Source organism: Pogoniulus pusillus, chromosome 10 (genome assembly GCF_015220805.1).
Source record: "Pogoniulus pusillus isolate bPogPus1 chromosome 10, bPogPus1.pri, whole genome shotgun sequence".
Classification (NCBI taxonomy): Eukaryota; Metazoa; Chordata; class Aves; order Piciformes; family Lybiidae; genus Pogoniulus; species Pogoniulus pusillus.
The window spans coordinates 20,317,520-20,461,698 of record NC_087273.1 but is presented as its reverse complement, the minus strand read 5'-3'; the positions used below and the strand labels follow the sequence as shown (position 1 = coordinate 20,461,698).

The following is a 144,179-nucleotide window of genomic DNA, read 5'->3' as shown; positions in this document are numbered from 1 at the left end:
GCATTATTAATAATTATTTTACAATGGTATGTATGGCTCATATCTAGAAAAGTTTAGCCAACCAACATCATAAACTGAAAACTGACCTATAAACATGGCCAAGAGTTTCTCTTTGGATTAGAAAAAGCACAGAATAGATTGAGAGGAGTTTTGGAGAAATATCAGTTTGATTTACAGGCAATAATTTTGCTGTAGTCTGTATATGAACATAGATCTTAAATAAGAACTACCACTTCTTGTTTAAATGAATCTTTAATGCCAGTGTAAAATTTCCAGAGAAAAGTAAGTAAACATAATTTATCCCAGTGAGAAAGAGCTGGAAGTAGAAATGTAAAATCAACTAAGGAAACTGGGATCAAAGGCTGCACGTTTGCTCTATGTTATACAGGCTCGTTTTGTAAGGTTAACACAGCCAAAAGCTTGGTGTAACATCTTGCTTATTAAACACCCTTGAGTGCTTATTTTCGGTATATGAGAATGAATTCAGCCTTGGAGCAAGTGCCACAACTTGCTGCCTGCCAGTCTGGTACCTGCCAGTATATCGTCTTACCTAGGAAGGAAGGATCTTTTCAGTTATTTAAGTATGCATGTTTTAAGTCAATACCCAAGCCACCCACAAGAGTGTTAATTAAAAAGTAAATTCAAATCTCAGAGCAACAGAAGACCAGCTTCCTGATCTGGCCAAACTTACAATAGTAATTTCTGATTCTGGAGCTACAAACCCATTCAGATTTATTATGATGTAAAATGTCCTAACTCACATATGTTAACTGAAGAGGGAATAATTTTCTGAGTAAGAGGCTGTAGATAGCTATACTGCTTTTAGGAGCATCTGAAAAGGATGATTACAGAGGGAGTCATGAAGGTTTGATTCAGTTAGGCTAGCTCCTTAAACTTAACTTCCCAATATAATGTGATAGCATATTTTGAGACAGTTCTAGGATTGTGTTTTAAGGACACTTTTCCCCCTGCCCCAGGAATAGTTTCCTTTCTGTCTAACATGTTCTTTCTGATGAGTAAAGTAGATTATTTTCTATAGATCTATTGTCCTCTTGTCTCTGTTTTTCATCTTCCATTCCATGAAATGCATAGATATTCTTCTTTATTAATAGTGTAAAGTATAACTAGGGAGTGTTTGGCAATTGTGTTCTTTTCACATATCAAAAATATAGCAGAATATTCCAACCAGTTAAGATAAAAGAACGAGGCCAATGAATTTTCAAAAGCTATGCCACTACATTTATCTGACAGCATAGAAACAGCCAACTTAGCATCCACCCAAGAAGTTTCCTTAACCAGGATTTATCCTAGGGATTTAAAAACAAATGGAACTTAATATCAAGGGCTGCTGATTTATAGGGGTACTAATTCTATTTAGCTGGATTTTTTTGTTGTTGATTTAGTGGTGCTCATGTTTTCATCAGTCTCATTACTTACCCTGCTAAATCAGTGTTCATTTGCATCCTACCTGCAGCTCATAAAGCAGTCATTTATTTTCTTAATTCACTGTCTGTGGTTGATAGCTGGCTTTTTTCTCCATCATTATGCTGTTAATCAATCTGTGTATGTAATACAGATTTAACCAAGATTTTTGTGTGGTCTCCTGTAACTTGTTTCCTTTCTAGAATTGCTTGGATAGGTTGTTCATTCTCCTTATCGTGTTTTCAGGGATTTTGAGTGCCCATTTTCATTCTAAACTGAGAAGAAATCAGGTGGTGTATGATAGTGTCATGAGTTCTGCTGCCCTCCCAGTTCTGCTGTCCTCCCAGTTCTGCTCAAAATAGAGATGCTAAGCTAATAAATGTAAGTGAACATGGTGGCTGCAAAGAGGAGAGAGCAATTTAATGTACTTTAATGGAAAAGCTGATGCATGAAGGAATAATCAAGAGCTGTTTCAACATCAGGCTCTGAATCTGTTACTTGGAAGCAAGGTGTTGAAGATAGAAGTTCAGTGATAACAAAGACCACAGATGGATGGCTTGAGTATTTTTCTAAAATAATAATTAAATCATAATAATATTAATTAAAAAAAACAAGCACTGATACACCTTATCAGTAAATAGCCTGCAAAACTGAATTTAAAGGAACTAAGCTGTTAGTGCCATGGTTTAGTTAATTAGAAGGGTTAGGTAATAGGTTGGACTCAATGATCTTAGAAGGTCTTTTTCAACCTGGTTAATTCTATAAGTTCAAAACCAAGATGTTAAAACTCAATTTTCTGACTTTAAAACATTGAAGTTTTTTTTCCAGCTCAATTTAATGTTAATAAAAGCAGGAACCCTTCTGGCTGTGGCCATGTATGCCAACCATCAGCCAGGAGCAAAGTTTTACAGCTGACTTATAAGCCCCTGAGAGATGGGGTTTCTAATGGAAATACTGACAGTCTCTTAGCTTGAGCAACACTAGCAGATGCCATTATAATAAATGAGGCTGAGAGCCACGTGATACAGGCCCACAAAGTAATTAATGGCTGGAGCAAAATAAAATATAGATGCAGCAGCCCACAGAGAGCATGACTCAATGGAGCAAACACGTAATAGAGCACAAAGAATGTCTGTTTAGTAAGAAGCTGTGTGAAACTGCTTGTAAAATAAATCATGAGCTGGGGCTAGAGCTAGCTCAGCTGACTGTATGTTTCTTTTCAATTAGAGGATTTAAAAAGAGTCCTCCCCTCAACTATAAAAAGCCATTTTTGGCAATGCAGAGTTGCAATGTATAATGAAATGAGATGTGATGAAATGCAGAGGCCACTTATGCAAATTGGCTCTTACCTCTCTTCTCAATAGAAATATAGAAATGGCACCTTCTACCTAATCTGACCTTTTAATCAAGTCACTTTTTAACTGGCTGTCATTCTCATTCTAACCCAATTGTCTGTTCATTTATAGAATCATACAATCATAGAATGGTTTAGGTTCAAAGTGACCTCAAAGCTCATTCAGTTCTGACCCCCTGCCATAGACAGGGATACCTCCCACTAGAACAGGTTGCTCAAGGCCTCATCCAACCTAGCCCTGAACACCTCCAGGGAGGGAGTGGCCACAACCTCCCTGGGCAACATGTGCCACTGTCTCACCACCCTCACTGGAAAAAACCTTTTCCTAACATCCAGTTTCAATCTCTCCTCTGCCAGTTTAAACCCATTACACCTCTTCCTGTCATTACAAGACCTTGTCAATAGTCTCTCCCCAGCCCTCCTGTAGTCTCCTTCAGATAATGGAAGGCCACTCCAAGATCTCCTCGGTGCCTTCTCTTCTCCAGTGTGAGGCACCCAAGTTTCATAATCTGTCCTCCTAGGAGAGGTGCTCCAGCCCTCTGATCATCTTTGTGGTCCATTTGGAATGCTCCATTTTAGTATTGTGGCATTTCCTGTGTTAAAGTAGTTCTGTTAAGTTGTTGTGTTGCTCAATTTCCTCACTGAAGATACTAAGCTTTTTTAAAATAAAAGAAACTACCTCATTCAAAACAAACAACAACAAAACCAGCCTTAAAACACCAAAGAAAAAAACCCAAACTCCTCCCAGGCTGCATTGTCTTGTAGCTTATCCACTGCTTTAGGAGGCTGTAGCTACAATACTCATAGACAAGCTATTCTTTCTGGTTTCTGCACATAAGCAGGCTTATTATTAATTTATCCTATTTTTATGCTGTTAAGCAGGAAAGTAAATTGCTATAGATTCATAAGCCAAATGAGTTAGACACTGCAATTAATGTGTTCCTAACAACTCCAACTCTCAAATCTTGGAAGAGAACAGACTTGTGGCTGATGTTAAAGTGCAAGCATATGTCATGTCACTGGTACTTTAATATTTACCAAGTAGTTAGTGCTGGGAAGCCTCAAGACTACATTCCTTGAGTTAGGAGTAAAAGTACTTGACAAATTATAAACTTAATCTTCTGTGACTTTGATCACTTGCTAATTAGTGTGTAAGAATGTCAAAGCCTACTACATAAAAACTGATGATGTGTCCTAATTTTGCAGTGTTTATATTTCTGCTTTGTTTTGTGTTCTACATCCTAAGGAGGAAAAATTGGAAATGGCTTTCTAGGTTTTCATGCTGCAGATCTTCTGGACTAGTGCTTTTCAATGCTTACCTTTGTCTAGGTTGCAGACTAGTCATCCATTTAGTTTCAAGATCTGTATAATAGGGAAATGCTACACACATAATTTTCATGACATACTGTTGGAGCCTAAAGTGCTTTCCTTATTTCATCTACACTTCAAACAACTGAAGAAGGCTTCCTTACTTTGAGCAGTCTGATGGTTAATTTTGCCATAGTGTAAATCAGTTGCTAATTCTTGGAGGGCAAGATTCCTTGAATTCAGGGCTGAATTATTTTAATGTTATAGTAGTGATACTTCTATTATTGTCTGTGTGAAATATATCCAGTCACAATAAGAAGTTTTTAAACAAGTGGGACTAGCTTCAAAAAAGCTCTAATTAGAAATCCAGAATCTTTCTGGCACTATTTGAATTCTAAACTGTAAGAAGTAATCCAGCAAAAGCCTATCTGCCCTTGTCAGAAAACCTGGGACTTCAATAAATGAGCTCTTTAAAATTGCACTAGGTGTTTTTTGAAGGTATTTTCTCTGCCTTGCACTCCACTTTGAGATGCAAATGGCTGCGGTAATGTTTTCTCAGCTGCTATAGTCACTTGATGTTTACACTAGAGATAGATGAAGTGTGTAAATCTCATGTGAAGTGCAGTATGGGCCCAGATTCTTTTTTATTTTAGCTACAGGATCTTGGGCACCAGCTCCATTTTAGAGCTAGGCGAGGGAGACTATGAAGGATTTTGAAATGCTAAGACAATACTTAAATCCTTTAAATATGTACCACCTTTCTTCCAAAACCCCATTTTCCCTTAAGCAAAAATTTGCAAATAATTATTTTCAGTTAAAATAAATAAATAAATAACCTATTGGTATACACAAAACTATTTTATATCTTCCACTTGCACCATGTAAGGGTGAATTGCATCTCTGCTACTTGAAGTTTGTACCTTGAATTTATAACGCTAACTGGATGAGTCTCTTTGCTTGATTTGTAGAGAGACTGCAGATGAGTGCCCAAATATTGCTGATTTAAACTAGATCTGTTATCTAAATCTTTACTGTGCATACAAAGAGCCAGGAATTAAATTTGGTACACTTGACACTTTTCTAAGTATCAGTAAGAGAGATGAGATGTAAGTAACAGTGCATTTTTACTATTATTTATGGATTTTTGCAACAAGTACCATCTGTATCTTAGATCTGCATGCTGATTGTGAAGCTTTATGAATAGTAGATCACTCTCCACAGTCATTACTTTGGAAATGATAAGGAACGTACAGTGTTTGTTGTGATAATTGATTCTATGATTCTTAGGGGCAGTTTGAGAGATGGAGTTAACTCATATAGAGTTACACTGGCTTCCTTTTTATGATGATAGAGTATTTTAGCTGTGGTATACATTTTGTAAAGCCATGATTATGTACTTCAAACATAGCACACAGGCCTTTTAGCAGGGCCTCTTGTGACAGGACAAAGAGTGATGAGTTTAAACTAAAAGAGGGGAGATTCAAACCAAACGTAAGGAAGAAACTGTTCACGCTGAGGATAATGAGACACTGACACAGGTTGCCTAGAGTGGTGGTAGATGCCTCATCCCTTGAAACATTCCAGGTCAGGTTGAATAGGGCTGTGTGCAGCCTGGTCATGTTAGAGTGTGACTCAATAATCTTGAAGGTCTTTCACAACCTAAGTGATTCTATGATTCTAAGGATGAGAAGCTTAATTACTCATGCTGTTTTTTTTTTCATGTTGCAAAACCAGTACTCTAATCACAGCATTTGAACTTTGCATGCTTTGTTCTGCTCTATTAAAACTGGAACCCAATTTCTGACAAATTTTGCTTACAAAAAATGATTTGAAAATGAACTATATATGAATAGGAAAATGAGATTGAAAACACAGACAATGGCACCATGGAAAAAGTATTCCTACCCATGTCTGTCACCCCCACTCACAGCTTTCAGTGAATTACTCTGAAGGTTATCATGGTTTGACTGCAGAGTTTGAACTGTGAGAAGTCTTCTAAAATCACTTTTGTTTCCAAAAAGCATTTAAATTCAGGTTCAAAAAGGCCCACTTGTCAAAAAGGCGTTTTGAAGCCCTGAGTCAATGAATCACCTATTCCACCCTAGTGGTGGAAAAAAAAAGAAGCTTTATTCATTATTTTTAAAGGATAGTCCAATTATCTTATAGCTGCCTTGCATCAGGGAGCCAATGCCTGACTTCCCCTGGTAGAATAAAGTCATAATTGAGAGAATTGCATAGGTCATGTCCATCATGTACTTGTATTTGTGCCTGTGGAAAAGCAGCAGCTCTATGATGTTGGTGAGAAAATGTACTGTGCATTGAATCTCTTTAACACTTTCTCATTCTGTGAGAATTTTTATGTTTTTTCACCTCATGGAGACCATTACTTCAAAACTGCTGTGGTGAAGCAGTTCTGTAGCCAGTTAGGCCAGTCAGCCGTTGTAGTTCTGCTCATACATGCTGATGTCTTTAAAAGCCCACTCCCATCGCTTATGTATATATTCCAGATTAAATCTGAATTTGTCTATTTAAAAAAAAATCCTGAAGAATGAACATCACTGTTTGAAAGTGCAAATTTGATTTGCAACTATATTGGAGAACTTTGAAGATATCTGAGGTAACGCTGTGCATAGATTCAGTATACATTTTTGCTGAAAAATGTTTTACTTAATTTACTTAATGATTTTGCTAATGACTTGTTTGTTAATCTTTTCTCTTGTTTCTAGTCAGGGATCACTTCCATAGATAAGATGCACACTGTGGCAGAGGGTTTTGTGTCAAAGTGGAGCACACATACCTATCTACTTTTAGGCAGAGTTCAAAGCATCTGCTTCAAGTCATGATTGAAGGCTTGTTTATTGGGATGATGTGCTTAGCCTGGGTCTGAGCTAATGGGCTGGTCAAGCTCCATCCATGGGACAAGTCAGTCGGTGCTACTCACTTTAAGTTATGGCTAAAGATAACGAGAAGTGTCAATTACCTGTATGGGATGAAAATTTGCATGTTACTGAGCCCAGAGTGGATTGCAAAATTTTTTTTGAAAAGTACTATGCATTTTGCTTTTATAAAGCGTGTAACCCTGGCAGAAAAGATGGATTTCATCCATGCTACCATCGTTTCAAATAGAACAGTCCAATCTTTCATTCTTTAGTCTTGATATCTCTCTCTTATCTTGTACCTTTTCCAATTTTTCTGCTCCTGTTACTAGTACCTTAGTTTCACTTCTTTAGTCACCCAAAGTTTATTCTAGTAAGTTTTCTTCAGTTAATTTCCTTCTAGCTGCAGTGGCATACACAAGGTCCATTGCTACCGCATCTGTAGGAGAGCTGTAGGAGGTGCTGCAGTTGATGTAGAGCCTCCACTATCTGATTTTTTGCATCACTGTCCCAGTTTGAGGCCACAAACAACCCACATCTGAAGGACAGAAATAACTCTTACTCCCTTTGAAGATACTGCACACTGATTGGAAGTTTATAGACAGATTCTATTTACTGGTGCATATATGGAAAAGGCAATCAGAGAGAATGAATACATCTGCAAGCAAAGCCAAATCTATCACACTAAATCTATCTAGTATCCTCCATCCCTTCCACCCTCAGCAGGCCTGAGTGCTCCCACACCCTACCTTAGGCCTACAAGGCCTCATCAGGCTGCATGATGCAGCTCAAAATACCTTGCCAGCTAGAAGCCAACTGCCACACAAATCATGAGATAATAAGGGTTGTGCTCTGCCCAGAGAGAGAATCGTATGGAAGACAAGAGAAAGAGAAGAGAGACAGGGAGGGAAGGGGGCTGATATCAGTCAGGCACTGCTTTGTAATCTGTGATACTGGAAAGAAGAACAGAATAACAATATTACAACATCCTGGGATGACCATAATCATCTCCTGGGATGAGTCTTGATCTCTGTAGTTTTCTTAAGGGAACCTGGAAACCCCTCAAACTACCACAGTCACCAAGTACATTGGATTAAAACAAAAGAAATCCTTCAGCTAGGAGTCTGAATCTGTTTTTAAATTGATTGTTCATGAATATGAGGCATCATTTAGTTGCACTCTAATATTGGGCTGGTGTGAGAGCATCAGGCCTGAGAGGTGGGAAACTATCCATGCTGGGAATAAGGGTCTGAACTATTGTGTGTGGTCTATTCTGCAAATTAACACTACCACCAGGATCTTTAATGGATTTCCATAGCATTGTAACCATTTTTCAACAGGCTGACCCACCAAGAGGCCTAGATCTGCAACTGTCTGTACCTCATACAACCTCAAAGCCCAGGAATATTTCCTTCTGTGTAATGTCTACCAAGAGATCTTGTATTATTCATAGGAAGGTGTGAAGAATTATGCAAAATTAATAATCTTTATTAATTTTGATATCCAAGCGATGATTGTTAATAACTATGAAAACTGTTTATTAACAGTAAAACTCCCCAGAAACTTATTCACAGGTTCAAAAAATGCACAGGTTGGAAATTTATACACACAGGGCACAGGCAAAACTACACCACTTTTTTCTTAAAGCAGCAAACACAAATATACTGGAAATATACTTTTAAGTATTTACTCACAAAATTCTAAATCAGAGAGTACCCAAAGCATGTGGAACTCTGTCTGATTGGCCGCTGAGACTTGATTTCTCCCAGGCTTCTGGAAAGGAGGCAGACATCTTTGACTTTATCCCCAGCTGCTCTGGATGATCTGTGTATCTCCAGGACTTGTAGTCTTAGCCCGAAGACTTTCAGGGGCAGGCAGGATGTCTTGAGGTGTGCACAATCTCAGCACTGTGTCATGCTGGGGGCTATGCAAGGCAACTGCATGCAGGCATTTGGACCCTGTTTCTGGTAAGCTCTCCAGACAAATTTGGGATACAAAATGAGGCAGCAGCAGCCTCGTGCTACCTGCTCACCCTTTTATCAATGTCCAGCCCACGATTAGTGGGGCATTGGACACAGATTAGCCAATCGGAATGGCACTTTGCCAGGCCTCACCATATTAGGCAAAGCCAGGGCTTCTTGTCCTCCCCTCCCAAGATTGCTTCCCCAGCACAGAAGCGGGGGGCACAGGCAAACATTTCTGGGCACGGAAAAGCCCATGTTTGCCCCATCAAGCCTACCACCACACAAGGTCAGGAAGAAACGTTTGCTATATCATTTCAGATCATAGAACTGTATGATCATAGAATGATCAGATCATCTGTTCGTGCACCCCTGCCAGAGCAGGATCACCTAGACGAGATCACATAGTAACACATCCAGATGATTTATTAATATCTTCGGAGAGGGAGACTCCACAACCTCCCTGGGCAGCCTATTCCAGTGCTCTGTCACTCTCACTGGGAAAAAAATCCTCCTCAGGTTCACATGAAGCTTCCTATGCATCAGCTTCTACCCATTGCCCCTTGTCCTGTCACTGGGCATCACTCAGCAGAGCTTGGCTCCATCCTCCTGGCACTCACCCTGCACATATTTATAAACACTAATGAGGTCACTCCTCAGTCTCCTCCTCGCCAAGCTCCAAGCCCCAAGCCCCAGCTGCCTCAGGCTATCTTCATAAGGAAGATGTTCAACTTACTTAATAATTTTTGTGGCTCTACACTGGACTCTCAAGCAGCTACCTGTCCTTCTTGAGCCATGGGGCCCAGAACTGGATGCAATACTCCAGATATGCCTCAGCAGGGCAGAGTAGAGGGGCAGGAGAACCTCTCTCTACCTACTAACCACAGCCCTTCTAATACACCTCAGAATGACATTGCCCTTCCTGGCCACAAGAGCATACTGCTGGCTCATGGCCATCCTTCCATCCACCAGGCACCCAAGTCCTTCTCCCCTTCACTGCTCCCCAGCAAGTCAGTCCTCAAACTATACTGATACATGGGATTGTTCTTTCCCAGCTGCATGAGTCTGCACTTGCTCCTGTTGAACTTCATTAAATTTCTCCCTGCCCAGCTCTCCAGCCTAAGTCTCTCTGAATGGCAGCACAACTCTCTGGTGTGGCAGCCACTCCACCCAGTTTGGTGTCATCAGCAAACTTGCTGACAGTGCACTTCATGCCCTCATCCAGGTCACTAATGAATACATTGAATAATACTGGTCCCAGTACCAACCCCTGAGGTATTTTTAAATGTCTTATGTTAAACACTTCAGTGTAGAAATATGTAGAAATAAGACAGCAGGGGCAAGGAACTTCTAGATGAGTTTTCAGTATAGGAAAGTAGGTGAACACAGATTGCTATCATAAATAGGAAGTTTAGTAAATGTTCTCATTCCCTTTATAAGACTTCATGTAAGTGAGCTCTTCTGTACCTGGCTGTTTTGTTGAACTCAACCGTGAAAAGCTTTCCTGGCAGATGGGGGATGAAGAGTCTCTATGAGCTCTGCTAAAGTATAATTACTTTGAGTGCTCCTAGCCATAACTGGGCAAGGGGAGAGGGAAGTGCTGGAAGTTTCTTGGCCTTGGCTTTAGCTGAGAAAATTATAGCTTCTGCAAATGACCATTGGGGTCCGGGGGGGGGGGGGGGGGGGGGCTACTGTCTAGAGCAAGGGTCCTCAAACTATGACCTGCAGACTGGATACAGTGCCCCCAGGGTCCTCAATCCAGCCCCATGGTATTTACAGATCCCCCCCCCACACCTCCACCGGGGGTTGGGGGGGAAACCAAGCAGCCACTTCCTGCCTCTTAATCCGCATGCTGGCCTCCACAGCCCCCAAGCAGCCACCAGGACTGGGCTGGAACCAGTGGCTCGTCCTCAACCTGCCCCCACCATGGGGTGCCTCTCAACTACAAACCGCACCACTGCCACCCTGTCCTCCTCCTCCTATTTCTCATTGACACTCAATGAAAGCAATGATGTTCATGATTCTGCACAACTTCTAATTTTCATTCTTGGAACAAATGATTCTTTTGAAGTCACAGAGGAGCTTGCTACACTGAAAAGCATCAAAGGAACAACTACAGGAGAGGATACCTATGAGAAAGTTTGCCAAACTATGAATGATTTGGAGCTGGACTGTGGTAAACTATTCAGTGTAACAACTGATGGTGCTCCTAGCATGGTGGGGTCCATGAAAGGAGTGGTTGCACGCATTAACAATAGATGGACAAATGCAACCATTCACATCCAAAAGCCATACACTGCATCATCCACCAACAATCACTGTGTTGTAAATCACTGAAGATGGACTCTGTCATGAAAATTGTGGTTTCTTGTGTTAACTTCATTAGAGCTCATGTACTAAACCACAGACAGTTTCTGGAATTTCTGTCTGAGCTAAATGTTGCCTATGAAGATATTCTGTACTGCACAGAAGTCTGTTGGCTGAGTCAAGAGAGAGTTTTGAAATGATTTTATGACTTATTTCCACAGGTTTATGATATCATGCTTTCTAAAAACAAAGAAGTACCAGAGCTCAAAGATGCAGAATGGAAATGGCACCTTGCATTTCTGACAGATGTAACGGAGCTACTTAACAATTTCAAAGGAAAGGGAAGCTCATCTGTGATATGTATTCACATGTGAAACCATTTCAAGTCAAATTAGACCTCCTCATTAACCAAGTAAAGGAGGAAAACTTCTGCCATCTCCGCACAACTCAAAACCTGTCTGCAGAAAAAACAGCAGTTGCATTTCCAAACAAAACATGTATGGATGTACTAAAAATGTTGCAAAAGCAGTTTCAAGTTAGATTTAAAGAGCTTCATCTCCATGAACAGAACGTACAGCTTTTCCGGAATCCATTTTTTGTTGACATTGAAACTGTTGATCTGATTTACCAAATTGAATTGGCCAAATTACAGACTTGTGTCACTCTGAAAGATGCATTTGAATCAAGAAGCCTTACTAATTTCTATGCATCTCTCCCCTTGGAGACATATCATAATCTCAGGAACCATGAACTCAAAATTGAAGCCATCTTTGGCAGCAGTTATGTCTCTGAGCAGACTTTTTACCAAACGAAATATCTGAAATCTCCAATCAGATCCAGACTAACTGATGAACACTTGCATTGCTTGCTATGACTAGCAGTGACAAATGTGGAACCTAACATTGATCATCTCATTAGCCAAAAGCAGGCCCATAATTCACATTGAAATATTATTTGGGTTTGTTGATTACAATTGTTCTTCACTTTAAATATTGCATTCTTTTTCCTGTTTTTTTGTGCACTACCGCAAATAAAATATGTGCAGTGTACATAGGAATTCATTCTTTTTTTTCCAAACTATAGTCCGGCCCCCAACAGTGTCTGAGGGACAGTGAACTAGCCCCTTGTTTAAAAAGTTTGAGGACTCCTGGTATAGAGTATTATAATATCTCAGGAAGGCCAGTATTCCAACAGATCCAGAAGGAAAATTAGGAGACTACGACAGAAAAAGGCCGAGGAAATACTAGTATTCAGGAGGTGAGGTTTGTTTGTTTGTGTCTTTTTTTCCCCTATAAAACTTTCTTTCCCTTTAAGAGTACAAAATCAAATTGTAGTGGTTTTGGAGTTCTCCCCTCTCCACTAGATTAACCAGATCAAGTTATCTGTCTGGAAGTTAAGGAATGAAGCTTTGTTTTTACAACTTAGCACAATTTACAAGCAAATATATAATATATTACAGATATTTACAACTATATAGAGAAATATACAAATTAAAATTAATACAGAAAAACAAAACTCTCCCCAGCAGCAGGAGTGCCCAGGAAATGGCTCCCAATTATCCTTCCATCTTCTTTCTATTCCCTCTCTTATCTCAGAATCTTCCTTACCTGTAGAGTGAGATGGAAAGGTCAGCAGGAGAGGCTAGACACAGAATGATTAATTGGAAATATGCAGGTTCAGACAGAAGAGTTAATGTGGTGACAGTCAGGCAGAGACAGACTTATCTTTGTCCCCTTGTTTTCATATGTCCCAGCAGAGCATGTTGTTAAGATACATCACCTTATTTTCTTTTCACACTCAATAATCTAATTTCTCTCTTTAAAATATTACAATTAGCCTGAAACCATCACACAGATGTATTTAGCAAGCTGTGTTTCCTGGATTTATTTTTACTTTGGAAACTGAAATTGCCAAGGAAGTAAATGATGGTTAGGTACACAACTGGTCCATGGTTTAGATGCTGGTTTGTTGTATGCCCTTTTTGAAGACATATCTAAAGTTCAGAAATATTCAGACACTGATTATAAAAAAGATAAGATGCTGTAGCTAATGCAAATACTGAGGGAACACTGGTCCTTCAGAGACCTAGACGGGACCATGTGAAACTCCTGTGAAAACAGCACTGACACTTATTTAGCTTTTATTCAGATTTCCAAGTGCAACATTTTGGACCTTGATGCAATAAAATTTCAAAGAAATTTGTCCTACCCCTCCCCTTCTCATTCCTTTTTCATCTGCCATTACCAGAGCATGAGTAGTCATGCATTATGCAGCACAGTTATTCTAAGGGAAATGCTCACAGACATCTAAATTGACAGACTAAGTACATCAGCCTCCAGCTGCTAAACTCAGCGGGTTTTGAAGAAAGACACAGTAACAACAGTTAGTTTCTTTTAAGAATTCTAAATAAATTAATTTTTAAAAATTAACTATGCCTACATGCAGCATCTTTTGACTGTGTTGCAAAGAAAGAATCCCCATTACTTATACTCTTATCTGAACATATTGCTTTTCATGCTTTCCCCAGAGAATTGAAAGAATGCTGCAGATGTTCTCATTTAAGTGTTCTGTGTCCTGTCAACTAGATGAGAAGAGTCACTATGGAAAGTGGCAACCACTTTTCAGAATAAAAGCTTTACTCTACTTTCCTGAGACCCCACCTACAGTACTGTGTGCAGTTCTGCAGCCCCCAACACAAGAAGGACATGGAACTACTGGAGCAAATCCAGAGGAGGCCACAAAGATGCTCAGAGGGCTGGAAGAGCTCTTCTAAGGAGACAGGCTATGAGAGTTGGGGTTCTGCAGCCTGGAGAAGAGGTGGCTTCTGTCATGGAGGGTGGCAAAGCCCTTGAAAGGTCCCCATGTTATGTTAGTTACAGTGTCTCACATTTTAAGCCAGAAGCATCGTAAAACCAAAACAATCTTCTAGTCCCATGAGAAGTTTCCTCCCTAGGGAAGATAAAAGGTAAACATTGGCCTTGTTTTCCAGTTTTCGGCCTTGGTTCTCATGCACACTGACCACCTGCTGATGGGCCGAACTTTGGGTGGTCCTACAGGTTGTTTTGGTAAGAACTGTCCAATTATATAGGTTAATTATAACTTTGTACCAATCTGTAATAATATCGTAAAAATTGTCAGAACTGGTGAGCACACCTCTTTTGAACATTATAAAAATGGTGTGTCTACCTGGATCGTGTGCGCTGCTGCTACTGTACCCTGCGGACCACCAACCTACCAGCTACCAAGCCAGATGCCTGCCTGCGGCCCGTTCTGACTGATCGGCCTACTCCAGCACATTCGCCTGCTTCAGCCTCAGCCCGGCGTAGAGCTGCTGACGCCTGATCCTGGCCGGGAAAAAGGGACAATGCCCTAGTGGTGCGCCGAAACCCTGCTAAGCTGCTGACTGTGAGTAGACTGATGAACTCTTAAAATCAAGACTGAACAATTTCAAAGACTCAAAGAACTCTTTAAGAAAATCATAGACTCTCTTTTATTTACCATTTTTCTGAAATGTTACTCTAGCCTCATCAAAGAATTCACGTGGGTAACTCGGTTTTCGGGAAGGGGATCTTCGCATTTTAGCAATAAATCACTCGGTCTTTGCAAGCCAGCCTCGTGTGTTTTCCCCATAAATTTCTCGTGAAACTGCGTTCCACGACAGCTTCAAAGAGACCTTCCAGTATCTTGGGAAGGACTATTGACAAGGTCTTGTAATGACAGGATGAGGAGCAATGGGTTTAAACTGGCAGAGGGGAGATTGAAACTGGATGTTAGGAAGAAGTTTATTCTAGTGAGGGTGCTGAGACAGTGGCACATGTTGCCCAGGGAGGTTGTGGCTGCTCCCTCCCTGGAGGTGTTCAAGGCCAGGTTGAATGAGGCCTTGAGCAACCTGTACTAGTGGGAGGTATTCCTGCCTATGGCAGAGAGTTGGAGCAGGATGATCTTTGAGGTCACTTCCAAACCATTCCATGATTCTATGATTCTATTAATTATTTTCCACCTCTGTCATGGCATTTTTTTTTCTCTGCTTTGTTTTGCTTTGCTTTTCAACTAAGTGGATTTCCAAAGATACTATTATTCTAAACTTTATGGTGAGTTTGAAAAAGAGATGTCTGCAACCAAACTGTATCAGATTTAGATTAAAGATATGAACTGAGTTCAGATCCTTTTAAGCAGGGTTTGTGAGTTAATACTGCAAAATGTTAATGCTGTTAAAATACTTATTTTTGCAAGTTAACACATTTGGTTTTGTCAGTTAATACATTCATTTTTATAGGAAAATACAACAAAAATTTGTTGCCTACATTTAATGACATTTAGCTCTCTGTGCAATTAACAGATGCCTTAAATTGCATTGCATGTATCTTGGACATTAGATAAGCTTTGAACATGGTAGTAATTTCTAGATACATGTGGAGCTGACTATGGAACTCAAGGAAGCTTTAACTTATGAAGTGTCTTGTTCGAAACTGATATCAGCTTTGTCAGTAACTACCTAACTGACCCCATCTTGTGCTTCCACCTTGAACTGGTTGTTTGGAAGATCTACAAGATTACAAGATTCGAATTTCATCTCTAACGAAAGCAGCCCTGTTCTTAGACTCAAAAGGCAAGTTTTTACACTCAGAAAAAATCACACTGACACAGAACACAGGGAAACTTCCAATTTAAAGTTTACTTCCATGCTCTATAAATTAAGTAAAAGAACCCAAATATATTCTTCTGTCTGCCTGCTCCAAAAATTTCTGAGCCAGTGTCACAAATTTTGAAATATGAACTATGGTTTGTTTTCTGTTTGTTTGTTTGTTTGTTTGTTTGTTTTGGTTTTGGTTTTGTTGTTGTTTTTGTTTTTATTTTTATTTTTAATATGGAAGAATGAAAGAGCAACAGAGGTATCAGAGTGGGTTGTTTGTTTTTTTTTTCCTTAGAAAGACAAAATTCCAAGTAAATTCCATAGCTGTGTTCCCCAGAGCATCACAAGTCATTTGTGCATCCATGAATGCAGCTTCCTTTAAGCCACCTCAGGGCAACATACCAGTACAGAGTTGTGGCTCAATACCCAAATTTAACTTACAGAATATTGGAAGAGCTTGTAGAGGATGAATGGAAAAGGGTGTTGTGGAGGCAGGGAATTAATGTGGCCGAGTCAGGAATTACATAAAATAGAATTATTTTATTTTCTTGGAATCCTGCCCCTAAACTATATACAAAACTTAGTTTAAGCTTATTTACAGATTCAGTTTGATTGGGAATTTCTTCCAAAAAGGATATTATAGACAAATTTAGATATTTGGGAAGTCAGGAAATGGAAAAGGCTAAGCTATAAACATAGCTTTATCCCACTATCAATCAGGCTGAAGCAGAGAATTAAGGGAACACTGGGTCTTACTCATAGAGGTGAAATAGGTATTTGGGATAAGTATTCAACAGTGATCCCTTGCTGGATTCTTCTGTAGGAGAAGCCTTCTGGTGCTTCAGGCAATATCCAGTAGCGTATGTCCATGCGGGCAGAAGCCCAAGGCATGTGGCAGAGCCACCAAACTTGGAAATGTCTCAAGCACTTCTTCCATGAGTGGGATGATCATGGAACAATGCTACCTCAACAGTAGCAGGGGAGAGCCAAACTATTAACATTTTCCCAGTTCAGGATGGCAGCCAGGAAGTCAGCTGCTGATATGGTCTGAGAGTGGCTGGTCCAGATGCTGATGGCACCTCTCTCAAAGGACCCCAGGGCTTACCAAGCCTGCAAGTTTGCACAGAAGGGCCCAAAGTGGGGAGAAATATCCAAAAGCAGGGACGGGGTAAAACTGAAAGTCATACAAAAAAGTAGGAGCTGTCCAAAAGCAGAGACGGTCCAGTCACAGCAGAAACCTGTCCTGTTAGGCACTCGTTAAGAAGCTCTTTCAAGGTGGGGAACTCTCAAGACAGGAACTCTCAAGGTGGGAACCTTTTCCCATTCTCTCTTGCTCTATTTAAGCTTTCTAGACAAAGTGTCCATTTACCATTTTATACTGGGCATGAAAACCCAGACAACCATCAGCCTGACTCCAACATGGGCTTCCACATGGGTCAGCACCTTTTACTGTTCCCCCTTCAAGCCCGCAAGATGGGGGTGGAGAGAAGCAGTTTTTGCACCTCCCATTCAAACCTGCAGGGGTAGGGAGAAGAAAGGAATTTGGGGTATCCTGGGGACCCCAAAGGAATTTGGGGTACAAAGGGGACAATTAAAGATCTATCTCTGATTTTGATGATGTAAAATACATATGGTGTGGTGTTGAAACCATCTTGCCAGACTGCATGGGCAAGGGGTCCTTCAGTTGCATGGAAAAGAACATGACTGCAGAGTCTGAAGCAGATCTCTTCCATGTGGTTGATCTATCTGCAACTCCATTGCTCACTCAAATTCACTCAGTGTGAAAACAATAATGATTATAAGGCACCATTGCTGATGCAGCTACATTGGAAACTGAGTTCACTATTTAAGGTTAAAATCCATAGTGAGGGCAAGCATTAGTTTCTTTGGAATTTGTGCAAGAGATTTCAGTTTGTTTGTTTGTTTGGGAGGTTGGTGGTTGGTTTTGCTTGTTTGTTTCATTTGTTTGGTTGGTTTGGTTCCCAGAATTCTCTCTTGAAACATTAAAGGTGATTACTGCATGGTGGCTTCCGACAATAACATTTTATAACTGAATTAAAAGTGTGTACTGATGATGTTCATAGAATCATAGAATCAGTCAGGGTTGGAAGGGACAACAAGGATCATCTAGTTAGAATCATAGAATCATAGAATAGAATCATAGAATCAACCAGGTTGGAAGAGACCTCCAAGATCATCCAGTCCAACCTATCACCCTGCCCTATCCAATCAACTAGAGCATGGCACTAAGTGCCTCATCCAGTCTTTTCTTGAAGACCCCCAGGGACGGTGCCTCCACCACCTCCCTGGGCAGCCCATTCCAATGGGAAATCACTCTCTCTGTGAAGAACTTCTTCCTAACACCCAGCCTATACCTACCCTGGCACAACTTGAGACTGTGTCCCCTTGTTCTATTGCTGGTTGCCTGGGAGAAGAGGCCACCTCCCACCTGGCTACAATGCCCCTTCAGGTAGTTGTAGACAGTAATAAGATCACCCCTGAGCCTCCTCTTCTCCAGGCTAAACAGCCCCACCTCCCTCAACCTCTCCTCATAGGATTTATGCTCCAGGCCCCTCACCAGTTCCAACATCCCTGCCTTGGGCGGGGACACCCTACCCTAGAGCAGGCTGCTCACAGCCTCATCCAGCCTGGCCTTAAACACCTCCAGGGATGGGGCCTCAACCACCTTCCTGGGCACTCTCATGATGAAGAACTTCCTCCTCATGTCCAGTCTGAACCTACCCCCTTCAGCTTTGCTCCATTAGCCCTAGTCCTGTCACTACCTGATAGCCTAAAACGTCTCTCCCCAGCTTTTTTGTAGGCCCCCTTCAGATACTGGGAGGCCACAATAAGGTCACCTCAGAGCCTCCTCTTCTCCATGCTGCCAGTGAAAACTCAAAACTTTGGGAAAAAAATAATAGAACTATCTCATAAATAACTTTACTGCACTTCAACACAGATCTGACAACCAAATAAATAAAATCTGCATTGAGATACTTCATTCTTATTGCAGTTGATTTTTATTCTTGTTACCTAGTATGTGGGCTGATGATATCAAACAGTATAAAATTCAGAATGTTCTTGAACTCTGCTCCAAAGCTTTCTGTAGTAGAGTGTGCTAGTTAGAAGCAAGCTGGAATGTTTTGGTAGAAGAACTTGATAACAGGCAGTGGAATTGTGTCTCCTTCTCTCACAGTTACGCTGAGAGCTCTGGGAAGAAGAAGTAAACTTTCTCCACTTTGTCTTTCCCTTCTGCCTTTGCCTTCAGACCTAGACACATCTCATTAACCTTGCTCCTACTAACCTTGCTCCCTAACCTCTTGGCTGCACCTCTTTTCTTCCTGAGAACTGGGGTAAGGTTGAGAGGGCCGGGGGAGGTTTTGGGGTGGTTTGAAAGCCCCTCCTGGGGACTCAGGTTTCTGGGAGGGGAGTTGTGCTTTTGTATTGTTTATCCTTTGTATATTTCTGTATATAATTGTATATAAGTGTATATATTGTAAATAGCTGCTTGTAAATTCTGCTAGCTGTAAATAAATTGCTTCATCTATATTCCCAGGGTCCGTCTGAGTTAGCTGGGTACCTACAAAGTGTGGGGGGGGCGGGGTAACCCCAAACCATCACATAGAGAAATGATGCCTTTGCTCAATATAGATTTTTAAATGACCTAAAACTGTGGAGGCCTTTGTACAGAGAACCTTCAGGATAAGCACACAAGTCTGAAACAATAATGAGCTCTCTACAAGGTTGACTACAGGAACTTATCTGTCATTCTGACACACTGGAAGAAATCTGCTGGAAATATTGGCGGCAAGAACACAAAATGGACTTGTTGAGATTTACGATATCCAAAAGCAGATAAATGTGAAGACATTCCATTAATCAACCTGACAACAGGAAAATCCAAATGGAAGGAAAGTACACAGCTGTCTAGCTAGACCATGGCTCATTACTATTTTGAACATATGCATTTTAGTGCTAGACTTTCTTGAACCAGTCTCACAAAACTGATCCAGAAGACTGGCTGGTACATTGCATAGTAGTTTGTTTTTTATAATTGTGAGTCTTCCTTTTTTTTTTTTCTTTCAAGCAGCACTGGAACCAACAGGTACCTGAGGAACAGTAAAAAGTAAGAGTGCTTGTGCATGTGGCAGGTGGTTCCTAGCTGCTTAAGCACATTAGCAACAAATTTTTCTTCTTGTTATTGTGCTTAGTAAGGCAAAAACTTTCTCTGCACATTCTTTACTAAAGTCACTCTGTGACTGAGCTAGATTTCTAGCTCAGACATTAGAAAAATATGGGAACAGAGAAACGTAGAAGTGGAGTGTTTGAGTCTCTGAGTAGAGAGGTGAAAATTCCAGGGATATGCCATAAAATGGTAACAATGGATAAGTTAATATAATTTCACTGGAGCATCAAAAGCTTATGTCTGGAAGCACAGCTTGGATCTTCCTCCCTTGCTGCTTCTTCTGCTCCCACTGCTATCTTCCCTGATGCTGTTATGAATACTGCTTTGTTGCTTCACTGCTTTGCCATCGCTTGACCCCATCCCCATCTTCTTTAAGGTCATTAGATTCTATACTGTTATATTCCAAAATTCTCAATTGTAGTGAATTTACTCTGCTGGGGTAGGGATCCTCTGTAATCCATCACAAGGTCCCGCCACCATTTTTTGGCATAAACACAATATATTTGGTTAGGTAGGTGAAATACTATAGACTGAACCGTCAATGAAGTTGACACTGTGATTTTTTTCTCTCATCTTCTAAAGTTTACTATTTTAAATCACTTCTGTGCTACAGTATGTCTGTTATCTTCCTGGTATTTGGCAAAAATTTCCAAGCAAACTGATTGTCTTAAAAAAAAAAAACCTTACGTGATATCAGTTTTTAATCTTAACAACTAAAGTGACACACCTGTGAGAAGAAATTACAACAATAACTTGCATTAATGTATACTTCTCTCAGTAACATACAGCTAGTAGTTTCTTTCTTACTGTTTAAAACTGAATACCACATTTAAACTATGCATTATGTAAACTATTCATTCCTGATACAGAGGAAAACAACAGACTAAGCCATTGACATTTTTCTCAAAATGACAGTTTCCTCTATCAAGAATTTACCAGACACTGTTGGAACTGCTTCTCTGTTCATGAGGATTTGATTGTATGCAGAAATTGAAGGTACTCATGTCAGCTTTGTCTGGCCTGCTGCAATGTGAATGAGTGTGATAAATAGTGATAAATGATTATTAACCAATGCGCTAGATCAGCTATTAGAGAAATGGTGCCTCAACTTCATTTTATCTGGAAGCCATAATCTTTGGGAGTGATATTACCAACACAAATTTATGCATCTCATTCTGTAACTGTCTTTTAAGGAAAGTAGGAGGCAAGTTGAATTGCAGTGGCCTACTAGAATGAATCCAGTGCTCATCTCCTGTTACTGTCGTCTTTCTGTGTTTTTTTAATTTTGTGAGTGTCTCTTGAAAACTCTATTGGAATGTTTGTGAATTTGCATTAAGAATGGCTTCTTGATGTATGTTATGAGGATGCACAAGAACAAGAAGGAGACAACTGCAGAACACTACCAGGTCATCTCCATTTTCATTATGAAACACCATTAAAACCATTCTGACATTTTACAAGTCTTCCTTCTGAACTGTGCTAGTTTGAAGCAAGCTGGGATGTTTTGGTAACAGAACTAGATAACGGGCAGTGAAATGAAAACAATTGATGTCAACTTCTCTCACAGTCTCACTGAGAACTCTGGGAAGAAGAAAGACTTTTTCTCCATTTTGTTTCTCTCTCTTGCTTTTGCCTTAGACCTGGTCACATCTCATTAACCCTGCTCCTACTAACCTTGCTCCCTAACCTCTTGGCTGCACCTCTCTTCTTCCTGAGAACTGGGGTAAGGTTGAGAGGGACCGGGGGGAGGTGTTGGGGTGGTTTAAAAGCCCCTCCTGGGGACTTAGGTTTCTGGGAGGGGAGTTGTGCTTTTGTATTGTTTATCCTTTGTATATTTCTGTATATAATTGTATATAAGTGTATATATTGTAAATAGCTGCTTGTAAATTCTGCTAGCTGTAAATAAATTGCTTCATCTATATTCCCAGGGTCTGTCTGAGTTAGCTGGGGCAAATACAAAGTGTGTGGGGGTGGGGTAACCCAAGAGCAAAGTCAGTATCCAAGATCTAGAAGAGAACATCTCCCTGCTCCATGATCCAGGGCCTGAATATTGTGTTTGCTGAGATCTCCAGCAAGAAAACTGCAAGTGGATGTTGGGGACTGGCTGAAAAATAGGGAGCACAAGCCCCTAGAAGCTTGTACAATCAAGCCCTGATTGTGAGGTCTGAGCATTGGAACTGCAGTAAATCACAGAGCTGTGTGTGAAGAAGCTCAGAGGAATTTGTCTTTGAGCCTTCTGATAAACAGCTTCTGTGGGATTGTGTCCAGAGTAGGAGGGAAATAGGAGGAATATGCAAATTCCAATATTTAGTTGCACTAAATGCTTTTGTAGTAACCATAAGTAGGGAGGATTATGCATATTCAAATATTTAGATGCACCAAATGCTAGTGAACAGTACCACATTGCATGCTGTATACACTCACTTTTCTCACCCTAACTGAAAAGTATGTGCTTTGTAACTTGATGTCTCATGCTCTCAAAAAACAAGTGGATCGCTCGTAAGCTTAACTCACATTGAGTCATCTCTGACTTTCCCAAATCCTATCTGCAAGTGTACTAGTCTCTTGATTTTGGAATGTCATAGAAAGCTATAAGTTTGAACTTTCAACTTTTAAACTTTGTGTGCAGGTTTCTACTTAGTAGCTCTGTTTCTGAATAGCTGTAGCAACTAAGGCCAGGACTAAGACCTACAAAGGCCCAAAAAGGGCAAGACATGCAGTTCATACATCACAGCTGAGCTTTGTGTAATAACCCTAACATCGGATAACTAAAAGATAATCAAAACCAAACTGCTGGGTTCCCTCCTTGTAAAAATGTCTTCAGTTAGCTGTAAGGATAAAAATGGTTTCAAACAAGTTACTATAAAAAGGAATAAGTTACAGGCCATTCCTTCTTCTTTGCATGTGCATGTCTCTGAGCATGTCCCTTATGTTCTTCCCATCACCACCAAGTGCCAAAAGTTGAACATCTATTCCTATCGCAGATATTCTGCTGTGGTGTTAAGTTTTTGTGGTCATGATGTGGAGGGCCTGTAGGCCCGAAAATAGGCTTGTTTATGCCTTGCCTTGCCTGGACATGTTTTTCTGCCAGGACCCCTGGCTGTAAGCAGGTTTTGTAAGCCCCCACACACCCAGCTCATGTCTCCCTGGTGTAAGCCCATGTGATCCCCATATTTGGGGAAAGTCCAGGCAAGTGGCATTTGCCTATTATGGTGGGGTTTGGCTGACTGCCAAGCTGATTGGTCATTCTAGTGGCCAAGGGAGCCATTAATCTTGGCCCACATTCAATAAATAGGGGTGCACAGCTAAACAAAGTGCTCAGACCCCCACACTCGGACTCCATTGCATAGCTCCGATGCTCAGAGGCTCGGACCCTCATGCTCTGACCCACTTGCAGCTCCCCTGCCTGCGTACCTTAGTCGCAGAGCTCATTTAAGCCTGCCTATATATATATATATATATGTGTGGAGCCTATAGTCTCCTAAGCCAGCTGTGCACATCTGCATGCCACTGTGTTATCAGGACTAGATCCTGCATTGCCTGCCTTTACCTATGGATCTCAGTCTCCTAGCAGCCGCACACCTTGTATGCCCGCTGCCTATCATTGCCTGGTAAGCATGCCACTGCCGCTAAGATAACCAGGAAGCAGACTCTGGATTGTTTGCGCACAAGCGGACTGATAGCTATGTGAGAACTGTGCCAGAGACAGCACGATATTCTCCTCCTGCACCTGAGATCCTGCCTGCTATGTATGCCTGGACAAAGCATCCAGAAGAAGCCAGCAGCGCAAAGGCAGAGATTGCATCCTTCGCCAGGAGAACAAAATCAGAGACTATTTCCCCAGAAGCTTGGAAGATTCATGCTTTCCCATCAAGTCATGAGGATTCCAGCCTCAAAATCCATGGGCAGAGATCCCCTGAAGTTTGGACACTAGGCACAGGCTGTGACATAACCCCAGAGGGTGATTATTAATTAATAAGAATTGTGAGTAAATGCTTTAATACCTCTGTAATATAAGTTGCCTCTGCCATAGAGCAGAATCAGTTTCAGCCCACTCTGCTGAGCAAATAGCATATAGACTCCAAACAGAATTTGCTACGGGGAAAACTCCTCCCTCTGTTTATAGTTTGAATGTTAGCTAGTTAATTAATAAGTTACTGTACATATTTTATCCTAGAATGTTTTCATAACCATGTAAGAACATTTTAATATTACTATACAGTGGTTGGGGGTGGCGAGAGTCCAGAATATTGAGTTTAATAAAAATATATTTTTATATAACATTATCTTACCCCAATTAATTTCTCCCCTCTGCCAAAAACTGGTGTAGGTCACAGAATACCCCTCCACAACAGGTCATAGAAATCCAATTCTCTATCTCAAATTCCTTGACATCCAATGAGTTCTCTGCCATGATGTGCTTTCTTCTGTTATTGGCATGAGTTACTGTAGTCACATGAGGAAGAAGCGATAAAGTGAAGGAAACAAGAAATGACGTCCAGAGAACAAGAAATCAGGAAACATGCAACTGTACAACTGAAAAAGAGCTAAGTAGCATCAGTAGAACTTTTCTTTTTTATGCTGTGAGATAATTAAGCATTCTAAAATATTGACAATTGGAAAAATGGGATAAAAAGTTGCCCACTCTCTTTAATGTCTTCCAATGCGACAGCAGTGGAGGGAGAGCCTCGGTAATGGCTAGCTGAGGTGAGTTTTCAATTTGGTTTGCTTGGGCTTTCTGGGCTTCCTTGGGAGCTTTCTGTGGGCTGAAGAACCCCAGGGAAAGGGCAGGACTGGCAAAAGCTGTCCTCAGCATGCCTGCTCCAAAAGTGATGTAGCTGGGGGGTGTTGCCAGTGGACTGCATGGAATTTAAAAGGCCCAATAGCATGAGCCCCTCATCCCAATGCGAGATCAGCAGAGGGAGAGCCAACAGCCCACTCACTGCAGCGAGGGGAATAGCATGTGAGGGGTGGAAAAAACAAAACAAAACAAAACAAAAAAAAAAGAAACCAAACACAACCAAAACCCTAACCTGCTCACCTACAACCACATCACCATAGTAGGTAAGCATAATGGTCTCCACCCAACAGAAGAAGGGCAGGCTCCTGGCACCAGCTAAGAAGGAAATGGGAATGCAGACAGAGGTTGAAATGAAATAGGCTAAGGTGCAGATCACAGGCTTCAATTGATGTCTTAGTCTCTCCTCTGTACCAGGGAATTGCATATGCTGTGAACAGGTAGATTTCCTACTGAGAAGAGCAGCACAGCTGAAGGATGAAGTTGAAAGATTGAAGGATGAAGTTCATAGGCTTAGAAACATCAGAGAAACAGAAGATGAGATATACAGGTGGTACCAGGATTTGGCATCCCCAATGGTGAGACAGGATTATCCATTATTAGAAACTGAGGGTCAAGTACCCCTGTATCTACCCCCGTCAGATTGTAGTCAGTAACTCAAAGGAAAAGAGGAAAGAGAGGAAAGTCCATGGTCAAGGCAGTAAAGAAACTCCTGCCTTGTCCATCTCCCACACCCCGAACTCCCCTTACCAAATTGATGAGGGGCTGTGGCAACAAATTCCCACCAGCCACAGTAGGAGTGTTGCTTCAGTTAGTAACAATTATGACCCACTCCATAGGGAGGTCTGATGTCTATCAGGGGCCCAGGTCAAGGATGTAATAAGAAGGCTTCCCATCCCTGGTATGGCCCACAGATGATTACCCATTGCTAACCTTCCAGACAGGTTACAGTGACCTTGCAAGGAAAAAATTAAAAGCTATAAAGACACACATCAGGGCCTTGGGTCAAGTGATCAAGGAAGTGGGAGACCAGGTAATATTCTCTTCTATCCTTCCTGTTGAAGGGACTAACCCAGAGAGAGTGAGGAGGACCCACATGCTCAACACTTGGCTTTGAGACTGGTGCACCAAACAGAATTTTGACTTTTTTGACCATGGGTCCCCCCACATGACACCAGGTCTGCTGGCAGCAGATGGGGTGCACCTCTCTCCAAGTGGAAGGAGGTTTATACCGCAGGGGTTGGCTGGGATCATGCTTTAAACAAGGTTGGAAGAGAGGGAGGGTGGAAGCCAGGCTTACCACAAGCAAGCTTGAGACAATTGTGTGGCCATGCGTCAGCTCCACTGGCAGCTTCACTGGTAACTCAGGGGAGGTAGGTAACAGTGAGTGGTGTGCGGAGAAGAGGCAAGATATAGCATAACAAGGAGGGAAGCTAACAGGAGCCTTCAGCCTGTTACCCTGCAGCACACTGGAGACACAAAAGAACTCTAAAAATCTTGCAGAGATGGGCCATGGGGATCAAGCAATGAGGAATCAGCACAAGCAGAGCTTACTACTAGGTTGGGGGCCATGGAAGAGGCTGGTAACAGCAGGACAGCAAGAGTAGAAGCTAATGGACTATCTCCCTCCCTGAAATGCTTATACACCAATGCACAGAGCATGGGGAATAAGCAGGAGTAGCTGGAGATCTGTGTTAGTCTGAATGACTATGAAATAATTGCCATCACTAGAACATGGTGGGCCAGCTCCCATGACTGGAATGTTGTCATGGATGGCTATGTACTGTTCAGGAAGGATAGACCAGCAAGACAAGGTGGGGGAGTTGCTCTCTATGTGCAAGAGCAGCTGAAATGTGCTGAGTTCTATCCATGGCAGGGGGCAGATGTCGTGGAAGGTAGCAGAGCCATCTTGCCATCTTGCAAAACCCTCATTTGTACACAGGGTTGTGGCTCACATAAAGGCCAGCCATCGAAAAAGTCAAAACATTGCTTTCTATCTGCCTGCATAATGGCAGCTGCTGTCCCAGCAGCCGTATAGTCTCTGAGAAGATTTGTCCCCCAGAGGGGCAAAAGTATAAACATAGGCTATTGTTTTGCAATAAGGGACCTTGGTTCTCATGCATTCTCATCATCCAATGAACACCTGTTGGGGGCTGACCCCTGGGTGGTTCCACAGGTTGTTTTTGGTAAAAATTATCCAATGTATGAATTGATTATACTTCTGTACCAATCTGTAAAGTTCACGTAAGTCCACCTGAGTTGGCTGAACACACCTCTTCTGAAACACTATAAAAATGCTGCATTTGCCTTAGTTGAGGACCCCTTTGACCTCCCTTGCACCTTGCACCCCTCTTTTGCTTGTTACCCTGCTTATACACACATGCATCGGCACTCGCTTGGCATTTGCACTGCAGCATCGAAGTTACAGCCGGCTCGGGACGGCATGGAACTTGGCAGTGCCCCGATCCTCGTCAGCCTCGGAAGCCAGCGTCCAGCTCGGCCCGGACCCGTGGAGGCTTGGACAACGCGCCTTAAATTCATAATACTGTAAGACTTCTCTGAACTGCATTTGGACAGTGAGTAACTGACAAAAACTAATTTAGAGACTGAATAATCTCTCAAGACTCCAATGAACTCTCTTAAATCATAGACTCTCTTTATTTCAGTCATTCTGCATTTTAATTCGCAACCGCGAACCAAGAACTTTCGTGGGGTAATTATAAATAAGTTTGAGGAAGGGGATTTCTAGTGTTTTAGTAATAAATCATTTAAACTTTCATAAAAATTGGCCTGGCATGTTATTCCCCAAAACTCCCCAAAACTCCTCTCCACAACAGCAGAACAAGTTGAAAACTTGTGGGCAAGAATTAGGGGATGTGGAAAAGGAGTCTAAATTGTCATAGGGGTCTCCTATAGACCAGCAGACCAAGAGGAAGATGTTGATGAGGCCTTCTACAGGCAGATAGAGATAGCCTCTAGAGCTACCTCCTTGGTGCTCATGGGAGACTTCAATCACCCTGATATTTGCTGGGAAGATCACACAGACAGGCACAGACAATACAAAAGGCTCTTGCAGTGTATCAAGGATAACTTCTTGATGCAGATAGTGGAGGAACCAACAAGGAGAGGTGCATTGCTGGACTCACAGAGACCACTGAGTCCAACTTCCCTGCCAGAGTAGGACCATGAAATCTAGCTCAAGGCACACAGGAATGTATCCAGACAGGCCTTGGAAGTCTCCAGAGAAGGAGACTCCACAACCTCTCTGGGTAGCCTTTTCCAGTGCTCTGTGACCCTTACAGTAAAGAAGTTCCCCCTTGTGTTGGGGTGGAACCTCCTGTGCTGCAACTTATATCCATTGCTCCTTGTCCTATCAAAGGGAGCAAGTGAGCAGAGCCTGTACCCCCTCTCCTGACCCCCAGCCCTCAGATATTTATAAACATTTCTTAAATCTCCTTTCAGTCTTACCTTGACTAAAAAGCCCCAGGTCCCTCAACCTCTCCTCATCAGGAAGTGCTCCAGTCCCCTAATCATCCTTGGAGCCCTCCCTTGGACTCTCTCCTGCAGATCCCTGTCCTTGTAATCAGGGGAGCCCAAAACTGAATTCAGTACTCAAGATGAGTTCTCAGCAGGGCAGAGTAGATGGGGAGGAGAACCTCCCTCGATCTGCTGGACACACTCTTCTTAATTCACCCCAGGATCCCATTGGCCCTCTTAGCCACAAGGACACATTGCTGTCCCATGTATGTTATCCACCAGCACTCTCAGGTTGCTCTTCACAGGGCTGCTCTCCAGAAGATCATCTCCCAACCTGTGCTGGTGCAGTTTATTGTTCCTCCCCAGGTTCAGGACTCTGCACTTGTCCTTGTTGAACCTCATCTGGTTCCTCTGTGTGCCGCTCTCCAGTCTCTCCAAGTCTCTGTGAAGACTACTGTGGTTTGGAGGCTTTTATGGTTGATCCAGAAGATCTCAGCTAAAAATGTGTGGCCATTTTGTATAAAACTGTGTGAGATGCTGTGTCTCAAACAGCAGGGAACCAAGCTTCCCTCAGTTGAGCTGAAACACTGCTTTGCCTTCTGCAGAACAAAATGTATTTCAAAGACTAGTTCATCTCTTTTCTAGATAAATCCACAGATCTAGAATCAAAACCTGCCCTGTGTGTCAACAGAAAAAAGTGCAGAAGGTCTTTGAGATTCATATAAGGGATCAATGTCTGAATTTCCTCTGCACACCTGAAAGCAGGCATTGTGCTATTCTCAGTATGCTGGCAATTCTGAACTGACACTTTAAATCCAAGGAGACAAATTTTTCTCTCCAGAATGATTTCTGGGAATCATGGGAGTCATTCTCATGAAAGACAATCTGAGACTTCTCAAATATTGGAAGTATTGTAATGAATTTTCTAATAAGACTTTGCTATTTTGACAAGATTGACTGCAGTTTATTTAGTGTGAAACAGTGAGGGTGGTGAGACATTGGCACAGGTTGCCCAGGAAGGTTGTGGATGCTCCCTCCCTGGAGGTGTTCAAGGACAGGTTGGATGAGGCCTTGAGTGACTTGTTTAGTGGGAGGTGTCCCTGACTATGGCATGGGGTTGGAACTGGATGGTCTTTGAGGTCCCTTCCAACCTAAACCATTCTATGATTCTATGATTCTAAATGCTTGTCAGACAATAGAAGCAAAATTTATTATGAATTAGCAGGATTTGGGTTCAAAGTCCTTCAGAATTAATTTTTGTTGTCACTTTAATGTTTTTCTATCCCAATTCTTAGCCACAAAAAATCACTTGAACTGGCATTTCTTTTTTGTTCTATCATGCAACTTGTTTTTTACCCTGAAGTTTTTGGGACTATTCTTAATATTGTTGATGATAGTTTAAAAACATATTTTTCCAGGGCTCCTTCTACCCTTATGGGAACCAGCATCTGAACTTGCAATTGTGAACTGTCTTCCATCACACATTTGATGTCAAGCCATTTGGTTTTGGGCTACAAGAAAAGCATGCTATATAACTTCATTATCTAGCACATATTGGTAATTTCACAGCTTGTTTTTGTTAATCTCAGTTTCTGGATAAGCAATGTGAACTTGGATTGGCAATGGAAATTTTATGCTTTGTATTTTGCACTTCAGAGAAAGGGATTTCTAGGAAAGTATTGTCTATTTAGTTATTTATAGCTAGAAATCTAGGAAAGGAATAACAACTAAGAGCCATGGGAATTTGCAATGGAATGGTTCACAGTAACCCCTTTATTTGTTAATTCTGGATTAATTATTTTCATAAAATGTCGAGCACCTAAAGAATATTATCTACTAGAAAAGTCACTTGATAGTCAGGGAAGATATGCTAGAGTTATCTTTCCATTCAAATACCAGTGTATAGAATACTTGCTGGGTCGTGAGTTACATTTCAGCACAGTCCATATTTGACTTCAAAAGATGGAAAAATAGATCATCTAAGCCTCAAAAAAGAGCATACCATATGGTCTTTTCTTTGACTCCTTTGGACAAGGAATGACTAAAGGAAATACTGTCTGTGAGAAAAGAAACTTGATTTCACAGTTCCTAAGAGAAACACTGCAGAAAAGGCAACAAATTCAGTGGCAAAGTGACATTAAGGAAGTGGTAAGATTGGATGGTAGTTTGTAGAGTGTTCCCAGAATGGCAATGGCTTTGTCCAGGCCCTGAAGTTTTCTGGACAAGCAGAAGCAGGGGATGAAGAAACTAAGCACCTTCTCTACATTTTTCTTGAGCTAATGCAGGATCTTGTACGCTGTAACACATACACTTGCCTCTGTTCTTCTATGTGGTATGCATGACCTGAGGCCTTTAATTACTACCAAAAATCTGTTTGGGAAGTGGAAGTTTTGATTTCCAGCTAAGCTCTAAATGTGCACATCGGAGTTGTCAGAGTAATGTTGGAAATATGAAGGCTGAGCTGCTGAGTCTCCATGAAACAGTATTGTGTGCAGTGGTTTAGATTCCAGGAGTAAGACAGCTTAGCAAGAATCCACCTCCAGGTTACTTATCACACTTCAATTTTAAATCTTTCATCAGTGAACTCCATATTTTTAATTTTACTCAATAGAAAGAAGTGCTTTTTGAGACTTAATGAGGCTGGTGGAGATGATGTGTATGTGTATGCACATAATGCTCTGCATCTGATTAAAGGTACAAACCAGTACATTATTTCTAAGTGCTTCTCCATACTACTTTGCAGCTTAAAGAAGAACAGAGATAAATATGGTGTATTATGAAATATTTATAGTTTATAGTGGCTGACAGGAGAGGCAGAGAATTCTCTGTAGCCAAAAAATAACTTGACAGTTTTATTACATGGTCAAGACAGTAACTAGAAACATATGAAAAAAAGTGATGTGCTTGCAGCCTTCTTTCATAAAACACAACCCCCTCTCTATCCAGGACAATGCTATCTTATAACTGATTTCAATTTTTTTTATTCTTTCTTCTGGGCTGTTAAACTTGATGCATTGCTGTGCAAGCTATGACCACATGTGTAAAGTTGCTCCTTGCTTTCTGGAGTTTTCTTCTGCTGAAATTGCATTTTGCAAGCTGCCTGAAGTGTTTTCTTGGGTCTGTCTCCACTACATACTACTCATTGATCTCCCACCTGGTTTTGAGCAGGGGTCTCCAGCTTCATTCCTCTATTTAGTGTATTCTTCTTGTCGAGAGAAATGAAGAAATGAAAGTCAGAGCTTATACCACTCTTTTTAACACAGCAGGTATGTTAATATGTGAAGGGAGAAAGACATTTGTATGTACCTTCTAATCAGGCTTTTGCAAACTCCCAAAATGTAGCAAACAATATTTACACTACAATGCTACATTTCAACCCAACCTCAGTGCACGGACAGTAAGCCTCCATTGTACTTTCCTTCCTTGATGCCATCACACCTATTGAATCAGTTTTCCTGCAGGGAAATTGTTTCCATTGTGCATTCCTGGTTTGAGATTTGCTTTGCATTTCTCTCCCCAACATGTGAGCTGAATCTGTTCTCCTCGACTTGTCTCTGTTTAGTGATGATTCTCTATTAGGGTGATATACCAGAGGGATTCCTGTCTAGATGAGCCTGTATTTTCATAGATTCACCACTTGGATTAGGTTAGAAGGGACTTTAAAGATCATCTTTAAGACCATCAGATGATCCAACCCCTTGCCATGGGCAGGGACACCTCTCACTACCAGCCCAGCTTGCTCAAAGTCTCATCCAGCCTGGCCTTAGAATCATAGAATCATAGAATCAACCAGGTTGGAAGAGACCTCAAAGATCATCCAGTCCAACCTATCACCCAGCCCTAGCCAGTCAACTAGACCATGGCACTGAGTGCCTCATCCAGTCTTTTCTTGAAGACCCCCAGGGACGGTGCCTCCACCACCTCCCTGGGCAGCCCATTCCAATGGGAAATCACTCTCTCTGTGAAAAACTTCTTCCTAACATCCAGCCTATACCTACCCTGGCACAACTTGAGACTGTGTCCCCTTGTTCTATTGCTGGTTACCTGGGAGAAGAGGCCAACCCCCACCTGGCTACAATGTCCCTTCAGGTAGTTGTAGACAGTAATAAGATCACCTCTGAGCCTCCTCTTCTCCAGGCTAAACAGGCCCAGTTCTCTCAACCTCTCCTCATAGGATTTGTGTTCCAGGCCCCTCACCAGCTTCGTTGCCCTTCTCTGGACATGTTCCAGTACCTCAACATCTTTCTTGAATTGAGGGGCCCAGAACTGGACACAGTACTCAAGGTGTGGCCTGACCAGTGCTGAGTACAGGGGAAGAATAACCTCCCTTGTCCTGCTGGCCACACTATTCCTGATGCAGGCCAGGATGCCATTGGCTCTCTTGGCCACCTGGGCACACTGCTGGCTCATCTTCAGCTTACTATCTATCAGTACCCCCAGGTCCCTTTCCTCCTGGCTGCTCTCCAGCCACTCAGTCCCCAGCCTATAGCGCTGCTTGGGGTTATTGTGGCCAAAGTGCAGAACCCTGCACTTGGCCTTGTTAAATCTCATCTCATTGGCCTCTGCCCACCCATCCAGCCTGTCCAGGTCCCTCTGCAGGGCTCTCCTACCTTCCAACAGATCAACACCTGCTCCTAGCTTGGTGTCATCTGCAAACTTACTGATGCTGGACTCAATGCCCTCGTCCAGATCATCAATAAAGATATTGAACAGGACTGGGCCCAGCACTGATCCTTGGGGAACACCACTTGTGACTGGCTGCCAACTGGACGTGGCACCATTCACCACCACTCTCTGAGCTCTGCCATCCAGCCAGTTCTTGATCCAGCACAGAGTGAATCTGTCCAAACCATGAGCTGCCAGCTTGGCTAGGAGCTTCTTGTGGCAGACAGTGTCAAAGGCTTTGCTGAAGTCCAAGTAGACTACATCCACAGCCTTCCCCACATTCACCAGGCGGGTAACCTGATCATAAAAGGAGATCAGGTTGGTGAGGCAGGACCTGCCCTTCCTAAACCCATGCTGGCTGGGCCTGATCCCTTGGCTATCCTGTAGGTGCTTTGTGATGGCACCCAAGATGACCTGTTCCATGACCTTGCCTGGCACTGAGGTCAGGCTCACAGGTCTGTAGTTTTCTGGCTCCTCCTTACGACCCTTCTTGTGTATGGGAATCACATTGGCCAGCTTCCAGTCTTCAGGGACCTCTCCAGTGAGCCAGGACTGCTGATAAATGATGGAGAGTGGCTTGGCCAGCTCAGCTGCCAGCTCTCTCAGCACCCTAGGGTGGATCCCATCCGGTCCCATGGACTTGTGAGGATCCAAGTGACTTAGCAGATCCCTTACTGCTTCCTCATGGATTAGAGGGGGACTGTACTGGTCCCTGACTCCATCCACCACTTCAGGAGTCCAGCTGTCCTGGAGACAACCTGTCCCACTAGTGAAGATTGAGGCAAAGAAGGTGTTAAGCACCTCTGCCTTTTCCTCATCCTTTGTCACTCTATTCCCCTCTCTATCTAACAAGGACTGGAGGTTGTCCTTGGCCCTTCTCTTGCTATTCATATATTTAAAGAAACACTTTTTATTTTCCTTGGCAGCTGTGGCCAGCCTGAGCTCCAAGTGGGCTTTTGCCTCTCTAATTTTTCCTCTACAAGACCTAGCAACCTCCTTGAACTTCTCCTGGGACACCTCCCCTCTTTTCCAAAGGTGATACACTCTCTTTTTAATCTTTAATTCCTTCAGCAGCTCCCTGCCCATCCAGCCTGGCTGCCTCCCTCGTCGGCTCATCTTCCGGCTCAGTGGCACTGCCTGCTCCTGTGCCTTCAGGAGTTCTTTCTTGAAGCAGGTCCAACCTTCCTGGACCCCTTTGTTTCTAAGGGCTATTTCCCAAGGAACTTTCTGAATTAGTTCCTTAAATAGGCTGAAGTCTGCCCTTCGGAAGTCCAGTGTGGAGGTTCTGTTGATGCCCCTCCTGGTTTCTCCACGTATTGAAAACTCTATAATTTCATGGTCACTGGACCCCAGGCAGCCTCCAACCACCACATCCCCTACCAGCCCCTCTCTATTTGTGAGCAGCAGGTCAAGCAGGGCTGCCCCCCTGGTAGGCTCACGTAACAGCTGGGATAGGAAGTTGTCTTCCACACATTGCAGAAACCTTCTAGACTGCTTCTTCTCTGCAGTGTTTAAGTCCCAGCAGATGTCTGGTAGGTTAAAGTCGCCCACCAGAACAAGGGCAGGTGATCTTGAGGCAGCCTCCAGTTGCTTAAAGAGTAATAAATCAACCTCTTCTTCCTGGTTGGGTGGTCTGTAACAGACTCCAACCAGGATATCAGCCTTGTTGGCCTTCGCCTTAAGTCTCACCCATAATGACTCAACTTGATCATCCCTGATTTCTACCTCCATGACATCCAGAGCATCCCTAATATACAGAGCCACTCCCCCGCCCTTTCTCCCTTGCCTGTCTCTCCTGAAGAGTCTGTAGCCATTGATTACAGCACACCAATCATGTGAGCCATCCCACCACGTTTCAGTGATGGCGACAATATCATAGTTTCCCTCCAGCACCAGAGCTTCCAGCTCCTCTTGTTTGTTACCCATACTGCGTGCATTAGTGTACATGCACTTCAGCTGGGCTGCTGCTTTTACTCCTAGCTCTAGCCTACCTTCCTCAATTCCCTTTGATTTATCTCTGGTGCTGTCATGTTTAACCCCCTCCCCCTTCCATTCTAGTTTAAAGCCCTCTCAACAAGCCCAGCCAGCTCATGTGCCAGGGTCCTTCTCCCCTTCTGTGATAGTTGTGTCCCATCTGCTGATTGCAGACCTGTGGCAAGATGAAGTTCCCCAATATCAAAGAATCCAAAGTTATGTTGGATGCACCAACCTCTGAGCCACTTGTTCATCAAATATGCTTTCTTATTCTTCTCTGTATTCCAGCCTGTGACTAAGGGTATAGATGAAAAGATTACCTGTGCCCCTGCTCCCTCAACTGCTTTCCCCAGTGTCTTAAAGTCCCTTTTGATAGCTTTTAGCCCTCTGTTATTAATCTCATCATTCCCTGCCTGTATAACTAATAAGGGATAGTAATCAGAGGGCTGCACTACAGTAGGCAGCCTCCTGGTAACATCCCTGACCTGGGCTCCAGGGAGGCAGCAGACCTCCCTGTGGAAGGGGTCTGGCCGGCATATGGGGCCCTCTGTTCCCTGCAGAAGGGAATCACCAATAACAATTACCCTCCTCTTTTTCTTCTGGGTACTTGTTCTGATGCGAGGGGGCAACTGAGTTGCCCTCCCAGCTGGTGATGCTTCTGCCTGCTCCAGGATCACCTCATCCTCAACCTCTAGTGCCCTATATCTGTTATGTAAGGGCAGCTGGGGATGTGAAGATGGCTGGAAGGGTTTTCCCTTGCCCCTTCTGGCAGGCACCTGCATCCATTCTTCTTGGTTGCTCTGTTCGTCTCCCTCTGGCAAGGGGGACTGCAGAGCATGTTGCTCTTTTGTACCTTCCCTTTCAGCCTTCAGTCGTTCCACCTCTCCCTTGAGTTCAGCCACCAGGGTAAGCAGACAATCAATCTGCTCACACCTAATGCAGCCATTGCCTGTGTCGAGTGCCAGGCTCCAGCACTCCTCACATCCAGACGTCTGGACGCCTGCACTCCTACAGGTGGGCTCTGTTTGGGTGCCCACAGTTTTACAAGTATTATACAGCTTGGACCTAGTTCGAACCATGTCTGCTATCTTGAAGGTCCGCTGCGAGTTGTTAGCTGTGGTGGTTTTTTTTTTTTTTTTTTTTTTTTTTTTTTTTTTTTACCAGCGGCGCGCGCTGGGCTCAGCAGAGACAACTAGCTTCGCCTCTGCCGCTCCTCGTTTAAATGTGCCGCTCGCCAGGCACCGCCCTCTGACTCACCTTCCTGCGAGCACTTAGCGCCTGCTTGCCGCTCCCTGCCTCCCTCTGGGCTCCTCAGAGCGAGAGAGCCTCAAGAAAAGAGGAGAAAAAAGGCTGCGAGAAAGCGCGTTTCAGCTGAGCTAGCCTGGGTCCTGCTCTCTTGCCGAACCAGGCTGTGGCTTCGCCTCTGCCGCTCCTCGTTTAAATGTGCCTTGAACACCTCTAGGGAGCTAGCATCCACAACCTCCCTGGGCAACCTGTTCCAGCATCTCCCCAACCTTGCTGTAATAAATTTCTTTCTAATACCCAGTGTGCTAGTTTGAAGCAAGCTAGAATGTTTTGGTAAAAGAACTAGATAACGGGCAGTGACATGAAAACAATTGATGTCAACTTCTCTCACAGTCTCGCTGAGAGCTCTGGGAAGAAGAAGAAAACTTTCTCCATTTTGTTTCTCACTCTTGCTTTTGCCTTAGACCGAGACACATCTCATTAACCTTGCTCCTACTAACCTTGCTCCCTAACCTCTTGGCTGCAGAACTGGGGTAAGGTTGAGAGGGCCGGGGGAGGTGTTGGGGTGGTTTGAGAGCCCCTCCTGGGGACTTAGGTTTCTGGGAGGGGAGTTGTGCTTTTGTATTGTTTATCCTTTTTATATTTCTGTATATAATTGTATATAACTGTATATATTGTAAATAGCTGCTTGTAAATTCTGCTAGCTGTAAATAAATTGCTTCATCTATATTCTCAGGGTCCGTCTGAGTTAGCTGGGGCAAATTCAAAAGTGTGGGGGGGCGGGGTAACCCCCAAACCATCACATTTTTAATTGGCTTTCCCAACGTGGGGCTAGATATATTTGAGTGATTGGAAATTAGCTCTGGGAATTAAGATGAAGCTAATCAAGCAGCTATTGTACTTGGTGGGGATTATTGTGTGGCCTGTTTTCTGGTTTTTTGTGTACAACTGGATCAAAGATCAAATTGGTTATTTCTTGCTTCATGTAGTTTTTAAGAAGGCTAAAGTTAAGCTTTCAAACATGTTCTGGAGCTGGGGTGATTTTATTCTTGGTTATGCTGGTTTTAGTGTCACTGAGAATATTACTAGTGATATTACAAGAGTTTTTGTCAATAATGTTACAATCAATCGAGAGTCTGCTTTATCTACTGCTCTCATGAGGGTCATCCAGCCCCAAACTGAAATGCCAAGTCCATGCAAGGATTTTTACAGAAAATAGATTGTGACGGGATTGGTGTGCAGTAATCTGGCTCTTATGATTTTAATTTTCATATTAGTTTCGGTATTATTTGTGAGAAACTCAAAACCAGCTTCTGTAAGAGCTAGGAAAAATTCTGTGTCTCAGAAGCAGTCTCTTTCACAGCAAAACAAGGGAACACAGTCATCGGCTTCCCCCTTGCCAGCCTCTGCCCCTCCTTCTCCGAGTGCTCGGAACACGGCCAATGTTCCCACCAATAACATAAACAATGATAAGGATAGCAAAAACAATCCACACAGTGTGGAAGGAGGACCAGGAGCACAGACAGGTACCCAAAATCAGAATGTTCCTAGCAACGATAACACAGCAGGGTTGGCAGGCATCCCAGGAGGACAGGCAAACAATCCCACTAATGCTGGTAACGCTAGCCCAGTCAGTCCAAATCCTAATGACACCAGCTCAGCCAATTTGAACCCCCAGCCAGCAGACCAGAACCAAAATCCTCCTGTTAAAAGCAAGGCAGATTTGAATTCCCAAGCTCCAGGTCAGACCCCCAATGATTCAAATGCTCCAAGTCAGACCCCTAATGATTCAAATCCTCCAGCAGACACATCCAAGTCTGTTGCTGTTCAGGCCTTTCTGGCACCTGCTAAGGCAAAAGCTAAGACAAAGAGTGGTTCACAGGAGGATGTAAGAGAAGGGACCTCTGGTGATCAGCAGCAAGAAGAGGAGGAGGAGATAGTTAGTCTGCAAGACCTTGGAGATGTGCTGAGACATCAATACTCAAGTGAGAGGAGTGCTGTGAGGTTAGCTGCCAAGAGAGAGGATGGTTCCAATGAGTTTAGGAATGCTATGAGGAAGGTTCTGTTAGGCCCCGTACCACCAGATCAACAGGAGGAAGAGGTGGAATATGACATCCAGGGCTCCAAGGATCCACTCAGAGAGGTCAGGGAAGTTAGGAAGGAATACACAAGGGAATCAGGTGAGCCAATCTTAAGCTGGCTAGTGAGATGCCGTGGCATTGGTGCTAATGCTCTGCAGGTAGGAGATAAGTCTGCCAAGCAGCTGGGACCACTCACTAAGGAGAGTGGAGTGGACAAATACCTAGCAAGTCCTCTTGGTAGGGTTAGCTTGTGGACACGCCTTCTGTTGGCTGTGGCTATGAGATATCCTTCCCGAGATGATTTGCCATGGGCTGCCAAGAAGTGGAACACCGTTGAGCAGGGAATTAAGCTTCTGAAGGTGTTTGCTGTGAAGGAAGTGCTTGATGGAGATCATGGCACTCATGAGCCTGACGATATTCCTTTGGGAACAGGTCTCATGAAGAAGCTGATTAAGCTTGCTCCTTCATCCTATGCTAACATCTTGGCCAGTAAATTCCTAGCAAGGAGTGATAATGGAAGGTCTTTCACTGTTGGTGAATTCACTGATCAGCTCAGGCAGATGGAGGACAGCTTGTCACATTCTGGTATAATCTGTGCCATAAAGACTATGACTACAGAGCTTAAAGATGGTATTAGAGATGGAATCAAAGAGAGCATGAAAGAACTGAAGGAGGATCTTAAAAACATTACCAATCTGGTAAAGGATACCAGTATCACAGTATCACAGTATCACAATATCACAGTATCACCAAGGTTGGAAGAGACCTCACAGATCATCAAGTCCAACCCTTTACCACAGTGCCCAAGGCTAGACCATGGCACCAAGTGCCACATCCAACCATGCCTTGAACTGCCCCAGGGACGACGACTCTACCACCCCCCCAGGCAGCCCATTCCAGAGCCCAATGACTCTCTCAGTGAAGAACTTTCTCCTCACCTCGAGCCTAAATTTCCCCTGGCGCAGCCTGAGGCTGTGTCCTCTTGTTCTGGAGCTGGCCACCTGAGAGAAGAGAGCAACCTCCCCCTGGCCACAACCACCCTTCAGGTAGTTGTAGACAGCAATAAGGTCACCTCTGAGCCTCCTCTTCTCCAGGCTAAACAACCCCAGCTCCCTCAGCCTCTCCTCGTAGGGCTTGTGCTCGAGGCCTCTCACCAGCCTCGTCGCCCTTCTCTGGACACGCTCGAGCATCTCAGTGTCCTTCCTAACCTGGGGGGCCCAGAACTGAACACAATACTCAAGGTGTGGTCTAACCAGTGCAGAGTACAGGGGCAGAATGACCTCCCTGCTCCTGCTGACCACACCATTCCTGATGCAGGCCAGGATGCCACTGTCTCTCTTGGCCACCTGGGCACACTGCTGGCTCATGTTCAGGTGGGTATCAATCAGTACCCCCAGATCCCTCTCTGTCTGTCTGCTCTCCAGCCACTCCGACCCCAGCCTGTATCTCTGCATGGGGTTGTTGTGGCCAAAGTGCAGCACCCTGCACTTCGAGCTATTGAATGCCACACCATTGGCCTCTGCCCATCTGTGCAGGCAGTCAAGGTCCCGCTGCAGAGCCCTTCTGCCCTCCAACTCAGTCACATCTGCCCCTAGCTTAGTGTCATCTGCAAACTTGCTGATGACTGACTCCATGCCCTCATCCAGATCATCTATGAAGATGTTAAAGAGGATGGGGCCCAGCACTGATCCCTGAGGGACACCACTAGTGACTGGCCGCCAGCTGGATGTGGCACCATTCACCACCACTCTCTGGGTCCAGCCCTCCAGCCAGTTCCTAACCCAGCACAGAGTGTTACCATCCAAGCCACGGGCTGACAGCTTAGCCAGCAGTTTGCTGTGGGGGACAGTGTCAAAGGCCTTGCTGAAGTCCAGATAGACTACATCCACAGGCCTCCCCACATCCACCAAGCGGGTCACCTGATCATAGAAGGAGATCAGGTTAGAAAGGCAGGATCTGCCCTTCCTAAACCCATGCTGGCTGGACCTGAGCTCTTTGCCATCCCTCAGGTGCACAGTTATTGGCCCCAAGAGAACCTGCTCCATCAGTTTCCCTGGCACTGAGGTCAGGCTGACGGGTCTGTAGTTCCCAGGTTCCTCCATCCGACCCTTCTTGTGGATGGGGACCACGTTGGCCATTTTCCAGTCTCCTGGGATCTCTCCGGTGAGCCAGGACTGCTGGAAAATGATGGAGAGTGGCTTGGCCAGCTCAGCTGGCAGCTCTCTCAGCACCCTGGGATGGATCCCATCTGGTCCCATGGACTTGTGGGTGTCCAGATGACTCAGCAGGTCCTGAACTAATTCTTCATGAATTTCCAGGGGAACACACCGCTCCCCGACCCCATCCCCCAGTTCAAGAGGCCACTTGCCTCCTCCTCCTCCCTCCTTACTGTTGAAAACTGAGGCGAAGAAGGCATTCAGGACCTCTGCCTTTGCTTCATCATCAGTTATAGTGTTCCCCTCCTGGTCCAGTAAGGAGTGGAGGCTCTTCTTGCCCTTCCTTTTAGCATTGATAAATTTATAAAAGTGTTTTTTGTTAACTTTCATGGAAGTGGCCAGCCTAAGTTCTAGCTGAGCCTTAGCCTCTCTAATTTTTCTCCTACATAGTCTGGCTACCTCCTTAAACACATCAGGAGAAGCCTTCCCCTCCTTCCAGAGGCGATACACCCTCTTTTTCTCCCCCACTTCCTTCAGGAGCTCTTTGCTCATCCAGGCTGGTCGCCTCCCCCTGCGGCTCATCTTTCGGCACGTGGGAACTGCCAGTTCCTGTGCCTTCAAGAGCTCCTGTTTAAAGTAGGTCCAACCATCCTGGACCCCTTTGTTCTCGAGGACTGCTACCCAGGGGACATTGGAAATAAGTTCCTTGAGCAAATTGAAGTTTGCCCTCCTAAAGTCCAAGGTGTAGGTTTTGTTGAAGTGCCTCCCTACCTCCCTGTATATTGAAAACTCCACTAACTCGTCATCAGCTGATTCGTCGACTGGAGGATCAGGCTGTCATCGAGAAAGCTCATTCACCTTTCAACAGTCCCATCTGGCCTGTGCGTAAACCTACGGGCGACTGGAGACTGACAGTTGACTTTTGTGCCCTCAACGAGGTGACGCCACCCATGAGTGCAGCTGTGCCAGACATGCTGGAACTCCAGTACGAGCTGGAATCGAAGGAGGTTAAATGGTATGCTACCATAGACATTGCTAATGCTTTCTTCTCTATTCCCATAGCAAAGGAATGCAGGCCTCAGTTTGCATTCACCTGGAGAGGAATCCAGTTCCAGTTCAACCGTTTGCCTCAGGGGTGGAAACACAGCTCAACCATCTGTCACTCAGTCATCCACAATGCACTGGAGAAAGGTAAAGCTCCAGAGTACATCCAGTACATCGACAACATCATTGTGTGGGGCCAAACTGCTGAGGAAGTCTTCGAGAAAGGTAACAAAATCATTGACATTCTGTTGCAAGCAGGTTTTGCCATTAAGAGAGACAAGGTCAAAGGACCTGCCAAAGAAATTCAGTTTCTGGGAGTGCGGTGGCAGGATGGTCGCCGTTACATTCCTCAGGATGTGATCAACAAAGTCTCTACCACGGCTGTTCCCACCAGTAAGAAGGACACACTTTCTTTCCTTGGTGTGGTGGGATTTTGGAGACTACACATTCCTGGTTTCAGTCAGATTGTCAAACCTCTGCATGATGTGACTCGTAAGAGAAACAATTTTGAGTGGGGACTTGAACAACAAGCAGCCTTTGATCAGATCAAACGAGAAATAGTCCATGCAGTGGGCTTGGGACCTGTGCGATCTGGTCCGGACATTAAAAACACTCTGTCCACGGCTGCCAGTGACAATGGTCCAACTTGGAGTCTTTGGCAGAGAGCTCCAAATGAGACACGTGGTCGTCCACTTGGTTTCTGGGGACGTTGTTACAGAGGTTCAAAGACAAATTACATTGCAACTGAGAAAGAGATTCTTGCAGCGTATGAGGGAGTGAAAGCAGCTTCTGAAGTGATTGGAACTGAGTCACAATTGCTTTTAGCTCCTAGACTGCCAGTTCTTAACTGGATGTTCATGGGCAAAGGTTCATCACCACATCATGCCACAGATGCAACCTGGTCTAAATGGATGGCTTTGATAACCCAACAAGCACGAATGGGTAATCTTGACCGACTTGGTCTGGTGGAGGTGATCACCAACTGGCCGGAAGGCACAGACTGTTCCAAACCTCCAAAGGAGAAAATAACCCGTGCTGAGGAAGCTCCTCCCTATGGTGATCTCTCTGATCAGGAAAAGAACTATGCTTTGTTCACAGATGGTTCCTGTCGTCTTGTTGGGAACAAGAGAATATGGAAGTCAGCTGTTTGGAGTCCAATCAGGAGAGTTACCGAAATGAAGGATGGAGAAGGAGAATCCAGTCAGTTCGCTGAGGTAAAAGCTGTTCAACTTGCTTTTGATGTGGCTGAACGTGAGAATTGGCCTATCCTTTACCTCTACACCGACTCGTGGATGGTAGCCAATGCTCTATGGGGTTGGCTAAAGGACTGGAAGAAGAATGGTTGGCAGAGGAAAGGAAAGCCTATTTGGTGTGCTGATCTATGGCAGGACATTGATGCACGGCTGGAGAAAATTCCAGTGAAGGTGCGGCACGTAGATGCACACATGCCTAAGAGCAGAGCCACTGAGGAACATCAACATAACCAGAAGGCAGACCAAGCTGCTAAGATTGCTCGAGTTGATACCAACTCTGAACTTGACATTGACCTTGATTGGAAACACCGAGGTGAACTGTTCTTAGCTCGGTGGGCCCATGATTCATCTGGACATCAAGGCAGAGATGGAACATACCGATGGGCACGTGATAGGTCAATTGACTTGTCCATGGATGCTATTACCCAAGTCATCTATGACTGCGACATTTGTGCTGCTATTAAGCAGGCTAAGCGAATCAAACCCTTATGGTATGGTGAGAGATGGTCAAAGTACAAGTATGGTGAAGCCTGGCAGATTGACTACATCACTTTACCTCGATCTCGTTCTGGCAAGCAGTATGTGCTAACGATGGTAGAAGCCAGCACTGGATGGTTGGAAACCTATCCAGTTCCACATGCTACTGCACGTAACACCATTGTTGGTTTGGAGAGACAGATCATGTGGAGACATGGAACTCCAAAGAGAATTGAGTCAGACAATGGTACTCATTTCATGAACAATCTTGTGAAAAAATGGGCCAAAGAGCATGGTATTGAATGGATCTATCACATACCCTGCTATGCACCAGCTTCAGGGAAGATTGAACACTACAATGGTTTGTTGAAAACCACCTTAAAAGCCATGGGGGGTGGAACTCTGGAAAACTGGGACAAACATTTAGCAGAAGCTACCTGGTTGGTAAATAGTAGAGGTTCAGTAAACAGAGCAGGACCTGCACAATCAGATTTGGTCCAAACAATAGACGGTGATAAAGTTCCTGTTGTACGTGAAAAGAATCTGTTAGGGAAAACCGTTTGGGTATTTTCTCCTTCGGGTGAAGGGAAACCTGTCCGAGGGGTGGTTTCTGCTGAAGGTCTTGGTCATACATATTGGGTAATGCAGGAGAATGGTGAAATCCAGTGTATTCCACAGAGAAATTTAACCTTAGCTGAGAGAGTTTAAATTCAAGCTGTTAGGAGTTTTCTGTTCTAGGTAACATCGGCGCCTAACACTGAGAGAATCTACGATAGAATCTACAGTATGAGAGCACGAACCCAACATCACCTGGAAGTCCCTGTTCTGAGCTTTTGAATCACCTACATCTGATTGAAGTGTGAACTGAACTTGTATATATTGTTTTAGTTTAAATATTGGTTTAGGTTAGATTGGATAATTCTCAGCGATACTCTGAGTGAAGTAGACAAGGGGTGGATTGTGCTAGTTCGATGCAAGCTAGAATGTTTTGGTAAAAGAACTAGATAACGGGCAGTGAAATGAAAACAATTGATGTCAACTTCTCTCACAGTCTCGCTGAGAGCTCTGGGAAGAAGAAGAAAACTTTCTCTATTTTGTTTCTCACTCTTGCTTTTGCCTTAGACCGAGACACATCTCATTAACCTTGCTCCTACTAACCTTGCTCCCTAACCTCTTGGCTGCACCTCTTTTCTTCCTGAGAACTGGGGTAAGGTTGAGAGGGCCGGGGGAGGTGTTGGGGTGGTTTGAGAGCCCCTCCTGGGGACTTAGGTTTCTGGGAGAGGAGTTGTGCTTTTGTATTGTTTATCCTTTTTATATTTCTGTATATAATTGTATATAACTGTATATATTGTAAATAGCTGCTTGTAAATTCTGCTAGCTGTAAATAAATTGCTTCATCTATATTCTCAGGGTCCGTCTGAGTTAGCTGGGGCAAATTCAAAAGTGTGGGGGGGCGGGGTAACCCCAAACCATCACACACAGTCTAAAGCTCCTCTCTTCAAATTTCAATGCATTCTTTCTCATCACTACAAGCCCCTGTAGAATGTCCCTTCCTGACTTTCTCAGAGGTCTCCATCAGGCACTGGTAGGCTGTTATGCAGTCTTTCTTTAGCCTCCTTTTCCCTAAGCTGAACAGCCCCAGCCTGTCACCACCAGTCTCTGGCTTTAATCACCATCAATCTCTACTCACAGGAAGCGTGCTGAAATCTAAGGTAGACTTGATCAACATGAATATTTAGAAAGTCAACTCTTACAACAAATGAGCTTCTCAAACTGAAATGGCCCTGGATTCAAGGATTCAAATTTCATTTGATTTCAAGCATAAATTTACAATCCCAAGGTAGCATAAATTTATGCCTGGCTGAATATATGTCTTAAAAAAGATGGAGGTGTGGCTCTTCTTTCAAATAGAATGAAGGTAAATGCTTCACCCATTATAAAAAAAAATAAGTATGTGTATCTATTTTTCAGTTTGTAATATTCCTGATAACCACTCTTCATAAAAATGTTCTTGCTCTAAGATCTTGACAATAACTGCACTATTTCGAAGGCTCTACTCTTTCTATTCAATGGTGTTGCCTTCATTTCTCTGATCTATGCAAAATTTTATATTTTAACCTAATGAAATGAAAATTTAAACACTGCTTGTCACTTTCTGGAGGCAGAAAAACATACTTCTTGAAGAAATTCAGCATATTAGTAAACAAAAGGGCACACTCTGCAAGAAGCGTTTGAAATATTCATTAAAAATGTGAGAAAAGTTTCTCTTGAAACTTCAGCCCAATTTTATTTCTAACTAGGGAAAATTACAATGCTGTAATGATTTTGAAATTTTGCGTTCTGTCATTCTGCTTGCTTTTCAAAGCCTTTATCTTTTTCTGGAGGCAAAACTCTTCTACAAGGGTTGTTTTTGTGGGTTTTTTTTTGTTTGTTTTTTGGGTTTTTTATAATTAGGACTTCCTTAATTCATTCTGAACTCTTATTTCTATTTTGTAAGTTTAATGGAACTTGCTCATGATATGGACTGTATTGCTGTGCAGGGAAAATTATGGGAAATAATGGCCTGTAGGACAAGGGAGGTTATTCTTCCTCTGTACTCAGCACTGGTCAGGCCACACCTTGAGTACTGTGTCCAATTCTGGGCTCCTCAATTCAAGAGAGATATTGAGATACTGGAATGTGTCCAGAGAAGGGTGATGAAGCTGGTGAGAGGCCTGAAACATAAGACCTATGAGAAGAGGCTGAAGGAGCTGGGGTTATCCTGGTGAAGAGGAGGCTCAGTGGTGACCTCATTTCTGTCTACAACTACCTGAAGGGAGGCTGTAGTCAGATGGGGGTTGGTCTCTTCTCCCAGGCAACCAGCAACAGAACAAGTAGACACTGTTTCAAGTTGTGCCAGGGGTGTCATAGGCTGTGAGGAGGAAGTTCTTCACAGAGAGAGTGATTTGCCATTGGAATGGGCTGCCCAGGAAGGTTGAGGAGTTGCCATCCCTGGAAGTGTTCATGAAAACAACTAGTGCTATGGTCTAGTTGATCAGATAAGGCTGGGCGATAGGTTGGACTGGATAATCTTGGAGGCCTCTTCCGACATGGTTGATTCTATGATTCTATAATCTACATGTGTGCTGGTTCCATTGAATGCAGTTAGGTTCAATGCTGCTGTCAATAGAATAGACCGTGCTTGTAGGAAAAGTATTTGTGCTTTTATCACATTGCTGTTAACTCAGTTTATCTCTCTCTTCTTTTCAGCTCCTCCATTTAAAATTCTTGTTTCTGTTTCTCACAACAAAAATTCAAAAGGTGCTGCCAGTCAATTTTCACCAACCACAAACATGGTTTGGTGAATGTGTGCATAAGAACTGCTTTTTTTCCCAATCTGGAGTGTCTTTTAAAGGGATCAGCTTTTCTTCTGTTTTATTGTCTGTCGCCAAGCAGAGACATCAAGTGCAGCACCACTGTTGTCTTTCATGTTTTCCTTGCTGCTTTTGTCACTGACAGTCCTGACAGTCTGTAGTGCTCCTGCAAGCTTTATCGCCCTGCAGCGGAGCAGTGAGCTAGTGCACTGCTCAAGGGCCGCTGAGTCCCTGGTGCTTGGCAGTCACCACACCAAAGCTTGTCCCTGAGCTGGCTCTGTGTGCACTTGTCTTTGTCTGTAGGTGGCAGAGGGCATATGCTATGCAACAGCATTTCCAACATGCGGTCACAAAGTGAAAAACGACTTGCATATTTCAATGTTCAGAGCTTTCCTTTTTCCCTGCTGTGTGTTATTTTTTTAAAAAATTATTATTATTACTATAAAAAAGAAAAAAAATCTGTAGGGCTTTAAAGATTGAATCTCTTTGTAAGTGTTGTTGACCTTTTAGAAATAAAACCTCTAGCAGTTTCTTTTCCTTCCAAATGCTGATGTTTTATACCCATTCTCTAAGCTAGTACTCATTTCACTGTAGCTGAGGTATACTTTAAAGTCTATTTCTTAAGATTCACATTCATATTACAGAAACAGATAGAACATGCTAATTTTTCATTCCTTTCCTTCTTTGAAGTTTTTATTTCTGTGGTTCAGGCACCCTTTGAAATCCAGGGCTGTCTGAATGTCTGTTTTAAAGGCATCCTTTAATGCCAAAAGATTTGCTGCTGTTTCACTGGAGTTCTGAAGCTCTAGGTGAGGGTTAAAAAAACATATGGAGAAGCAGCAGGATGGCTGCTGCCTGGATACCTGAATATGAGAATGCTCTCAGGGTGTGTGGTGGGGAGAGAGGAGATGGATATCAGCAATGAAAGGTCAGCCTGCCCTGCAATGAGGTGGGTGCCTGTAGCAGGAAACAAAAGAAAACTTCTGGAACTACTGCAGAATGAAGTCAGATGCAAGAGAACACTTCTCAGCATGGAAAATAAGATTTTGAGAGTTTGTCCAGACTAAATCCTGCTAGTACCAACAAAAAGATTGATTCAGGCTGATGTCACCAGTGTGTTTTTTCCAGTAAGGCTGCTTAACTCCCTCTAATGTCTTTACATTACAATTTTCTTCTTCTGAGTCCAGTAGATATGTTTAAATGGAACAGGTTTGTGGATCTGCATGCAGTGATTGTTCTTCAGTCTGAGACTGAGGAAGTAATGTTTAACAGTTCCCAGTGGGAAAGCTGGAATGGGAATGTGGGAGAGAAATCCAACATGTTGGTGTGTACTTACTCTCTTTTGTCTTTCTTCTTGGGTGACAAAGCTGGTAAGGGGCCTGGAGCACAAGCCCTATGAGGAGTGGCTGAGGGAGCTGGGGTTGTTTAGCCTGGAGAAGAGGAGGCTCAGGGGTGACCTCATTGCTGCTTACCTGAAGGTTTCCTTTTATCATACAGATCTCACGCTAAATGCTGATTTAGATGATTTAGTTAGGTGAGAGAAGTCCTACCTTCCAGCTCCTATGGATATGTGCTGCTTTGTACCTACATTTTGGTTCACCTCCTGTAAAAACATTTTTCTGTCTCTGAGGCATAACGAGATAGGTTATGTTTAGCTGTGAAGAGGCTAGATGTTGGAGGAAGGGAAGATATTGGGACATGAGTAAGTGACTCCAAGATTATTCTGGGAACTTTATCAGAAATACAGGATGTGAAGAAAACACAATAAAAAATAAAAAATGCACATGGGAGAAAAGTGCATGCAAAGAGCATTTCCAAGATGCTGTTATTGAATGAGCATGAAAGGAAATGTCTTTCAGATGAGCAAATAAAAGTAGAAGTAGCAGAGTCAATTACTCCAAGCCTGGGAAAGCAATTTGATATCCAAGAATTCAGAAGAATTTTTGTGCCTCTTGGAGTCAGTGCTGGCCATAGAAAGTCTGTGGAAACAGAGTTTCTCCACTCTCTAAATATCTGCTATGTTACTAGAGATCAACATTCTTCCAAAAACAGTCTTTTATGTAACAGAAAAAATTAATAAATTCTGAATAAATTAGACCATTCCTTTATAAAGTAAGCTGGTAGATGTGCCTCAGGCCAGGAGAGCAAGGTAATTATTTGATACTTGAGGACTCTACCTATGTGGCTATTTTGGCTCTGATTCTGCAAGCTCTTTATTTCACATTTAATCTAAAGCAGATGGTCTCTGCTGTTGAAGTCACTGCTTTCTAACCTAAAGTTTTCCACTGAACTGTGCTAGTAGTAGGTGAAATGATTGACACGAAACTAGAAAAGTAATCAATTGAATCATGCAAATGCAAAAGTTGTTTCTGGTCATGTTATAATCATAGAATGGTTTGGGTTGAGAGGCATCATTAAAGGTCATCCGGTCAAACCTCCTGCAGTGAGCAGGGACATCTGCAGCTAGATCTAGTTTCTCAGAGTCCCAGACAACCTGATCCAGAATGTATCATCTATCACCTCTCTGGGCAACCTTTTCCAGTATTTCACCATCCTCAACCTAAAATTATCTTTCCTTTATATTCAAGCTAAATCTACTCTTTCAGTTTACAACTGTTACTCCTTGTCTTATTGCTATAAGCCCTACTAAAATGCCTAAAAAATGTCACATTGAAGAGACTTACAAAATAGCCATCATAGGATGATTATGAAGTGATACTATCAGGTAGGATGTGCAGTGGCTGCAGCACACCTGTTTGTGAATGATAATGGCAGAGAGCAAAGAACAGAGCAATTTAAGTGTTGAGCTGATCCAGTTGGTTCAAAGACAACACTGAAATAGATCTAGGACTTACTCTACACCTCTTCAAAGGCAATGGTGATATTTTCCTGACACTGCAAGTTGCTTTTCTGATTGCTATACTTGACTTCAGAAATGAAGGCATGACTCTGAACTACCTAAAGGTTAATTAAGAGAAAGAATATCAAATAGAGGCCATATCCTTCTTCATGTAGAAGCCTACTGAAAGTCATTTGAATTTCAAGTCTGTGAAACTGAGCAGTGAAAATGACACAAAAAGAGAGATGATTTTTTTTTGTGGTCTTAAATCTTTACCTTCATTAAGGACTCTTGGCACTCTCAGGGCTCATGGATAGCGGGCACTTCATGACTTTTGGGCACCACAATCATCTGCAAAAGAACTCATAACAACATATCTACTTTCTTTCTGCCAATGTCAGATTCTTTTGTGGCACACATTGTATTTCACCATTCTTCTGCATAACCCAATATGTATGACCAGGTCCTTCAGCAGAAACCACCCCTCGGACAGGCGTAGCCTCCCCTGAAGGGGAGAATACCCAAACAGACTTGCCCAACAAATTCTTTTCACGAATGACAGGAACCCTGTCACCTTCTACCTTTTGTAAGACCTCTGAATGAGCTGGGCCAGCTCAGTTGGTGGAACTTCTACTATTCACTACCCAAGTGGCTTGGGCTAGATGTTTCTCCCAGTTCTTTAAGATTCCTCCCCCCATTGCCTTTAAAGTTGTTTTTAGCAAGCCATTGTAGCATTCAATTTTGCCTGAGGCAGGTGCATAGTTGGGGATGTGATAAATCCACTCAATGCTGTGCTCTTTGGCCCAAGTTTTTATGAGATTATTTTTAAAGTGGGTGCCATTATCCGATTCAATTCTCTCTGGAGCGCCATGTCGCCACAGGATTTGTCTTTCCAAGCCCAAAATGGTGTTACGTGCAGTAGCATGGGAAATTGGATAGGTTTCCAGCCATCCAATGCTTGATTCTATCATGGTCAGCACATGTTGCTTTCCAGTCCAAGAATGAGGTAGAGTGATGTAATCAGTCTGCCACGCTTCACCATATTTGTACTTTGCCCATCGCTCACCATATCACAAGGGTGTCAGGTGCTTAGCTTGTTTAATAGCAGCACAAATATCACAGTCATGTATAACTTGTGTTATAGCGTCCATGGATATGTTGATTTCTCTGTCCTGTGCCCATTGGTAGGTAGCATCTCTGCCTTGATATCCTGAGGAATCATGGGCCCATCGGGCTAAGAACAGTTCACCTCGGTGTTCCCAATCTAAATCCAAATCACAATTCACATCGGTTTGAAACACCTTGTCAGCCAAATCTGCCTGATGGTTGTGCTGATGTTCCTCAGTAGCTTTACTTTTGGGCATGTGAGCATCTATGTGTCATACTCTTACAGGAATTTGCTCTAGATGGGTAGCAATATCCTGCCATAAGTCAGCAGCCCAAATTGGCTTTCCTTTCTGTTGCCAATTATTTCTCTTCCAGTCCTTTAGCCAACCCCATAAGGCATTAGCCACCATCCACGAATCAGTATAGAGGTAAAGCATGGGCCAATTCTCATGCTCAGCCACATCAAGAGCAAATTGGATAGCTTTTACCTCTGCAAATGGGCTCAACTCACCTTCTCCAGCTTTTGCTTCAGCCACTGCTTATATAGGGCTCCAAACTGCAGCTCTCCACTTTTGCTTGTTTCCAACAAGGCGACAGGAACCATTGGTAAATAGAGCATAGTTCCTTTCTTCTTTAGACAAATCACTGTAAGGAGGAGCTTCCTCAGCCCGACTTATTCGCTCCTCTGGAGGATTTATACAGTTTGTGCCTTCTGGACAGTTGGTGATCATCTCCACTATGCCAGGTCATTCAGAATTCCCCATGCATGCTCGCTGTGTTACGAGAGCCATCCACTTAGACCAGGTAACATCGGTTGCGTGATGTGGCGATGACCCCTTTCCCTTAAACATCCAGTTCAAAACTGGTAATCTGGGAGCCAAAAGAAGCTGAGAATCTGTTCCTATTACTTCTGAAGCAGCTTTTACACCTTCATAAGCAGCAAGGATCTCTTTCTCCGTTAGAGTATAGTTTGCTTCTGACCCTCTATATCCTCTACTCCAGAAATCAAGTGGTCAACCGCGTGTTTCTCCTGGGGCTCTCTGCCATAGGCACCAGGTTGGACCATTATCACTCACAGCTGTATACAGAATGTTCTTAATGTCTGGACCAGTTCGAACAGGCCCCAAACCCATTGCATGAACTACTTCCTGCTTTATCTGATCAAAGGCTGCTTGTTGTTCAGGTCCCCACTGAAAGTTGTTCCTCCTTCAAGTTACATCATATAAAGGTTTTACAATTTGGCTGTGTCCAGGGATGTGCAGCCTCCAAAATCCAACTGTTCCCAAGAAAGACCTTGTGTCCTTCTTATTTGTGGGATTTGCCATGAGAGAAACTTTATCACATCTATTGGAATGTGACAGCGACCATCTTGTCAATGAATTCCCAGGAACTAAATCTCTCTAGCAGGTCCTTTCACCTTGTCTTGCTTTATGGTAAAACCTGCCTTCAGCAGAATGTCAATTATTTTGTTACCTTTCTCAAAAACTTCTTGTGCTGTGTTCCCCCAGACAATGATGTCATCAATGAACTGCAGATGCTCCAGAGCTCCACCTTTCTCCAGTGCATCATGGATCACTGCATGACAGATCGTTGAGCTGTGCTTCCACCCCTGGGGCAAATGGTTAAATGCATACTGAATCCCCCTCCAAGTGAAAGCAAATTGAGGCTTTCATTCCTCTGCTATTGGAATAGAAAAGAAAGCATTAGCAACATCCATGGTTGCATACCATTTGGCCTCCTTGGATTCCAGCTCATACTGGAGTTCTAACTTGTCTGGCACAGCAGAACTTGTGGGTGGAGTCACTTCATTTAGGCCGCAGAAATCAACTGTCAGTCGCCATTCTTCATTTGCCTTTCGCACAGGCCATATGGGACTATTGAAAGGTGAATGGGTTTTTTTAATTACATCCTGGCACTCCAGACAATGAATCAGATCATGTATGGGCACCAAAGAGTCACAGTTTGTTCTATATTGCCTGTGGTGTACAATTTGAGTGGCAACTGGCAACTTCACATCCTCTACATTATGCTGCCCAACAACTGCAGACTCATCTGAGAGCTCAGGCCTAGCAGACAACTTCAATTTATCTCCAATAACTTCTGCAGTTGTTATTCCGAAGGTCCACTTAAAACCCTTGGGATCCTTAAAGCGCCCTTCTCTTAGAAAGTCAATTCCCAAGATGCAAGGTACATTTGGACCCATTACAATGGCATGCCTTCACCAATCACTCCCAGTCAAACTCATCTCTGCCTCTAACCTTGTCAATTCTTGAGAGCCTCCTGTAATTCCAGAAATAGTAATAGACTCCATTCCTTTACAGTTTGAAGGCATCAATGTGCATTGTGCACCCGTGTCCACTTGAGCCCTGTATTTCTGAATTTTCAAGGTACCAGGCCATCTAACATATACATTCCAGTATATCCTATTATCTTCCTGGTCCCTGGCCTCTGCCTGGTAAGAGGCAGGCCCCCCCTAATGTTGGCCATTACAAGTGCAGTTGGCACAATGTTTAATAGTACTAGTTGAATCATTGCCAGTACTATCTGAATCATGTGGGGAAACTGAGGCAACTACTCTTTTAGTTTTCTCACTCTGTAACTCTCTCACTCTTTTTAGGAGAAGTGAGGTGGGTTTTTGTCATGAAACGCAGTTTAGGGGAAATTTATGGGGAAAACACGCAAGGCTGACTTGTAAAGATCAAGTGATTTGTTGTAAAATACAGAGATCCCCTTCCCCAAAACTAAACTACCCACGTAAATTCTTTTGATCCAAGGCCGCAGGTAACATTGCAGAAAATGGCGAATAAAGAGAGTCTGTGGTTTAAAGAGTTCTTTGACTCTTGGAAAGTTGGTCTTTAAGTAAAAGTTCATTGGTTACTCACTGTTCAAAGCAGTTTCAGCAGAATTTCAAAGTTCAGGGCGTTGTCCAAACCTTTCCACAGGATCAGGCCCAGGAAAGCCCTGGCTTCAGAGGATAGGGCATCCGCTGGTCTCGTGGCAAACAGGTTCAGCAGGGTGAGAGACTGTAGGAGCTGGAGCAGCATGAGCGAGAGCGGGCATGCAGGAGAGCAGGCTAGCGAGCAAGCAGGCTCCCAATCAAGGCAGACACATCATTTTATAATGTTTAAGAGAGGTGTGTTTAACTAGCTCAGGCAACGTTACGTTATTTTTACATATTGGTACAAAGTTATAATCAACTTGTACAATTGGACAATTCTTACCATAAACAACCTGTAAGACCACCCAGAGATCGGCCCCCTGGCAGGTGTTGAGCGCACATGGGAACCAAGGTCCCCCCAAACCAAAACAGAGCCTATGTTTACCTTTTGCCCTTCCTTAGGGAGGAATCTTCTCATGGGCTAGAAATATTGTTTTGGTTTCACGATTGCTTTTGGCCTTCAATGTGAGACACTGTAACATTCACAGCAAAGGCCCTACGAAAGAGCTTTGCTGCTTTGCAACCCTCCATGACAGTTTTCCATCCCATTTATCCATGTTTTCACCAAACCGGTCACGTAAGATTACCCAAAGAGACCCACGTGACTGTTGTCTATTTTTTAGTGAGTTAGGTTGAATTTGTCTTCCAGGGGGACGCCTATCTCTGATGGCTGAGACATGTACCCACTCTGATGGTGAAGAAGAAAGGTCACTGTCCTTTGCCAGCTGGGATATGGAAGTTTTAAATTCCTCCTTGAGTTGTTTCATGCTATCTTTAACCTCTTCAGTCATTGTATTTATGGCTGACACGATAGCATTAACCGTAAGGCTATCTTACATTTGCCTCAGCAGCCTCTCTACTGACAGAGACTCTTGTGTCAGCAACCCTCCTACAGATCAAAACATTCAAGCTGCATTTTCCACAAACCAGTTCCTCGACTTTATCTGTCCAAGGGACTTTGCCATAGCCCACACGGTCTGCAGCCAGATCTGGCACCACCGCAGCAGCCCTTTGTGACTGCACTTCTGCAGGGGTTCCATTGCCTCTGCCTTTACTTTCCTCTGTTCTATTCGGTACAAATGGGAACCAGATTATTTCCTGCCTCCGTGCTTCAGGGTCAGTGGGATACGGGCCATGTCCAACAATTTTTCCTCCTTTCAAAGGTTCCGAGGCAGGACATTTCGCTGCTCTGCGAGCAGTCTGTCTGCCTGGTGTTGTGGCCTTCCCTCCCCCACTTCGGTCGCAGACTGTTTCTTTAACCCCTAACTCCCTGCTCTTGCCTCTGGAAAAGGTAAAAACCTCACTTACAGCCTGTTTGTTCCTGCATCTTTCTCGTCTCCAAACTACAACCACACCAACAATAGCAACCAAAAACATCAAGTTCACACATATTAGGCAGGCTACGGGGTAACTCAGCTCTTTCAAATAACTTCTAGTCTCTGACACCAATGTAACATACGGCACACACTCAGTGACATTCCTAAACCCTAAAACATTCCTACCAACATCTCCAGCCTTTGTTAGCACAGCTTTTACTGAGTCCCAGACCATCTTAACGAAGAATGAACACACCTGGTAGTGCACCATAGCTGTAAAACACTGCTGAACTCATAAAGTCAGAATTGAGGCAATAATAGGCCAGAATATATCAAACAACTTCATTTTTCCCTGATGTTCTTATTCTGATTATCAATCAAATGGAAAAAACAAAACAAAACAAAACAAAACAAAACAAAAAAACCCAAGATCATGCCCACATTTGGAAAAGCACCAAAATTAATGTCCTGGGTTAGGGCAGATCCCTCCCCTGGGGAGAAATAAACTCACCGCAATACAGATTTTCTTTGAAAGTCAGGGAAAGATGAAATTGTATTTCTTATAGTACAAGAATGTAAAGAGAGATAATAACTAGAGAAGGGTGAAAATAAAAAAAACCCAATACAATAACCTTAAGGAGAGGGGGGAGGGGTCAAGCGTCGGCGAAGCAGCAGAAGCAGCAGCAGCCAAAACAGCAATTGGGGAAGACAGGCAGGCATAGCTCAAGCAGCAGAAGCCAGCAGAATAAAGGGGAGAACAAGCTGTACTTCTAGACATTAAGCTCTTGATGCTCCAATGAAATTATATTAATTTATCCATTGTTGCCATTATATGGCCTATCCCTGGAGTGTTCATCTTTCCCCTATGTCTGAGCTAGAAAATCAGCTCAAACAGCCACACCAGTGAAGTTCTAACAGCTGACTATAATCTAAGACCAAAAGAATTCCTTATTGAACCCAAACATTTATAGGAGGTAGTTCCATAAAATAAGGACACTGGCTGTGTTTCTAAATGTTGTGTGTGCTTTCATATGAGTAGTATTTATGCTTCACTAGTTTAAAAGTTTCTTTCTGCAAATCTCAAGAACACAAAATTCATTGTTCCTTTATGTACTAAGGTGCTAATGATTTGGCACTTCTGGGGTTAGTATCTGGTATCTAAAGTATTTAATTCTTTTTCATAGTTAATGCATTTCAAGCAATCTCTGTAATCTATTTTATAGCGGAAGCAATAGAGATTACTTTCTTAACCTACAAATCCTAATGATGTTAGAGACCTTTGAAATGGTGTTTGTGCCTGTTACACTTTTTCAGCAAGTCTCCCAGTCAGGAAATGTTACCTAACCATCAACTCCTGATGCTTGTATGAAAGCACTGGAAAGATTTGTGTTCCAACAGCTACACAACGGAAATAAGAAGCAACCAAGTAAAGATCATAAATAAGCTGCATTGCTATTTAATTAATCTTCCCATGTACAGTGATCAGGGAATTCTGCATGTGATGGTATCAGGCAAAGTTAGATCATCCTTGGATGATCATCCATAGAGAGGGACCTGGAAATGCTGGTGAATGTGCTAGTTTGAAGCTAGCTAGAATGTTTTGGTGAGAAGAACTAGATTACAGGCTGTGAAAGAGAAACAATGGTGATGTCTACTTCGCTCACAGGCTTGCTCAGAGGTATAAGAGCAAGAATTCAAACATATATAAGGGAGTCTCTCTCTGTCCAGGCTGCAGGCTGCATTTCTCTCTCTAACCTTAACCTGCTGTCACTCTGATTAATCCACCTGCTTCCTAACCCCCCCTGGCTGACCCTCCATTCTTCCTTGGGCACAAGGCAACATCTGGGGTAAAGTAGAGACGAGTGGAGAAGGTGGAAGGGCAGCTGGGAGCCCTTCCTGGGGACTCAGGTTTCTGGGAGGAGTGTTGTGTTTCTGTATTACCTTTTACCTTGTATATGTCGGTATATAACTGTATATACTGTAAATATCTGCTTGTATATATATTGCTAAGCTGTAAATATAACGCTTCATTCAATTTCCAGAGCTGACTGAGTCTAGTCTGGGTGATTTCCAAAGTGGGGGGTGGGTAACACCCAAACCATCACATAATTTATTTTGGCACTCCAACGTGGGGCAAGAATTAAATTTGATTGATTGTTAACTAACTGTGGGACTCAGAATGAAGCTAATGAAGCTATTTTACTTAGTGGGGGCTGTTATGTGGCCAGTTTTCTGGTTTTACATCCACAGCTGGGTGAAAGTTAAAGTTGGTTAACTTTTGTTCAATCTAATCTGGAGAAAAAATAAGGCAATGTTTTTTGATTATGCAGACTACTTTCTTGGATATGTCGGATTTAACATTACAGGTCTTTTTACCAGCAACAATTCAGGAAATGACACTTCTACTGCTTTATCAACAACTTTAATGAGAGTAATTTTGCCTAAAACCCAGGTACCTAACCCTTGCTCTGAATTTTATTCATGTGAGTATTTCTATTGTGTGTAATCATAGGTCTTATAATTTTGGATTTTATAATAATTGTGACATTATGTAAGAAAAATTCACATGTGATGCCTTTAAGAAGCCTAAAGAAGAGACCAATATCCCAGTTAAGCAGAAGTCTGAGTCTAAACAACCCTAGTTCAGAGGGAGAGCAAGGGAGGACTACCACTGCGCCTCCTCCCCTAGATTCTGGGAAAGCCACCAAAGTCCTGGGTAATAACAATAGCATGGCAGGCAGCCAAAAAACAGAGATAACTGCTCAGGACCAAGATGTTCCTTTAGCTAAGTTAACTCCTCAGGCAGCAGAAACCCCTAACCTTAAGCCAGATTCAAACTCACAGGCTTCAGGTCAGACCCCCCAATAATCAAACCCAATAGAGGGGTCATCAAAGTCCATCTCAGCTCAAATTATCTTGGACACAGAAAAAGCCCAGGCAAAGATAAAACATTTGACAAGAAGTGACTCTAAAGAGGACTTAGGAGAGGGGATCTCTGGTGTACAGGAGAAGGAAGAGGACACATATGGTCTTCGAGATTTGGCAAACATACTCAGGTCTCAGTACTCTGACAGAGGAGTGTTGTGAGATTGGCTGCCAAGAAAGAGGATGGTTCTAAGGAGTTTAAGAGTGCTCTTAGGAAAGTTCTGTTTCTAGGCCAGGGACAACCATGACAACTAGAAGAAGAGGAGAAGGATGACATCCAGGATTCCAATGATCCCCTCAAAGAGGTCAGGGAAGTTAGAAAGGAATACTCAAGGGAATCAGGAGAGCCAATCCTAAGCTGGCTGGTGAGATGCCGTACTGTTGGTGCCAATGCCCTACAGTCTGCTAAACAGCTAGGGCCACTCACAAAGGAAAGTGGAGTGGACAAAGATCTAGGAGGTCCTCTTGGTAAGGTTAGCTTGTGGACATGCCTTCTGTTGGCTGTGGCTATGAGATATCCTTCCCAAGATGATCTGCCGTGGGCTGCCAAGAAGTGGAACACCATTGATCAGGAAATTAAGCTTCTGAAGGAGTTTGCTGTGAAGGAAGTGCTTGATGGAGATCATGGCACATATGAGCCTGATGACATTCCTCTTGTAACAGGTCTCATGAGGAAGCTGATTAAGCTTGCTCCTTCATCCTATGCTAACATCTTGGCTAGCAAGTTTTTATCAAGGAGTAATAATGGAAGTTCTTTCACTGTTGGTCAATTCACTGACCAGCTGAGGCAGATAGAGGACAGCTTGTCACATTCTGCCATAGTCTCTGCTATAAAAACTTTGACTACAGAGATAAAGGGGATGAAAGATGGCATTGAGGATGGCATTAAGAATACCATGAAAGTACTGAAGGGGGATCTTAAAACCTCAATTTCAAATCTGGTAAAGGATGCCATTCCTGCATCATCTGAATGGGTGCATGTTTCTGCCATCAGGGACAGACGTCCGCCTCCTGCAAGGCAATTCCAGCCCAGGAGGAGACAAATTCCACCTAGACATCAGCAATCATGTGGATAATTCTGCGTGACCAATACGGTGAGAACATGAATAAGTGGGATGATCAGCCTATTTCAGTTCTTTTGAGGAGAGTCAGGGAACTGCAGAGTGGCAGAAACAGAAGTATTGTTGCCAATAGTAGCAGTCACTTCTTCAGCTCCCCAGAGCAACTACAATTATTCCAACAATTGCAATTTCTCTCACAACACCACCAATCACTGTGTATACCCCAAATGCCACGTTCGGCATTAGGGGTGCCCTGCCTCCAGCCAGGAGGAGGAAAGGGATAGTGGAGAGAACCGAATCTATTGGAATGTATGCATTAGGTGGCCTGGCAGTTCAAAAGTTGCGAAATACAGGGCTTTAGTTGACACAGCTGCTCAGTGTACTTTATTGCCTTCCAACTGCAAGGGGACATAGTCTATCACTATTTTTGGAATCACTGCAGGATCTCAAGAGTTAACCAAGTTGCAGGCTGAGATCAGTTCAACTGGTAAAGTGTGGAAGAAATGTAAAATTGTAACTGGCCCTCGTGTGCCTTTCATTCTGGGAATTCACTTTTTGAGACAAGGTTGTTTCAAAGATCCTAAGGGTCACAAATGGGCTTTTGGAATAGCATCTGTAGAGACTGAGGATTGTAAATTGAAATTGTCCATTAGACCTGAACTTTCAGATGAATCTGCAGTTGTGGGACATCATGACATAGAGGATCTGGAAGTGCCAATTGCTACTCAAACTGTGCATCACAGGCAGTACAGAGCTATCTGTGACTCTTTGTTGCCTACTCATCAGCTGATTCATCAACTGGAGAGTCAGTCTGTCATCGAGAAATCTCATGCATCCACTGGAGAGTCAGGCTCATTCACCTTTCAACAGTTTGATTTCCCTTGTGCACAAGCCTAACAAAGACTGGCTACTGAAAGTAGATTTTCGTGCCCTCAACGAGGTGACTCCACCCATGAGCGCAGCTGTGCCAGACATGCTGGAACTCCAGTACAAGCTGGAATCGAAGGAGGCTAAATGGTGTGCTACCATAGACATTGCTAATGGTTTCCTCTCTATTCCCATAGCAAAGAAGTACAGGCCTCAGTTTGCATTCACCTGGAGAGGAATCCAGTACCATGCCATTAAAAGAGACAAGGTCAAAGGACCTGCCAGAAAATTTCAGTTTCTGGGAGTGCGGTGGCAGGATGGTTGTCGCCACATTCCACAGGATGTGATCAACAAATTCTCCACCATGGCAATTCCCACAAATAAGAAGGACATTCTATCTTTCTTGGGTACAGTGGGATTTTGGAGACTACACATTCCTGGATTCAGTCAAATTGTCAAACCGATGCATGATGTGACTCACGAGAGAAACAATTTCGGGTGGGGACCTGAACAACAAGCAGCCTTTGATCAGATCAGGTGAGAGGTAGTCCATGTAGAGGGCTTGGGACCTGTGTGATGTGGTGCAGACATTAAAAACATTCTGTACACAACTGCCAGTGACAATAGTGACTTGGAGTCTTGGGCAGAGAGCTCCAAATGAGACACGTGGTCGTCCACTTGATTTCTGGGGTGGTAGCTACAGAGGTTCAGAAGCAAATTACACCCCAACAGAGAAATAGATACTAGCAGCTTATGAAGGAGTGAAAGCAGCTTCTGAAGTGGTTGGAACTGAGTCACAATTGCTTTTTGCTCCTAGATTGCCAGTTATAAACTTTGTTCACAGATGGTTCCTGTTGTCGTCTTGGGAATAAGCAAAGATGGAAGTTAGCAGTCTGGAGTCCTACCAGGAAAGTTACTGAAGTGACAAATGGAGAAGTAGAATCTAGTCAGTTCGCTGAGGCAAAAGCTGTCCAGCTTGCTCTTGATGTTGCTGAACATGAAAATTGGCCTATCCTTTACCTCTACACCCACTCATGCATGGTATCCAATGCTCTATGGAGTTGGCTAAAGGAGTGGACAAAGAATGGTTGGCAGAGGAAAGGAAAGCCTATTTGGTGTGCTGATCTCTGACAGGACATTGATGCATAACTGGAGAGAATTCCAGCGAAGATGCAGCATGTAGACGCACACATGCCTAAGAGGAACACCAACACAACCAGCAGGTAGATCAAGCTGCTAAAATTACTCAAGCTGATACAAGCTCTGATCTTGACCTTGATTGGAAACACCGAGGTGAACTTTTCCTAGCTCAGTGGGCCCATGATTCATCTAGACATCAAGGCAGAGATGCAACCTATCGGTGGGCATATGATAGGTCAATTGACTTATCCATGGACGCTATCACTCAAGTCATCCATGACTGTGACATTTGTGCTGCTGTTAAGCAGGCCAAGCAAATTAAGTCCTTATGGTACAGTAAGAGGTGGTCAAAGCACAAGTATGGTGAAGCCTGGCAGATTGACTACATCACTTTACCTCAATCCCATTCTGAAGAACAGTATGTGCTAGCGATGGTAGAGGTCAGCACCGGATGGCTCGAAATTTAGCCAGTTCCACATGCTACTGCACGTAACACCATTCTTGGCTTGGAAAAACAAATTATGTGGAGACATGGAACTCCAGAGAGAATCAAATCGGACAATGACACTCATTTCAAGAACAATCTTGTGAAAAACTGGGCCAAAGAGCACAGTATTGAGTGGATCTACCACATACCCTACTATGCACCAGCTTCAGGGAAGATTGAACACTACAACGGTTTTCTGAAAACCACCCTAAAAGCCATGGGGGGTGGAACTCTGAAAAACTGGGAAAGCATCTATCAGAAGCTACCTGGTTGGTGAATAGTAAGGGTTCAGTAAACAGAGCAGGACCTGCACAATCAGACTTAGTCCAAACAGTAGACGGTGATAAAGTTCCTGTTGTATGTGAAAAGAATCTGTTAGGAAAAACTGTTTGGGTATTTTCTCCTTCAGGCAAAGGGAAACCTGTCCAAGGGGTGGTTTCTGCTGAAGGTCCTGGTCATACAATACTGTATAATGCAAGAAAATGTTGAAATCCAGTGTATTCCACAGAGAAATCTAACTCTATCTGAGAGAGTTTAAATTCAGAGTGTGTAATACAAGCTCTTAGGAGTTTTCTGTTCTAGGTATCATCGGCATCCAATGATGAAAGAATCTATGAGAGAATCAAGAGCATGTGAGCATGAAGCCAACATCACCTGGCAGTCCCTGTCATTGTCTCATCTGTGAGGAGACAAACTGTTTGCTGTTTTCTGAGCTTTTGAATCACCTACATCTGAGATAGCCACAATGAAGTGTGAACTGAACTTGTAATATTCATTAATGTAAATATTGTTTTAGATTAGATAGTTCTCAGTAATACTTTCAGTGAAATAGACAGAGGTGGATTGTGCTAGTTTGAAGCTAGCTAGATCATTTTGGTGAGAAGAACTATATTACAGGCTGTGAAAGGGAAACAATGGTGATGTCTACTTCACTCATAGGAAGGTAGAAGGGTGGTTGGGAGCCCCTCCTGGGGACTCAGGTTTCTGGGAGGCGTGTTGTGTTTCTGTATTACCTTTTACCTTGTATATTTCTGTATATAATTGTATATACTGTAAATATCTGCTTGTATATATATTGCTAAGCTGTATCATAGAATCATAGAATCATAGACTCAACCAGGTTGGAAGAGACCTCCAAGATCATCCAGTCCAACCTATCCCCCAACCCTAGCCAGTCAACTAGTCCATGACACCAAATGCCTCATCCAGTCTTTTCTTGAAGACCTCAAGGGACGGCGACTCCACCACCTCCCTGGGCAGCCCATTCCAATGGCAAATCACTCTCTTTGGGGAGAACTTCCTCCTAACATCCAGTCTATACCTACCCCAGCACAACTTGAGACTGTGTCCCTTGTTCTATTGTTGGTTGCCTGGGAGAAGAGGTCAACCCCCACCTGGCTACAATGTCCCTTCAGGTAGTTGTACACAGCAATGAGGTCACCCCTGAACCTCCTCTTCTCCAGGCTAAACAACCCCAGCTCCCTCAGCCTCTCCTCACAGGGTTTGTGTTCCAGGCCCTTCACCAGCTTTGTTGCCCTTCTCTGGACATGTTCCAGCATCTCAATATCTCTCCTGAATTGAGGAGCCCAGAACTGGACCAGTGCTGAGTACAGGAGAAGAATAACTGCCCTTGTCCTACTGACCACACTGTTCCTGATCCAGGCCAGGATGCCATTGGCTCTCTTAGCCACCTGGGCACACTGCTGGCTCATCTTCAGCCTACTATCTACCAGTACCCCCAGGTCCCTTTCCTGTTGGCTGCTTTCCAGCTACTCTGTCCCCAGCGTATAGTGCTGCTTGGGGTTGTTATGGCCAAAGTGCAGAACCCTGCACTTGGCCTTGTTAAATCTCATCCCATTGGCCTCTGCCCACCTATCCAGCCTGTCCAGGTCCCTCTGCAGGGCTCTCCTACCTTCCAACAGATCAACACCTACTCCTAGCTTGGTGTCATCTGCAAACTTACTGATGATGGACTCAATCCCCTCATCCAGATCATCAATAAAGATATTGAACAGGACTGGGCCCAGCACTGATCCTTGGGGAACACCACTAGTGACTGGCTGCCAACTGGATGTGTCACCATTCACCACCACTCTCTGAGCTCTGCGATCCAGCCAGTTCTTGACCCATTTCAGAGTGAATCTGTCCAAACCATGAGCTGCCAACTTGGCTAGGAGCTTCTTGTGGCAGACAGTGTCAAAGGCTTTGCTGAAGTCCAGGGAGACTACATCCACAGCCTTCCCCACATTCACCAGGCAGGTAACCTGACCATAAAAGGAGATCAGGTTGGTGAGACAGGACCTACCCTTCCTAAATCCATAAGATGCATTAAGTATTTTATTTTATTCTACTTAGGTTCTCAGCCTGTATATCTCAGCCCCCTCGACTCTGCCCTGCTGAGAACTCATCTTGAGTACTGCATTCAGTTTCGGGCTCCCCAGATTAAAAGGACAGGGATCTGCAGGAGAGAGTCCAAGGGAGGGCTCCAAGTATGATTAGGGGACTGGAGCACTTCCTGATGAGGAGAGGTTGAGGGACCTGGGGCTTTTTAGTCAGGGTATGACTGAAAGGAGATTTAAGAAATGTTTATAAATATCTGAGGGCTGGGGGTCAGGAGAGGGGGTACAGGCTCTGCTCACTTGCTCCCTTTGATAGGACAAGGAGCAATGGATGTAAGTTGCAGCACAGGAGGTTCCACCCCAACACAAGGGGGAACTTCTTTACTGTAAGGGTCACAGAGCACTGGAAAAGGCTACCCAGAGAGGTTGTGGAGTCTCCTTCTCTGGAGACTTCCAAGGCCTGTCTGGACACATTCCTGTGTGCCTTGAGCTAGATTTCATGGTCCTGCTCTGGCAGGGAAGTTGGACTCGATGGTCTCTGTGGGTCCCTTCCAACCCCTGACGTCCTGTGATTCTTCAAAATCCTGTGCCGAGAACCTATGACCCAGTTCCTAATTTCTCTGTAGTCTGAATGTAGTAGAAGAGACAAGCCAATATAACCTTTAAGGTTTTCAAAGTACCAGGATGATTTAGGTAATCAGCTGTTAAAGCTGGTGGAAGCACACTACCTTAACTGAGGTACCCTCCCATGAAACTTAAGCTACAACATTTGTCTTGTTTTAAGAACCTTCTGAAAATAGTCCTTGGCAAGGTGGAGAAGCTGTGGTAGTGAACTCAGGTGAGGCACTCTGATGCACTAGGCATATAGAGATCTGCAATGGAAGAGAAAATAATGAACGCCATATCTTTACACCAAAATGATAGCACACACCTGAGCAAGCTGATGATTTGTTCTTAAAATGCTTTATTTCCACTGAAGCAAGATAAATGGTCAGAAGCATTCAGCTAGATTTCCAGTGAAATGTTCAAGGGCATATGATGTGTGTGACACTGGCTGTTTTGTGCTTTGATAGTATTTTTGTCCAGCATTACTGGAAAAACTAAACTGAATTGAATAGACATTTGAACTCTGAGAACAAAGTGTGGTGTGTTTTTCTGCAGAGCTGGCAGAAAAGGCATCTGGGTACCAGTCTCAGCTCCATGAGGGTCACAGAATCTCAGAATATCAAAGTCTGGAAGGGACCTTGAAAGATCATCCAGTCCAACCCTCCTTGCCAGAGCAGGATTTCCTGGACTGGATGTATAGAGTTAACACTCCAGGGGGGTGTAACCCTGAACCTGACCCTAGAGGTCTTGGCCCCTCCCCAGGGGTGGGCCACAGTCCAGGTGATGGTTAGCCCACTCCCCCCACTTCCTGTGTTATAAAAGAGAGGGGCTTCCTGCTCCTTGCCCTCTTTTCTTCGCTCCCTCTCCACACACACACACACACACACACTGCATACCAGCACACCATGTGGCAGCCATGAGGCAGGGACACCATCACATTGCTCGGGTTGTATCCATCCTTTTTTTTTTTTTTTTTGTATTTTGCTGTTTTCCCTTCCCTATCCTTTGTAAACTTCCCTGCCTCCAATACCTTTTTCTAAGTTATTGTTAACTTTTCCTTTTTAACTTCCAAATCGAGTGAGATTGATTTATTTGGTTGTGCTTATCTCTCTCTATATATATATCTAATTCCCTATCTCTGGGAAAGGAGGGGGAAGAGGGGAGGGCACTCTATAAATTCTATAAATTGTCATTGGGTCTATTAAATTTATTAGAGTCTCTGGGAACTTGCAAGTGAACCCAATACACTAGATCACACAGGAAATCCCCATAGGAAGAGGAGCTGCATCACAGGAGCACTCTTGGAAACTCAAAGCTATGGCCATGTTTTTAAACAGAAAAATGTGAATTAGAGTAGTGGATGGGGCCAGAACAGCAGTTCCACTGCCCAATAGAGCACATGCATGATGAGCATTCAGGGCAAATTAACATGTTTAATGCCGGAGGTTTTGCTGGACTGATACTCTTTGTAACCGTAATCCAAGCCAACATTAATGTGTATACTGAAAAGACAAGGAGATTTCCCAGGAGTGATCCTGTGCTATCATTATTAGCCAATCCTCTAATATTTTATGATCTTTTTCTGCTAAAGAGCAGAGTGATGAATTAAATATCTTGAGAATCAATGTATCTGTTTCATAGGTACTTATTTTGAGCCCATGATTAAGTAAGCTTTGGTAATATGGTAGTTGGTGTGTGAGTTTTCCTGAAACAGACTTACTCCTATGTTAGGGAATGTTATTGGTAGCAAAGGCATTAGGATCACAGGATATCAGAGGTTGAAGGGACCTCCATAGAGTGAGTCCAACCCCTCCGCCAGAGCAGGACCATAGAATCTAGGACTTCCATGTGAGTTCTGAGCTAAGTTCTGAATATCTCTGAATGCTGAGGCATACATTTCTAAACTACATCATTTCAGAAGAACTGTATGGAGAATATATTCTTTCATTTTAATTTTTTTAAAATACAAAGTACTTGAGGAGTTTACCCCTGAGTATTCAAAATAGTCATTAATCAAAAAAGCAATTTGTTGAGCATTTGAAAATCATTACCAGTTTAAAAGACTTAGATTCTATTTTAAGGATTTCAGCAGGAAAAAAACTTCAGCTATCACTAAAGAATGTGCAATCTACACATTAATTTAAACACTGTATCTCCAACAACCATAAACTCATAGAATAGGATCATAGAATCAACCAGGTTGGAAGAGACCTCCAAGATCATCCAGTCCAACCTAGCACCCAGCTCTGTCCAATCAACTAGACTATGGCACTAAGTGCCTCATCCAGTCTTTTTTTGAACACTTCCAGGGATGACAGCTCCACCACCTCCTTGGGCAGCCTATTCCAATGGCAAATTTGCAGCCCTTTTGTAACCTATCTTATGATACAGTTTTTCATAGCAGAGAAAAAGAATTTTTGGTAAAATAATTTTATTTGATGTATTGGTCCTGGTATGTTTTAAGCCAGTGCACAGAGTTCCTCATAGGACAAGTGGGTGTGAAGTATCTTGCCATGTAGATGATGCGGTAGGCCTGTTAGGCCCAAGAGACTTATACATGTCCTGCCTTGCCCAGGCATGTTTTTCTGCTCCACCAGAGAGGCAAGTGCAGGAAAAGGACACAAAAGAACCTGTAGCCACTGAGTCCGGCCTGCTCAGGGTCCTGTAGTAAACAAGGTATACACACTTAGCTTGTACCTGCCCAGTACAAGGCCTGTGCTTTTGCCATATTTCAGTAAAGGCAGGCTTGTGGCATTGCCTAGTATGGTAATGTTTGGCTAACTGCCATTCTGATTGGCTATTCTTGTGTCCAAAGGGCAATTCATCTCAGCCCACATTGATAAAAGGAGATATGCAGGTGACCAATGTGCTTTTGCTCCCCTGTGCTCAGCCATGCTCTGCCACTGCCTGCTGCAATTGCCTGCTGCCTTATTGTTTGCTGGTAAACTCCACTGACACGAGTTGCTGGGGACAGACCCTGGATGCCTGCATTCAATCAGCCTGTGTGGTCAGCATGAAATCGTGATGAAACTACATTGCACAACATCCTGCATCTACATCTAAAAGTCCTGCATAGAAGTCCTGGACATACATCGTCCAGAGAAGACAGGAGACAAGGTCAGAGATTGTCTACTTTCTTTCCCCAGAAGCCTGGGAAAAATAAAGTCTCAATGGCCGACAAGACAGAGTCCCCTGAAAGTGTTTGGACACTGTCTGGACTGTGGCTAAGCCTTGCAAGTCAGGTAATAATAATTTGTGAGTAAATGCTTCAATGCCTCTTTGTAATCCTCTACTGCCTTCTGCCATAGAGCAGAAAGAGCTTGAGCCCAGCTACTGGGCAAGTGGCATATTGACCACAAGCAGCATTTGACCATGGGAACCTTCTCTTCCAGTTCAATTAATGTTTAAATATTTTTCTGGTTATTACTAAATCTAGATATTATTCATAGAATGTTTCCATGACTGTGTAAGAACCTAAATATTATTAAAATTAGTGATTGGGAGTGGCAAGAGTTCTGAATATAAAAATTAATTTAAAAAATTAATTTTGGAAATACCATCTCACATAAATTAATTTCCCCTCCGCAAGGGTGGAAGTCCAATGGCAGGCTCAAGCTGAGTTTGTGGATACTTGCATGGAGATTCTGTGGAGAAAAAAAATGTGGCACTGATGGTACAAAAAAAAAAAAATAGTCATATTCAGAATGTTATTGCTTATTTATGTGATGATAAGACTACGAGTTTGGTTCATTGTAACTCTGGACATGAGCAGGTAGTGCACGCTTACAGCCCAGAAGGTAAATCATATCCTGGACTGCATCAAAAGAAGTGTGGCCAGCAGAGCCAGAGAGGTGATTCTGCCACTTTACTATGCTCTGGTGAGATCTCATCTGGAGTACTGTATCCAGCTTTGGAGACCTTATTATAGGAAGGACATGGACCTGATGGAGTGGGTCCAGAGGAGAACTGCCAGGGTCATCCAGTTCATGCAGAGATTGGAACGACACTGTAACACCAATGTGATGCATAAGTCAAATCTTTATTGCAGCTAAAGGCTGTGTTAATACAACGTGTATTAGCCAAGAGCTAATACAACATACATAATTCTGATAGGTTACATATCAAAATATGGGCTGTTCACAAGCCCTAGGAGCAAATCTGACTGACTAGCCCCGATTTGTCCTCTCACACAGCTAACATTGCAGCTTCTCTGCCAACTTCTTCAAGGTTATTTCCCTCACTGCTGCACCCCTTATTGCTGTGTCCTAATGTTACCCCTCTTGCTCTCCTATTTCAAAATCACTCAGTGCTGCCCAAACCCCAGTATCTCCCCCCTTTTTTTTAATGTTGCTGAAACCGCACTATTGATCATGTCTTGCACACATTGTGCTATACATGTTAAAAACACAATGATCATCAAGAAAACAAGTGCATACACAATCATTTTAACTAGGCTTCTAAGCCATCCCCATTCTCCAAAGATCTTGTCAAGCCAATCACATCTATCTTCTTCTTTGAGCCTTGATACACCATCTTTCAAGCGCTTGATACTGGCGTGTATTGATTCTGAGTGATCAGATAGAACACATATCCTCAAAATCTTCACGCCCATGGCCTCATGCTAGAAGCAGAAAATCTACAGTGGCTTTGTTTTGCAAAGTCACATGTCGAATGCTATCAACGTCTGATAGTAAATCTGATAGAGCTTTGCTAGTAGCATTAGTTTGTTTAGCAAGCCAACAACCAAGCTTATCTAACAGTCCTAAAGCTTTTCCAGCTGCTACCCCTGGTGCTAAGAAAGCAGTGGTGAATTGTTGTCCAAAAGACAAAAAACCCAGACAATCATCACAGTCATGGGAGAATGCATGTGCGTTATGTTTTCATTGGGCTCTATGTGGTAATTGAGGCTGTAGATTGTGGATGTGTTTGAGGTTCACAGAGAGAGACACCCTAAACTATAGGCTCTATCCCCACAGATAAAAATTACTCCTGGTGGCAGTCACAGAGGAACATTAGTAGATGTTGAGATGTTACCAGTAATACAGTTGCGTCACGCGGTCTCATTTTTGTAAATAGGGTGAGCAGGAGAAATATCCCAAGCTCTAGACTGATTTTTCCCTTCTATACCTGAATTTGACACAATAATCCATCCTTATAGACCCTAAAAGCTCAAGTTCTTGTGACTCTAAATTGGCTGGTGGCAAATAGAGAGCCCAGCTGTCCCACGCATCAACAAGCCCTTTTCCATTAGCAATGAACTTCTGAGTCTTCAGGACAGGAGAGCTGTCTACTGACAGCCCCACGAGGAAAGTAGAGAAAGGATTTCTTGGGTCGGTGGTAGCTAGGTATGTTGTGTCTTGTCTGGTCAGATTTGCCAATGTGTCCCAGACATTTTGTTTAGGGAAAAAAAGAAAGAAAAGATGTGAGTCTTCATTCATTCCCTTCTCATAACCACAGTTAGTCAACACTGCTAGGATGGAAACAAATTTTAAAAGCCCTGATGCTCTCCCGCTTTCCATCGTGCTCACCTAGTTGCCCAATATTTTTCTCAGACTTCCACTGTTCTGGATTCACCCTGTAATTCTCAGGAATCTTGATGTTTTCACTGCATTCCCTTGCTATGATCTGTGTCCATTGTCTATTGTGCTTAAGAGCTGCTGTTTTTTTAATATGATACAAAAAATATGGCTTATATTTTACTTCTGTGTTTTCTATTAGGCCTAACGCATTCATCCAGTGCTAGTGCACTACAAATAATCTTAAAGCATTAGGATTATTTCTGCTCCTGGAAGTTCTGATAAAGGTTTTCCCACAAATTCCTCAAAATACTGTTCTAATCCCCAATTCTCTATGCTGTCTTGACAAATTGGGCACTGCTAGAGCAGATCCTGCTCAAATCTATTTACATTTCTCCACCCCTTGTAATTACAGTGCCCACAGTGTAATAATATCCATGTCTGACAAGTGGACCGGTGGGTGTCACAGCACTGCTCGTTCAGACTCCATCTAGACCTAAGCATAGAACACACACCTACACATTAGCATAATCAAGGCAAGAACAACCCAGTCTTTTACATACACCACGCCTTGCTTTTCTCATTAATGAGATGTCCACTTATCTATCCTTCTTTCCAGATAAGGTATTTGCAGCTATGGGAACCAAGGTCGAGGTTTGCTTGTTAATATTCCTTCTCACATTGCATTCCCACAATTCCTCTTTTTGTTTTAAGATGAAGGCAGCATTTCTCACCCATTGCAGGGCCCTTGCAAAAGATAACAGACACAACGCCTTAAACATTGCTAAGAGAAACAGCTGTTCCTCATCTTTGCCAATGAATGGGTCTGGCCCTAGTAACAGAGGTCAACTGGTAGCTCTATTTTGCAGTCGCCTATTCATTAAACAGATTTGCTGAAAGCTTGTGAAATACCTAAATTTGTTAAGCACGATCAAAGCCTATGCACACAACCGTATCATAGTATACATTTCAATTTCTTGCCACAGTATCTGCACAGCCATCTGAGCAAGACTTCTCCTCACTACCAAAGGCAGACTGGACATAACAAGCTGGTATCCATCAAAGACCTGTTGAACATACATAAACAAATGTAAAAAATAGATACAAAGTTACAAACACATTAATTCCTTGGGCTAACAAATCTATTGGCCTTCTCTAGGGTAAATTTCTCTGTGTGAATGTAACTAGAGAATTTTCAAATTTTCTTTCTCTCACTTTTTCTCTCTCCCCTCTCCTCCCCTCCGCCCCTTTTTTTTTTATGTTTGCTTGTTTAATTCCATGGTGTTAAATTAGCATAGGCACATGTTAATCACTGCTTGTAAAATGAATGTATATTGTGTGCTGTGTAGGCAGGTCAATTGTCTGTTCTAACATCTGAGCACACAACTGCACAAGTACGATGGCACCTTTCAGTAGTTGCAGTGGCCTATGACAAGCCACCTTTTGAAGTGTGACCTCATTTTATATATATGCTACAGAAAATCAGTGCCTAACCTGGAGTGAAAACTGAATCTTTGCCATATTTGCCAGTGTATCACAAGAAGAACTGTTACCTCTCTCTTCTTCCTTTTTCTTTTTTTTTTTTTCCCACATGATCCTTATCCTAAAAAAAGCCCTAAAAAGGATATTCTATAATATTCCTATTATAAACTCTTAGCCTTAACTATACTATCTATCAACTAAAAGAAAAGTGAAACCATTGATTTATTAATGAGGAAAATCAAAGAAATCTAAGAAGATATTACATTCGTGGAGCTCCTTGAAAATACCATAGTATCCAGAAAACGACCTTAAATCAATCATCTTAAGAGAGAATCACTAACTTATAAACTCACAAAATAACCTCTTAACATAACGTTCCATTATATTAACCATTAATCATGTTCAGCTACCACTTACTTAACACACTCCATTTTAATTTTTATCATGATTACCCTGCTAAAATGACTCCAAACTTATTCCAATTATAATATTCTATTACAATTAACAACTACTTAACATCTTATCCAGTAACTCTTAAGCTGTAAGATCTATCATGATCAAAAGCTAAAAACAGTATCAGGATTTTAGTTTGCTAAAAGCTATCACAAATGCAACACTGCCCCTTTAAGAGTGAAAACACTTCTCTACAGAAGCTGCAAGAAAAAAGAAAGAAGGAAGAGGGTAAGAGAGTGGGTCCCACCACACCCGCAGGCAGTGGGGTGCAGCGGGATGCCTGTGGCTGAAGCAAGATAGCTCTCCCTGACAAATTAGCTTCTCTCTTGGCTTGGGACCATCCCAAGTAAAGCTGAAATGACCCAGCAGATTCACTGGTGTTCGCTGAATTCTCCATTTTCTGCAGCATGAAAAGCTAACTCTCTAGGCAGGTGAATCTGAGCCGCAGATGCCTCAGGGGATGGTAATAGAGCACTTAGCACGTGCATAATTCTGATAGTTTACATAGCAGAGTATGGGCTGTCCACAAGCCCTAGGAGCAAATCTGACTGACCAGCCCCCCTTAGTCCCCTTGCACAGCTAACTTTGCACCTTCTCTGCCAACTTCTTCAAGGTTATTTCCCTCAGTGCTGCACTCCTTATCTCTGTGTCCTAATGTTACCCCTCTTGCTCTCCTATTTCAAAATCACTCAGCACTGCCCAAACTCTAACAGAGGACCACAAAAATGATTAGAGGGTTAGAGCAGCTCTGCTGTGAGGACAGGCTGAGGAAGCTGGGGATGTTCAGTCTGGAAAGGAGGAGGCTTTTGGGGGACCTAATTGCAGCCTTCCAGTACCTTAAGGGGACCTGTAGGAAAGATGGAGAGAAGCTGTTTACAAAGGCCTGAAGAGACAGGATGAGGGGCAATGGGTTCAAGCTTGAGAAGAGCAGTTGGATGTTAGGAACAAGTTCTTTACTGTGAGGGTGGTGGAGCACTGGAACAGGTTTTCCAGAGGGGTGGTTGAGGCTCCAACCCTGGAGACATTCAAGGTGAGGTTTGACAGGGCTCTGGGTGACCTGGTTTTGAGGGGATGTCCCTGATGACTGCAGGGGACGGGACTGGATGATCTCTAGAGGTCCCTTCTAGCCCAGACCACTCTATGATTCTGTGATTCTATGATTTATAGAAGCATAATAACTTTGTATTTAGTAATCCTACCCTAAGAAAACTGGCAGTTAATGAGCAGATGTGAAATATGCCATTCTTTTCTACAGATCGGTAAGTTCTGGAGCACTTTGCATTTGGGACAATCATTCTCTGGGATGCTTTAGGAAGAGGTGTAGAATTATTATTGCTACAGAGGCATGTGGCTGCAGAAACTCAGACAGAAGGCAGGAGGTGACAGTTAGAGTAATTTAGGGTTCAGAATTTCTATACCTTTTAGTCTTTGTCTTTTAAAAAAATGCCTGAATATAGATACTGCCGTACCAACCCACACAGGTTTTATTTGGGTATTTCTTAGGATTATTTACACTTGCTACATAAAAACATCAATCTGTTTCAAAATGAAATGCAAGTTATTAGTCATACAAACCAGCTCCATGTTTTCTCTTGTCTGTAGCAAAAAGTCTTCTTCCAGGGTTGGGGGTTGGGGGGTGTTTCTTTGGTTTTGATGTAAGGCAATAGAAGGCATTTAATATTTGGAAGTTTTTCTTGGTGTGGTTGGTGGGTTGTGTTTTTGAGGGGGATGTCTAGGGTTTTCAATACTTTTTTTTTTTTTTTTTTTTTTTTTTTTTTTTTAAGAAATATATATTTTGTACTCAGTTCCTTAGGGAATTTTTGTGAAAGTAATTTACTACTGCATTTCTACATTGTCTCGTATATTTATTACATTCATACTTCAGTTTCTGTTTTGTTTTTCTTTTGTGAGGATAGACAATCATTCTTGTGAGTTTTGAGGTGAGCAAAAGGAATCCTTTATCCTTATCAGAAAATATCTTGGTATCCTCTTAATTAAGCTTTACTAAGTTGGAGTTTGGGCCAGTCAACAAAAGGAGTGTACAGATGTGTCCGCATTTCTACAAATGTTGCACAGATTAGATGTGAGACAGTAAATTTGGCAGATAAAAGATCAGATGGGGAAAAATGTGTAATCTACTTGCAAAAGCATGATGAATGTGATTCAAATACTGCATACTTTTCCCTTATCAGATTTAGACTGAATTTACTTTCAGGGGGATGTAGTGGGCAAATACACAGCATAAACCTATCTACTGTGAATGAGTAGCAAAGGGTTAGAGTAAGACATACTCACACTGTTGCTGATTATTCACATATTTAACATTTCTTCCATTTTTATGCTAATTCTTTAATGAGGAGAAGTTGTGTATTGACCTAGGGAGGAAACTACAATCTCTCTCTATCTGTTGTTTGAGTTCTGGAGTTAGCCCATGTGAATAGACACCTAAGTTGCAATTAACCCATCAGAGCTGGAGTGGAAGGAAAAGGTTTCACGACATGACACAGAAGTTGGCTATTATCTTTATGAGGCTCAATCACAAGTCCTAGTGTAAAAGTGTACATGTGTTCCTATATCTGTGTTAGGAAATTAAGAAGATTAAGAAATCTGCAAGGTTCCTGGTAAATGCTCAAACAGCTAAGGGGAGTTTTACTGTGGTCTGTAATTTTGGCAATTTTACTAGTAATTGGTCTTTAACTGGTGATTCTGATGGAGTGACCAGCACCTTTTTACTCAGTCTGCACAGCCAGATTTCTTCCCACTAAAGCTGGTGTGGCTGAAGAGGAAGGTGTGTGCCTAAGCATAGGTGTTCTTATTTAGTACTGTCTGACTGCAATGGCAACTGCTTGAGAACTGACTTAGAATCATAGAACGGTTTAGGTTGGAAGGGACCTCAAAGATGATCTAGTTCAAACTCCCTGTCATAAGCAGGGACACCTCCCAGTAGAACAGGTCATTCAAGGCCTCATCCAACCTTGTCTTGAATACCTCTAGGGAGGGAGCAGCTACGACCTCCCTGGACAACCTGTGTCAGTGTCTAACCACCCTCACTGGAAAAAAACTTCTTCCTAACATCCATTTTAAATCTCCCCTCTACCAGTTTAAACCCATTTATCCTCTTCCTGTCATTACAAGACTTTGTAAATAGTCCCTCTGCAGCCTTCTTGTAGGCCTCCTTCAGATATTGTAAGGCTACTACAAGGTCTTCTTGAAGCCTTCTCTTCTCCAGGCTGCAGAGCTCCAACTCTCACAGCCTGTCCTCATAGCAAAGCTGCTGCAGCCCTCTGAGCATCTTCATGGCCTCCTCTGGACTTGCTCCAACAGTTCCATGTCCTTCTTGCGCTGGGGGCTCCAGAACTATGCACAATACTCAGGAAAGCAGAGTAAAGGGGAAAGACCTCCACAACACACAAAATATTGTGAAAGAGGTATGTTTATTTACGGTACCAGATGACAGGGGGGATTGCTCCACCAAACCCTGCACACCTGTACCTTGTTCAGGCAACTACTTATGCTACAAAACATTGCACATTCAATACATAGGTAGGGTTAGTACAATTACTTGTAGGAATGGGTGGGATTATTACAATCAGTTCTTGGAACTCATTTCCATCACATCCTGCCTATTCACTCATACTCATTGCCATCTGGTGGTTGTATTTTGGGGTCTTTTTGGTGAAATTTGTCCCTTTTACCTTTTGCTTACCTTGCACCAGTTATGGATCACATTCTTGGCCAAAGTTTCCAATGTTATCATGTTTGAATACAGTATTCTTCTTCTCCAAGGGAGTATTCCTGTGCCTTCTCATGCTTAAACCAGCTTTCTTTGTCTATATCTGATTGATGAAGCTTTATCTAGGTTGCTACATTCTATATTTTTTATCCCCTTTTTCCCATATTAGAATGCCCCATTGTTCTTGTGGGTTCCTTCACCCTTTCAGACACCAGAATTTTATAGCCTAGTGAGAAGATAAACTAGAGTGTATACAACTGTGATATTTGAAATGCTATCCTGTCTCTTATGGAATAATAACAAGCTTTAAGGTGTGATTGAAAGTCAGTGTATAAAGAGAAAATAGACAATTTGATTTGTTAGCAAAGTAAAAAAAAAAAAATTATTCTCTACTGTATATGTTCTGAAAGACTAAACTTTCATAGCATAACTCTAAAAAACTGTCATGATACCAGGGATGAAATTTCTCATATTACCTAAATTCACAGCCAAAATGTACTGTTTCATTTCTGGTGGCTCCTCCTCTCCCTAGTGAAGCTGTTTTTCTAGTTGCTGTTTGTTTGAGAAGCTAACAGATATTGCAGAGGAGTGCTCTATTAAATGTTTCCTCCTGCAAAACCAAAACAAGTAGCTTTAACTATCCTTGAAATGCAACTCTATCTCTGTGTCAAGCCCCTAATGATTAAAGGGGTAAAATCAGGTTGAAAGAGCTGACTTTTTCTTACCTTTGTGTTTCTATCAGTGAAGTTGGATTTCATTCATAGTGAAAATGTTGATGGAAGTTTGTATAAGTAATACATTGCAATTCTGACTTCACAATTGTTATGATGTGTTGGACACATCAGTAGTTTTGAAAAACTGCCTAACTGGCTTTGGTTGAGCTTTGTGCACACATTAGAAAGCTTGACTTTACTTTTACCCAGAAATGTGATTTCCTTTTGGGGCTGTTTAGTCTGGAGAAGAGAAGACTGAGAGGTGATCTGATTAATGTCTATAAATATCTGAAGGCTGGATGTCAGGTTGGAAGGGACAGGGACAACCTCTGTTCACTTGTGCCCTGGGATAAGACAAGGGCAGCAGATGGAAACTGCAGCACAGGAATTCCATCTCAACATGAGGAAGAGCTTCTTGTTGGTAAGGGTCCCAGAACACTGGAACAGGCTTCCCAAAGAGGTTGTGGAGTCTCTTTCTCTGGAGAATTTCAAGCCTTGTCTGGGTGTGTTCCTGTGCAACCTGAAACAGATTCTCTGGTCCTGCTCTGGCAGGGTGTCCTGGAGTCCTGTATACCCCAAAATTCCTCTCCCTCTGTGCTTCGAATGGGAGAAGAAAGGTGCAAAAAAACCTGTTTTCCCCTCCCTGTCCTGCAGGCATGAAAGAGAGGTGCAAAGGGCCCTTCTGGCACGAGGGGTGACCTGTACAGATGCCTGCGCTGGAATTAGGCTGGTGATTGGTTGTGGTCTTCACACCTAGGAAGTAGTAACTCGACCCTTTGTCTAGGGAAGGTATAAATATTGGTGTACTTCCTGCCTTGGGGTTCCTGCCTTAGAGTTCTCCCTCACCCACAGAAAGAGTCCCCTGGCGCTCCAAAAGACAAGCTCCTGAGGGACAGGACCATCTCTGCTTTGGACAGCTTCCCACCATAAGCATCCTTTGTGAAAGCTAATGAGCCTCAGATGTCCTTTGAAAGAGAAAGTGCTGACACGCATCTGGATTGCCCTTTCTCCCAGACAGCTGTTATGAAGGGGGCTAGTTGAAATCTGAGTTTGGGGCGAAATGCAATGAGGCCAATTCAAAAGTTATTAAATAATTTATTAATGTACACAAAATAACTTCCCAAACTTACTTACAACTATCCATACAAGTTCTTGGATGCGATTAGCAGAACTATTTTACAGAATGTCTATATATAACGGGATTTTTAAAGGTTTTAGAAATGTCTTTGATAGAGAGTCTGGCGGCTTAATTCACCGCTTGTGAGGTTAATTAAATCCTCAGTATTAATGTCTGTGGCCCAAAACATATGCAGGAAAACATTCAATAGAAGTCCTGTGGCAAATTCCACGTGGGCTGCAAAGTGGAATCAGCTGCTGGCTGAGGTAGCTGAGGTGGCTGAAGTGGTGGTCGAGTGAGCAGCAGGTGAGCGAGGAATGAACAAGCACGCAAGCACCTTATTCACCTGTTCACCCCCTTTTATAGGACAATGGCCGAGGCTAGTGGTCTCATTGGCCACATAATCACCCAACCACCTTTGGCAATCACCCAAATAGACCCAAAAAAGGAAGAACCCACAGGCTGCTCTCTTCCAAAAATGGGGGGTGCATATGCCTTGCACACAACAGGGGCGTGGGCCTTATGAAACCCCTCTCAGGCAATCAGATTGAACCAGACTAGGCTGTTTGGGTTTCTTTTGTCCTGTTTTCCCACCTCTGGCTGCAATGCAGACAGGTAGGTAAATATGTGTGGACAAGACAGGACATGCTCAAGCCCATTTTGTGCCCTTTGGGACTATTCACCACAACAGCCTAACTCATGTGTGAGTAACTTTGGCTCAGCCTGATTAATAGTGGGAATGCTATGTTTAGTAGCTTGTCCTTTCCATCTCCTGACTTCTAAAATAGTCAAATGTATCTATGGTATCCTTGTAAGATTTTCTCAATCAAAATGAATCTGCTAATTAAAACTAATTTAATATCTGTATAGAGTTTTGGGGGCAGGTTTCAGGAAAATAAAATAATTATATTTTTATATATATTCCTGACTGGGCCACATTAATTCCCTGCCTCCACAACACAGAAGGGTTAGACTTGAAGATCTCCAGAGATCCCTTCCAACTGCTAACTTCTATGATCTTTGATAATGGAAGATTATTTGAAAAGTCTTATAGTATTAATTCCACTGCTAGTAAATTTTAGACTGGCTTTCAACCATTCAAGAGCTAGCATTTCAACTTCAGGTATTTAAAGTTTTTAAGGGTTTTTGGAGATGCCCATATGGTGGTTTGGCTCAGATCCCCTTAAGAAAGCCACAGAGTTCTCCATAAGGACCAGAGAGGTCCAGGAAGTGGATCCTGGAAATTGTAATTTTGTTATTAAACCACATAATCTTGCTATCACTTTATAAGTGGGCAGAAAAGGTAAATGTTTCTCTTTTCTCTCCCATCCTGTGACTCTCAGGAGGGAGTTTATCTGGTAAAACAATGGAGGAGTAACCTGCCTGCAGCCTTGAAGGCCACAGTGAATTTCTTGATGCACAATTGTTGTGGTTAATATTGAGATATTAATATTAATTTTACAGCATGAATATTAATTATTATTTGTTCATATTCAAACATTCACTGGATCACATTAATTTTGTTCAGATTACCCAAAAAGTGCCAGTTAAATCTCAACTAAACTTTGAGATGCGGAAGTTATGCAGTTCAAAGACCAAGATTTGGATCAAAGTGTTCACACAAAGGAGGGATTGAGAGTATGTGTAAGCATTTAGTACTGTCAAAGACCGGTCTGTGCCCCAAAACTGTGGTGACAGATGTGTAGATTTCAGTGTCCTGTGTATAAAGGTGACTGCTAGAAGGGCATTCATTTATGTGTTGGATGTATATCGGTGGGAGAAGACAACATTATTTAAAAGTAGTCGCTTTCTGGGGACAAAAATTGAAGAATTTAAATATAATATTTTGCAAGATTAACTTGAAGAAATCCTCTTCAGCGGTGTACAACAATTTATAACCCTGAACACACACACAGTAGACACTACACTGGTTTCTTAAACCTGAAATTTTAAAACGTGTCTCGTATACAAGAAAGCAGATTAAATTATTTGTGATCCAGTTCACTAACACCTGGAAATGTCCCACTGCTTGACTCAAACAGCAGGTGAGGTTTAGACCAAAATCTTGTACTGACCTCAAATGTACTGCTTAGTCCACACAAGTGTCCTAAACAGATGTTCCCAGTGTTTGTTCCCATTACATACGCAGTGAAGTAGAGGCCAAGTGGGCAAAGCTGATTTCAGAACCTAGTTTGGTACATAATTTCCTGCCAGGGAAAAAGAAACTGTAAAGCTACAGTGGAGCAGTGCCATGATCCCCAGACCTTTGTCACCTGACTGTTCGTCTGCTGAAGGTTTCCTTTGGTTAATTGACTGCAGTTGATTTGTACACTGGAAGTGTCCATCTGGCTATACTGTCCTCTCTTGCTCAGCATGGATCTAGTGTTACATAAAGCTGTTTCAATGCAAACTATATATATATATTTTTTTTTCTTTTATACTGGGAGAGATCTCTCACCTCAGACCTTGTTAGTTGCCAAGATGGTCTTGAAAACAGGTGCCTGGAGCTGCAGTGCTGAGAGCAATCACAGACAGTCAGTGGAGACCCAAACTTCCTGCCATCAATAGGTAGGGTGTAAAGTTACCAATCTGGCTGACAGAATTAGTTTTGATGGCTCCCAGTGGCACAGTTAAATGAGGACATTGCAGTTCCTTGAGAGTCAAATAACTTCTAAAATCAAATCCTTCTTGTGGTGCTGCAGACAAAGGGAATAACAAAAAGACGTTCCTCTTCCTTCACTTCATTTAAAAATGAAAACTACAGTGTAAAGTGGTGCATAGGGTTTCTGCCTGTTTGCACAAATGCATGCATATTTATGTCACACATTTCCCTAAAGTATACCTGAGGCAAAGTGAACACTGAAATCTAATTCTTACTTTTGCATAAATACCTAAATTCTGTTTTCCTCTTCTTGAGTTTATCTTCTTCTGTATCTTAAATACATAAAGGATCCTAAGAAAGCATCAGGATATTTTTAATCTAATAGCAGCTGTAAGCATGGCTACTGTACTGGTCTCTATGAAGCTGTGTTGTATGAACATTGTTATTGAAATACTCTCATTTTTATGTTAATGGTTCAGGTTAAACATCCTTTCTATTAAACATGACTAAGTGTCTATAACTATATGAAAGAGAATGAATAGCTTTATGATCTGAACTATTAATAAGTATTTATTCTTGATAAAATACTAATCTATTGTGTGACTTGGGAAAAATAACTCTGTCACCCTGTATTTCCACCAGTTTTGGCAAGAGAGACAAAGTGTGTATGTTGGGAGTGTGAAAGGATCCTTTTAGAGATTACAGGGAAGAATTTTCCATCTGTGAGCTGTTTCTAAAGCCCACATGACAAGTCCTGAGGAAAAATCAGTCCACTGCTTTGCAGCTAGTTCCTGAGTAGAAGCTCTTCTCAGTTTATATGGATTTGCTTTAGAAGTTGCTTTTGTTTAGTCCTTTGAGTAAGCTCCCCTTCCCTATCAAACATGGCTTTTTACAGAGTTGTGCCCATGTGCCATAAGGCCCAGGAGGAGGACAGCACACTTGGCAAAGCATGTTATAAACATTAAAAATGCATCACATGAGAAAGTAAGGACTTGAGGAACCCAGTCATGCCCTGGTGTTTATCTGTGCTTCTTGGAAAGCTGACAAAAAGATATAAAGGACAGACACGATAGTTTGCTGGTTAAAAAGAATGAGTCAGTGGAACTGTAAACCATTAGCTGGATGCTGATCTGATGTAGAATAATGAAGTGGCTATTCTGAGACTTTGTGAAGTAAGACTTAGAAACTAAAAATACCATTAGCCTTGTCAAAAGAATCGCTAAGGTTAGAACAGGTCTCTAAGATCCAACTGCCAATCCAATGCCAGTGTGCCCATGAAAACATGTCCCAAAATGCCATGTCTGCATGTCCTTTGAGCACCTCCAGAGATGGTGACTCCACCACCTTCCTGGGCAGCTGGTTCCAATGCCTGCGTGTTCTTTTGATAATGAATTTTCTTAATACCCAACCTCAAACTTATCTGGTGTAACTAGAGGCAATTTCCTCTCACCCTATCTTTCATTATTTGGGAGAAGAGACTGGTCTCCACCTCACTATAACTTCCTTTCAGGTAGATGTAGAGAGCACTAAGGGATTCCTACAGGCTCTCCTTCTCAGGACTAAACAATTCCACCTCCTTCATCTGCTCCTCATAAATTTTGTTTTCCAGACTTCACCAGCTTTGCCCTTCTCCAGACAATTTCCATCAATTCAGTCTTTCTTGCAGTGAGGGGTTGTGCTGGTATGAGGCTAATTGGAATATTTTAATGAGAGAAATTAGATCATTTGCTGTGAAAAGAAACATAATAGTGATGTCTAAATCACTCATTTGTTCTGTTGAGGAACATAAATAGTCAAAATATAAGATAAGGCACTCACTTCTTACTTCTCCTTCAATTTGTGTATCTGGTTGCGTCTTGACTTAACTCCTTTGCATGAAACCTGATATTACCTTTTCCTCCAAACTCCTCATTGTCTTCTCACCTCGGGTTGCTGCATATTTATCACATAAGCTATATGGAGATGTAGCTGGTTATTTCTGAGATAAGAGGTGAAAGGGGGAAAGGAGGGGGATTGATTTGGATTCCTCTTGGGCAGTCTGACTTTTTGTGAGGGATTTTGAATTTCTTTATAACTTTTAACTTATAAATAATTGTAAATGTCTGTATATATTATATATGTATGCTTGTATATTTGTGCATGCTTCATTCGTTAGCTTCCAGCCAGCTGAATTAGTCTGGTTAATTTAGTTGAGGAGGGGAGGAACTCCCAAACTACCACAGGGGCCCAAAACCCAGTACTCAAGTCAGTATGGAGCTTCTTTCCAAACAAATCTGCTTCTGTTTGTTTTCAGAAGAGTTTGAGGTCTGGCTGATATAGACAGCTGTGTCAATTTTAGACAGTTTCATTTCTCTGAGACATTTAATTTAGTAAGACATAATATTTTGATTTAAAAACACTGCATTATGTAGCATTAACAGGCTACACAGCTGTGCTAGTTTGAAGCAGGCTAGAATGTTTTGGTGAGAAGAACTAGATCATAGGCTGTGAAAGGAAAACAACAGTGATGTCTACTCCCCTCAGAGTCTTGCTGAACAAGAAACGAAAACATTAGATAACACTCTCGCCATTTTGAGGCACTCTGGCTTGGGCTTCTGACTGAGCTGCAGCTCCCTAACCTCACCTTCCACTCAGCTTCTTAACCCCTTGGCTTAACCTCTATTCTTCTTTAGGACTGAGGTGTGGTGGAGGGGCAGCAGCCCCAAAACTGAGGCTTCCCTATGCCTCTACATGCCTGGACATGTTTTTCTGCTAGAGACCTATGGCAATAAACAGGTTGTGTAACACACACACACCCAGTCCGTGTACCCCTGGGGTCTGCCCAGGTGATCCCCGATTGGGAGGGTCCAGGCAAACATCTACTGCCTATTAAGGTAAGGTTTGGCTTACCGCCAGCCTGATTGGTCACTTTAGATGGCCAAATGAGCCACGAATCTCGTCTCAGAGTCTATAAAGAGGGGTGCAAAGGAGTACCACGTGTTCAGAGCATTCAGAGCGCTCAGAGGTTCAGACTTAGAGATTCGAGCTCAGCTCTCTGATCCACATAGCAGCACAGACCTGCTTGCATGGCTTAGACACAGAGTCAGGGCCTTACTCTCTTGCAAACGTTACTGAGGCTCAGACCTCTTGCATTGATCTCAAGGCGCAGTTAAGCTGTCTGTGAACCCTTTGAGAAGCGGAGCGCATGCACACCTGCATTTCATACATATACGGGGAGCCGAGAGCTCCCTGCTTAAGCCTAGAGCAGCTGTACATACTGGCTTGCTATCTTGCATTTATCTATGGAGCTCAAGTCTCCCTGCAGCCCAGCACACTGCTTGCCAGCTGTCCTGTAAGTCTGGAAAGATCTAGACTCAGCAGATCTTTCAGACTGTCTGCTAACCTACAAACACAGCCTGCTAGCTGTGAGACGACCGTGTCAGAAGCTACATGGACAAATCCTCCTCCTGCACCTGGAAATCCTGCCAGCTGATCATCCCTGGACACGTACGGCATCCAGAAGCAGCAGCACCGAGGCAGAGACCATTTCACTCCAGGAGAGAAGGTTAGAGAAATCCTGTTTACTCCAGAGACTGGGAACACTTATCACTCTCCTGCAAGCCGGGACAGATTCCAGCTTCACTAAGACCCGAATACTGGGCACACACTGTGACACAATCCCGGGAGGGTGATTAATAATTAAGAGCAACACATTTAAGCAAGCTTTAATTCCTTTGTATATAAGTTACCTCTGTCTTAAGAGCACACACAGTTTCAGCCCTTGCTGGGCAAACAGTATAGTTGTTAAGAGGCATTAAGCCTAAGGGAATCTTTCTCTCTGTCTATAGTTGTTGATAATTTGATATTTCCATTTAATAATCCAATCCCTGTAAATATATCCCAACTATTTTCATAATCTTGCACATTGAACTTGATTACATAGTGGTTGGGGGTGGTACAAATTTGTAAATATTAATTTTAATAAATAATTTTATAAAAAATTAACACCACCTCAAATTGATTTCTCACCTCCCCCTAACAGAGAAGGAATAAGAGAAACCCCTCCATGACATGAGGTAAGGTTGAGAGGGGCAGGGGGAAGGTGCAGGGGTGGTTGAGAGCCCCTCCTGGGGACTCAGGTTTCTGGGAGGGGAGTTGTGTTTCTGTATTATCTTTTACCTTGTAAATTACTGTATGTACCTGTATATATTGTAAATATCTGCTTGTATATTGTGCTAGCTGTAAATAAATAGCTTCATTTATATTCCCAGAGCTGACTGAGACTAGTCTGGGTGATTTCTAAAGTGTGGGGGGGTACACCCAAACCATCACAACAGCAGATTGATTAAAGACTGTGTGCTAGTTTGAAGCTACCTAGAACGTTTTAGTGAGAAAAAAATAGATTATGGGCTGTGAAAGGGAAACAATGGTGATGTCTACTTCACTCACAGGCTTGCTGAGAGGTATAAGAGCAAGAACCCAAACACAGATAAGGTAGTTGCTCTCTGTCTGGGCTTTGAGATGCATTTCTCTCTCTAACCTAACCTAATTAATCTGCCTGCTTCCTAACCCACTCTGGCTGTCCCTCCATTCTTCCTTGGGCACAAGGCAACGTCTGGGGTAAGGTAGAGAGGGGTGGCAGAAGGTGGAAGGGTGGTTGGGAGCCCTTCCTGGGTACTCAGGTTTCTGGGAAGGGTGTTGTGTTTCTGTATTACCTTTTACCTTGTATATTTCTGTATATAACTGCATATACTGTAAATATCTGCTTGTATGTATATTGCTAAGCTGTAAATATAAAGCTTCATTCAATTTCCAGAGCTGGCTGAGTCTAGTCTGGGTGATTTCCAAAGTGTGGGGGATGGGTGACACCCAAACTGTCACAGACTGGCTCACTGACAGGTATCAAAATGAAGTCACTAATAGGGAGGGATCAATGAGAAATGCCATTTTTGTGAAGGTCTCCTGGGGGCCAGGACTACTTTATATTTTTATCATTGATCCAGGCATTGATGTAAAATCCTTACTGGTGAAGCATTCAGATGACTTAGAGATTTGAGAGGTAGCAAGAAACAGACAATTAGAGAGATCCAAATCATACCATGAAGCATTCAGATGATGTGCTGTGTTGATGCCGCAGTAATATTGCGGTGCCACATCACCTCTGTGATTGCAAATGCATAGGGTAACCAACTTCATACCTCATCTGCTGTGGAGATGTCTAACTCTGCTAGATGTCACTCTCTTCTCCAGTAATTCTCACAGCAAAATGTAGTCTGAAGCTGCTGTGTACAAGGACTATGTAAGTCATGGGTAGAAAAAAGGTGAAAAAAATATGTTCTGCTGTAGCAGTTCCTATAAATAAAGTCAAGCAAAAAATCAGACTTTCATACTAGCCAGTGAAGCTCTCTGGGGTAAATTAAATCAGATCAGTTGAAGAAAGGTGATTATTATTACTGTTTTTTTATTCTTACCTCTAAAAAGGGAATGACCTCTCTTCTCAGATTGTCCTGGATGCTGTTGTTTGCATTGTTTTGGCATGAGTGTCAAACTTATGTTAGAATTGGAGAAAGTTGTTCAAAGTCCAACCTCTTGCTCAAGATGGGTCAATCTTGAAATTATGGTAAGTTGCTCAAAACCTTGCCCAGTTTAGCTTTAGAAATTGCAGAGGTCAAGATCTCCCCCACCTCCTCTGGGCAACTTGGTCTAGTGTTTGGAGTGCTCCAGTAAAAACTTTTTTTTTTTAACTCCTTGGTTTTTTTTTTTTTTTTCATTTGTTTTGTTTTGGTTTTTAACTTGAGCCTAAGGGGAATTTAATATCTTGAAGGTCTTACCTCTTGTCCCTTCAGTATGCACATGTGAGAAGAACATGAACTATGTATCAGCTGTAGTTGATGTAAACACCTCTGGTTGGCTCCTTGTCAGGATTTTGGATACTTGTAGAAGGATACATTTAGATCTCTAGATGGTTAGTGTTAAGTGCATTAACAGTTTAGAAATGGATAACTGTTGCTAGAAGTGTATTTATATCTGGGAAAAAATAAACTTCACTACATATGTAATTTATAGTTCTTTTGAATTTAAGAAAATTTTCTTTCCCTTATTGTTACTATTTGCTTTTAATCTATGCAGCAATAAATGCAATACTTACAGAGTGTGCTTATGATTTCTTAAGTATGTGAGGTATATTTTCTGAGTATGTGGTCAAGGCACAGTTCTGCATGGTTGGTTAGGTGTCCTGGGTAATTGTTTTTTCTTGTTTTCTTGTGTCAGCAACAGGCTGTTGCCTGAGCTCTGGGTGTTACAGACATTAATTGGAGTGGAAGATGATATATATGTATATACTATTTTAAAACATGCTTAAAAATATAAATATTTGTTTACAAACTTCATCATCTCTGCTTCTAATTCTGATAATTCCTTCTAGTACTATTGGTACTTCTCACTAATTTGATTGATTATCTGAAATAACTAGTAACCCTTAAACTACAACAGCAGTGAAATTGCTCTTTATCTACATTTACAATCTTCAAAATGTGCATAGAGGCAGCGGTTCTCGTTCCCTGACCCCAACAAGAAGTCCTTTCTTGAGGGCATCTAGCTCTTTTTCACTCCAAATCCCAGTTAAAGAACTTTCTATGCCTGAGTGATTCAGAATGAGTTATAAAATAGCTTGGGAAGGAAGCAAGCTTATGATTCCCAGCCTTTCAGCAGTTTTAATACATAAATGTCATATTTTATATGTATTGAAACATCTAAGAATAAGGGGAAATTTAAAAGATTTGGAAATGGATAACTTGGTCCTGAAAACAAGAGTCACATTTGCTGTCCCAGTGTTTAATTTCAAAACTGTAATTAGTGTTATGAGAATGGGATTTTTCAGAAGGAGAAGTTGGGAAATTGTAGTCTGAAATGTTGAATTGAGTCGGACACAAAACTGCTGTGACAGAATTTGTTCTGTGCAAAGCATGAAATTCCATTTCACTTCAGATTTGTGCCTAAAACTGTTTCTAGAAAAAATGAAATTTGTTTAGAATGGAAGGAAGCTACTTTCTGCCTTTCACTGTGCATAGATACGCATAAAAGTAGATATAGCTGAAATACTTGAGAAAGCAACTTCCAGACTTTCAATTTGATTTCTTTACAAAATTGCAGAAACATTCAAGTTGGAAAAGCCACTCAGGATCACCATTCCCAACCTATAACCTACTCAACAAGATTCACTTTAAACCATATCCAAATGACCCTTAAAAACATCCAGGGTCGGTGACTCCACTACCATGGCAGCTTATTAAATACATAAATGCATAAATACATAAAGTTGAAATATGTTTGAGTGAAACAGTGTTTCGACCCCAGGTATTGTATGCAACTTGTATTTTACTCAGCCTTGGAAAGGTGTAGCAGTAAAAGTGCTTAAGTATCATGTAGGAATGTAACATGGCAAAAAGGAAGATGAGCACTTTTGTTCCTCACAGGTCCCTTCCAATTCAGGGTATTCTGAGTCCACCATTTTCCACTTTTCTTTTATTGGCTAAGGGGTTATGACAAAGAACCAGTCACCTATTCTTGATTTGTACCTTCTGATTTCCTACTATATTTCAGTTTTTGATCCAAATTTTGGAATTAGGCCCTGAAAGTTGTAACTGAGATTTCTGTCAGTGGCTGAGGCATGGAGTAAGTCCAGAGACTGATTTTACTCTGTTAACTGTACTGTTGACAGAAATAGTACAAATACTAATCGTAATAATGATTCAGAGCAGGTTTCCAAAGGTAAACTAGATTTTAGCTATTTATTAATCTGAAAAATCCTTCCAGTGACAAATATGGACTTGTCAAGAAACCAAACATCCTTTGCTTAGATATTTAGATTTTATACTTATAATAGACCCAAGGCTTCAAGGCGCTTAATGGGGGATTAACAACTTTCTGCATTCTGCCACATTTGCTGCCAATTCAAATCAGCTCAGTTCTCTACTCAGGTTGTGGTTTTGGTTTGGCTGAAAGATGTGAGCCCTGGGTGACTGTGCTCCTCTGTCTGGGGGTGAACAAGAGAAAATAGCAAGTGCTACAGTTGCTGGGAGTCACTAGAGTATCATCCATACTAAATAAATATATTAGTTGAATTAGATGTTGATTTGCATGAAGAAATCTTTTATAAACCCAGCCCTTTAATTCTCTTAGCTCTAGTTAGGAGACCTTGAAGCGGGAATATGATTGTCATATACCATTTAGGAGCTGCTTATATTGCTTTAGTTAAGCAACTTAAAATGTTAAAATTTGGCTAGTCACTGAAAAGAAGCAAAGCAATTTTGTTTTAATAGCTGTGATTTTTGAATTGTGAGCACTTGGACACACAGATAATTTTTACAGATAGCTTTTAAATTATTTTATGGCAGTTCTGACCTATCTCATTATGGCTGATACTTTTTTCATCATCTTTAATTTGTCTTGCTCAATTTCATTTACAGGGAGAATTATTGCTGGGTAAATGAAGTATATTTAAAATTTGACCTAATTTGCCATGTGTTATTTTGTTATTCACACTTTAAATCTTGCCCTAAACTGACAAAATTATTTGTTTTACACGTGGGAAAGGATTTTATGCAGTTGAAACACACTCTTTGTTAGTAGAGAGTTGTTTTGGCATTTCCTTTAATGCTCTAGGATTTCTAGTCAGATTTATAGTTGTTTCTGGGTGTGGAAAAGACTGTACTTGAATGTCTGCTGCTTTTAATCCAAAGAATTCTGGTCTCTAAAGAGATTAACATAAACACATAGAGTTGTTTCGTTCTGCCTCTGCATCAGTGCTAGGGTTAGTTAGATTATATGCCATCTCCAGTGGCTAAAGAGCAAACCAGAAAACAAAGTAAAACTCTGAAAAATCAACAGCTAATTCAAAACACAAGTGAGGAGGCAACACAGACCAAGTCAGAAGTGGATTATTTGTTGTTCACAACACAGACTGCATCAGAAATGGATTATTGCTCGCATAAAAGAGAACTCAAGGTTCTACACTGAAACCTATGCCAGTTTTTCATTTGACATTCTTGCACAGCCCTGGCAAAATTCTAAGCTGGATAGTTTGCTTGAGGAGCAATTTTCCTGTGAAGTAACCATGCAGTATAAGTGTGAACAGAAGCTGCTCATTTGTGAGATATAGCAAACAGATATCATCTTGTAATTGATTTTGCTTATGCTCCCAAAAGATGAAACTCAGCTGTTTTGTGGCCTTGCTAAACAGTGATGGAAAAGTTAGTCAAAGGGGATGGTTGTTAAAATGACTTTTTAATGTAGTTAATTGTTACGATTTATTCTAAAACAGTAAATATTTGCCTTATTGATGAAGAGCCTTGCATGTCAATGTTACATAGTTGATATGCATCTCTCTTCTGTTCTAAATGCTCAGCTTCTTAATTTGGCCTCTCATAGACAAAGAGACTTTTTCTTATGCAAACAACTGATCTCCATACCAACATAGCTCAAGCAATGATACATTTTTTTCTTTCTTGTGACAAATTAATTTGTGGTCTAATGTGTCTCTGAGGAAGTGTCAACACACGAAAAAATGAATTCTTTAAGAGCTACACTGGTGTGCATACACAATGTCATACCTCTGTACACCTATCACCACTGCCATCAAATAACTGGCATGAAAATATCTCTCAATTGCTTCACCACATCAGTAAGGGTCTTACAGTCTTGACTAGCAAATTCTGTCTGAATTAGTGTGTGGTCCTGCTTTAACTCTTAATTATTCTATGCCAGTAATTTATTTAAGGTACCCCAAAAAAAGCCCATAACCTCAGGGCTAGGGTTCAGGCAGGGATAAAATGCAGATGCATTTGAATTGAAAGGCGTCCAATATTGATAATTGAATTGAAAGAAATCAAATAAATTAAACTATTTAACATCTGGTGGCCAGTCACTAGCGGTGTCCCTCAAGGATCAGTGCTGGGCCCCATCCTCTTTAACATCTTCATAGATGATCTGGATGAGGGCATCAAGTCAGTCATCAGCAAGTTTGCGGATGACACCAAGCTGGGGGCAGATGTGGCTGCGTTGGAGGGCAGAAGGGCTCTGCAGCGGGACCTTGACCACCTGGACAGATGGGCAGAGTCCAAGGGGATGGCGTTCAATAGCTCGAAGTGCAGGGTGCTGCACTTTGGCCACAACAACCCCATGCAGAGATACAGGCTGGGGTCAGAGTGGCTGGAGAGCAGACAGACAGAGAGGGATCTGGGGGTGCTGATCAATACCCGCCTGAACATGAGCCAGCAGTGTGCCCAGGTGGCCAAGAGAGCCAGTGGCATCCTGGCCTGCATCAGGAATGGTGTGGTCAGCAGGAGCAGGGAGGTCATTCTGCCCCTGTACTCTGCACTTGTTAGACCACACCTTGAGTACTGTGTTCAGTTCTGGGCCCCCCAGTTTAGGAGGGACATTGAGATGCTTGAGCGTGTCCAGAGAAGGGCGATGAGGCTGGTGAGAGGCCTTGAGCACAAGCCCTATGAGGAGAGGCTGAGGGAGCTGGGATTGTTTAGCCTGGAGAAGAGGAGGCTCAGGGGTGACCTTATTGCTGTCTACAACTACCTGAAGGGAGGTTGTAGCCAGGGGGATGTTGCTCTCTTCTCTCAGGTGGCCAGCAGCAGAACGAGAGGACACAGCCTTAAGCTGTGCCAGGGGAAATTTAGGCTCGAGGTGAGGAGAAAGTTCTTCACTGAGAGAGTGATTAGATACTGGAATGGGCTGCCCGTGGAGGTGGTGGAGTCGCCGTCCCTGGAGCTGCTCAAGGCAAGATTGGACATGGCACTTGATGCCATGGTCTAGCCTTGAGCTTTGTGGTAAAGAGTTGGACTTGATGATCTATGAGGTCTCTTCCAATCTTGGTGATACTGTGATACTGTGAAGTGCCTCATCCAGTCTTCTCTTGAACACTTTTGAGACAGCAACTCCACCACCTCCTGGGTAGCCCGTTCCAATGCCAGTCACTCTCTCTGTGAAGAAATTCCTCCTAACATCCAGCCTATACTTTCCCCGGCACAACTTGAGACTGTGTCCCCTTGTTCTGTTGCTGCTTGCCTGGCAGAAGAGACCAACCCCCACCTGGCTACAGCCTCCCTTCAGGTAGTCGTAGACAACAATGAGGTCACCCCTGAGCCTCCTCTTCTCCAGGCTAAACAACCCTAGCTCCCTCAGCCTCTCCTCATAGGGTTTGTGTTCCAGGCCCCTCACCAGCTTCATTGCACTTCTCGGGACACGTTCCAGTATCTCAATATCTCTCCTGAATTGAGGAGCCCAGAACTGGACACAGTACTCAAGGTGTGGCCTGACCAGTGCTGAGTACAGGGAAAGAAAAGTCTCCTTGGTACTACTGACTGCACTGTTCCTAATACAGGCCAGGATGCTACCGTCTCTCTTGGCCACCTGGGCACACGGCTGTCTTATGTTCAGTCTACTATCTACCAGTACGCCCAGGTCCCTTTCTACCTGTCTTCTCTCCAGCCACTCTGTCCCCAGCCTGTAGCACTGCTTGGGGTTGTTGTGGCCAAAGTGCAGAACCCTGCACTTGGCCTTGCTAAATCTCATCCCACTGGCCTGTGACCACCCATACAGCCTGTCCAGGTCCCTCTGCAGGGCTATCCTACACTCCAACAGTTCAACACCTGCTCCTAACTTCATGTCATCTGCAAACATACTGATGGCAGAATCTCCTGGTCCAGATCATCAATAAAGATATTGAGCAGGACTGGGTGCAGCACTGATCCCCGGGGGACACTCTTAGTGACTGGCTGCCAACTGGATGCAGTACCATTCATCATCACTCTCTGGGCATGGCCCTCCAGCCAGTTCTTGGCCCATTTCAGAGTGAATCTCTCCAAGCCACAAGCTGCCAGCTTTGCCAGGAGCTTGTTGTGGCAGATGGTGTCAACGGATTTGCTGATGTCCAGGTAGACTACATCCACAGTCTTCCCCACATTCACCAGGCGGGTAATCTGATCATAAGAGGAGATCAAGTTGGTCAGGCAGGACCTGCCCTTCCTAAACCTATGCTGGCTGGGTCTGATCCCTTGACCATCCTTTAGATGCTTTGTGATCACACTCAAGACAACCTGCCCCATGACTTTGCCTGGCACTGAGGTCAGGATGACAGGTCTGTAATTACCCAGTTCCTCCTTCTGGCCCTTCTTGTGGATGGGCATCACATTGGCCAGCTTCCAGTCTTTGGGGACCTCTCCAGTGAGCCAGGACTGTTGACCAATGACGGAGAGTGGCTTGGCCAGCTCATCTGCCAGCTCTCTCAGCACCCTAGCATTGATCCCATCTAGTTCCATGGACTTGTGAGGATCGAAGTGTCTCAGCAGCTCCCTTACTGCTTCCTCCTGGATGACAGGGGGACTATAATGGTCCCTGGCTCCATCTGCCAGCTCAGGAGGCCAGTTGTCTTGGAGACAACCTGTCCCACTATTGAAGATTGAGGCAAAGAAGGTGTTAAGTACCTCTGCATTTTCCTCATCTTTTGTTGCTATATTCCCCTCTGCATCTAATTAGGATTGGAGGTTGTCCTTGCCCCTTCTTTTGCCATTAATATACTTATAGAAATGTTTTTTATTCTCTTAAGAGCAGTCACCAGCCTAACTTCTAAATCAGCTTTTGCCTCTCTCGTTATTTTTCTACAAGACCTAGCAACATCCTTGAACTCTTTCTGGCATACTTCCTCTTTTTTCCAAAGGTGGTGCACCCTCTTCTTTAATTCCTTCAGAAGCTCCTTGCCCATCCAGTCTGGCTGTCTCCCTCATCGGCTTATCCTCCGACACAATAGGACAGCCTGTTCCTGCACCTTCAGGAGTTTTTTCTTGAAGCACATCCAACCTTCTTGGACCCCTTTGTTTTTAAGGGCTGTTTCACAGCCCCAAAAGACAAGGAACTGTCTGAGTCCATTCCTTAAATAAACCAAAGTGTGCCCTTCAGAAGTCCAGTGTGGAGTCTTTGTTGATATTCCTCCTGGTTTCACCGTATATTGAAAACTCTATTATTTCATGGTCACTGGACCTCACACAGCCTCTGACCACCACATCTCCCACCAGCCTTTCTCTATTTGTGAACATCAGGTCAAGCAGGGCTGCACCCCTGATAGGCTCATGTAACAGCTGAGATAAGAAGTTGTTCTCCATACACTCTAGGAATCTTCTAGACTGCCTTTTCTCTACAGAGTTAAAGTCACAGGTCATATCTGGCAGGTTAAACTCACCCACAAGAACAAGGACAAGTGATCTTGAGGCAGCCTCCAGCTGCTTAAAGAATAATAGATCAACCTCTTCTTCCTGGTTGGATGGTCTATAACAGTCTCCAACCAGGATGTCAGCCTTGCTGGCCTTCCCCCTGATTCTTACCCATAGGGACTCAACCTGATCATACTTAATCTCTACTTCCATGACAACCAGAGCATCCCTAATATATAGGGCTACCTCTCCACCCCTTTTTCCTCGCTTGTCTCTCCTGAAGAGCCTGTAGACGTTGATGTTTTCTCCAACTTGTCTAGATTACATTTTTAAAATTCACTGAAGGGGAGGCAAAACACTCTGCTTAGTGCTGAGGTGGCAGGCCTTCATCTGAAGCAGAGAAAGGAAAGAATTTGAGATTGTCTTTAGGTGAGTCACTAACATCTCTACCAGCCCTAGTATCAGCTAGGGATTTGATTCACTGGAAGAAATTGATTAAATAACAGTCTCCAACCAACCAAAACTCAGCAAAATCCCCATATAAAACAAAGCAAAAAAAACCCCATGAAAATGGTTGGTGTTGGTTTTTGTGTTTGTTTGTTTTCATAGCATAGAATTATAGAATCAACCAGGCTGGAAGAGACCTTCAAGATCATCCAGTCCAACCTATCACCCAGCCCTATCCAGTCAACTAGACCATGGCACCAAGTGTCTCATCCAGTCTTTTCTTGAACACCTCCAGGGATGATGACTCCACCACCTCCCTGGGCAGTCCATTCCAATGCCAATCTCTCTCTCTGTGAAGAATTTCCTCCTAATATCCAGCTTATACCTAACCTGGCTCAACTTGAGACTGTATCCCCTTGTTCTGTTGCCGGTTGCCTGGGAAAGAGACCAACCCCACCTGGCTGCAACCTCCCTTCAGGTAGTTTTGTTTTGTTTCATTTATTTTTTTTAACTGTCTTTTAGATAGGCTTAACAAAGAACAGAAATTACACCAGATGAACTCATTGTACTAAGAGACGGATAATACGACCTTTAAGTTCCCCTTCAGACATTTTTCTGCAATACTGCTTACATATGTGGAGTGATTATAATGAACTGGGAGGAATTCACTTCTGTCTGTAGAAGTGAGTAATGAAAATGTAATTTATGACCTTTTAAAAAAATGGTTGCTGGTACTGGTAAAAGAAAGATCATGAACTACAGCAAACACATAGGTTCTCAAACAAGCAAAGAATAACCATATATAACAGTTTCAGTATTGTCTTGTTCAGGCACTGTTTTGCCTTTTGACTGAATCTTGACTCTCCTAGGCAAAGTGTTTGCTCATGTTGGCCAGTAATTAATGTAGAGTTTGGAGACATAGCTAGGTGTATATATGCAGGAACTCTTGCACATCAAACATTTTCACACTTGTGCTATGATTCTCTCCCTACATCCACAAATTCCCTTCATTGGAGTCTTACTTCAATTACATTCTGTCCTTACAGCTCTGAAATGCATATAATATTCACCTTGATCTCTGACAGGTTATCTTTTTTTGTTTGGGCAGTTCAGATTCCTGGAATTGTATCAGGTGATTACAGTCATGCAAGTTGGCAGCCTAATCAAATAGCAGCTGAGATATTATGCTGGTTTTTATCCATTTTCATTGGCCAATTTTTCTGGCTAAACCAAACAAATTAATTTTGTCTTATCTAACAGCTAATTTTCAGAGACATACAAATATAATACAACTTTGATGGCATTTAATGTAAGTTAGAGGACTACTAGGCTCTGCATCTGTTTGGAGGATAGGTTTGCATAACAGCCTCAGGCAGAAAGTGATTTCAGATTAATAATGGATGATGGTGGTGCCATAAAATCCATTGAGACACAGAAGTGTGCTCATAACCTTTTGACATGGGAAGCTCAGGCTGCCAAACTGAAATTTCAAAGGCTTGTTGATCTCTGTTTCAAGATCCAAGAGTTAGCTTTGGGAACCTTCTGGTGACTTGCTCTCAGGTTGCATGGGCAGAGCTGGTGCTTGTGTCAGGGAGCTGACCTTGTGGCATCTTCTGGTGCAGAGTGGAGGGGAAAAAAAAGAGATTTGGATGTGTGATGTTTTGTTTCAATCATTCTTGGAAAAGTGCATCATGAAGGACATCTATGTTGCATTTTATGCTCTGTTTTTATTGCTCTTTTCTGGAAGCAGACCATTCCAGTGAGAAGAAAAAAAATGAAATGGTGAAGAGTGAAAAACAGTAGGGTGGAGCATTTAAAGATGAAGGTTTTTCCTAAAGAGCACAGGTGAATAAGGACAAGAAGACATGTAGTCTAGTCAGTTAGCATAACAGACAACTTATGCAGGCTAGAAGGATCCACTGAACATCTGCACCATATGTCCTTACAAAATATGAGTCCAAAGTGTTCTCCTGAGAACTCAAAACAAAAATGAAAACCTGAAGAGCCCAAACCTGTATTCTTTCAGCATTACAGGAAAAGAGAATTAATGACAGCACAAGCAGTGCACTCAGGCCACACAAAACCAGAAGTGCATATAAGTTACTGTGATGACATAGTTTTAGTAAGAAACTCAGCAGTTGTACAGAGTTAACACTCCAGGGGGAGTGACTTTGAACCTGACTTCAGGTCGTCTTGACCCCTCCCCGGGGGTGGGTCTGAACATCACCAGGTGATTCATGGTTAGCCCACTCCCCTTCCTGTCTAAAGGTCTATAAAAGCAGGGGGACTTCTGGTTTCTCCCTGCTTACCAGCATCACAATCCTGTTCCTCTTTGTTTTACCACGTGGCCATCGCCCATGGGGTGGACAAAGCCATTACCACCAAAATTAGGTTGTATTTACACATTTTGTATTTGTTTTCCCTTTCCTATACTTTTTTAACTTCTCTACCTCAGATACCTTTTTAAATTTATTGTTGAACTTTCCTTTTTTTTTTAATTTTAACTTCCAAATCAGAGTGAGATTATTTATTTGGGTGTGCTTACCTTTCCTCTCTCTACATCTAATTCCATTCTTCTGGGAAAGAAGGAGGAAGAGGGAAGGGCACTCTATAAAATTGTTATTGGTTCTATGAAATATATTTAAGTATCTGGGAATTTAAATTAGAGCTGAGACAATTAATTTGGTGTCTCAACGTGGGGCTAGATATTATTTAGAAAAAATTTGGAAGTTAAAAATGGATGTTTTGAGAGTTTTAATAATCCAAGCATTTGGATGGCTATTTTGGTCATGGATTTTAAAGTTCACAAGTTATCATGTTTTCTGGATAATGATTGATATGGTTTGGGAATGTTCTAAGAATTTGCCTATGTGGGTTTATGCATATTTTCTGAATTCTGTTTGAAATTTAACTATTTTTGGGAATGCTTCTGAAACATGGAACAATTCTGAGAATGTGTGCTGGGACATAGAAGGTCCAGATATTTTGGGGGAAAGATGGTACTTCCTAACAATATTTTCATTGTGTTTAAATTTGGTTCTGGGAAGTTTTGTTGCATTTTTTGCCTGGACCATATGCAAGCCGTGTTTGGCCATGGCCATTAGGACCCTTGGGAAAGAGATAAGCAGGGGGCCTGCCCAGTACTTGCTTGCTGGTGTGGCTGTAGCTGCAGGACCAGCCCAGCGGGCCATGATGTGGCAGTTCCCGCTCCAACCTCCGCCCCCGAGCTCAACCCCCACAGCCAGTGACGGCTCTTGCCCCTGTCACTACCCACAGGACTAAGTTACAAAAGACAAGCCCTTTCCCAGATGCGGATCCAGTGGAAGGAAGCTCTGCAGGAACCAGCACCACCGAGCAACAAGCACAAGAAGGGAATGGATCTGAAAGCAAAGTGGTACTGGTCATCTCAATGCCCAGGAAGGAGATCAGGCAGACAAGGCAGGAGCATGCCAGAGCTAATGGGCAATCTACTTTAGCCTGGCTTTTGAGCTGCTGGGATGGAGGAGTAGAAACCGTGGATTTAGATCAGAGGGAAGCTAAGCAGTTGGGGTCCTTGTCAAGGGATGGGGGTACAGATAAAGAGCTGGGGAGGCTGGATGGTGCGCACACACACTTTGGGCCATACTCCTCACAGCTGTGAGACACGGATACCCCTCCAAGGATGACATGATCTTCCATCCCCTTAAGTGGGCTAATATGGAAGAGGGGATCATGTTTCTGAGGCAAATGGCTGTACAAGACGTAATATATGGAGATGGCCAACTGTCTCTGGACCCAGATGATATCCCAGTGAAGCCAGCCCTCTTAAAGAAATTGACCCAAGGTGCCCCTTCCACATACGCACACACACTGGGAGGGCTACTTTTGGGCAGAGACCCCAACAATCTTCCAATGGTCCATGAATTTGTTAATGACCTGAGGCAGTTTGAAGACAGTGTCTCCAGAAAGGTCTGATTTCAGCTGTAGAAACCCTTACCCAAGAGATGAATGAGCTTAAGGCCTCTGTCTCTGAAATGTGGAAGGCAGGGGATGATTACTTTTCATCTTCTGAACAGGTCTCAACTGTTAGAAACAAGCACCATCGTACTCCTCCTCGTAGGAGACCAGTCCAAGCCAGACAGGGGACACCTAGGGGCTCACTGTGGAGAACACTGTGTGAACATGGGGAAAACATGGACAAATGACATTACCAGCCCACCTCAGCTCTATGGGCCAGAGTGAGGGAACTGCAGGGTGCAAACCCAGGGAATAACTCCCCCAGAAGAGGGGTTGCCCCAGTGTCCCGCAGGGAACTCTCTCGCCCAAGGGATTGTTCTGCCAGTAATTCAGGTCCATGTGCCTCATGTGGTCACAGTGCTAAGTATTAGAGGTGCCCTGTCTCCATCCAGGTGGAGAACAGGGACAACAGAGTGTATTGGAATGTGTTTGTGAAATGGCCTGGCACTTCTGAAGCCAAGAAGTACTGAGCTTTGGTAGACACTGGTGCCCAATGCACTCTGATACTCTCCAGCCAGAGTGGGACAGAAACTAGCACAATCTCAGGAGTCGAAGGGCAGCCACAAGAATTGACTGTGCTGCAGGCTGAGATAAGCCTTACCAGGAATGTGTGGGAGAAGTACACCATAGTGACTGGTCCTGATGCACCTTGCATCCTAGTGATGGACTTTCTGAGGGAAGGGTATTTTAAAGACCCAAAAGGGAACAAGTGGGCATTTGGCATAGCAGCTGTAGAGACTGCCGATAAAGAGCAGCTGTCTGTCATGCCTGGCTTGTCAGATGAGCCTTCCGTGGTTGGTACCCACAAGGTGGAGGATGTCAAGTTAAACATTGCTTCTCATATAGTTCATCACAGTCAATACTGCACCAACAGAGACTCCCTGCTACCCATACACGAGCTGATTCGCCGCCTGGAGAAGCAGCTTGTCATCAGCAAGGGCCACTCTCCTTTCAACAGCCCAATATGGCCAGTGCAAAAGGAGAATGGGGAATGGCAATTGACTGTGGACATCAGAGGCCTGAATGAAGTGACTCCTGCAATCAGCGCAGCTGTGCCTGATATGTTTGAGCTCCAGTATGAACTGGAGTCGAAGGATGCCAAGTGGTATGCAACAATTGACATTGCTAAATGCCTTTTTCTCCATCCTCACTGCAGAGGAATGTAGGCCTAAGTTTGCTTTCACCTGGAGAGGAGTCCAGTACCACTGGAAACAACTACATCAAGGGTGGAAACACAGCCCTACAATATGCCACAGCATCATCCAGACTGCACTGGAGAAGGGTGGAGCTCCTGAACACCTGCAATTCATTGATGACATCGTTGTATGGGGTGAGACAGCAGAGGAGGTCTTTGAGAAGGGTGACAAGATCATTAATATCCTTTTGGATGCTGGTTTTACCATAAAGAGGAGCAAAGTGAAAGGGCCTGCCAGAGAAATCCAGTTTCTGGGAGTTCGATGGCAGGATGGCCAGCACCATATCCTAATGGATGTGGTGAATAAAGTGGCCACTATGGTGGAACCCACTAACCAGAAGGAGACACAATCTTTCCTAGGGTTTGTGGGCTTTTGGAAGATGCACATTCCTGGGTACAGCCAAATTGTGAACCCCCTCTTTGACATTACAAGGAAGAGAAATAACTTAGAGTGAGGACCTGAACAGCAGGTGGCATTCAATCAAATCAAACAAGAGGTGGTCCATGCCATGGCCTTGGGACCAGTTCGATCCGGCCCAGAGATTAAGAACATTCTCTACACAGCAGCTGGTGAGAATGGTCCTAGCTGGAGCCTATGGCAGAAAGCTCCTGGTGAAACATGAGGCCACCCACTTGGGTTCTGGAGCAAGGCGTACAAAGGCTCAGAGGCCTGTTATACCCCTACAGAGAAGGAAATCCTAGCTGTCTATGAGGGAGTTAGAGCTGCCTCTGAGGTGATTGGGACAGAGCCACCACTCCTTTTAGCTCCAAGGCTTCCAGTCCTGACTTGGATGTTTAAAGGGAAAGGTTCAACTCCACACCATGCGACGGATGCCACTTGCAGTAAGTGGATGGTTCTAATAACTCAGGGAGCTCAGCTGGGGAGCCTCCAGCACCCTGGCATTGTGGAATTCATTACACTGGCCAGAGGGCACTGACTTCAGAAAACCAGTAGAAAAGAAGACAGTGACCCATGTTGAGGAAGCCACTCCATACAGTGACCTTCCTGATGAGGAAAAGGGATATGCTCTATTTACAGATGCATCCTGCTGTCTTGTAGGCAGCAAGCAGAGATGGAAGGCTGCCATCTAGAACCCTACGCACAGGGTTGCAGTGGCAAGGGACGGAGAAGGCAAATCCAGCCAATTTGCTGAGGTAAAAGCCATCCAGATGGCCCTGGACATTGAAGAATGAGAGCAGTGTCCAGTGCTCTACATCTACACCAACTCATGGATGATAGCAAATGCCTTATGGGGGGGGGGGGTTGAAGGAGTGGAAGAGAAATGACTGGCAGAGAAAAGGGAAGCCTATTTGGTCTGCTGACCTCTGGCAAGATATTTCTGCATGCCTGGACAAACTACCAGTTAAAATCAAACACATCAGTGCTCACATCCCCAAGAGCAGAGCTACTGAAGAACAACAGCACAACCACCAAGCTGACTTGGCTGACCACATCTCCCAAATAGACCTGGACTGGAAACACAAAGGTGAACTGTTCCTAGCTCAGTGGGGTCATGATTCTTCTGGCCTCCAAGGAAGAGATGCCACATACCAATGGGCCTGTGACAGGTTCATAGACATACCCATGGATGCCATAGCTCAGGTTATCCATGATTGTGACATCTGTGCTGCCATAAAGCAAGCTAAGCACATGAAACCCTTGTGGTACATGGGAGTATGGGGAGGCCTAGCAGGTTGATTATATCACTCTGCCTCGATCTTCTAGTGGCAAACAGTATGTGCTAACCATGGTGGAGGGAAGCACTGGATGGCTGGAATCCTACCCAGTACCTCATGCTACTGCCCAGAACACCATTCTGGGTCTGCAGAGTCACATCCTATGGAGACACGGTACCCCGGAGACAATTGAGTCAGATAATGGGACCCATTTCAAGAACAACCTTGTAAGCAACTGGTCAAAAGAACATGGGATCATGTGAGTTTACCACATCTCATACTACCCACAAGCTGAAGGAGAGATGCAGCGTCACAATGGCCTGCTGAAATCCACTCTGAAAGCTATGGGGGGTGGAACTTTAAAAAACTGGGAGAAACACCTAGCAGAAGCCACCTGGCTGGTGAACAGCAGGGTATCAGTCAACAGAGCTAGTCCTGCTCAGTCTCCCCTATTGCCCATAGTTGAGGGAGATGGAGTTCCTGTGTTCTGTGAAAGGAATCTACTGAAGAAAACTGCATGGGGGCAAACCTATCAAAGGAGTGGTACCTGCAGAGGGTTCTGGTTGCACATACTGGTAATGCTTGAAACTGGTACTATTGTGTGTGTTCCACAGAGAAACCACACTTTAGCTGAGAACGTCTAAATCTCAGAGTTGGTTCCATGTAATCTTGTATCATAGTTGTATAATAGTTGTGTAATAATAGTTTTATAGTTTATAAGTGGTTATAAGTTGGTTTTTCTAGTTACACTCTGTTGTGAAGGGCCTGTAGGCCTGAAAGCAGGCTTATTTATGCCTGCTCTGCCTGGACATGTCTCTTTACCTGCACCAGGGGTAAACGAGAACAAAGGGACACCTGATTGTGTAAGTCCCCACGCACCCAGCTCAGGCCTGCCTGGTGCTGGGCCCACGTGATTCCCATACCTGGAGTCCAGGCCTGTGGGTTTTATCTAGTGTGGTAGGGTTCGGCTGACTGCCACTCTGATTGGTTCAGTCGAGTGGCCAATGAGACCATTAACTCTCATCCCACATTTGATAAATAGGGGTGCACAGGCTCATGTGCAGGGCCTTCCCCACATTACTTGCAGCTCTGCTACATGCTTGCCTGCCTGCCCACTTGCGTACTTCCTTGAAGTTTTATGCCTGCCTTTGTATGATTGCCTGGTGTGCACCATTGCCGTGGGTTGCCGGGAGCAGACCCACTTGTCTGCGGTCGATCGGCCTGAGAAGCAAGTGTTGGACCCGTGATCAGACTGCACGGAATCCTGCCTCTGCACCTGGAGATCCTGCCTGCGTACCCCTGGAGAGAGCATCCAGAAGAATCCAGCAGCAGTAAGGCCAGAGCCTGCCATTTCCCCTGACGACAGAGGATTCCAGCCTCAAAGTCCACAGGCAGAGATCCTGAAGAATTGGACACTTGCAATAGGCTGACGCAGCCCCGGAGGGTGATTAATAATTGATAAGAATTGTGAGTAGATGCCTCTGTAATTTCTATTACCTCTGCCATAAAGCAGAGAGCAGTTTTCAGCTCAGCTTTTCTGGGTAAACAGTACAAGGCCTCAGCTGGCATTGAGCCGTGGGGAAACTCTCTCTCTCTGTTAATAGCTTGAATGTTTGCTAGTTATTAAAAAGTTTCTGTAGATATATATATTCCCATAATGTCTTCATAATCATGTAAAGAACAATTTAATATTAAAGTTCAATGGTTGGGGGGGGCGAGAGTTGAAATATTGGACATTAATAAATATACTTATTTTTATAAATACCCTCTCACATTAATTAATTTCTCCCCTCCACCAAATTGGCATAGGCACCGAGAAACTCCATCCGCAACACACCCTCACCACAATATGTCCAACAGATTCCACACCACACAAGCATCAATCCAGGAGTTCTACATCATCACAACAAGCCGTCCAACAGAACCCTGCACCTGTTTCCCCTGATGCCCTACAGCAGAAGACTGTTCCTGATTTTCCTCCAGAAGATGTCTACAACCATCTCACCTACACTTGTTTCCATGGTGCCCTATAGAAAAAGGCTGTTACTAATATTTTCCTTCCAGAGGGAAAATATTTTTTTTCCCTGAGTTTCCCACAAGAACTGTTCCTGTTTCCCTGATTCTTCCTCCATGCTCCTGTCCTGCTCACACCTTACCTCACCAGCCGCACCAGAGAAATACATTGCCTTGGGATACAGCCAGGGACCAAGAAGGACTTAAGAACTCTGAATACATGGACACATTTTCCTATCTGTGGAAAATGAGACTGTTTGCAGGAAGGTGGAAATGGTCTAACCAAGGGGTGGAATGTACAGTGCTAACCCTCCAGGGAGAGTGATTTTGAACCTGACTTCAGGTCATCTTGACCTCTCCCCAGGGGGATGGGCCTGAACACTACCAGGTGATTCATGGTTAGCCCACTCCCCTTTCTGTCTAAAGGTCTATAAAAGCATGGGGACTTCCTGTTTCTCTTGGTCTTTCTGCACTCTCTGCCCACCTGCTTACCAGCATCACCATCCTGTTCCTGGTTCTCTTTGTTTTACCATGTGGCCATCACCCACGAGGCAGACAAAGCCATTACCATCAACATTGGATTTTATTTACACATTTTGTATTTGTTTTCCCTTCCCTATATCATTGTAACTTCCCCACCTCAGATACCTTTTTTAATTTATTGTTAAACTTTTCTCTTTCTTTTTTTATCTTCCAAATCAGAGTGAGATTATTTATTTGGATATGCTTACCTTTCCTCTCTCTACATCTAATTCCTTTCTTCTGGGAAAGAAGGTGGAAGAGGGAAGAGCACTCTATAAAATTGTTATTGGTTCTATCAAATATGTTTGAGTCTCTGGGAATTTAAATTGTAACCAAGACAGAAGTGTATAATGAAGTTCATTTTACAGTCTCTATTTACCCAAGTTTGTCTCTGCAGTGTAACAAAGAAATTTTTCAGGATTTCAGAAGCATTCGTGTAGTACCCTTTGACATAGCCAAAGCTCTGCTAACCTGCTGCTGTCTGATGATCGAATTTCAATGTATAGTTTATTTTTAAAAAAAAATCAAGTATCTCCCTGTACTAGTTTGAAGCAGGCTAGAATGTTTTGGTGAAAAGAACTAGATTATAGGTTGTGAAAGGAAAACAATGGTGATCTCTGCTTCCCTCAGAGTCTTGCTGAATGAGAAGAAAGAAAACACTAGATAACACTCTTGCCATTTTCTCGGCACTCTCGGGCTGGGCTTTCGCTGAGCTGCATCTCCCTAACCTCTCCTGCCACTCACCTTTGCTTCTTAACCTCTTAGCTGAGCCTCTATTCTTCCTTAGGACTGGGGTAAGGTTGAGAGGAGCAGGGGGAAGGTGCAGGGGTGGTTGAGAGCCCCTCTTGGGGACTCAGGTTTCTGGGAGGGGAGTTGTATTTCTGTATTACCTTTTCAGTTGTATATTTCTGTATTATCTTTTCAGTTGTATATTTCTGTATATGACTGTATATATTGTAAATATCTGCTTGTATATTGTGCTAGCTGTAAATAAATAGCTTCATTTATATTCCCAGAGCTGGCTGAGTCTAGTGGGGTACCTTCTAAAGTGTGGGGGGGCGGGGTACACCCAAACTACCACATATTTTTATTTGGCTTCTTCCAACGTGGGGCAAATTCATTTGAGTGACTGTTAATTAACTCTGGGAATCAGAATGAAGCTAATAAAGCAGCTATTTTACTTGGTGGGGGCTATTGTGTGGCCTATTTTCTGTTTTCTTGCATTCTAATGGATCAAAGCCCAAGTAGTTTATTACTTTTTAATGTAGCTTATACAAAGGCTAAAGCTAAGCTCACAACCATTTTCTGGTCCTGGGGTGATCTCATTCTTGGGTATGCTGGTTTTAATGTCACTGAAAATCTTACCAGTAACATTACAGGGGTATTTGCCAATAATTTTACAAGCAACCAAAACACTGCCTTATCTAGAGCACTGATGAGGGTGATTCAACCCCGAAGTGAGATGCCAGACCCTTGTAAAGACCATTGCAGGTCTGGTGTGCGTCAATTTATGTCTTGTAGTTTTGATTTTCATATTAATTCTGGCATTATGTATGAAAAATTCAAGTGCAATGCCTGTAAAAACTAGGAAAGTCTCTGTCTCAAAACCAAACGGGACAATGTCTCAACAACAACTACCTTCTCCCCAGCCAAATTCAGGGGCACAGCCAGGGACAGTGCTGCAACTGAATCAAAACAATGATAATTCAGCAGGACAACAAGGAACACCACCTCCTTCACATCAGGGAGCTACTATTACACCTCCCTCTCCAGATTCTGGGAAGGCTGCCAATGCTCCTAGTGACAATAATAACAAAGATAATAACACGTCAGGGTTGGCAGGCATCCCAGGAGCACAGGCAAATAATGCCACTAATAATAATACTAGTAACATTAGCTCAGCCAGTACGAACCTCCAGCTGGCAGACCAGAACCCTGTTAATACTAAGGCAGATCTGAACTCACAGACCTCAGGCCAGACCCCCAATGATTCAAACCCTCCAGTAGACACATCAAAGTCTGTTGCTGCACAGGCCATTCTGGCACCTGTAAGGCAAAAGCCAAGACACAGCTTTTGACAAAGTGTGATTCAAAGGAGGATGTAAGAGAGGGGACCTCTGGTGAACAAGAGGAGGAAGAGGAGGCATTTAGTCTTTGGGACCTGGCGAACATGTTGAGATCTCAGTACTCAAATGAGAAGAGTGCTGTGAGGTTGTCTGCCAAGAAAGAGGATGGTTCCAATGAGTTCAAGAGTGCTATGAGGAAGGTTCTGTTTCTAGGCCAGGGACAACCAGGACAACAGGAGGAAGAGGAGAAGGATGACATTCAGGACTCCAATGATCCACTCAGAGAGGTCAGGGAAGTTAGAAAGGAATACTCAAGGGAATCAGGTGAGCCAATCCTAAGCTGGCTAGTGAGATGCCATAACATTGGTGTCAATGCCCTGCAGATAGGAGACAAATCTGCCAAGCAGCTAGGACCACTCACCAAGGAGAGTGGAGTGGACAAATACCTAGCAAGTCCTCTTGGTAAGGTTAGCTTGTGGACATGCCTTCTGTTGGCTGTGGCTATGAGATATCCTTCCCAAGATGATCTGCCATGGGCTGCCAAGAAGTGGAACACCATTGAGCAGGGAATTAAGCTTCTGAAGGAGTTTGCTGTGAAGGAAGTTGCTTTATGGAGATCATGGCACACATGAGCCTGATGACATTCCTCTTGGAACAGGTCTCATGAAGAAGCTCATTAAGCTTGCTCCTTCATCCTATGTGTCCCAGGTTAAGGGAGATCCCTCCCCTGGGGAGAAATAAACTCACCACAACACAGACCCCCTTTTTGAAAGTCAGGGAAAGATGAAATTGTATTTTTATAGTATAAGTATAGCAATGTAAAGAGAGATAATAACTAGAGAAGGAAGAAAAAAAAATCAAAACAATACAATAACCTTAAGGGAGATGGGGGAGGGGTCAAACGGCAGTGAAGCAGCAGAAGCAACAGCAGCCAAAACAGCACCTGGGGAAGATAGGCGGAGCTGAAGCAGCAGAAGCCAGTGGGAGAAGAGGGAGAACAAGCTGTATTTCTAGACATTAAGCTCTTGATGCTCCAATGAAATTATATTAATTTATCTATTGTTGCCATTATGTGGCCTATCCCTGGAATGTTCATCTTTCCCCTATGTCTGAGCTAGAGAATCAGCTCAAACGGCCACACTATGCTAACATCTTGGCCAGCAAGTTCCTATCAAGGAGTGATAAAGGAAGGTCTTTCACTGTTGGTGGGTTAACTGACCAGCTCAGGCAGGTAGAGCACAGCTTGTCACATTCTGCTATAATCTGTGCCATAAAAACTCTGGGTACAGATCTTAAAGATGGTATTAGAGATAGCATTAAGGATGGCATCAAAGACAGCATGAAAGAACTGAAGGAGGATCTCAGAAACATTACTAATCTAGTAAAGGATACCGTCCCTGCATCATCTCAATGGGTACATGTTTCTGCCATCAGGAACAGACTCCCACCTCCTGCAAGGCAATTCAAGCCCAGGAGGAGACAAATCCCACCTAGACATCAGCAATCACGTATATCACTGTGGATAATCCTGTGTGACACAAATGGTGAGAATATGAACAAATGGGATGGTCAACCTACTTCAGCTCTGTGAAAGAGAGTCAGGGAAGTGCAGAGTGGAAGAAACAGAGGCAGCAATGCCAGAAAAGTAGCTGTCTCTTCTTCAGCTCCCCAGAGCAATTGCAATTATTCCAACAATTTAAATTTCTCTCACAACAGCACCAATAATTGTGTAGACCCCACAAGACACGGTCAGCATTAGGAGTGTCCTGCCTCCAGCCAGAAGGAGGAAAGGGAAAGTGGAGAAAACCAAATTTATTGGAAAGTATTCATTAGGTGGCCTGGCAGTTCAAAAGTTGGGAAATACAGGGCTTTAGTTGACACAGGTGCTCAGTGTACTTTGTTGCCATCCAATTGCAAAGGGACAGAGCCCATATCTATTTTTGGAATAACTGGCGGATCTCAAGAGTTAACCAAGTTGCAGGCTGAGATCAGTTTAACTGGTAAAGAGTGGAAGAAACATACTATTGTAACTGATCTTGATGCACCTTGCATTCTGGGAATTGACTTTTTGAGACAAGGTTGTTTCAAAGATCCTAAGGGTCACAAATGGGCTTTTGGAATAGCATCTGTAGAGATTGAGGATGGTAAATTGAAATTGTCCATTAGACCTGAACTTTCAGATGAAACTGTAGTTGTGGGACATCATGACATAGAGGATCTGGAAGTGCCAATTGCTACTCAAACTGTGCACCATAGGCAGTACAGAACTAACCATGACTCTTTGTTGCCCATTCATCAGCTGATTCATCAACTGGAGAGTCAGGCTGTCATCGAGAAAGCTCATTCACCTTTCAACAGTCCCATCTGGCCTGTGCGTAAGCTGAACAGAGACTGACAGTTGATTTTCGTGCCCTCAACAAGGTGACTCCACCCATGAGCGCAGCTGTGCCAGACAAGCTGGAACTCCAGTACGAACTGGGATCGAAGGAGGCTAAATGGGATGCTACCATAGACATTGCTAATGCATTCTTCTTTATTCCCATAGCAAAGGAGTGCAGGCCTCAGTTTGCATTCACATGGAGAGGAATCCAGTACCAGTTCAACCGTTTGCCTCAGGGGTGGAAACACAGCTCAACCATCTGTCACTCAGTCATCCACAATGCACTGGAGAAAGGTAAAGCTCCAGAGCACATCCAGTTCATTGACGACATCATTGTGTGGGGCCAAACTGCTGAGGAAGTCTTTGAGACAGGTAACAAAATCATTGACATTCTGTTGCAAGCAGGTTTTGTCATTAAGAGAGATAAGGTCAAAGGACCTGCCAGAGAGATTCAGTTTCTGGGAGTGCGTGGTATGATAGTCTGTGGAAGAATTTCTCACCAGTTGAGGACATAAATTTATAAACATGAGCAACCCATGCTGGGAGCGTCCTTGGAACCCTGCTGGCCCAGGAAATTGAGCTGTAAACAACTGAGCACCCCCCCACACAGCTGCAGTGGGCAGAGACTAGATAACCAAGGGGGCTGGAGTGTGTGGTCCGGGAGGCTGAGCCTTAGAATGTTGTGACAAGCGAACCTATACACGCATTACATGTAACTCTGGACCCTGTGACAGTAACCATTCTTGGTGGAGTACGCCTCTTGCTAGAAGTGCATATAAGTCACTGTATCACGGAAATAAAGTGGATTTTGACCATCTAGCCATATTGGTGAACAAAGAGTCATTTTCCCATAGCGCTCCACCAACGTTTCACTACAATAGTAGCCGTCACATTCCACAGGATGTGATCAACAAAGTCTCCACCATGGCAGTTCCCACCAATAAGAAGGACACACTCTCTTTCTTAGGTGCAGTGGGATTTTGGAGACTACACATTCCTGGATTCAGTCAAATTGTCAAACCTCTGCATGATGTGACTCATAAGAGAAACAATTTTGAGTGGGACCTGAACAACAAGCATCCTTTGATCAGATCAAGCGAGAAGTAGTCCATGCAGTGGGCTTGGGACCTGTGCGGTCTGGTCTGGACATTAAGAACATTCTGTACACGGCTGCCAGTGACAGTGGTCCAACTTGGAACCTTTGGCATAGAGCTCCAGATGAGACATGAGGTTATCCACTTAGTTTCTGGGGTTGTAGCTACAGAGGTTCAGAGGCAAATTACACCCCAACAGAGAAAGAGATACTATCGGCTTGTGAAGGAGTGAAAGCAGCTTCTGAAGTGATTTGAACTAAGTCACAATTGCTTTTAGCTCCTAGACTGCCAGTTCTAAACTGGATGTTCAAAGGCAAAGGTTCAGCACTGCATCATGCCACAGATGCAACCTGGTCTAAATGGATGGCTTTGATAACCCAATGAGCACGAATGGGTAATCTTGATTGACCTGGTCTGGTGGAGGTGACTACCAACTGGCCAGAAGGCACAGACTGTTCAAAACCTCCAGAGGAGAAAATAACTCATGCTGAGGAATCTCCTCCCTGTGGGTGATCTCTCTGATCAGGAAAAAAGCTATGCTTTGTTCACAGATGGTTCCTGTCATCTTGTTGGGAACAAGCGAAGATGGAAGTCATCAGTCTGGCGTCCTACCAGGAGAGTTACCGAAGCAAGAGATGGAGAAGGAGAATCTAGTCAGTTCATTGAGTTAAAAGCTCATCTGGAAATCAAGGCAGAGATGGAACATACCGATTGGCACAAGATAGGTCAATTGACTTGTCCATGGACGCTATCACCCAAGTCATCTATGACTGTGACACTTGTGCTGCTATTAAGCAGGCTAAGCGAATCAAGCCCTTATAGTATGGTGAAAGATGGTCAAAGTAGAAGTATGGTGAAGCCTGGCAGATTGACTACCTCACTTTACCTCAGTCTCATTCTGGCAAGCAGTATGTGCACCGGATGGCTGGAAACCTATCCAGTTCCACATGCTACTGCACGTAACACCACTCTTGGCTTGGAGAGACAGATCATGTGGAGACATGGAACTCCAGAGAGAATCGAGTCAGACAATGGCACTCATTTCAAGAACAATCTTGTGAAGAACTGGGCCAAAGTGCATGGTATTGAATGGATCTATCACATACGCTACAATGCACCAGCTTCAGGGAAGAGTGAGTGCTACAATGGTTTGCTGAAAACCACTCTAAAAGCCATGGGGGGTGGAACTCTGAAAAAATGGGACAAACATGTAGCACAAGCTACCTGGCTGGTGAATAGTAGAGGTTCAGTAAACAGAGCAGGACCTGCACAGTCAGACTTGGCCCAAACAGTAGATAGTGGCAAAGTTCCTGTTGTACGTGAAAAGAATCTATTAGGGAAAACTGGGTATTTTCACCTTCAGGCAAAGGGAAACCTGTCCGAGGGGTGATGACTGCTGAAGGTCCTGGTCATACCTACTGGGTAATGCAGGAGAATGTTGAAATCCAATGTATTCCACAGAGAAATCTAACTTTGGCTGAGAGAGTCTAAATTCAGAGTGTATAATACAAGCTATTAGGAGTTTTCTGTTCTAGGTACCAACAATGAAGGAATCTACGAGAGAATCTACAGTACATGAGCACGAACCCAACGTCGCCTGGGAGTCCCTGTTCTTGTCTCATCTGTGAGGAGAGAAACCGTTCTGAGCTTTTGAATCACCTACATCTGAGATAGCTAGAATGAAGTGTGAACTGAACTTGTAAAATTCATTAGTGCAAATATTGGTTTAGATCATATAGTTCTTAGCAATACTCTGAGTGAAGTAGATAGGGGTGGATTGTGGTAGTTTGAAGCAGGCTAGAATGTTTTGGTGAAAAGAACTACATTATAGGCTGTGAAAGGAGAACAATGGTGATGTCTACTTCCTTCAGAGTCTTGCTGAATGAGAAGAAAGAAAACACTAGATAACACTCTTGCCGTTTTCTCGACACTCTCGGGCTGGGCTTTCACTGAGCAGCATCTCCCTAACCTCACCTGCCACTCACCTTTGCTTCTTAACCTCTTGGCTGAACCTCTATTCTTCCTTGGGACTGGGGTAAGGTTGAGAGGAGCAGGGGGAAGGTGCAGGGGTGGTTGAGAGCCCCTCCTGGGGACTCAGGTTTCTGGGAGGGGAGTTGCGTTTCTGTATTACTTTTACCTTGTATATTTCTGCATATAACTGTATATACTGTAACTATCTGCTTGTATATTGTGCTAGCTGTAAATAAATAGCTTCATTTATATTCCCAGAGCCGGCTGAGTCTAGTGGGGTATCTTCTAAAGTGTGTGGGGGGGGTAAGACCCAAACCACCACACTCCCCTGTCCTTAATCTCTCCAGAGGATCATAAAAAACTATCTATTTTACAGTATTCTCTGAATAACTGTTATCGCCTGGGTTATTCAGCAGCAGGTATATAAAATAAGCCAAGAAATATCCAGATAACTCTTTCCAGATGAACAGATGTCTTAATTCAATTTTTATTTCTAGTTCTTGCCCTGCTAAACTCCCACTGAAGTCAGCAAGTCTGCTTAAATAAAGAACAAATAAAAACTAAGTAAATGCCTTAGGTTTTGTTCCAGGGCAAGGAAATGACTTTTGGATTGCTGATCAGCCAAACTTTTCCAGAGACAGCAAATATTATGATTTCCATATATTAAAAATTCAGTGTGTGTAATTCAAAATAACGCTGAACTCATCCATGTCTTATCCATTGCAAGTTCTGTGAGAAATGTAGGTAACTGCTTTTAATGATACTTTGGATTTCTGTGATGGCTACACTTTTAGATGGTGAAAAAAAAATGCACTTGTCAGATGTAGGAACTAATATAATATGATGGGTTATCATATAACTCATATATAGCTGCTATAAAAGAAAATGACTAATTTACTTATTTTAGAAGGGGTAGAATTGAAAAAAAAATTAAAAAAAAAAAAACAAACAACCAAAAGAGTCTTGCATGTGAGGGTGTTGTATAAGTTGGTAGGTATAAATTGAATCATTGCCCTCAGGCACAATTTTATTTTTGGTTAAAAAATTCATTTTGGCAATGTTAGTTTGACCTAGTTTGGTTTCTTCTTTTAATGCAGACATATTATCTTTATAGCCTGTGATACTATTTAGCAGCAGTTCTCCTTTTCATGCCACTTCTCATGTGATTGGTGGCTTGAGTTGAATGTTTTGAAAAGAAGGATGGCTATTTCCTTTCCCTTTTTCAAAGTCCAAAAGCGAATGTACCAGGTGGCTCAGAGAGCAAGGGAGGTTAAAGAGCTTCCTGTACACATTGCTTTGTCTGATGCTTCTTTTTGGGCCTTTACTGGATGGTTTGATCAGTACTTTTGGTTAGCTAACTCCTTCTGACATCAGGAGTCCTACATAAATATGTGAATGATTCGTTACAAGCTGCTGATGGACAGAAGGTTACGCAGACCTCCTTGCATTTGTGTAGGTGCAATTACTCAGACTTAAATCCAGTGTGGTTACACACAATAGATGTGCTCACTCAGAGTGAGAGGATGACTTCTGATTCAGTCTCAGGATGCAGTCACTGTAATGTCATTGGGTGCCAACATCAAACTTGCTAAGCAAGTTTTAGAGGTTCTGTGGAATGCAGGCAATCAATGGCAATCGGGAGATGAATTCCTGCATAACTGACATGAACCTAAGCATTTGTCACACTTACTATAGAATCCAAATGTAGGCTTTTAAGTTATTTCTAGGATGTATTCATTGAGTTCAGATGTTAAGCAAGGGTTCTTTGCTTAGAAACTTAAGTATGCTAGCAGAAAATGGAAAGTATCCAATGAGAGGTTCAACCTTGACAGCTAAGGCTTTCACCCAGTTTTGAGAAATAAGATGAAAATAATAGTTAAAACTGTGACAGCTTCCCGTCAGGGTGTTTCTTTGCTAACATAGATATGAAAGTTAATAGCATTCAATGTTGACTGAGATTTAACTTCAATGATTAGTTGTTGTAGCTAAGGGTGGTTTATTTCAACTTGTTTTCAGCAGATTTATATCACATCATCTGATGTGATGCAGCTTCAACCCCTGCATGCTTTTTTTGGTGTTTTTTCTTCTTCATTCACACGTTCAGAAGATGTTAGGGGTTGGAAGAGACACAAAGAGATCATCGAGTCCAGCTCCTCTGCCAGAGTAGGACAATACTCTCTAATGCAGATCACAGAGGAGCACATCCAGACAGGCCTTGAAACTCTCCAGCGAAGGAGATCCCACAACCTCTCTGAGGAGCCTGTGCCAGTGCTCTGTGACCCTTACAGTAAAGAAGTTCCCCCTTGTGTTGAGGCAGAACCTCTTTTGCTGCATCTTAAATCCATTGCTCCTTGTCCTATCCCAAGGAGCAAGTGCAAACAGCCTGTCCACCCCCTCCTGGCCACCCCTCAGATATTTATAAACATTTATCAAATCCCCTCTTAAGTCTTCTCTTTTCCAGACTGAAAAGTCCCAGGTCCCTCAGCCTCTCCTCATAAGCCATGCCCTCCAGTCCCCTAATCATTCTCGTAGCCCTCTGCTGGACTGTCTCCAGCAGATGCCTGTCCCTCTTAAACTGGGGAGCCCAAAACTGAATACAGTATTCAAGATGGGGTCTCAGCAGGCTTCCTCTCCTTCATCCAGGGTCTGGAGTACATAGGGGAGTTCAGCCTGAGGTGTAAAGACTCAATCAAAGAAGGCATTCAGCAACTCTACTTTCTCTTCATCCTCAGTTATCAAGGCTGCCTCCTTGTTCAGCAATGGCCTCACACCTTCCCTGTTCTTCCTTTTTTCTACGGATGTATTTGAACAAGCCTTTCCTGTTCTTTTTTACTTCCTTTACCAGCTGTAGTTCCAAGAGGGCTTTGGCCTTCCTTGTTGCCTTCCTACAAGCCCTGACAGCTTCTCTATAGCTCTCCCAAGTGACCAATCCCTTCCTTCATGAGTTATAAGTTCCTTTCTTCCCTGAGATTTCCTTCGGGAGCTCCTTCCTCAACCATGCAGGTCTCTTAGCATGTCTACCTGATTTTTTTTACTCAGGGGAACACGCTTAGCTTGGTCTTGGATAAGTGGTCTTTAAAAATTAGCCAACTTTCTTGGACTCCTTCACCCCTCTAGAGCCTTAGACAATGGGATTTCTGCAAGCCTGTCTCTGAAGACCACAAAGTTAGCTCTGAGAAGTCCCGAGTTGCAATTCTTCTTGTTGGTCTGCTACCCTGTAGAATACTAAACTCCACCATGTCATGATCACTGTCATCAAGGCTATTCCCGACCTTAATGTCCTCAACCAGTCCCTCTTCATTAGTTAATACAAGGTCCAGCAGTGTACCTCTCCTTGTTGGTTCCTCCACTACCTGCATCAAGAAGTTATCATTGATACACAGCAAGAGCCTTTTGGACTGTCTGTGCCTGTCTGTGTGATCTTCCCAGCAAATATCACAGTGATTGAAGTTTCCCATGAGCACCAAGGAGTTAGCTCTAGAGGCTATCTCCAGCTGCATGTAGAAAGCCTCATCAACATCTTCCTCTTGGTCTGCTGGTCTATAGGAGACCCATGCAACAATTTAGTCTCCTTTTCCACATCCCCTAATTCTTGCCCACAAGTTTTCAACTGTGGGAGTGTAGAATGCAAAAGAGTTGTGGGGTGCAGGTGCAGGACTGCTGTGGGAACAGAGCAAAGAGAAGAGACAACAGGCAGATCCTTGTAAGAACAGACCTTGGTTCTCACATGCAGCTGGACACCTGTCGCGGATGGGGTTTCTCAGTGCCTACGCCAATTTGGTGGAGGGGAGAAATTAATTAATGTGAGAGGATATTTATAAAAATATATTTATTAAACTCCAATATTTTCAACTCTCGCCACCCCCAACCACTGAACTTTAATATTAAATTGTTCTTTACATGATTATGAAGACATTATGGGAATATATATATCTACAGAAACTTTTTAATAACTAGCAAACATTCAAGCTATTAACAGAGAGAGAGAGTTTCCCCACGGCTCAATGCCAGCTGAGGCCTTGTACTGTTTGCCCAGCAAAGCTGAGCTGAAAACTGCTCTCTGCTTTATGGCAGAGGTAATAGAAATTACAGAGGCATCTACTCACAATTCTTATCAATTATTAATCACCCTCCGGGGCTGCGTCAGCCTATTGCAAGTGTCCAATTCTTCAGGATCTCTGCCTGTGGACTTTGAGGCTGGAATCCTCCTGTCGTCAGGGAAATGGCAGGCTCTGGCCTTACTGCTGCTGGATTCTTCTGGATGCTCTCTCCAGGGGTACGCAGGCAGGATCTCCAGGTGCAGAGGCAGGATTCCGTGCAGTCTGATCACGGGTCCAACACTTGCTTCTCAGGCTGATCGACCGCAGACAAGTGGGTCTGCTCCCGGCAACCCACGGCAATGGTGCACACCAGGCAATCATACAAAGGCAGGCATAAAACTTCAAGGAAGTACGCAAGTGGGCAGGCAGGCAAGCATGTGGCAGAGCTGCAAGTAATGTGGGGAAGGCCCTGCACATGAGCCTGTGCACCCCTATTTATCAAATGTGGGATGAGAGTTAATGGTCTCATTGGCCACTCGAATGAATCAATCAGAGCGGCAGTCAGCTGAACCCTACCACACTAGATGAAACCCACAGGCCTGGACTCCAGGTATGGGAATCACGTGGGCCCAGCACCAGGCAGGCCTGAGCTGGGCACATGGGGACATACACAATCAGGTGTCCCTTTGTTCTCGTTTACCCCTGGTGCAGGTAGAGAGACATGTCCAGGCAGAGCAGGCATAAATAAGCCTGCTTTCAGGCCTACAGGCCCTCCACAACAACACCTTATCCCAGAAGGGGTAGATAACAGACCTTCCTTAAATGAGAATAACAAGTTGTGTACTAATGCATATGTGGTGGGTCGTCCCTGACTAATTATGCTAATGTGTGCGCATGTGCTCTACTGGCTGAATGTATAAATTCGGGCTGTCATGATCAACGGCTTCAGCATTATTCGTATTTGGATCTTTCTGAAGCTCAGGTGGCTTGCCCAAATCATATTGGTTTATGGGCGTGTTTATTGTTGGTGCCCGCCGGCAAGCAGTGATAGCAGGCAATGTGGCCTGCAACATTCAACTTGTTATGCCCCCTGCCTTGGACAGAACATAGCACATTTCAGTTGCTCACGCACCTAGAGAGCAACTCCCCCACCTTGTCTTGCTGGTCTATCCTTCCTGAACAGTACATAGCCATCCATGACAACATTCCAGTCGTGGGAACTGGCCCACCATGTTTCAGTGATGGCAATTATATCATAGTCATTCATCCTAACACAGATCTCCAGCTCCTCCTACTTATTCCCCATGCTCTGTGTATTGGTGTATAAGCATTTCAGGGAGGAAGTTAGTCCATTAGCTTCCACTCTTGCTGTCCTGCCGTTACCAGTCACTTCCATGGCCCCCAACCTAGTAGTAAGCTCTGCTTGTGCTGATTCCTTGCTGCTTGATCCCTATGGTCCATTTCTGCAAGACTTAAAGAGTTCAATAGTTGTCATGTAGAACTTAGGGTAGGGAGCAATCCTCTCAACACTTCACAAATAAAACTGACCTCAAATGAATGGAGATTCATAATTTTTTGTACATTTCAGTAACTGTCAAGAGTTGGCAATGAGCAACTTCATTCATTCTCTCTTCATTTGTATGCATAACACACAGCTATGTGCAAGCTAAGTTTTAATATGTGTAACTTGTGAAGCACTGATTCTTCTGTCCTCCGATTTTACCTTCTCTATTTCAAGATTGTTTTGGTGCTTTCTTCAGGGCTGCAGGAAATGCAAATGCTAACCTAAGACACCAGATAGCTGCCTCTTGGATGTTTGCCTTGGTGGTATTTGGTGGTGAGTTGTTTGGTTTTGTTTGTTAGTTTTTGATGGAGAAGAGAAAGGCAGGACAGAAGCCCGTTAAACTGAGCGTTTTACAGCTATTCCCACATCCTCATCTAGGTGAAGTGCTACACTTTCAGCAAACTGTTTTGTCTGTAGACAAATCTTTGTAGTTTACATTTTCTCAGCGTGCCTGTGGGTTTAACATGAGGTGAAACTCATGCTACTTATATTTACATTTGAACTTGCACTTGTCAATGTCTAGAGAATTAATATTTGGAGTTCCACCTTCTTTACTCAGGGATTTTATCTGTTTTTAGTTATGCATGAGTACAACAGATACAAGTCATGGGCTTAAGAAGGGCTTAGAAGTGTTTAAGCAAACAACACTTCGGCTGCCAATCATCACACACTGCTGCAGTTCTTCATTTTCCACTCCACAGACAGACCTCAACTCAACAAGTTCTTGTAATACAGACACTTAGGAATTGCAGTTGGAGTCCTCAAGTGTAACAGCAAATATCACTCACACGTTTGTTGCATTAGGTTTTGTGTATGTCTCCCAGGAATAAATATATAATTCACGAGCTTATAAGCATGGCTTGCTTTCTTCACCTCCCCCCTCCCCCCCGGGAAGATCAGGTTATCTTTTTCAGTAACAGACATGCAGCATGACAAAAGGGAGTCAGCAGTGTCACAGGAGGCACTGAGTGAAGACTCCACTGGCATCTCTGATGTCTGGAGATTGGGATCTGTGTTCCTGAGATCACACAGACTCCATCTTCCCTGAACCTTATTAGACACCTACAGCAGAACCATCCTTACGCCAATGAGCCCTTGAAAATGCTTCCCTCTAGTTTTGTTATTTTAACTTGATAATGCATATCAGAAAGGTCAAAGTTTTCCTTTATTATTTTACCACACTTAATAGCAGCAAGTAGTAGTAGCCTGGGCAGCAGTTTAGAGTAAATGGAATAAAAATTCAATGTGTTGTTAATGGCTCAACACAAAGGCCTCAGCTTTCCCTTGGCTTTTCTTTTTGACAGTGACAGTCTCTATTTTGTCTCTACCACAAGCAGTGCTTTTTGGCCTATTTATAACTGCAGCTGCCTTGGAGAAAGCCTAAAGGAGATGTGATCAAACCAGACTGTACAGCAAAAATGCATTATATAAACCATGCAAATTGTTCCAAGGAATACTATAGAAGTATGAGGAGGAACTGTCAAGTACGCTGTCTGAAAATCACTTTGGCTTAAAATTCAAGGCATTACGTATATGTGGCATTTGCCAGCTTTCCCATTACATCCTTGGAGGGAAGGCAGCATCGATACATACCTGCATGGCAGCTGCTGTCAACAATGCTAATACTTCTTCAGAGGATTTTCTCCTCCTGGCACACATTAATTTAGAATATCCTGATGTAAGAACTCCTCCTCTGCATTTTATATCTTTTTTTTTTTTTTAAATTTTTGTCAGCAGACAAGCCTTTCATATCAAATACATATTAAGAAACTAAGTTACCTGTAAGTCAATATTGATATAAATTTGCTTCCATTCAAATCTTGCTGCATACCTAGAATGACTTTCTGTCTATTTTTAGAACTCTTTGGAAGGTTGAGCTAGAAGAGACTTCAAAATGTGAACTTATCTGCTTATGTGCTCTGAAATGAATATACTGAAAGCATCCCTGATAGGAGTATTACACAGAATCACACAGAAGGATGGGATTTGGAAGGGATCTCTGCAGATCTAGTCCAACCATTCTGCTAAAGCACGTTGCCCAGGACCACATCCAGGTGTATTTTAAATATCTTCAGGAAAGGAGACTTCGCAGCCTCTCTGGACAGCGAGATCCAGTGTTCTGGCACTGTTGTGTCACTTAGCCTTACATTTTTTTCTGAAGCTTCCTGTTGGGGTCAGGTTTTGTAGGTTTATTGTTATTGATACTCTCTAAGTTTCTTTTGAAATCACAACATTTTGGTTAAAGTTTATTTGGTATAAATGTTGAGCAGGTACAGTCATAGGTATAGTAACATGTTGACCTATCTTCATATTTTCATAAGCTGGAGATGGGTAGGTTCAGACTGGACGTGAGGAGGAAGTTCTTCACCATGAGAGTGGTGAGACTGTGGAATGGGTTGCCCAGGAAGGTGGCTGAGGCCCCATCCTGGAGACGTTTAAGGCCAGGCTGGATGGGGCTCTGGTCAGCCTGATCTAGGGTAGAGTGTCCCTGCCTATGGCAAGGGGGTTGGAACTAGATGATCCCTGTTGTCCCTTCCAACCTTGACTGATTCTATGATTCTTTATGTTCAGTGCCCACTAACACTATTAGCTGCTGATACTATTATTAATCATCACCACTTATATCTATTCTGCTGCCCGAACAGTGAGGCTGGAGCTCTGTGAATAGGACCACTGCTAGGTGAGGGCAGAGTATGAGGAAGATGTGCCCTGAAAATCTGATGCCTGGATTGGCTGGTTTGGAGGACCCACCACCATACCCTACAGCAGACTTTTCTGCTTGCAGGCCTAGCCTCCTCCCAGGGCCAGCAAGCTACATAAAGAATTCCTTCTGATGCATGTCTCATTCAAGCCTGATATTAAACAGGAAGAGGGTTTGCATGTGGCTTCCCTTTGCAGGGCAGACCTGGCCATTCTTGTTCTGTATTACAGAAATTAATTATCAATATAAATATTATTTTCAGTATGAATATTATTTTTTATTATTAATGTTTTAAAATTTGGAAAATTCTTGGTCAATAGTAAGTAGTTGCACAAAGGATATTTGTTAACCACAGAATTTAATCAGTTTAAACAATCAGAACTTGGAAAATAGGAAGCAAAACAGGAAAAATCTGAAACTACACCACAGGCATGTATATTCACAAAACTGCTGGTTCCGTGGGTGTGTGTTTCCCATATAAAGACACTTCCAAAACCGTGATTAGGATCCCAGGGGGTAAAAATACAAATTATCCAGGCAGAGAGGGAGGCAGAGGAAACTGGTCTGCTAGTAAATCCACTGCTGCCAAGCTGCAAAACACATGGCTGCCGTGGTCTCCAGGTAAATGAGCCTTGAATGAGGTGCTTTTCACAATAGAGAGTCAGTGCTGCAAGGCCTGGCTCTGAATATACTATTGTGGAGGGCCTGTAGCCTGAAAAGCAGGCTTAATTTATGCCTACTCTGCCATGGACCATTTCTCTTTACCTGCACCAGGGGGTAAAAACGAGAACAAAGGTGCACAGCAGACCAGGGCCATAAAGTCAGATGCCCAGTGACACCCTGATTGTCCTAAGTCCCTCACCCAACCCAGATAAGTGCCTGCCTGGTGCTGGGCTCATGTGATTCCCATACCTGGAGTCCAGGCCCTGTGGGTTTCATCTAGTGTGTAGGGTTCAGCTGACTGCCGCTCTGATTGGTTCAGTCGAGTGGCCAATGAGACCATTAACTCTCATACCCACATTTGATAAATAGGGAGTGCACAGGCTCAAGTGCAGGGCCTTCCCCACATTACTTGCAGCTCTGCTACATGCTTGCCTGCCTGCCCACTTGCGTACTTCCTTGCAGCTTTATGCCCTGCCTTTGTATTGATTGCCTGGTGTGCACCATTGCCGTGGGTTTGCCGGGAGCAGACCCACTTGTCTGCGGTCGATACGGCCTGAGAAGCAAGTGTTGGACCCGTGATCAGACTGCACGGAATCCTGCCTCTGCACCTGGAGATCCTGCCTGCGTACCCCTGGAGAGAGCATCCAGAAGAATCCAGCAGCAGTAAGGCCAGAGCCTGCCATTTCCCCTGACGACAGAGGATTCCAGCCTCAAAGTCCACAGGCAGAGATCCTGAAGAATTGGACACTTGCAATAGGCTGACGCAGCCCCGGAGGGTGATTAATAATTGATAAGAATTGTGAGTAGATGCCTCTGTAATTTCTATTACCTCTGCCATAAAGCAGAGAGCAGTTTTCAGCTCAGCTTTTCTGGGTAAACAGTACAAGGCCTCAGCTGGCATTGAGCCGTGGGGAAACTCTCTCTCTCTGTTAATAGCTTGAATGTTTGCTAGTTATTAAAAAGTTTCTGTAGATATATATATTCCCATAATGTCTTCATAATCATGTAAAGAACAATTTAATATTAAAGTTCAGTGGTTGGGGGTGGCGAGAGTTGAAAATATTGGAGTTTAATAAATATATTTTTATAAATATCCTCTCACATTAATTAATTTCTCCCCTCCACCAAATTGGCGTAGGCACTGGGAATCCCCCTTCGCGACACATACCCCCATTGAATACATTATTTTGAAAACAAAACTGGCCAATAGGCACTAACATCATTGTTTTGGCCAATGCACTGAAAGCTTCGTGCCTTGTGTGATTACACAGGTACGTTGAGAGGCAGCACCACACACAGTGGTACTGGGCTCCTGGCCCTCGGGGCTCTGAAGGGGCCAAGACTCCATTGTTTCTGCTCAGCAAAAAGGAAGAGGTCAGGTGTTGGAGGACGGAGACCGGTGCGGCGAGAGATCGGGGCACTGAGAGTCGACTCTGTGGCTTCTGCGCAGCAGTGCAATTTATTAGGGCGATGCAGCGACCTTTATAGCCCCCAAAGGGGGTGTAGACAACTGACTTAGTTCAAGATTGGTACAAGTGGAGGGTACAGATTGGCTCCAGGTTAAGTGTAAGGCAGAGATAGGTTAACTTACAGTAAACACCTTAAGGATCCCACCCAGGGGGGGTGGCCAGAGTCAGCCCCCTGGGCCGTGCCCACCCCATAGGCGGGCAGATTCCACCCCCTGACAGCTGTGCGTGGGTTGCTCATAGTCACAGGCTCAGGCCCCTGGGAGCCTCAAGGCTCCAAGGACACTTCTCATCACAGGGTCTGATGTTTACCTTTCATGCTCCGCTGCGGGAGGAAGCTTCCCACAGTCAGGGGCCAAAACCAGTCCAGCACGATTTCTGCCCTGCCAGGACACTCTGCTGATGTGTTCAGTTTGCCCTTGCCTTAAGGAGAGCACAGGGACTTGTATTAGAGTGTGAAACATACATCTGCACCTGTTTTAAGGTGTGTGTCTGTGATATTGAGGTGTTTAAATGGACATTAAGTGGATTTGGTACTTACTTGCTTTAGATTTTTCACTAATTGTGTTCAGGCTGGGAGTAGATTTTGATAAATGAAACTCTAACATTTATTTTAAATTGCTTTAGTCACATTACTACTTATTGGCCATCATGTGCTTTGAGGGCTTCTAAAAAGCTTCTAGTCCATTGTGATAGCCTGGAGTCTAGATTCTGTGATGGCAGAGATGCTGCATCCTCAGGTGTTTTCCGAAAGGCATATCAGGAATGTTTGCATAATTATCTGCACCTATTTCTACCAGAAATTAATAATATTTATGAATTATGACTATTAGTTTCTGTATGAATATTATTTTTATTATTAATAACTAAAATTTTTAAGGGAAATCCTTGAGGTTCTTTTGATTTTCAGTCAACAGGAAGCAATTGCACAGAATTAAACAGCTTAAACAATCAGAACTTGGAAAAAAAGAACACCAGAATAGGAAAAATTCTACCTATGCCTATGTAGTCTTTGTATTCACTACAGCATATGTAATCATGATTCTTTGGTCTCTGAGTAAGTCCCCTGTATGAAAGACACGTTCAAACTCGTGATGTGATCCCTGGGTAGCATATAAAATGTTTCAGGCAGAGGGAAGAAGATGCTGCTAAGCCAGCTGGAACACATGGCTACCTTTAATGAGCCACAAAAGAGGAGAGATAGGAAGACTCCATGCTGAATGCAGAAGGGCTAATGCAGAAAGGCAGAGTGTAGAAAGGTGTGGTTTCTAAATCATCCCCCTTTATATACTTGATTTGGAACCAAAATCGGCCAATAGCACTAGCATCGTTGTATCTGGCCAATGAATTCAAAGCTTCATGCCTGCTATGACCATGGCAGCATGGCAAGGGCAGCACAAGACACTGACACATGGATGCTAAGCCCTCTAACCCTCAAGGCTTTGCTTATCTACCTCACTCCCAGATCCCAGCATGACAAGGAGGACGGAGAGCCAGGGCCAAACCTGCCTGGCAGAATTTATGCCTTACCAGGACATTACCACCCCTGTTGCCTGTTGGGCAGTTTATGCATCAAAACTTGGGATGATTTGTGTATTAATATTGCTATGTACAAAATCTCACACATACTAGGACACTATTTAAACCCTAAAGTGTAATCCTCTTTAAACAGCATCAGAACATGGGCAGCTGGGTAACAAAGAAACAAAGTTTTGCAGCTCTTGTTTTGCCAAAGGCAGTGTTTGCTGTTTGTTTCTTTTCTTTCTGGCTGGACCTGAAGCTTCCTCCATTTATTTAGCAGTGCCCCTCTTACATTCCTCCAGAGTTAAACACCTTCCTGGGGCATTCCATCATCATGTCATGTGGTACTTCACAATATTTTTCACATTTTCTGTGGCCTCATACATCAAACTACAGAATGTTATCCATAAGGCACAGCTGTCATTCTGTAATTTTTTTAGCAATGCTTTCATTTTTATCTGACATCTAGAAATACCTAAAGTAACAAAAAATCATTTCTACCCTCATATTTGCTTTGGTGCTCATTCTGTCCCTGTCAGTGTCTATATGCTGTAGCAGTCAAGATTTGTATGTCTCCTTACTTGTCATTCTGCAAAGACTATGCACAGAATCCAAGACTGTGGAATTATTCCTGTTTCAGGAAAAAAAAATATTATTTTAACTTGCAGAGGCCTCACCTGAATTTATTACACTGTGCAGTAGGACAAGGAGGTTATTCTTCCCCTGTACTCAACACTGGTCAGGCCACACCTTGAGTACTGTGTCCCGTTCTGGGCTCCCCTCAATTCATAGAGATATTGAGATACTGGAACATGTCCAGAGAAGGGTGATGAAGCTTGGTGAGAGGCCTGGAACACAAACCCTGTGAGGAGAGGCTGAGGGAGCTAGGGTTGTTTAGCCTGGAGAAGAGGAAGGGCTCAGGGGTGACCTCACTTGCTGTCTCAACTACCTGAAGGGAGGTTGTAACCAGGGTGGGGTTGGCTCTTCTTCTCCCAGGCAACCACTAATAGAACAAGAGGACGCAGTCTCAAGTTGTGCTGGGGGTAGTAACTGCTGGATGTTAGGAGAAGTTCTTCCCAGAGAGAGTGATTTACCAGTTAAAACGGGCTGCCCAGGGAGGTGGTGGATGCACCATCCTGAGGTGTTCAAGAATAGACTGGATGAGGCACTTAGTGCCATGGTCTAGTTGACTGGATAGTGCTGGGGATAGGTGTGGACTGGATGATCTTGGCGGTCTCTTCCAACCTCATTGAGTCTATGATTCTATGATTCATCAAATGGTTTCTGTTTTCCTCTGCTTTGCTCCTTGCTGTACAGACTCTCACTTCTCTCCTGTTTATCCATCTCTGAAGATCATAAACTTTTGCTCTACTTTTTACAGAGGAGTTTTTGTTCAGGAGGAGAAACAAGATGTCAGAATGTGCCCCTTTATTTGCTAGGCAGCTGAAATAAGGCCATTTATCATCTGCCAATTCAGGCCTCTAAGTACTTAAAACATCACCAAGTGCAACCTATAACCCTACTCTACAAGATTCACCGCTAAGCACCACATCCAAACCACCTTTAAAAACATCCAGGGTTGGTGACTCCCAGCACTTCCCTGGCAGCTCACACCACTGTCTGATGATTCTTCCTCCATGAAAAACTTTTTCTTGTGGTGGTTTGGTGTTACCTGCCCCCCCACTCTTTGGAAATCACCCAGACTAGACTTAGCAGCTCTGGAAATTGAATGAATCTTATTATCACAGCATAGCACAATATATAAGCAGATATTTACAGTATATACATTTATATACAGAAATATACAAGGTAAAAAGGTAATACAGAAACACAACTCCCCCCTCCCAGAAACCTGAATCCCCCAGGAGGGGCATCCCAAACCACCCCTTCCACCATCTCTCACCCTCCTACCTCTACCCCAGATGTTGCCTGTGCCCCAAGGAAGAATGCAGGATCAGCCAGTGGGGTTAGGAAGCAAGTGGATTAATCAGAGAGACAGAGGGTGAGGTTAGAGAAAAAAATGCACCTCAAAGCCCAGGCAGTGCTTGAACTGCCTTATCTATGTTTATACTCTTGTTCTTATATATCTCGGCAAGCCTACGAGTGAAGTAAGACATCACCAATATTTCTCTTTCACAGCCTGTGATCTAATCCTTCTCACCAAACATTCTAGCTAGCTTCAAACGACCATGTTCCTAATGTCCATACTAAACCTTCCTGGTCTCAGCTTGAGGCTATTCCCCCCTTGTTTCTGTCTCAAATTACCCTGTTAAAAGAGACCAGTAGCATCCCCACAATGTCCCCTTCAGGTAGGAAGGTACCTTGATACCTTTCAGTGATCAGTAAAATGTCATGAATTTTGGGATCATCTGTGTAATGCCTCACTTCATAAGTTGCAGGTTAACTTCAAAGGATATAGAGGATTTACATCTCTGCTGGCCTGCGCCTGTAACTCATTTGTTAAGTCCATGTATGAAACAGAGAAGTGCTATGACCAAAGCAGTCAAATACTCTTCTGCAAGACTGTTAACCAGAATTCTAGTAGTACTATATGGCCACTCCAGATGTTTAACAAACACATGACCTCCCAGGCCAGTTTGACTCTCATAGATTGGCACAGGTCAATCAAAAAAAGGCTTTGGATAAATTAACGCAAATATTGGTGGGTCAGCCCGTGTCTCTTAGTCTGCAAAGGTACACAGATGTAATTATATTTATGGAGGCACTCTGTCTGATATTAGCAATTCATATAAGGAGTTGCACTTTATACATGAGAGCGATGACCATCAGAGTTTCAAAGTTAATTAGTCTAACAGACAATAAATTTCATCTTATTAAATGTAAAGGACCTGTGACAAATTGCATTAATTGTTCTTAGATATACTGAAGAGGTCAGTCTGCTTAAAACGTGTGTTGTTATTGGAAGACAACTTTACGCTTTAAATGCTTGATAGGAATATTATAAACATGCATTATTATGATTCTAGTGAGCATTTATTAATTTTATGCTTTAAATCAAACTGTTCATTAAGCCAGAGAGTCAGTGCACAGCCATGAAAATAGCTTGTAAAAACTTGCTTCAATGTAATATTAATTTGAAGGTCTGTTGTTTCCCCCACCCCCTCTCCTCTTGGCAGTACAGAGACATTATTTGAAAGCATGCAAACCCTAGGGAAGTTTGAGCTCTTTGAAGCTTCCCCTAACTCTTCCAATCACATAGCACAAAAACATCTTTATTATTAATTTACTTTCCAGGATTCTGTAAAATTCAACCTCTCTCAGGTCCTAAACTGATGTGGTTCTATGTGGTAATTGCCAGTAAAAATGCCCAGGATGAGTTAGTGGATAATAGGACAAAGAATACAGAAGAAAGGTGAGGAAAGTCCTGTTCTGGAGTCCTGTATACCCCTAAATTCCTCTCCCTCTGTGGCTTGAATGGGAGAGGAAAAGGCGCGAAAAGACCTGTTCCCCCCTGCCCTGCAGGTGTGAAGGGGGTGAACAAGGGGCCCTTATGGCACGAGGGGTGCCCCATGCAGTGCTTGTGTTGGAATCTGGCTGGGGATTGGCTGTGCTCTTCTCTCCTAGGAAGTGGTAACTCTGCTCTTTGTCTAGGAAGGGGAACTTCCCGCTCTTGGGGTTACTGCCTCAGAGTTCACCCCTTCCTGGAAGTTTGTGCCTGCCTGAGACTTCTCCCCTCCACCTGGATAGATTCTGCAGCAGGAGCTCTGAAGGACGGCTTCCTACCATTATCACCCTTTATGCACCTGAATACGTCTTAATGTCTTAACGACACTGACACTCTGATCGCCTCTGAAAGAGAGCGAGAGGACACGCTGCTGGACCAAGTCAGCCCGACTGTGAGTTATTTTGGCTCAGCTTCATTATTAAGTGGGAGATGCTATTCATTTAATAGCTCTACAAGCCTTTTCCAACTTCTGACTTCCAAAACAGTCAAATATCTATGATATCCATGTAGATCTTCTCAAATGAACTGAATCTGGTAATTAAAACTAAATTAATTTCTGTATATAGTTTTGGGGGTGAGTTTTCAGAAAAATAAAATAACTCTATTTTTGTATAAATTCCTGACTCAGCCACATTAATTCCCTGCCTCCACAACAAGTCCCTAGAAGCTTTCTAGGCTTTCGCTGTTAAATATGCTCACCATTCAGTTTTTTTGAGTAGATATGCTGATAATCTCCAGTTTAAAGGATTTAGTGTAAAAGCTGCTGTATATATTCATTGCAGACAGGCCAAGGTAATGCAGCAGTGAAAGTTTGCTGTGATGGAACGAAAGGGAGATGCCATTTCAAATCACAGCTAACACAGAATAACACAGAATCACATTTAGAAATCCTCTGTCACAGACTTGGGGAGTACCTTATTTCTTAGAGGACTCAGAATAAAAATCAGAGCATTTTAAATATTAATTATGACTCTTTCCAGAATGAATTTTAGAAGTCAGTCAGAGTCTTCTACTTTACAAGAGGGTTACACTTTCAATCCATTCTGTTTTGGCAATTGCATTGGTTGCTTGGTGTTGAATTAATGGATATTTGTTGTGGTAGGCCTGATAGGCCCAAAATAGGCTGATATGTGTCCTGCCTTGCTTAGGCAGGTTTTTCTGCTCCACCAGAGAGACAAGCATGGATAAAGGACACAAAAGAATCTGTAGCCACTGAGTCTGGCCTGCCCAGGGTCCTGTGGTAAACAAGGTACGCACTCTTGGCTAGTGCAAGGTCTATGCTTTTCCCAAATTTAGGTAAAAGTGAACCTATGGCTTTGCCTAATATGGTAAGGTTTGGATAACTGCCATCCTGCTAGGCTATTCCGTATTCAAAGGGCAACTAATCTCAGCCCACATTAATAAAAAGGAGATACGCAGATGTACTACAGGCTCCCCTGTTCTCCGCTTTTCTGCTGTGCTCTGCCATTGACTGCTGCAGTTGCCTACTGCCTTATTGTCTGCCTGTAAACTCCACTGACACGAGTTACTGGGAGCAGAGCCTGGATGCCTGCACATGGTTGGCCTGTGTGGTCAGCATGACATCATGTGCATTGCACAGTATCCTACCTCTACACCTGAAAGTCCTTCATAGAACTCCTGGACATACACAGACTGTCCAGATGAGCCAGGAGACAAGGTCAGAGATTGTCTGCCTCTTTTCCCCAGAAAATATCCTGGTGTACGAGTTTAACACTCCAGGGGGAGTAACCCTGAACGTGACCCTAGGGGTCTTGACCCCTCCCCAGGGGTGGGTCACACCACCAGCTGATGGTTAGCCCACTCACCCCCACTTCCTGTCCTGTAAAGGAGAGGCACTTCCTGTTCCACTCTCACTCTCTCTCGCCACACACCTCACTCTACACATCTCTGCCTGCATATCAGCATACCATGTGGCAGACACGAGGCAGACAAAGCCACCAGCACACAACTTGGGTTGTATTTATACCTTTTGTATTTTGCTATTTCCCCTTCCCTATCCTTTGTAAACTTCCCTACCTCCAATACCTTTCTAAGTTATTGTAAAACTTCCAAATCGAGTGAGATTGATTTATTCGGGTGTGCTTATCTCTTTCTCTCCCTATATCTAATCCCTATCTTTGGGAAAGGAGAGGGAAGAGGGGAGGACACTCTACAAATTGTTATTGGGTCTATCAAATTTATTAGAGTCTCTGGGAATTTGAATTAGAACCCAAGACACCTGGGAAGAATCAAGTACCACGGCTGATGAGACAGAGTTCCCTGAAAGCATTTGGGCACTACCTGGACTGTGGCTAAGCCCCACGAGTTGGGTAGTAATAAGAATTTTTGAGTAAATGCCTAAATGGCTCTTTCTAATCCTCCATTGCCTTCTGTCATAAGCAGAAAGAGCTCCTTGAGTCCATCTAGTGGGAAAGCGGCATATTGACCACAAGCGGTATTTGACCACGGGAATCTTCTCTTCCAGTTCGATTAATGTTTATGTATTTTGCTGGTTATTACTAGATCTGGATATTATCCATAGAATGTTTCCATGATCATGTAAGAACCAGAATATTATTAAAATTAGTGGTTGGGGGTGGCGAGAGTTCTGAATATCAAAAGTAATAAACAATATTAATTTTGGAAAAAAATCATCTTGCATCAATTAATTTCCCCTCTGCAACACTATTTCTATCTAAATTCATAGGCTGTGGTGTTGCTGGAAATAAATTAATCTAATGTGTCTAAAAGCTACTATTATTTGTCTGTTTTCCCTGGCTTTGCACCAATGGTAATTTTTCTCAATATGCTTTTCTTCATTAAACAAAGAGCCTAAAATAATCTTTTTTATTAGCTCAAGTGGATAAGAATGATGTCCTAATTTTATTGAAAGAATTGTGCTAGTTTGAAGCAAGCTGGAATGTTTTGGTTAAAGAACTAGATAATGGGCAGTGAAAAGGTAAACATGGTTGTGTCTCTTTGCTCACAGTCCCGCTGAGAGCTCTGGGAAGAAGAAGGAAAACATTTGATAATATTCTCCATTTTGTTTTTTTTTCATTCTGCCTTTGCCTTCAGACCTAGTCACATCTCCTTAAACCCACTGCCACTAACCTTCCTTCTTAACCTCTTGGCTGCACCTCTATTCTTCCTGGGAACTGGGGTAAGGTTGAGAGGGCAAGGGGAGGTGTTGGGGTGGTTTGAGAGCCCCTCCTGGGGACTCAGGTTTCTGGGAGGGGAGTTGTGCTTCTGTATTGTTTTATCCTTTGTATATTTCTGTATATAACTGTATATACTGTAAATAGCTGCTTGTATATTTGCTGCTGTAAAATAAATAGCTTCATTTATATTCCCAGAGGCCGTCTGAGTTAGCTGGGGCAAATTCCAAAGTGTTGGGGGGGCGGGTTAATGCCCAAACCATCACAAGAATAAATCAATAGCTTTATTTCCTATGGCTTGGCTGCATCAGAAGATAAATCATGGTTATTAATAGTGAATACAATAATATAGAATGTGGAAGAAATTATTAAATTCAAATGGATACATTTTGATCATGGACAGAATAATTTACATTCCTTGAACCAAATACACCTAAATATTTCTTCAACATCTATCAACATAAGGAGTACGAAATGTTTTACTTCAGCAGGATATTTAAATGTAAATCTAAAATTGAATATGTAATTTTATAGCCTCTGGATTAAAAAAAAAAAAATCAAATAGTTAAAGTGAAGGTTTTTTAGATATTCTTCTCAGCAGAGAGAGAAGACAATAGGGAGGCTGACAGTTCTTTAAGGTTCTAAATCTCATAGTTGGTTTATCTTGCTTCTTACTGTGCTGATATAAGTCATAGAATAATGAAATGGTTTGGGTTGGAAGGGATCTTAAAGACAATCTGATTCCCACCCACTAGGAAGAGCAGGTACACCTCCTACTAGGCCAGGTTGCTTAAGGCTCCATTCAACCTGGCTGTGAACGCTTCCAGGGTTGAAGCCTCCACAAGTTGTCTGGGCAACCTGTCCCAGTGGTGAAGAATCTCTTCCTAATGTCTAATCTAAATCTAGGTTTTTACAGTCTGAAGCTAATATGCCTCATCCTGTTACTACATGCCTTTGTACAAGTTCCTCTCTGAGTACTCCATTAAGTCTCCTTCAAATACTGGAAAGCTGCTATAAGGTCTCCTCAGACTCTTCTCCTCTCCAGGCTAAACATCTCCAACTCTCGCTGTCTGTCTTCATAGGAAAGATGTTTCAGCCCTCTGATCATCTTTGTGGCCTACTCTGGACTCACTCTAACACTTCTATGTCCTTCTTATGGTGTTTATTTCATGAACAGTGCTGTGTCATAGTTGTTTGCATAACAAGTACATCACAAAAAAAAAAAATCACTGCTAATCTCACACTTCTCCCTGAGGGCTGCAGTTTCATGGGCCTATAAACAACTTCAAACTAAACATCTACAACTACCTGAAGGACATTGTGAAGAGGCTACTGCTGCTCTCTTCTCACAGGTGTCTGGAGACAGAACAAGGGAGAATGGCCTCAAGCACAGGAGGTTCAGATTGGACATTAGGAAAAACTCTTTCACAGAGAGAATGGTCAAACACTGGAGTGAGCTGCCCAGGGAGCTGCTGGAGTTACCAACCCTGGATGTGTTTAAGGGTCGTTTGGATGTGGTGCTATTTCACATTCTCCACGAGAAAGAGACTGCAGCAGAAACCTAAACTTGAAATATCAGACTACTTTGCACAGAAACTGTGTGTAAAACTGATGCCTTGGTAGATTGAAAGAGAAGTCATTGATAGAATGAAATCTTCTTCTGAAATGATCAGGTTATACTCTGCAGTATATAGAGCTTAGAGATAGCTGCCAAAATAAATCCACGTGGAGAAGGAGGAGAAAATTGCTGCTTTCTGAGTGACAGCCTCTGGCCATGCTCCTTGAAGTCTTCAGGACCAGTGATGATGAGTTTGAGAGTCTAAGAAGGATAATAACTTGATTCAAACTAGTCCAAACCTGAGGAACCCCTGGGCATTCTGCAGGATGGGTGTGACAGGATCTGTGAGCATGCATTTCACAACCAGGGAGGGAATCAAAGGAGTACTTGGCTTAACCTGTATGAGGGTGTGCTGTCTTGTGCTTGCTCTGCTTACATGCTGCTTGTATTCTGGGGATTGAGAAGGAAAGAGATCTTCTACAGAGAGAAAAAGGTGAAATAGAAAGTTAAGCAAGTTGAATAGGATGACCACATAATTATAACCCACAAAGCAGGGAAAGACAAAATGTTGAGGCTATATGTAAGACACAATGGGAGAGGCAGTAGCACCTGTATAACAATATAGAGTTTGACTTGGCCGAAGGAGGAGAGGAAAGTGTATTAATGTGTCTTTTCAGATGTGCGCTGCCTACATGAGTTATTGAATGAGTTCCTGATGTGCTCGTCTGGGACAATCTGAAGGAAGGCTTCCATCTGGCAGCTCACTCTTTCTTTTCTCCACTCTACTGTTGCATCCCCAGGGACATTTTGACAGACACTTGCCAGTGCAGCAAAGGTAACCCTGATACATAGCTTTGAGATCAATTCTTATAACAAAATGTGTCTTTAATTTTCCCTGAAGGAGAAAACTCCAGGTGAATTTCTCATCCCTTCACAAGCAGTGGCTCTATCAATATCTTTCTTTGAAACCAGATGGATCAGTTTACTAATTCATATTTTTTATTTATTATCTAGCAATTCTGTTCAGTGGTTGCTGCTTTCTCCTTCATAGTGTTTGGCTTTGTCACAATATTGCAAATTTGTAATTAATTTCATAGACTTATGCAGAGGTTCTTGTGAAGGTGTTTACGGTATCAACATTCAACTAGACAGTGCAAAGAAAAGTAGGCAGATGTATATTTCTCCTATTACATAAGTCCATATCCTGCAGAATGTATTCAGAAAGTCTTACCTCTGCCTTTTCTTTCTATTCATACAAATTTTAACTGCTCACTTTCTATACAGTATCAATCACTTCCTAATTTCCTCTTCTGATACATTAATCCTTTGTGCTAAATCACAGATAAATTTGTAAGTAACTGTGGCTTTTTATTTATACATTATCATGGAATAGCAGAGGGTAAAAATTACTGTCTGTGGTGGTTTGGGTGTACCCCACCCCCCCACACTTTAGAAGTACCCAACTAGACTCAGCTGGGCTCTGGGAATATAAATGAAGCTATTTATTTACAGCAGCACAATGTACAAGCAGCTATTTACAATATATACAGTTATATATAGAAATATACAAGGTAAAAAGTAATACAGAAACACAACTTCCCTCCCAGAAACCTGAGTCCCCAGGAGGGGCTCTCAACCACCCCTGCACCTTCCCCCTGCCCTTCTCAACCTTCCCCCAGTCCTAAGGAAGAATAGAGGTTCAGCCAAGAGGTTAAGAAGCAAAGGTGAGTGGCAGGTGAGGTTAGGGAGATGTAGCTCAGTCCGAAGCCAGAAGCAGAGTGAAGACAAAATGGTGAAAGTGTTATCTAATGTTTTCCCTTCTTGTTCCCATACATCTCAGCGAGACTGTGAGGGAAGGAGACATCACCATTATTTTTCCTTTCACAGCCTATGATCTACTTTTCCTCACCAAAACATTCTACCCTGCTTCAAACTAGCACACTGTCCTAGTTGAAATAACTGTGTTGCGGAGGGCTGATAGGCCCAAAATAGGCTTATACATGCTTTGTCTTGCCTGGACATGTTTTTCTGCCCACACCAGAGGTAAACACATTAAGCGGACACAAACAAACACAAAAGGGGCACAATAGACCTGGCACCATAAAGTCTGGCCTGTTCAGGGCCCAGGTTGTGTAGTGCAGTTGTATAAGCCCACATGCCTAGCTTATGGCCTACCGGGTCTAAGGCCCATGCTCTCCCCGTATTTGGGGAACGAGACCTGTGGCCCTTGCCTATTATGGTATGCTTTGGTTAGCTTCCAAGCTGATTGGTCATTCTGGTGGCCAAGGGGCCATTAATCTCGGCCCACATGTGATAAAAGGAGGTACACAGGTAAACAAAGTGCCTGCCTTCTTGCTTGCTTGCTTGTTTTTGCTTCACTGCTTGCTGCTGTTTGCCTGTATTGCCTGCCTCTACAGAGCCCAATATCCCGTGCAGCCATGCACTCTATTGCACGCCCACTGCCTTATCACTGTCTGGTAAACTCCACTGCCACGAGTTACCAGGAACAGACCCTGGATGTGTGCACACAATCAGCCTGTATGGCCAGCATGACACCGTGCTGAGACCATACAGCATTCTGTCTTCTGCACCTGAAGGTCCTGCCAGAGGAAGTCAGGAGAACGAGGTCACAGATTGTCTGCGTCCTTTCCCCAGAAGCTGGGAAGATTTTCCTTTCCCCTGAAGCTGGAAGAATTCCAGCCTCAACATCCAGGGGCAGAGTTCCCCGAAGATTGGACATTTGTATAGGCTGTGGTGTAGCCCTGGAGGGTGATTGATGATTAATAAGAATTTGTGAATAAACACTTAAATGCCTCTGTAATTCTCTATTGCCTTCTGCCATAAGCAGAAAGAGCTTGGGCCCATCTACTGGGCAAATGGGGTATTGACCCCAAGTGGCATTTGGCCACAGCAAAATTCCTCTCTCTGTTTATAGTTTGAATGTTTGCTAGTTGTTAACAAGTTACTGTTTGGTGTTATTCCTAGAATGTCTTCCATAACCATGTAAGAACAAATATTAATATTAAAATCCAGTGGTTGGGGTGGCAAGAGTTCAGAATATTAAAATTAATAAATTATATATTTTTATAAAATATCATCTTGCATCAATTAATTTTCCCCTCCACAGCAAACTGGATGCACAAACCTAACAAGTAATACTTGCGTGCATCTCTTAATGCTGGATAGAAGTATTTTTTCCCCCTATTTGCTGCAACTTTAAAGCCATTTATTCTCTCTGGCTTTAAACAAATGTACAGTTCAGTTTAAGGTCCTTATTTCTGCATCTGCAAGAGTGTTCGTCTGACTAATAGAGTGTTTGTTGTATTAGGATGCCCTTTGTGGGTGCTATGACCCAAGTCCTGCCAGAGGTCTTTGTCACCATAAGGGATAATGTGTTTTCTTGTATAGCACTTATTCAAAATTTAAGTACAAGAGAATTTCACTCAGGAGAAACCCAAAGTGTCATTTGGCAAAGAGTGTGGATTCAGATATGGAACACTTGATTCCCCTTTCAATTCATTTGTGTACAAACTCTCTTATTTCCATCTCAGATTCTTTTCTCTCTTTCTAAATATATTTTTTAATGACAGTCTGTCTTGGGTTCAAATGCAGGTTCCCAGAGACTCTTATAAATTTGGTAGACCCAATGACAATTTATAGAATTTATAGAGTTTATAGAGTGCCCTCCCCTCCTCCCCCTCCTTTCCCCAAAAGACAGGGAGAGAGATAAAAGGTAGGGACACCCCAATAAATCAATCTCACTCGATTTGGAAGTTAAAAAAAGGAAAAGTTTAACAATAACTTAGAAAAAGGGATTGGAGGTAGGGGAGTTTACAAAGGATAAGGAAGGGAAAACAGCAAAATACAAAACAGGGATGGATACAACCCGAGTGTGTGATGGTGTCTCTGCCTCGTGGCTGGTATGCAGTATCAGTGTGTGTGTGATCATGAACGCAGGTAGAGGAGAAACAGAGCAAGAGAGCGAGGAGCAGGAAGTGCTCCTCTTTTATACCGCAGGAAGTGGGGGGAGTGGGCTAACCATCACCTGGAGTGTGGCCCACCCCTGAGGAGGGGCCAAGACCCCTAGGGTCAGGTTCAGGGTCACTCCCCCAGGAGTGTTAACCCTATACACAGTCTGAAATGGTTTCCTTAATCCTGGCAGACATCTGTAGCAGCAACATGCTGAAATTATAACTGGAATGAGGAGCTGTGATCATCCTTATCATCTGCATATGTGCCCACATGGTGAGCATTAATTTGCTATCTTTGTATGTTAAAACTGATTCATACTCTGTAAAGATAATCAGGCAACAGCTGCCCTCTTCTGTATCTTTAATAAAACTGAATCTTCCCAGCATTTTTTTTGTCTGGAAAAATTACTATTTATTCCAAGACTAAATCTCTTCTTTTCAGTGTCAGTTTGATCAGTGGAATAAACCTTTTGAGTCCAGCTCCAAAATGCTTCTATAATAGAGGCATCAGAAGGGACTTCACAGTTTAAAACTGCATTTTGATTTCGAATAAAAGCAGGAATAAAATCTCTCAGTTTGATACTTTAATGGTTGAACTTTAAATTTGGCGCAAAATTTGGCACAACAGTTCTTCAAGGGACAACTGAAATTTCTATCTATTCTTCCAATAAAACATTGATGACATTCTTCAGTAGAAGAATTTCAAAATAATCTTCCTAGAAATGCTCCTTTGCTTCTCACCTGTCTTGCCTTCCCATAGCTACATGAATTGCACTTCTCACCAGTTTTCAGTTTATGATATTCTGATGGCTCTTTGGGCATCAGATTTCTGGAAGGCTGAGGCACTAGCTGATGCAGCCTAGCTCAGTTTGGCAAACGTAAACCAATAAAACTTTGTCTCCATGTTTTGAGGGGAAATGCATTAAGGCAAGAGTCATGGGTGTGATGGTTTGGGTGTTCCACACCCCCCAACACTTTAGAAATTAAACAGATAGGCTCAGTCAGCTCTGGAAATATGAATGAAGCTATTTATTTACAGCTAGCACAATATACAAGCAGATAGTTACAGTATATACAGTTATATACAGAAATATACAAGGTAAAAGGTAATACAGAAACATAACTCCCTTCCCACAAACCTGAGTCCCCAGGAGGAGCTCTCAACCACCCCTGCACCTTCCCCCTGCCCCTCTCAATCTTCCCCCAGTCTCAAGGAATAATACAGGTTCAGACAAGAGGTTAAGAAGCAAAAGTGAGTGGAAGGTATGCTAGAGAGATGCAGCTCAGTCAGCAGCCCAAGCCAGAGTGAGAGAAAATGGCAAGAGTGTTATCTAATGTTTTCATTTCTTCTTCCCAAACTCCTCAGCGAGACTTCTGAGGGAAGTGGACATCACCATTGTTTTCCTTTCACAGCCTTTAACTATTTCTACTCATCGAAACATTCTAGCTTGCTTCAAACTAGTACAATCCACCCCTGTCTACTTCACTCAGAGTATTGCTGAGAACTATCTTATCTAATCTAAAACAATATTTACACTAATGAATATTACAAGTTCAGTCTATGCTTCATTGCAGCTATCTCAGATGTAGGTGATTCAAAAAATCAGAACAGTTTGCCTCCTCACAGATGAGATGAGAACAGGAACTCCCAGGTGACGTTTGGTTCATGCTCATGTACTGTAGATTCTCTTGTAGATTCTTTCATTGGACATCGATGATACCTAGAACAGACAACTCCTAACAGCTTGTATTATACATCCTGAATTTAGACTCTCTCAGCTAAGGTTAGATTTCTCTGTGGAATACGCTGGATTTCACCATTCTCCTGCATTACCCAGTATGTGTGACCAGGACCTTCAGCAGACACCACCCCTCGGGCAGGTTTCCCTTCGCCCAAAGGAGAAAATACCCAAACAGTTTTCTTTTCACGTACAATAGGAAGTTTATCACCGTCTACTGTTTGGACCAAATTGGATTGTGCAAGTCCTGCTCTCCTTACTGAACCTCTATTATTTACCAACCAGGTTGCTTGTGCTAAATGTTTGTCCCATTTTTTCAGAGTTCCACCCACCACGGCTTTTAGGGTGGTTTTCAGCAAACTCTTGTAGCGCTCAATCTTCCCTGAAGCTGGTGCAGGGTACGTGGTAGATTCACTCAATACTGTGCTCTTCGGCCCACTTTTTCACAAGATTTTTCTTGAAATGAGTGCCATTGTCTGACTTGATTCTCCCTGGAGTTCCATGTCTCCACATGATCTGTGCCGCACCTTCACTGGAATTCTCTCCAGCCGTGAATCAATGTCCTACCATAGATTAGCACACCAAATAGGCTTTCCTTTCCTCTGCCAACCATTCTTTTTCCACTCCTTTACCCAACCCCGTAGAGCATTGGCTACCATCCACGAGTCGGTGTAGAGGTAAAGAATAGGCCAATTTTCATGTTCAGCCACATCAAGTTGGACAGCTTTTACCTCAGCAAACTGACTGGATTCTCCTTCTCCATCTCTCACTTTGGTAACTCTCCTGGGAGGACCCCAGACTGATGACTTCCATCTTCGCTTGTTCCCAAAAAGACGACAGGAACCATCTGTGAACAAAGCATAGTCCTTTTCCTGATCAGAGAGATCACCATAGGGAGGGGCTTCTTCAGCATGAGTTATTTTCTCCTCTGCAGGTTTGATACAGTCTGTGCCTTCCAGCCAGTTGGTGATCGGCTCCACCAGACCAGGTCAATCGAGATTACCCATTCGTGCTCGTTGGGTTATCAAAGCCATCCATTTAGACCAGGTTGCATCTGTGGTATGATGCGGTACTGAACCTTTGCCTTTGAACATCCAGTTTAGAACTGGCAATCTAGGAGCTAAAAGCAATTGTGACTCAGTCCAAATCACTTCAGAAGCTGCTTTCACTCCTTCATAGGCTGCTAGTATCTCTTTCTCTGTTGGGGTGTAATTTGCTTCTGAATCTCTGTAGCTACAACCCCAGAAACTAAGTGGAGGGCCACATGTCAAATCTGGAGCTCTCTGCCAAAGGCTCCAAGTTGGTCCATTGTCACTGGCAGCCGTGTACAGAATGTTCTTAATGTCCAGACCAGATCGCACAGGTCCCAAGCCGACTGCATGGATGACTTCTCACTTGATCTGATCAAAGGATGCTTGTTTTTCAGGTCCCCACTGGAAATTGTTTCTCTTATGAGTCGCATCATGCAGAGGTTTGACAATTTGACTGAATCCAGGAATGTGTAGTTTCCAAAATCCAACTACACCAAAGAAAGATAGAGTGTCCTTCTTATAGGTGGGAACTGCCATGGTGGAGATTTTATGTATCACATATTGTGGAATGTGACAACAACCATCCTGCCATTGGACTCCCAGAAACAGAATTTCTCTGGCAGGTCCTTTGACCTTATCTCTCTTAATGACAAAACCTGCTTGCAACAGAATGTCAATGATTTTGTTACCTGTCTCAAAGACTTCCTCAGCAGTTTGGCCCCACACAATGATGTCGTCAATGAACTGGATGTGCTCTGGAGCTTTACCTTTCTCCAGTGCATTGTGGATGACTGAGTGACAGATGGTTGAGCTGTGTTTCCACCCGTGAGGCAAGTCGTTGAACTGGTACTGGATTCCTCTCCATGTGAATGCAAACTGAGGCCTGCACTCCTTTGCTATGGGAATAAAGAAGAATGCATTAGCAATGTCTATGGTAGCATCCCATTTAGCCTCCTTCGATCCCAGTTCGTACTGGAGTTCCAGCTTGTCTGGCACAGCTGCGCTCATGGGTGGAGTCACCTTGTTGAGGGCACGAAAATCAACTGTCAGTCTCTGTTCAGCTTACGCACAGGCCAGATGGGACTGTTGAAAGGTGAATGAGCTTTCTCGATGACAGCCTGACTCTCCAGTTGATGAATCAGCTGATGAATGGGCAACAAAGAGTCATGGTTAGTTCTGTACTGCCTATGGTGCACAGTTTGAGTAGCAATTGGCACTTCCAGATCCTCTCTGTCATGATGTCCCACAACTGCAGATTCATCTGAAAGTTCAGGTCTAATGGACAATTTCAATTTACCATCCTCAATCTCTACAGATGCTATTCCAAAAGCCCATTTGTGACCCTTAGGATCTTTGAAACAACCTTGTCTCAAAAAGTCAATTCCCAGAATGCAAGGTGCATCAAGATCAGTTACAATAGTATGTTTCTTCCACTCTTTACCAGTTAAACTGATCTCAGCCTGCAACTTGGTTAACTCTTGAGATCCGCCAGTTATTCCAAAAATAGATATGGGCTCTGTCCCTTTGCAATTGGATGGCAACAAAGTACACTGAGCACCTGTGTCAACTAAAGCCCTGTATTTCCCAACTTTTGAACTGCCAGGCCACCTAATGAATACTTTCCAATAAATTTGGTTTTCTCCACTTTCCCTTTCCTCCTTCTGGCTGGAGGCAGGACACTCCTAATGCTGACCGTGTCTTGTGGGGTCTACACAATTATTGGTGCTGTTGTGAGAGAAATTTAAATTGTTGGAATAATTGCAATTGCTCTGGGGAGCTGAAGAAGAGACAGCTACTTTTCTGGCATTGCTGCCTCTGTTTCTTCCACTCTGCACTTCCCTGACTCTCTTTCACAGAGCTGAAGTAGGTTGAACATCCCACTTGTTCATGTTCTCTCCATACTGGTCACGAAGAATTATCCACAGTGATGCACATGATTGCGGATGTCTAGGTGGGATTTGTCTCCTCCTGGGCTTGAATTGCCTTGCAGGAGGTGGGTGTCTGTTCCTGATGACAGAAACATGCACTCATTCAGATGATGGAGGAATGGCATCCTTTACCAGACTGGAAATGGGGGTTTTAAGGTCCTCCTTCAGTTCTTTCATGCTATCTTTGATGCCATCTTTAATGCTAACTTTCATCCTCTTTATCTCTGTACCTAGATTTTTATGGAACAGATTATAGCAGAATGTGACAAGCTGTCTTCTATCTGTCTCAGCCTGTCAGTGAATTGACCAACAGTGAAAGAACTTCCATTATCACTCCTTGATAGAAACTTGCTGACCAAGATGCTAGCATAGGATGAAGGAGCATGCTTAATCAGCTTCCTCATGAGACCTGTTCCAAGAGGAATGTCATCAGGCTCATGTGTGCCATGATCTCCATCAAGCACTTCCTTCACAGCAAACTCCTTCAGAAGCTTAATTCCCTGATCAATGGTGTTCCACTTCTTGGCAGCCCATGGCAGATCATCTTGGGAAGGATATCTCATAGCCACAGCCAACAGAAGGTGTGTCCACAAGCTAACCTTACCAAGAGGACTTGCTAGGTCTTTGTCCTCTCCACTCTCCTTGGTGAGTGGTCCTAGCTGCTTGGCAGACTTGTCTCCTACCTGCAGGGCATTTGCACCAATGCTACGGCATCTCACTGGCCAGCTTAGGATTGGCTCTCCTGATTCCCTTGAGTATTCCTTTCTAACTTCCCTGACCTCTCTGAGAGGATCATTGGATTCCTCAATGTCATCCTTCTCCTCTTCCTCTTGTTGATCTGGGTGTCCCTGGACTAGAAACAGAACCTTCCTAGGAGCATTCTTAAACTCGTTGGAACCACCCTATTTCTTGGCAGCCAACCTCACTGCGTTCCTCTCATATGAGTACTGGGATCTGAGCATGTTCACCATGTCCCGAAGACTATATGTCTCCTCTTCCTCCTCTTACTGATCACCAGAGGTCCCCTCTCTTACATCCTCTTTTGAATCACACTTTGTCAAAAGCTGTGTCTTGGCTTTTGCTTTAGCAGGTCCCAAAAAACCTTGCTGCACAGTGACAGACTTTGATGTGTCTACTGGAGGGTTTGAATCATTGGGAGTCTGACCTGAGGCCTGTGAGTTCAGATCTGCCTTTGAGCTAGAAGGGTTCTGGTTAACTGCTGACTGGGGATTCAAACTGGCTGAGTTAGTATTAGTAGTGTTATTAATAGAAGGAACATCTTGGCTTTGATTATTTGCCTGTACTCCTGGGACGTCTGCCAATCCTGCTTTGTTATAATTTCCACTAGGAGTATTGGCAATTTTCCCAGAATCTGGAGAGGAAGGTGTAGTGGCTGTCCCTTGCTTGGAAGGAGGTGGTGTTACTTGCTGTGCCCCCGAGTTATCTTTGGTTTGGTTTGGACCGACAGATTGTTTATGTAACACTGTCCCTTTCATTTTGGACACAGAGAGTTTCCTAGTTCTTACAGGCATTGCACTCGAATTTTTCACACAGAATGTTAAAAGTATTACAAAATCAAAAATTATAAGATCTTGGATCACACACACCAGAAATGCCACAGTCTGCCATGAATAAAATTCTGAGCAAGGCTCTGGCATCTCAGTTCTGGTTAAGATAACCCTCATCAATGCGGTAGATAAGGCAGAAGTATTTTCATTAGTAAATACTCCTGTAATATTACTAGTAAAATTTTCAGTGACATTAAAACCAGCATACCCAAGAATGAGATCCCCCCATCTCCAGAAAAGTGTTGCGAGTTTAGCTTTGACCTTCTTAAAAACTACATTAAGCAAGAAATAGCCAATTTGGGCTTTTATCCAATTATACACAAGAAAACAGAAAAGAGGCCACACAGTACCCCCCACTAAGTAAAATAGCTGCTTCATTAGCTTCATTCTGATTCCTAGAGTTAATTAACAATCACTCAAAATGAATTTGCCCCATGTTGGGTGCCAAATAAAAATCTGTGATGGTTTGGGTGTTCTCTTTCTCTCAACACTTTAGAAATTACCCAGAGTAGATTCAGTTGGCTCTGGAAATATGAATGAAGTTATTTATTTACAGCTAGCACAATATACAAGCAGATAGTTACAGTATATACAGTTATATACAGAAATATACAAGGTAAAAGGTAATACAGAAACACAACTCCCCTCCCAGAAACCTGAGGGGCTCTCAACCACCCCTCACCTTCCCCCTGCCCCTCTCAACCTTACCCCAGTCCCAAGGAAGAATAGAGGTTCAGCCAAGAGGTTAAGAAGCAAAGGAGAGTGGAAGGTATGCTAGAGTGATGCAGCTTAGTCAGCAGCCCAAGCCAGAGTGAGAGAAAATGGTGAGAGTGTTATCTAATGTTTTCATTTCTTCTTCCCAGACTCCTCAGCGAGACTTCTGAGGGAAGTGGACATCACCATTGTTTTCCTTTCATAGCCTATAAGCTATTTCTTCTCACCAAAACATTCTAGCTTACTTCAAACTAGCACAATGTGGAATTGCAGTGCTACAATGCAGAAATTTATGAACTTTACTACATTATTGTGACAGATTATGCAAAATTAATAATCTGTATTAATTTTAATATCCAGATGATGATTGCTAATAACTATGAAAACTGTTTATTAACATTAAAACTTGCCAGAAAACTTATTCACAAGGTTCAAAGGACACAGGATGGAAATGGAAACAGGCAAAACTAGATTAATTATTTCTTAAAGTGGCAAACATAAATATTGTACTGGAAGAGGCTTTTAAGTATTTACTCACAAAGTATAAGTCAGACAATACCCAAAGCATGTGGAGGAGTGGAGGACTTGCTGTCGGAGTTTCCCAGTCTCTTTTCTCAGGAAGCTGTGAGTCTATAGCATAGTCTCTGACATGGTTCCTCTGGATGAGCTGTGTATCTCCAAGACTTCCCCTCTTGACAGGAGACTTGCAGAGGGGCAGGCAGGATTCAATGCAGTACGTAGTCTTGGAAAATATCATGCTGGCTATGCAGGCTGACCGCATGCAGACATTTAGAGCCTGTTCCTGGTAAGCTCTGCAGGCAAATTCAGGATGCAAAACTGAGGAGGCAGCAGCAGCACCCCTTGCTACCTGCTTATCCCTTTTATCAATATTTGGCCCAAGACTAATGGGGCATTGGACATAGGTTAACCAATCAGAATGACACTTTGCCAAGCCTTACTATATTAGGTGAAGCCAGGGCTTTTGCCCTCCTCTCCCATGGTTGCCTCCTCCAGCATAGAAGTAGGGGAAGCAGGAGAACATGTCTGGGCAAGCCAGGGCATGAATAAGCCCATGTTTACTGTATCAGGTCTACCACCACAATTATGCTTATCAAAAGAACTTCTTTCTAGTCAGTGGAAAGGGAATTAACTGTAAAATGAGTGTGAAGAGTCTACATATACTTAAATAGTTGACAGGTTGAATAAATAACAAGTGTTGCCTTAATCTAGGTGTTGTCTATTTCTTTAAGCCCTTTTCATTCTATTTATTTATGATGAATTTCTTGTTACTGCCCTGCACCAGAAATTAGAACGATACATAAAATCTTCGATCTCTGTTGAAGCAAGAATAAATAGAATTAGTGGGACTCATACCTTGTCTCTTGTTTCATGGAATATCTCCCTTGTTGTTACTGTTCTTAATTCAGTACTGTATTTCTTTTGGTTTATTTTTATGCATTTGGATATTGGAGCCAGTCAGTCCTTGCTGCTACTTCCACTTTGAAAATAGAAAACCTGATTTCTGTAAGAACAAACCTTGTCTCCGGGCAAGAGAGCAAACATTTATATTTATTGATGTATATTTAACTTTTTCAAAACTATATGATGATACTTGAAGCTTCATGAGATGAAAAGGTGCTATAAAATGGATACGTTTCTGCAGAGGCTGAAATAGTTGGGCTTCATCAAAATTATTTGTCCATGTCTCCAGAAATAGAATTTGCCTTTCTAATTTAAATGGGCAGTTTTTAATCTCAGGTGTGTAGGAAAGTATTTGGTGCAGAAAGAGTGACCACCTGTGCAGAACACCGATTTTATGACTTTTGTAGTAGCTTTTTATTTTTTTTCTCCACCCCTGTAACACATCCTTTATCAGCATGATGATCCTGGTGACTTTGTTTTTACTTGTATGTATTCTAACTGCGAGGAAGGAGGAGAAGAGATGTTACCCCCCTGAGTTCACCTGGCTGAGGCTGGCTCTTGCAAAGTTCTCAGCTTATGAGAGGGAGAATTTGGCTTCTGCTGAATGGGAAACTCAGTGGTGCTTAGTGCTGAGGTGAGTGCACTTCCTTATAGAACAAGATACCTCAAAAACTTTGTTTCTGTCAGGTCTTTGCACACTTGTGCTGGTTTGAGGATGATTGGACGCAGACAGGATGGGAAAGTAAGGCGACGACTCAATATGAGTTATCTAGCCAAGCGATCCGCTGTTTATTGAAAGCATCAAACTTCAAGTAACAAAGCGCATACTTAGTTAGGGTTAGTAAAGTGAGTGCACCCAGCATGCAATGCAGTACCATTAACTAGCATTTGGCACATCTAAATATTGGAATATGCGTAATCCTCCCTACTTGCGGTTACTGCTACAGCATTTAATGCGTCTAAATATTGGAATTTGCATAATCCTCCTTACTTCCCTCCTAATCTGGACACAGTCCCACAGAAGTTGCTTATCAGAAGGCTCAAGGACAAATTCCTTTGAGCTTTTTCACACACTGTGGTTTACTGCAGTTCCAGTACTCAGACCTCACATCCAAGGCTTGATTGCACAAGCTTCTAGGGGCTTATGCCCCCCATTTTTCAGCCATTTCCCAACAACTGGAATATTTTGTTGAGAGAAATTAGATCATTGGCTGTGAAAAGAAAATAATAGTGATGTCTATATCACTCGTTTGTTCTGTTGAGAGACATAAAACCAAGAAATATAAAAGTCATTTTCAGTCTGG

General features: G+C 43.1%; 1 protein-coding gene across 1 annotated transcript; it reads right to left on the bottom strand.

Annotated features, from left to right (window-relative positions):
- Positions 1 to 27,267: 27,267 nt before the first annotated feature.
- Positions 27,268 to 96,645, bottom strand: LOC135178932 (uncharacterized). Its single transcript, XM_064150355.1, has 5 exons — positions 96,599 to 96,645; positions 91,597 to 92,249; positions 54,348 to 54,797; positions 32,619 to 34,003; positions 27,268 to 27,408 (listed from the first exon to the last, which is right to left on the bottom strand). The coding sequence occupies exons 1-5, from the start codon at positions 96,643 to 96,645 to the stop codon at positions 27,268 to 27,270; spliced, it is 2,676 nt and encodes an 891-aa protein (XP_064006425.1).
- Positions 96,646 to 144,179: the final 47,534 nt, after the last annotated feature.

Coding starts and splice junctions, on each gene's coding strand:
- LOC135178932 (XM_064150355.1), bottom strand. CDS start 96,645: ATGGCCCGCTGGGCTGGTCCTGCAGCTACAGCCACACCAGCAAGCAA. Junction 54,798..91,596: donor CCAGAGAGTGATGATGAATG/GTACTGCATCCA, acceptor GTGTGGTTGTAG/TTTGGAGACGAGAAAGATGC. Junction 27,409..32,618: donor TTCCCCTGTACTCAGCACTG/GTCAGGCCACAC, acceptor GTCCAAATGCAG/TTCAGAGAAGTCTTACAGTA.